Genomic DNA, 141,057 nt, shown 5'->3' on the forward strand with positions numbered 1-141,057 from the left:
GATTTGGATTCAATATACATATCATGCTCCTTAACACCTTAATGTGCTATTCTCGTTATTCCATGTATACATCCAAATTTAATCATGAACTTCTTAATCTCTAACCAACAAATTTTCTATTTGTAAGGGACAATTGAATGACATGTTGAGTAATTTAATATTACTAAATTTTGTGATCGATGATGTACAAGTGAAGTTTGGAGTTGAAGAACAACCTTTGGAAATATTTGAATATATAAAATTCTCAATTACAAGTCTTGCATCTTCTAATATGATTTATCTATATTTTAAAGAATCACAAATACCTTAAAAATATCATAATTATCCTTATATTAAACAAAACCATTTCTAAAATACAACTTGCAAATATAAAATTTAATGATCCTTCATCCATTATTTCTTCTTTTACTCTTGGCTTACATATAGTCGACTCCAGCCGGCCCCCAGCCAACCATAAAGTATTCTACCACTATATATATATAACTGAGAGAATCAGTCACCACATCTCAAAATGCCATGGAAGATGCTAATAATCAATAAAGAGCCCAGGCTAGAACAATTGAGATCAATGTGATCTTCACTGGTAATTTTCCTTCATCAGTCCTCAACACCATGGCTTCATATATGGGCCAGCAGTTCACTATTCCAAAACCAGCTAACAACATCTGCAGAAGAAGATCTTCAAGCCCTCCTTGTTTGAAGACCAGTGCAATTCCCTTTAGGAATGAGGCCAAGTTGATTATGGCTGCTGTTGTTAGTGGCAAGAACAAGGGTGATGCAACTCCAAAATCGAAGATCCCTTCCTTGTATCTCTTGCTTTGCTCCTCTTGAACCACCTTGCTTGTCACATTAAACCCAAAAGTCGAAATCCCCATAGACTTCAGGAAGTATTCAATCCACCCAAATGGGAAACTTGAGAGTCCTCTCATCATCCACATTCTCTGATTGTTCCACCACCTTAGTGTTGTCCCCCCAGATAATATGAACTCCAGATAATCTTGTCCATAGGCTCCAAGGAAAAGGAATACATTGACGAAAAACCAAGGATCTGAGACCTGCAAAACCATGTGGATTTTCTTGCTAAATATCATTTCTATTGGTAATCATGTATACATAATTATAATACCATGGATGAGATACATACCTTTGGGAAGATTGAGGTGGAATTGAGCAGAGCCAGCTGGGGGAGAAAGGCATAGATAGTAAGGGGAACCGACCAGAAAGGCCAGAAGGTATAATAAGCAAAACCTAACCCTGACAGAAGGTTTATGAATCGGACTCCATAGATGATGGGGTTATGTTTGCAGAAGACTACTTCAAGGAGGCCAACCGACCAACGCGTAGTTTGATTCAGCGAGTCATGGAGGTTGAGGGGTGAATTTCCCAGAAATGCAGGCCTTTTAGGTTTGCAGTTAATGGATTTCCATCCCTCACATTGCAGCTGATGGCTCGTGTGCAAGTCCTCAACCAAAGAACCATACCTAAAGCCCATCTGCACATTGTATAGAAACCAAAAATAGTATCCAAATATGTTCTCCAAAAGTGGTACTCCTACCTAGACTTCGGTTCAAGTGACCATCAGCATACCTTGGTGCCCCATTTGGTTTGGTTCTCAAAATTGCAGCCTGCAACATGGTGAGCCATTGCTAAAACTTCTTTGGACCTGATCGACTTGCTCGTCAGTTGATCCTGGTTCATTTCTGGGGTTTCTGATGGGCCACCAAAGAAGATTTTTCGCCGGAAAAAACTTCCAGAACCTACAAGTTGAGGGCCTGCCAATCCATCCATTCCGGACAATTGAACTTGATACACATGCCTTAGTTCACCATCATAGATATCACTCTTATTGATCCCATGGAAGATCTGCGGAAACTGAACATACCCAAGTTTTGGATCCATTGAAGGGTCTAAAAGATAGCACAGCACGCGAAGAGGTGTCTGTGGATCATTGGAGTACATGTCGCCATCTAGGGTCAAGATCACTGGTGCGTTTGTCATGGTGGCTGATACTCGAAGCTTCAAATACATATAATTAATTAAACAAAATTATAATATGAAGAATATGCAATGAGGCTAACAAAAAAAATGCACATTTCTATTGAACGATCAACCATAAGTAATCTTTAAGTCATTAAAGCCCTTACTAGGAGGTTAAGGGCACCGGCCTTGAAGTGATGTGGGGAATCCATTCTTTTCTCTCTAGAGATGTATACGAGGTTTGGCATGTCATGGCCAGTGATGTCCTTGTCTTTGCCACGCTCTAGTAAAACCTGTTTATATCATTACACTTGTTCAGGACATAAAAAAAAAAAAAAAAAAAAAAAAAAAATTCCCTCTTAATTTGCTTCCATTAAAAGGAGTAAAGTGGTTTTTCATTAAGATATATAATAGAATTTTGCAGCATGTATAGGATGACAGGCTCCATTAAGAACACAAACCTGAATCACAGGAGGATGATTCTGAGGTGTAAATTCATCAGTCCATCTGCTGAAAGCTTCGATTTCTCTTTGATCAGGGATATAATCGTTGCTAATGCTTCCTCTCTTGACCACATTCTCCACTCTATCTCTCATCCTCTCGTACATCGACTGCATCATTATCAATAATGAATCATTTTGATTATTCTGCTATACCTTTTATTTCAAATGATTTTCCATCAAATATTACTGTTTATGGTCTTTTGTAAAATAAAGATATTTTAAACTGATGGTAATTGCTCAACTAATCTATTTGATCTTATTCAGAAAAAATGAATTTTTTTTAAGGAACCCACTTCACATAAAACCAACAAATGCCTACAAAAATACATTTAGTTAAGCTTTGATATAACCCAGGTTTGGCTCTTCTGATTCTCGAACAGATGTTCCTATTAGGTTTGGTTTAGGCAGAAAGCTAGTGACATGGAAGTTTTGAATGGTAGGCAATTAAAATGTCAAAAATGACCCTATTGTTGTTGGCCTATGCTGGTTGGAACTTGGATATATAATGGACACCATAAACCAAAAAGAAAATAATAAAATAAAAAAAAAGTAAAAAAAAGAAGGAAAATGAAGAAGGACACCTCTCTTATCTTGGCTATAAGAGAAACCCTTTATCTTGGCTATAAGAGAAACCCTTTATGTCACGTTTGTTTGACTAAATATCTAATGGGATAAGATAGGAAATGAAATATGATATCCTATGTTTGCTACGAGAGAGAATAAATAATTTAATTATTTGTTTTATCCTATGGTCAACTAAAAATGATATAAAATAAGAGGTAAGATATATTATCTATCTTATTTTTTATGTCATTTTTACACAAAATATGTTTATTCTATATTAAGATATAAGATATGCATATATCAAGTACTATAAATTTATTTTTTTTCATGTCAGTTTTTTATTTTTTTTATGTACTCCTTTTGCAAAACAATTTTTTATTATAAATTAAATTTATGATTAAAAGGAAAAACCTAAAAAAAATAGTTGTAATATATATATATATAGTTTTTATACATTGAATAACATAATATAAAAAAAAATTATTTATAAAGTTTCAATATTTTAATCATGAATATTATTAAACATAAAAGAAATATCATCTTTTTAAATAAAAAAATACCGGAATGTGATATAATTGCTATTTTAAATATTGAGAAATAATATATATTCTATATTGTTTTTGTAATTATTTTACAAATTAAGTAAAAAAAATTAATTAAGGCTCCTAATGCAGAGTTCTAGACTGTTACCTTAATCTGATCGGTCTCAGGGAACCATGAGGGGTTGGATGCAAAATACGCCTCGGGGCACCTCTCTACTATCTTGTTTATCTTACAGTAGGGTAGCCAGTGGGTGGCAAACCTTGCAGCCTCCATGAAAGCAAAGAGAGTCAGCTGGGAACCTCCGTCATCCGACACATATACCGACAGCTTCTCTATTGGATAATCATAAGCCATCACAGACAGGGCAGTGTTCACCACATCAATCGGTGGCTCCTTATATGGATCAGCAGTGCATATAAACACATCCAAAGCAGGGTACTCACTCTCCTTGGCATGATGCTCAAGGTGTTCGATGAAAACCTGACGTTCTGTCGGACACATGCGAAAAGCCAGAGAAGTTACCCACAAGAAAGCCAGCACTGCGTCAGCTAGAAGAATGAGGAGGGAGACTATGGAGGTGGAATGGAGTAGAGCGATGAAATGGTGATATAGCAGAGCCAAGATGACACACAAGTATACAACTGCGAATACTCGGTTTGCTGAGGTCCGACGCATGAGCGCCCTTGTGTGAAGAAGAGGAAGGCCATGGCTGGCTGTGCTCTTCCTCTCAGTCGCCCCCTCACCTCCCATTTTTCCCCTGCTGGTCCGGTGCTTGGACGAGATTGTCAGGACTCTGTAGTAAGCCTTAATATAAGATGTGCTCCCGAGTAGGACTAGTCCAAGAATGTTATAGTCTTGTCTTCCTCAACCAAAGATGGCGCCAAGAAAATGAAATTGGATGTCTTTATCAGGAGGAAGAAAAACAGTGTGATGCAGACGCATTCTTGTATTCTTCTGCCAATGTCGTAAAGAGACTAAATTCAAGAAATTATCGACTGCTTTATTAGGAGAAGAACAGTGTATGTAATTATTGAGCTCAAGAGACATTTCAGTGTTTTGTCGGGACAAAGAAAAGTAAAAGCCGTGTGAACTTGTCCACAATTACGTCAGGAGAGTCAACTCTGGAAATTTTAATCCATGAATAGTTGGGGAGAAATTTTATGACTTTCTAAGGAGGTCACATTTGTCTGTGCATTTATTCAACGAATTTAATTTTTAGTCAGCACACTTCAAGGATTTTTGGCCAAACTTGGGGTGATTTAAAATTAAAAAGTAGAATTGTAGATGTGAGTTGGCCTAAAAAATATTCCCTATTTAGACTCTCTTAGCCACGTAGATATCCATGTTGGTTGAGGTACTCTTGTTTTCTTTCAAAAAAAGGTAAACATGATGTTAAGTAAAAATGATGTGTCTCTTCTTGATTCAACTAAGGAACTAATGGAGCAAACAAAGAGAAAATTAATCAAGTCCCCATATCTTAGAATGCTATCGAAGATGTTAAGTAAAGAGCCCATGCTAGAATAATTGAGATCAATGTGAGCTTCACTGGGATCTTTCCTCCGTCGGTCCTCAACAGAATGGCTTCATATATTGGCCAGCAATTTACCGTCGCAAAACCTGCTAAGAACATCTGTAGAAGTATACCTTCAAGCCTTCCTTGTGTGAAGACTTGGGCAATGCCCCATAGGAAAGAGATGAAGTTGATTATGGCAGCTGTTGTCATTGGCAATAACAAGGGTGATGAGACTCCAAACTCGAACAGCCCTTGGTCATATCGCTTGCTTTGTTCCTCTTCAACAGTCTTGTTTGTGACACTAAATCCAAATGTGGAAATGCCAATGGTCTTCAGTAAGTATTCCACCAATCCAAACATCATGCTTGAGAGCCCTCTCATCATCCACACCCTCTGATCATTCCACCACTTTTGGATTGATCCTCCAGACAACATAAACTCAAGACAATTTTGTCCATAGGCTCCAAGGAAAAGAAATAGACGCAAGAAAAACCAAGGGTCTGAGGCCTGCATGAAAGACCATACAATTCCTCATTAAGCATCGATTATTTCAATTGATCATTATTTATAATTACAATACTAATTGATCAATTACTGCATATATGGGATGCATACCTCTGGGAAGATTGAGACACACTTGATGAGAGCTAGCTGAGGTAGAAAGGCATAGATGGTAATTGGAATGGACGAAATAGGCCATAATGTCATGTGCCCATAACATAAACCTGTGAGAAGGTTTATGGAACGGGCTCCAAAGGTGATAGGGCTATGCTCGCAAAATGCCACTTCAAGGAGTCCCACACACCATCTTACAGTTTGATTCAACATGTCATTGAGATTGATGGGCGCCTTTCCCAGAAATGCAGGCCTTTTGGGATTGCAGAAAATGGACTTCCATCCTTCACAATGAAGTCGATAGCTTGTGTATAAGTCCTCAACCAATGATCCATACCTAAATCCCATCTGCACAATGTAGAAAATCCATCTCCTAAACGTGTCCCAAAAGCGGCATTCTTGTTATATGTTTGAGTATTTTTTAATTTTTGTTTTCTCTATTTATGAGGGGAGAAATTTAAACTACATACGAGAAACAAGAGCTTACCCTGGAGCCCCAACTGGTTTGATTTTCATAATTGCAGCCCGCAACATGGTGTGCTAGTGCTAAAACTTCTTCGGACTTGATTGACTTGCTAACTAGAAGATCAGGGTTCAGTTGTGGGGAGGAGCCACCAAGGAAGACTTGTCTGCGGAAAAAACATCCTGTACCTATATATGTAGGCCCTACCAATCCATCCATTCCAATTAGAACAATTTCACTCTGTCTAGATTCAGCACCATAAGTATCATTCTTGTTGATCCCATAGAACATCTGAGGGAACTGAACAAATCCGAGTTTTGAATCTATACAAGGGTCTAAGAGAAAACACAGTGCACAAAGAGGCGTTTGCGAATCATTTGAGTACATGTCGCTGTCTAGGGTCAGGACTATTGGTGCATTGGTCATGGTTTCTGATACTCGAAGCTTCAAAATGTAAACAAATTGTTTTATATATGTAAGCAAGGGCGATTCAGAAACATAAAAATGAAGAATGAGATTAAATGGAGACATAATTCCTCAACAAAAAATGGCTTATGGGTCATTGGCTATGCTCAATTACCAGGACATTAAGAGCACCGGCCTTGAAATGATGGGGCAAAGTCATGTTTTTCTCTCTGGACGCATAGACAAGGTTGGGCATTGTATGGCCGGTTATGTCTTTATCTCTGTCGGCCTCTAACAAAACCTGCATGCCTCAATGTACCAATATTACATATGTATCAGTAGGTGCCTTGGTTGTGATTCCTTATACCTATTAGTACTAGGCTAACAAAGCAAACCTGAACAACAGCAGGATGATCTCGAGGCGTAAATCCATCAGCCCATCTGCTGAAGGCTTCAGATTCTGCCTCATTTGTGATATAATCAGGCAAAATGCTCCCCCTCTTGACCACATTCTCCACCCTAGTTCTCATTCTCTCATACATCATCTACAAATTAGGTTATTTTTGGTTTCTGAAAATTGAGAAAAAAATGCGAGGGGACTAAAATAAAGAAGAAAAATGGAAAAAAGAAAAAATGAAAAAAATAAAAATAAATTTAAAATCAATAAATTATTTTTATATAGTATTCTAAGCTTATTTCATTTATTTTAACATAAACATTTTGAAAATTACGAAAGAGCAAACCTAAAAAGGGATGGAAAAGGGAACATTTTACCTTTTCCATGGATTAAACCACACGATAGGACAGCTCGTGTATCTTACCTTAATTTGAGCGGTCTCAGGAGACCATGAGGGACTGGATCTAAAATAGGCCTCGGGACACCTTTCTAAAATCTTATTCTTTCTACAATAGGGTAACCAGTGGGTGGCAAACCTAGCAGCCTCTATGAAGGCAAAGAGAGTCAGCTGAGAACCTCCATCATCAGAGATATACACTGACAGCTTCTCCGGGGGATAATCATAAGCCATCGCCGATAAAGCTGTGTTCACCACACACATAGGTGGCTCCTTGTATGGATCGGCAGTGCATATAAAGACATCCAACCCTGGATAATCACTCTGCTTGACATAATGTTGAAGGTGTTCGATGAAAACCCGACGCTCAGTTGGACACATGCGGAAGGCCTGTGAAGTTGCCCACATGAAAGCCAGCACTGCATCAGCTAGAAGAATGAAAAGGGGGACCATAGAGGTGGAGTGCAGCACAGCAATGAGATGGTGATATAGCAGAGCTAAGATGGCACACAAGTATACAAATGCAAAGACTCGGTTTGCCCAGGTCCGGGGCATGAGCACCCTTGTGTGAAGAGGAAGGCCTTTCGCTCTTGTCTCTTCCATTTTTTGGGGTGGATTGGTACTCTGTGTGCTGCCTCAATTGCTTGACAGTGGTTATCTTCTTATTTATGTCTATCTATACTGATAGAAAATATTATGCCTTGGCCTGGCTTGCCTTGTCTCTTTTTGAAGAAAAGGAATATATTGAAGGCCTTGTTTCATTTCTTCGAATTCAAATCGAACTTGGCAGCTTATATTTGTCATTTTTTCTGTCGTTTTCTTACGTTTCTATAAGCACATCCTTATTATAATAGCTAACCACAAATAACCTGACAAAGAGTTCCAAGAAGACTGAGGTCAGTGCACATCTCTCAACATAAATATTAAATATTTCAGTGGACATCTTTCATAAAAAAAAAAAAAGAAAAAAAGAAAAAAAGAACATCAGCCCTCAAGACCATGGCTTCATATATGGGCCAACAGTTCACCATTGCAAAACCAATTAACAACATCTGCAGAAGTAGAGCTTCAAGGCTTCCTTGCCTGAAGACTTGTGCAATGCCCAATAGGAAAGAGACCAAGTTGATTATCGCTGCTGTTGTTTGTAGCAAAAACAAGGGTGATGCGACTCCAAACTCGAACGTCCCCTTCTTGTATCGTTTGCTTTGTTCCTCTCCCACCGCCTTGCTTGTCACATTGAATCTGAATGTGGAAATGCCAATGGACTTGAGGATGTATTCAACCGACCCAATTGAGTAACTCGAGAGTCCCCTCATCAACCATACTCTCTGATCGTTCCACCACCTTTGAGTTGTCCCTCCAGATAATATTACCTCAAGGTAATCTTGTCCATAAGCTCCAAGAAAACAGAATATATATACAAAAAAACCAGGGATCTGGCATCTGCAAAACCATTCTAATTCTCTCAGTAAATATCAATGATACTATTAATCACTACTTGATTAACTATGATTCTAGTAAAAGCATAAATGGAGATACCTTTAGGAAGATTGAAACATAGTTAAGCAGAGCTAGTTGGGGGATAAAGGCATAAATAGTCATGGGAATTGACCAAATGGGTAAGAGGGAATAGTATGCAAAACATAGGCCACTAAGAAGGCTTATGGCACGGGTGCCATAGGTGATTGGGCTATATTTGCAGAAGGCCACTTCAAGGAGGCCTAACTGGCCAATCGTATCATTTGATTCGGAAAGTCATGGAGACTGATGGGTAATCTTCCAAGAAATGCAGGCCTTTTAGGATGTCAAAAAATGGACTTCCATCCCTCACATTGTAGCATGTAGCTAGTGTACATGTCCTCAACCAGTGACCCATACCTAAAGCCCATCTGCACATTATAGAAAACGCCAATTCCGGAACACAGAATTAATTAAACAAGTACTTCAGAACTGGCATCAATCCAATATCCCAGTAGTAACCAAGCCTACCTTGGTGCCCCATTGGGTCTGGCTCTCAAAATTGCAGCCTGCAACATGGTGCGCCGATGATAAAACTTCCCTGGACACGATCGACTTGTTCACTAGGTGATCCTGGTTCAGTTCAGAGGTTTCAGTCCATCCATTCCCGCGGGATGAATTTGAAATACATGCCTGGCTTCACCACCATAAATATCATTCTTGTTGATCCCGTAGAAGATCTGAGGAAACTGAACATACGCAAGTTTCGGATCCATAGATGGGTCTAAGAGATAACACAGCGCACGAAGAGGTGTCTGTGAATCATTGGAATACATGTCGCTATCTAGGGTCAGGATCACTGTTGCATTAGTCATGGTGGCTGATATACGAAGCTTCAAAACATATAAACAAAAGTATTTGTATTTATAAACACATGGTTGATTCGGAACAATACTGGAAAGAAGAATTGGGTTGGGGGGACAGGGGGTGGTGTTGCAGGCACTTATTTTGAAAGATCAATCATAAAGCTGGGTGGCCATTAGTCAACTTACCAGAACATCAAGAGCACCAGCCTTATAATTGTGGGGTAACTTGATGCTTTTCCCTCTGGATACATAAACAAGGTTGGGCATTGTACGGCCTGTGACATCCTCATCTTTGCCACACTCTAACAAAACCTGTTCTCAATGCGTGCCCTATCATATTAGTACTAAATTAAAATCTTTTGCCTCCATTAGAGGCCGCCTTTTTTCTTTAGTTAAATGATCTATTGCCACGATATGGATTACCCATGTATATATTTTTTAGAGTTTTGGGTCAAAATGACCCATTTTTTAAACTTAATGTTGAAAACAGACACATTTTCAAACTATTGTTCAAAATGACCTCTTTAATGCCACATAGGCGCCACATCATTAAAAAATATTTTTTTTCGTCATTATAGTGAAAGCTACAGTTGGGAAACGCTGCTTCATTTTTGCATTAAAGCCGCAGTTGCCAAACGCGGCTTCATTTTTTAACTAAAGCCGCGGTTGGCAACTACGGTTTTAGTTAATTTTTATTTAAATTTAAAATTTAATTAAAAAATTATTAAATTACAATTTATGAATGAAATTTAAAAATATACTTAAATAATAAATTATTTATATTTAAATTTAAAATTCTAGTATTATTTCTACAAACATAAATTGATAAATAGAAGATATTATAAATGAATGTTTTATTTATTAATAAATTAATAATCTTAAAATAATAAATTTATATAACATATAAATAATATATAAATTGTATAATTTATTAATATAATATATTTAATTTGTTAATTTTTAAGATATTAATTTATTTATATTATGATAAATTTATCTTTATCGAAATAATAGTATAGTAGTTAATAACTGAGATTTTAATTATAATATTTTTTTTTTCACTTTCCAATTTAATTAAAAACTATTAAATCACAATTTATGATTGAAAATTTAAAAATATACTTAAATAATAAATTATTTATATTTAAACTTAAAAATTTAGTATTATTTCAATAAAATAAATTGATAAATAGAAGATATTATAAATGAATATTTGATTTATTAATAAATTAATAATCTTAAAATAATAAACTTATATAACATATAAATAATATATAAAATTGTATAATTTATTAATTTAATATATTTAATTTGTTAATTTTTAAGATATTAATTTATTTATATTATGATAAATTTATCTTTATCGAAATAATAGTATAGTAGTTAATAACTGAGATTTCAATTATAATATTTTTTTTTACTTTCCAATTTAATTAAAAACTATTAAATCACAATTTATGATTGAAATTTTAAAAATATACTTAAATAATAAATTATTTATATTTAAACTTAAAAATATAGTATTATTTCAATAAACATAAATTGATAAATAGAAGATATTATAAATGAATATTTTATTTATTAATAAATTAATAATCTTAAAATAATAAACTTATATAACATATAAATAATATATAAAATTGTATAATTTATTAATTTAATATATTTAATTTGTTAATTTTTAAGATATTCGTGTCAAATGACCCATTTCATTACTGATCAAATGATAATGGTTGGGAGTTTGCTCTATGAATAATTGAACTGAAGACATTCCATACTTTGATGGCACCAGTAGCATACGTGCAACTGTCCGATCATTTCTTACCACTAATGGTTGAAATTTGTTCATTTCAGTTGGATGACGACATTTCAAGACTAACTGATCGTCTCTGTCAACACCAATGATATCATATATCATTTTCAACAACTCCACAAAGGTCGTATGAATGGGCACATCTGTAGGCTCAATCTCTACATTATTTCCAATATATCTCAAGTCCGTTTCTGTCCTCAAAATTGTTCCATTCCAATAACATAGAACTTTTACTGTGGAATCAGTCATAATCGCCTTCACATAAATAATAACAAAAGGTTATTACATAAAAAAAATTATATTTATTTAAGTAAAAAATAATACTTTATGGTCAATGATTCATAAAATACAATAATAAATCTAATAAATATTGGAATGTAACAAAGCTTCATGTCTAAATACCAAGTTCAACTCAAATGAAAGCAATGTATAAGCAAATAAGTGTATAAGTAAAGAGTAGGATGATATTATGAATTAATATTATTTTTGTGGTCCAATAAAATGTTTTACATATGTTTGGGTTACAAACACGTTTAATTTATTTTTCTAATTTCATAATTAGGATGAGATTAACTTTTAATATTTTTTTGATAAAATGAAATTAATATTTTTATATTAAAAATTAAAATTTAAAATAAATATGTGTTAATTATGTTAATTCTTTTACAACTCAAAATTATCTGTTAAATATATTTTTTAAAATAAATATATGTTAAATATGTTATTTTAAATAAAAAAATGAGATTTTAGTAATTGCAAGAAATCCACCCTAGTCCACAAGCTAAGGAATAATTTTTAGAATATACAGATTTTGAATGGTGAACTCTAGTACCTCCTAACCACACAATCAACCATAGATTAGGATCCCCACAAAATCAAATGTGTAATGAGAAAAAAAATCAACCAATACGAGAACTACCTAAGATGAAGATACAAATATTCTGAAATTTAGGTTGAGGATAAGAAATAATACAAAGAAAGTGAAACAGTGACGTGGATGAATTGACAATACCTGCTAAAGAAAGGAATTAAATGAAATCCTAAATTACTCTATAAAGTGCATTTAGGTAATTTTGCAGATTTGGCGTTTTTTAATGTTATTAGTAAAAAGTTGGTACTTGAATTGTATTCATAATTTGAAAAGTTTTTTTATTGAAACTTTCTTCTTAAAAGAAGTGTCAATATTTCTAAACTTTCTATTTTATAAATTAATCTCTTTTCTCTTAAGTTTCTAGTTTGAGTCTGCAGAATTTTGAAGTCTTTGTTATTAGAAATTTTATTCGAAGGTGTTTCTATACAGTAGGATGTTAATTCTAAAAAGGGAGTTTTTGTTTTTGTTTTTTTTTTTTTTTGATTTTATTTTTCAAAGATTTAGGAGTTCTCAAAAATGAACAATAGTCGTAACAAGTTGCTACATAGGTTAGGTTTGCTTTCCATAATTTTTTTTAGTTTTAAGGGTTCTAAAACTTTATAAATAAGGCTAATGGATGTAAAAGAGGATGATGATTGATGATCCAAAGATTTTTATTTTTATTTTTTTATGGGTGCAAATTTTGCAATTTTCATGGTAGGACTTAATTATTTTACTTCTAAGTGAGACTCCTAGGGCCTATGTAAGTTTGTAAGATTGCTTCTTTATTTTTTTTTTCCTATTTTTTATTTTATTTTTTCCCTACTATTATAATTTTATCTTTCTTCTCCTTAAATCTCAAAAGATTGAAGTCCTAGTCCGCCTATTTGATTATAGAAAACCATCCTAGTGTTGTCAAATATCAAGCAATCAATTACACACAAAATGTAATCACAGCATTCAAAAGATCACCAACCAAATCACAAATGAAATTTAATGTCAATGAAAGTACGTATTTTCATCTTTTGAATGGCTCATAATGATCATGATGATACAATAAGTTTCTTGATGAACTTAACACTGTCAAAGAGTTCTAAGCAGGATGAAAAATAAATAAAAAGTGAAACCATGACTAGTTAGCAACTTAGCTTACCTCAAGTGAATCAAGATGTTCCAAAGGTTTCAATAGTTATATTTGCAAGAATGACAGATGAAGCTTTTGTGAATAGTCTTTGCATGTGAAAGGCAATTGAATCTGGCCAAATGGACAACAAGAATAAAAGAAAATTATATAAGTCCATGTTGTTCAAGAAGATGGTTGGTGTGTGCATTACTAAAACACAATTGGATATTTACTGACTCATGTTTGTGAACTTAAATGCTCCTTAATATCAATTCAATATTAGATTTAACAGTAAAAGTATCTTCCCTGGACAACAGAATTTAAGAATAAAGTACTTGGCTAATCCCAAATTGGTGTATTATGTTAACAGGGAAGAAGAATCAGGGCACCTAATTCATATGATAAAAACTTTTGTAAAGATATAGGATTTAGTTAGTAAATTGATCTTCATTGTCATATGAGGAATGATTACAGGGAGAGAGAGAGAGAGAGAGAGAGAGAGAGAGAGAGAGAGAGAGAGAGAGAGAGAGAGAGAGAAAGAGCTGGTCGTACTTCCTAAAAGTTTGAAGCAAAGGTTGCCTCTTACCAAAGTGTTCTGGTTATTGTTTTTGGTGTTTAAATTTAATTGCATTTTCTTTTGAATTAGTCAAATCATTCATATAAAAGTTAGCAAAGGGATTCATGCAACTGGGCTTCAAACTAGTAACTTTTTACTTTTTCCTATTTGCCCCTTTCAACATTAGCATTAGTACTATCAACATGAACAACAATTACTGAATTAGTTCAACATCAATAATACTATTTGTGAAGAAGAAATAAATAAAAGTTGCAAACCAATATAACTGACTAGCATCATATGCAGCATCATTCCAATCTTGAAAATCACGGATTTGTCATTTTTCCCCAGAAAATATCATTTTCCCCACAAAATATTTATTTCCCTAGAAATTATTAATTTCCCCAAAAAATTATATTTTTCCCAGAAAATTTCATTTTCCCCATAAACTTCAACAAATGTTTGCATCTTAAAAGGCTTTAATCTTTGGATGATAACAAACCATTTTTGCTAAAATAGCCGTGAAGAAAATAATAGAGAAAACCAAAAGCAATGGAAACAAAAATATTTTTCTAAAAACCGAGATTCTGGTATGGGAAAAAAAATGGGAAAGTGCCAAAAACTTTACATAAAATAAGTCAAATAGAATATTGGGACTAACCTTAAGGTTGATATAGCTCCAACAATGCTCTCTCAGTGGCCCACTGGCGAGGCTAGGGTTTTGAAGGAAAAAAAAAAATCAGAGAACACCACGGGCGGGAAGATAACTTGGTAAAGTAAAACAAATGGTGTAAAAAAAAAATGGGTTTTATGGCTGACGTGGATCAAAGGGGCTATTTTGAACAATAGTTATAGAGATAGCCCAGTTTTAATATTAAGTTTGGCCCGCGGCCCATTTTGGCCCAAAAGTCTATTTTTTAAACTAAAGTTCCAGTAATATGACTTTTGGGCCAAAATGGGTTTTTGCTGAAACTTAATATTAAAAATGGTTTCTTCCCAAAGTAATGTTCAAAATAGCCCCTTGAATCCACCTCAGCATAAAACTCAATTTATTATACAATTTTTTTTCACTTTACCAACTTCATCCCTTCTCTCTTCCCATCCCGTGCTGTATTTTTTCCTTCAAAACCCTAGCCCGAGCAGCTCTTGGTTCTCTCCTCCCAAATCTCTCCATTACCTTAAAGACAGATGTTCACTTCTCGCATATAAAGCTCCGTCCTTTGCAACACTCTCTTCAACACTCCTTTCTCTCTCCAGGCTCTCCCTATCTCTGTCTCTCTCCAAATCTCCATTTCTAGCATGGTAGAACCCAGGAAAATCCTTGTCTACAATTCTCATTTGATGAGGTATTGCTGGTTTTGAAGCCACGTTGAGGTTTCTGCAATGGGAAGTGGTTTTGACTACTCAATCTCAAGCTTTCTTTGCTTAGAAACCCATACTGTGTGCTTTGATGATCTTAATTGTAACGCCATTGATGAATTTTTTCTTTCTTGGAATTTTCAAAACCATTATCAAAACCCGATTTTTAGAAACAGTAGATCGGATTCCTGGATTGAGTTCCCAATGCTTAGCGAAGAGCGTCTTAGAGAAATGGTTGAGAGAGAGGGGGAGTATATGCCTAGAGATGATTATCTAGGAGGTTGAGAAGTGGGGACTGGACCTGGGTGTGAGGAGAGAGGCTGTCGATTGGATTTTGAAGGTCTGTTCATTGATTTTATCAAATGGGGTTTTGTAGATGTTTGGCTTTTTTTCTTTTTCTTTGTTTTACTATTTCTCCCTGGATCAGTTTCGATTTTTTTTAGTTGTTTTTGCAACAATAGTTAAGATTTTCATTTTTCCCCCTCGTTTGGCTGTTCATCCCATTTTGATCAAATTTTTTATTTTCTTCAACACCTATTTTTCTTATCTAGGAGGTTTTCTGGTTGATGTTTACATTCTCATTGAGGCCCAATTAATTCCCGCAATGGGTCTTCTCGTTTTGTGTTTCCAAGTTTCTCTGAATTTGGATTTGGGTTTTTCTTCACTCTCTTCATATTTATTTCACCATTTTTTTTTTCTGGGTTTTTGATTGATAGGCTTTTGAAAATGGTCACCTGAAATTGCCTTTTTCACTGTCTTTAACAGGCTCATGCTTGTCATGGCTTTGGTCCACTAAGTCTTTATTTATCTATAAACTTTCTGGATCGAGTCCTATCGGTCTACCAACTTCTGTAAGTTAAGAAGGTTATGAAGTATGATTTTCAGGATCTTTAAAATAACATCAAATAGAATATCAAAGTTTTTAATTGAATGTTCCATATATAAAACAATATAATAATGATATGGTTTTTATTTATGAGATATTAAAAATTATTTTTTTATAATGTTCAGTAAAAAATCTCATTTTAAAATTTACTTTTTAATATAAAAATATTAATTTCATTTTATCAGTAAAATATTAAAAGTTAATTTCATCCTCATTATCAAATTAGAAAAATAAATTACACGTGTTTGTAGTCCAAACACATGTAAAACATTTTATTGGACAACAAAATAAAATAAAATAAAATAAAATAAAATATATCAAATTATGCAATAATAGACATAGTAGTAAGCTCAACAGTTTCTCAATTTATTTTCCACTATATTAATGTTTATTGGATTTTTTTGTGACTTTGATTAAACTATTAAAAATTATATTTTGTAATGCATTTTTTGTATTTAATTTCATTAACTACTTTTGTCAAAAAATCTATATATGACAACTATTAAAAATCTATAATAGACATTTTTTGTATTTAATTTCATTAAAAATTATATTTTGTATACTATTATTTTGATAAAAATAAATTTATCATAATACAAATAAATTAATATCTTAAAAAATAATAAATTAAATATCTTAAATTAATAAATTATACAATTTTATATATTATTTATATGTTATATAAGCTTATTATTTTAAGATTATTAATTTATTAATAAATAAAATATTCATTTATAATATCTTCTATTTATCAATTTATATTTGTTGAAGTAATACTAGAATTTTAAATTTAAATATAAATAATTTATTATTTAAGTATATTTTAAAATTTCATTCATAAATTGTAATTTAATAATTTTTTAATTAAATTTTAAATTTAAATAAAAATGAACTAAAGCCGTAGTTGCCAACCGCGGCTTTAGTTAAAAAATGAAGTCGCGTTTGGCAAATGCGGCTTTAGTATAAAAATGAAGCCGCATTTGCCAACTGCGGCTTTAGTGTAAAAATGAAGCCGCATTTCCCAACTGCGGTTTTAGTACAAAAATGAAGCCGCGTTTCCCAACTGCGGCTTTAGTGCAAAAATGAAGCCGCGTTTCCTAACTGCGGCTTTTACTATAATGACGAAAAAAAAATATTTTTTAATGATGTGGCGCCTACGTGACATCAAAGAGGCCATTTTGAACAATAGTTTCAAAATGTGCCCATTTTCAACATTAAGTTTCAAAAATGGGCCATTTTGACCCAAAACTCCAGTAATATAATAAACCTGAATCACTGCAGGATGATTCTGAGATGTAAATCCATCAGTCCATCTGCTGAAAGCTTCCAATTCCTGTTCGCTATTGATAATTCTCCCACTCTTAACCACAGTCTCCACTCTAACATCTCATGTTGTCGTACATCAGCTGCATCATAATTCAAGACTGATTTTGATTATTAACCTCTAAATAGTGTTGTATATGACTAATTCTTTCTCCTAATTTCAAATGTTGTAGAATAATTTGTAACTGTAGAATAGAGACTTCAGTCAATTGTTGACTCCAGATATGACAGAAAGCTTCATTTATTAAATGACTTTCGTTTTGATATTTGAATTACCGAGCTATTATTGGTCTTAAAACAAGATCTTTAAGCATACGTTCTGGTGCCTAGGAAATGATTAAAGCAACATCTGAGGGAAAATTTAGAGTCACCATATCTTAAAATGCTATGGAAGATGCCAAGTAAAGAGCCCATGCTAGGACAATTGAGATCAATGTGATCTTCACTGGCATCTTTCCTTCATCAGCCCTCAACACCATGGCTTCATATATGGGCCAACAGTTCACCATTGCAAAACCAACTAACAAAATCTGCAGAAGTAGATCTTCAATTCTTCCTTGCCTGAAGATTTGTGCAATGCCCCATAGGAATGAGACCAAGTTGATTATTGCTGCTGTTGTTAGTGGCAAGAACAAGGGTGATGCGACTCCAAACTCAAACATCCCTTTCTTGTATCGCTTGCTTTGTTCCTCTTCCACCGCCTTGCTTGTCACATTGAATCCGAATGTGGAAATGCCAATGGACTTGAGGATGTATTCAACCGACCCAATTGAGAAACTCGAGAGCCCCCTCGTCATCCATACTCTCTGAAGGTTCCACCACCTTTGAGTTGTCCCCCCAGATAATATTAACTCGAGATGATCTTGCCCATAAGCTCCAAGAAAACAGAATGTATACACAAAAAACCAGGGATCTGACATCTGCAAAACCATTCAATTTTTTTCAGTAAATATCAATATTATTATTATTAACTATTATTCTAGTAAAAGGGCATACCTTTGGGAAGATCGAGACATAGTTAAGCAGAGCAAGCTGGGGGAGAAAGGCATAGATCGTAATGGGAATTGACCAAATGGGCCAGAAGGAATAGTAAGCAAAACATAGGCCACTGAGAAGGTTTATGGTGAGGGTGCCATATGTGATTGGGCTATATTTGCAGAAGGCCACTTCAAGAAGGCCAATTGAATATCGCCTGGTTTGATTCAGAAAGTCATGGAAGTTGGTGGGTGAATTTCCCAGAAATGCAGGCCTTTTGGGATGGCAAAAAATGGACTTCCATCCCTCACATTGAAGCATATAGCTAGTGTACATGTCCTCAACCAGTGATCCATACCTAAAGCCCATCTGCACATTATAGAAAACGCCAATTCCGGAACACAGAATTAATTAAACAAGTATACTTCAGAACTGGCATCAATCCAATATCCCAGTAGTAACCAAGCCTACCTTGGTGCCCCATTGGCTCTGGCTCTGGCTCTCAAAATTGCAGTCTGCAACATGATGCGCCGATGCTAAAATTTCCCTGGACTTGATTGACTTGCTCCCTAGGTGATCCTGCTTCAATTCAAAGGTTTCTGATGGGCCCCCAAAGAAGACTTTCCGCCGGAAAAAACCTCCTGTACCTAGATGTATAGGGCCTTTCAGTCCATCCATTCCCGTGGGATGAATTTGATATACATGCCTGGCTTCACCACCATAAATATCATTCTTGTTGATCCCATAGAAGATCTGAGGAAACTGAACATAAGCAAGTTTTGGATCCATAGAAGGGTCTAAGAGATAACACAGCGCACGAAGAGGTGTCTGTGGATCATTGGAGTACATGTCGCCATCTAGGGTCAGGATCACTGGTGCATTAGTCATGGTGGCTGATACACGAAGCTTCAAAACATATAAACAAAAGTATTTGTATTTATAAACACATGGTTGATTCGGAACAATAATGGAAAGAAGAATTGGGCTGTGGGGGGCACTTATTTTGAAAGATCAATCATAAAGCTGGATGGCCATGAGTGAGCTTACCAGGGCATTAAGAGCACCAGCCTTGAAATTGTGGGGCAAATTGATGCTTTTCCCTCTGGATACATAAACAAGGTTGGGCATCGTATGGCCCATGACATCCTCATCTTTACCACACTCCAACAAAACCTGTTGTCATTGCATGCCCCACCATATTAGTGTTAAAAATCTTTTTGCCTCCATTAAAAGGCCTCCTTTTTTTCTAGTTAAATCTATTGCCCCACGTTATGGGGCACACCCAGAATTTTCCTTTGTATATATTAAAGTTCCATTAATATAATAAACCTGAATCACTGCAGGATGATTCTGAGATGTAAATCCATCAGTCCATCTGCTGAAAGCTTCCAATTCCTGCTTGCTATTGATATAATCATGGCTAATTATCCCACTCTTAACCGCAGTCTCCACCCTAACTCTCATGTTCTCGTACATCAGCTGCATCATAATTCAGGAATGATTTTGATTATTAACCTCTAAATATTACTATGTATGATTAATTATTTATCGTAATTACAACTGTGTATAATATAGTAGGTAACATTAGTCAAATGATGTTGGCTCTGGACATGAAGGATCATGAAAAGATTAAGTCAGCGGTAGCGAAATGAAAATGGATCCAATGTGTGGGGACAAAGAAAAACAAGAAAATCATATTAGGACTTAAAATAATACCCAATAAGGGTGGAATCCAAGGTTATGTCAGCTGATGGTAACGTTTCAACTAATCTTCATTATTTTTATCACTAAAAAAATATTTGTTTCAACATACAGCACAGAATCCAAGGTTATGTCAGCTGATGGTAACGTTTCCACTAATCTTTATTATTTTTATCACTAAAAAAAATATTTGTTTCAACATACAGCACATACATCCAAGAGAGAAGTCTAATTAGGTTGCTTCCAAATTCCAACATAAAACAATATATAACTTGGTAATTTATTGATTTTAGTTTTGGAAAAGTAGGTGAAGTTTATAGAATGTGTAGAAGAAGATGATAACTCCAAGATTCATCAAGTGGACTTTTTTGTTGTTTGCCTATACCGATCGGATAATTGGATGCTTAACCTTCAGTTATTGCTGAATTGTATGGATCGAAGAGTGTGCTTGTGTTTGGTGAGACCTAATTCAAAGAAATCAAGTCATGTGAATTGTAGAAGAAAATACCAATCAATATGCAAATTAGGGGTCATGTTAATTTTGAGTGTTGTTCAAGCTGATGAGATTAAATGTATTCCCTTCTTCCACTAGGCATTATAATTGATCCTACTTTATGAACAATTTTATCACATACTGTTGAATCTCTTAACTTACCTTAATTTGATCAGCCTCAGGGAACCACGATGAGGGGTTTGATTCAAAATAGGCCTCTGGAGACCTCTCTACAATCTTGTTCTTCCTGCAGTAAGGTAGCCAGTGGGTTGCAAACCTAGCAGCCTCCATGAAAGCAAAGAGGGTCAGCTGCGAACCTCCATCATCTGATACATATACTGACAATTTCTCTGTTGGATAATCATACGCCATCACAGATAGAGCAGTGTTCACCACACTTATAGGTGGCTCCTTGTATGGATCAGCAGTGCAGATAAACACATCCAGTGCCGGGTAATCACTCTCCTTGGCAACATGTTGAAGGTGTTCGATGAAAACCTGACGTTGGGTTGGACACATCCGAAAGGCCTGTGCGGTTGTCCACATGAAAGCCAGCACTGCATCAGCTAGAAGAAAGAGGAGGGAGACTACGGTGGTGGTGTGAAGTAGAGCAAGGAAGTGATGATACAGCAGAGCTAAGATGGCACACAAGTAGACAACTGCAAATACTCGGTTTGCGCTGGTGTGATGCAGTAGCGCCCGTGTGTGTAGAGGAAGGCATTGGCTCTGATCGGTTAGGCCTCCTCCACCCATTTCTTTGCTGGTCATTTACCTGAATGGGGTTGACCAGTTTGTCTTATATCAAAGGGTCTCCAACGGGCCGGGCCGGGCCGCCCGGCCCGGAGGAGTAAGGCCCATGGCCCAGCCCGGGTGGGCCACTGAGCCCGTTGACTGGTCAACCGGCTGGGCCGGGCCGTTCGTATATCTAAGGCCCGTGGCCCAGCCCATGGGCCCTCAAGCTGGGCGGGCTTGGCGGGCTGCTCTGGCGGGCTTGGGTAAAAATTAAAATAGTTTTCAATTTTGAAGGAAAAGGGATTCAAACCCTTTCCCTTATGGATCCATAAGAGAGCTAGCCACCAACTGAGCTAGCCTTCTTTTGTGTAAGTGTTTTGTATTAGTTATATATATATATATATATATATATATATATATATATATATATTACAAATGTTGTATGATTTTTGAAAAAAAATAAAAATGAACTGGCTGTTCAACGGTCATGTGACCGTTGAACATGCCTGCCACTCATAATTCAATATTATGACCGTTGAACGGTCTTGAAATTTAAAAAAAAAAAATAAATAAATCCTAATATTTCCCTATAAATATTAAATACCCTCAATTTTTTTCTATTCTCTCAACTCTTAAGCTCTCTCCCATTCCACAATATTTCCGATTATTGTGTTTTGTCTCAAATTATTCAATATTATTGGTGGTGAAAAACAAGCATTGATGGTTCAAAGAGTTCAAATTTGAAGGAATTTCTGTTTCGGTTATCCAATTTAGTAACATACTTCACCTTTACTTTTATTTATTTGTTACATTTTAATTTTACATTTATTATTTTTAGCATAATATTTTTATCAATAATTATAATTATGGCAAGTGGTCTTGTTCTTCATCTAATGCATGTGATAACAAAAAATTTACTTCAAATATATGGAATTTTTTTGATAGAATAGAAATAAATTTAGAAAATAATAAAAAAGAAATAAAATCAAAATGTAAAATTTGTAACAAACTTCTTAGTGGTGGCTCAAATGCAGGTACAAGTCATTTAAAAAGGCATCATGAAAATTGTAAAACTAAAAATAATGTAGATATTAGAAATTATATGCAATTAGGTAAAGATAAAAGTGGAAATTTAAAAACATTTTCTTATGATGAATCTTATTGTTGTGAAGAAATGATTGGTTATATAATAAGAGCAGAACAACCTTTCAATTTCATGGAAACTCATGATTTTACGGGAACAATGCAACGAGCTGTTAATCCTTAGTTTCAAGGTTGCTCTGGAAATACAGTTAAAAGAATTCTTATAAAAAATTTTGAAACACAAAAAGAAAATTAAATTTTTTTTTTTTTTTGCAAATTTTGAAGGAAGAATTTGTTTAACATCTGATATTTGGACATCTTTAACTCACAATGATTTTTTTATGTATAACTGCTCATTATATTGATAATGAATGGAAATTAAATAAAAGAATTATTTCATTTAAAATAATAAATGCTCCACATAATGGTAAAAATATAGCATCTTTAATAAATGATGAAATTATAGATTTTGGCATTCGTGATAAAATATTTACAATAACATTAGATAATGCTTCTAATAATGCAGCAGTATCTAGATTAAAACGATATTGGCAAATAAAAGAAGATCAATATAAAATATTTCATGTGCGTTGTTGTGCACATATTTTAAATTTAATTGTAAAAGATGGATTAAAACACGTTAATGATACATTATAAAAAATTAGAGGCATTGCTGCGGGTCTTAATAGTTCTCAAGCAAAACATGAATTATTTTTTTATTGTTGCAAATTGTTAAATATGAAAAAAAGAAATATAAATTTGGATATGCCCACTAGATGGAATTCCACTTATAAACTTTTACAAACTATTATAAAATATAGAAAAATAGTAGAACTATATGAAATACAATTAATTAGCAATGATTGTGAAGCAGATATTGATGCATTAAATGATTATGATTGACATATTACAGATCTTTTAAGAGATCTTTTTGAAGTATTTGATACTTCAACAAAAAATTTTTGTGGTGTATATTATCCATCTTCAAACCGAGTTGTCATGCAAATAACTAATATTTTTATTGTACTTAAAAAATATTTAAATTTGGATATATTTAATGATGCAATATTTGCAATGATAGAAAAATTTAGAAAATATTGGGGAGAAATACCTTTAATTTTTTATCTTGGTTTAATTGTGGACCCTAAATTGAAATTTGAAGCTTTGGATGAATGGTTAACAATTATTTATTTTAATGACCAAATAAAAATTGAAGAAATTAAAAATGAAATAAATTCATTATTATATAATTTATATAACTATTATAAAGAAAAATATGGTGATGATATATTAGTTTTATTAAATTACCACCTACCTCTATAAGTTCTTCATCTTTTTATAAAGGAGCTCTAGAAATGTCGAAAGAAGACAACAAATAGTTCTCAAAATAACACAACTGATTTAGATAGATATCTTAATATTGATTTAATTTCATTTGAAGATGATGAAGATTTTGATATTTTAATATGATGGAAATCACAACAACACAAATATCATGTGCTTTCTATCATTGCTCGTGATGTACTAACAGTTCCTGTGAGTACAGTTGCATCAGAAGTTGCTTTTAGTGTAGGTGGAAGGGTAGTTAGTGATAAACGATGCAGCTTAGCGCCGGATTCTATTGAAGCAAATATATGTGTGAAAGACTGGGTAATAGCAGATAAAAGGATATTTGATTCTATTCAAGAAGAAAATATGCTTGTCGATATGGAAAAACTAAAATCATCAAGATCTTCATGGATTTGCGATAATTCGCCATCATCGCCAAGAGATAATGATTAAAATATTTTACTAAATGTATGTCATATTTTTATTTTTATTTTTGTGGTTGAAAAATACAAATGATTGACAAATAAGTAGGTGCCAACCTAGTTGAGATGTATTTATTTTGTAGTGATGTAAACTTTTCCCACATTTTCAAATGTAATGTATATATTCAATGAATAAAATAGTTAGCAATGAATATTTTTATTAATGTAGCATTTTCTATTTCTTGAGTATATATATATTTTTTTAAGTGGTGGGCCCACGGGCAGGCCCACGCAAGAATAATGGAGATGAATGTGATCTTCATAGGCAATTTACCATGGCTTCATATAGTGGCCAGCAATTTACCATTGCAAAACAGGCTAAGAACATCTGCATAAACAGATCTTCAAAGCTTCTTTTCTTAAAACTTGTGCTATGCCCCATATGAATGAGACCAAATTGATTATTGCAGCTGTTGTTAGTGGCGACAACAGGGGTGATGCCACTCCAAACTCGGAAATCCCTTGGTTATATCACTTGTGACATTAAATCCAAATGTGGAAATGCCAATGAACTTCAGTAAGTATTCAGCCAATCCAAAAATGAAGCTTGAGAGTCCCTTAATTGTCCACATCCTCTGATTGATCCACCATCTTTGGATTGTTTCTCCAGCTAACATAAACTTGAGGCACTGGTGCCCATAGGCCCCAAGGAAAAGAAATATGTACAATAAAAGCCAAGTGTCTGAGGCCTGAAAAACCATACAATTTGTTTAACAACCATCAACTATACTATTAATCATGACTTCATAACTATAATGCTATTGATTCCTTGAATGGACAAACCTTTAGGAAGATTGAAGCACAGTTAAGCAGAGCTAGCTGGGGGACAAAGGCATTGATGGTAATTGGAATGGACCATATGGGACCGAAGGTGTAGTGAGCATAACATAGCCCAGAGAGATGGTTTATGGATCGGACTCCATAGGTGATTGGACTATATCTACAGAAGGCCACTTCAAGGAAGCCAATACACCATCACATCATTTGACTAGTATGCTGTGGAGGTTGATGGGTGAATTTCCCAGAAATGCAGGTCTAGGATTGCAAAAAATGGACTTGGATCCATCACATTGCAGTCGGTAGCTTGTGTAGAAGTCCTCAAGCAGTGTTCCATACCTAAAGCCCATCCGCACATTGTAGAAAACACAAATCAGAGAGTACTCACTTCTCCATTATTCTGTTTCTGCTGTTTTACTTGTTCTGCCTCAAGAGGACGGTTTCCACTCCCTCATCTACTGCACCAGTACTTCCAAGCAGTATGAATCAAGAAGCTTCATTTCTCTCCCCAGTTAGTCCTCTATCTCCTTCTCTCGCTCTCATGTTTGTGCAGCTTGTTTTTATAATTTGGTATGAATTTGTGTAATGATATCTATATATTCTGATGTTTCTGTAGTCACGTGAGATGGTTTGAAGGGAGAGCTCAAAGGCAAGCTTCCAACAATCTTGTTTGATGAAGAATCAAAGGCAAGGGACTCACAGTAAGTTTTAGTACTTCACATTCTCATTACGAAATTTTTGCAAAGCGCTGTAGTGCTATATCCTGCTCACTACTTAGTAAGCAAACCAAAAAGTGAACCCTGAGGCTGCCAATAACAAAAGTTACTCTAAGTAAACACACCTTCCAACATTTTTTGAGGACATATTCCTTCCTTAGAAACCCAAGAAGACATGCAGACTTGTTTTTGGATCCTGGCATGCCCTCTATACCACAATTTACCGGGAGCCAGGTACAAGTTGCATTTTTTTACCCATGAATTGGGTTCAAATCTCCAGTGACATCCACTCTTTCCTGGAAAGCACTGGTCCAAACCATCTTTAGAAAAAAAGAAGTATGACATGAATGGCATCTTTAGATTTTGCCCAGAAAAATTAAAAGGAAAAATGAAAATCCCCTCTTAAATATTGGCCTTCCAATGTCAAAAGTAGGACAAGCATCAATACACAAACCTTATGGTAAAATCCCTTAATTATTGGGTTTGTTGATGTTGAAGTTGAACCCAACTTTATAATCATTGGAAGAAGGAATGTGTTTATTAATACTCAATCAACCGTGCCCTGCTATGAAAGATAATTAGAACTTCACAGAGGTATAGAAATCATTGTGCTTATACCTATCTCCCAGCCAAAGATTGTAATGATCCGATAATTATTTGGCTCCACTCTTAGATAATCGGATGATTGTTTACCACTTCACAAATTATTACATAGAATTTTTTTTTTTAATTTTTTAATTTATTTATCAAATATGCATTCTGTAGCATGACTTGAACTGAATGTAATAATGGAACTTCTGAAAATTTCGCAGATGTTGTGTTTGCCTGGGAGAATTTAAAATCAAAGAGGAGTTACACCAGGTTCTGTCGTGCAAATATATGTTTCATGCCGACTGCATATGCCCCTGGCTTCATATAAACTCTATTTGTCCACTCTGTTGCTGCTCTGTCTTCCTCAATACCAAAGCAGGCAATCCAGTGGCCCCTGTTAGACCCGAACATCGCCAGCAAGATAACCAGAACTCCAAGTAGCACAGACAAAATGTCTCTTCGCAGCAACAAGAAGAAGAAAACATTGGTGTTAGGTTGGATATCTCTGATTCTTCCAGAGGACAGCAGATGGTACCAACAAAGGATTGTCTAGCTCGAGTTTAAGAGAGCCTGGAAGATAGTCTGAGTTGCCCACTTGCATGGACAGTGAAATGAGTTATCAGGATCAAGAATCGGTTGTTCTTCACATTGAAACATATTCAGAAACCTAAGGGAAGTTGAGTGAAGTAGTTTAGAGATTGATTGCTAGTTTATTAATTTCATCAGGGAGTATAAGGTATTGTAAACAGTACAGAAAAGAACTTGAAAACAATTCTATAGAGACAAGTACTCAAAATGCCATAGAGGATGTTGAGTAAAGAGCCCATGCTAGAACTACAGAAATCACAGTAATTTTCAGAGGCAATTTCCCTTGGTCTCTCCTCCAGGCCATGGCTTCATATACTGGCCAGCAGTTCACCACTGCAAAACCAGCCAAGAACAGTTGAAGAAACACATCTTCTATGCTTCTTTGCCTGCCGGCTTGAGCAATGCCGGATAGGAATGCGACCAAGTTGATTATTGCTGTTGTGGTTAGCGGCAAGAAAACCGGGGATGGGACTCCAAACTCGAAGATCCCCTGCTGGTATCGCTTGCTTTGTTCTTCTTCAACCACCTTGCTCGTCACATTAAACCCAAATGTGGATATGCCAACATACTTCAGCAAGTACTCAACCAATCCGAACGTGAAACTCGACAGTCCCCTCATCATCCACGCCCTCTGATGGTTCCACCACCTTTGTGTCGGCCCGCCGGATAATACAAACTCAAGATAGTCTTGTCCATAGGCTCCAAGGAAAAGAACCACGTATAACCAACACCAAGGATCTGATATCTGTAAAACCATGTTGAGTTTTCTTAGTTGAAATCGACTCAATAATATAATGCTAATGGATGCATAGATGGGCATACCTTTGGGAATATTGAGGCAGAATTGAGCAGAGCTAGCTGGGGGAGAAAGGCATAGATGGTGACTGGAATCGCCCAAATCGCCCAGAAGGTATAATGAGCAAAACATAGCCCTGAAAGGAGGCTTATCGATTGGACTCCAAAGGTGATTGGGCTATATCTGGAGAAGGCAATTTCAAGAAGGCCAACTGACCATCTCATGGTTTGATTCAGAGAATCATGGAGGTTGATGGGTGACTTCCCTAGAAATGCAGGCCATTTAGGATTACAATAAATGGACTTCCATCCTTCACATTGCAGCAGACAGCTTGTGTACACGTCCTCAACCAAAGAGCCATACCTAAAACCCATCTGCAAATTGTAGAAAACAAAAAACGAATCCAAATTTGTGCTCAAAAACTGGTGATCCTACGCGGGTTTTGTTTGTTTTCTTTGCGAAAATGCAAATTAGGATAAGTAACTAAGCCTACCGTTCTGCCCCATTCGGTTTGGTTCTCATACTTGCAGCCTGCGACATGGTGTGCCATTGCCAAAACCTCTCTAGACTTGATTGAATGGCTAACCTGCCGATCCCGGTTCATTTCCAGGGTTTCAGATGGGCAACCATAGAAGACTCTTCGCCGGAAAAAACCTCCAGAGCCGACATGTAAGGGGCCTGCTAGTCCATCCATTCCGGGCATATGAACTTCAGACACATGTCTCAGTTCACCCCCATAGATATCATTCTTGTTGATCTCATGGAAAACCTGAGGAAACTGAACGTACCCAAGTTTTGGATCCATGGAAGGATCTAAAAGGTAGCACAGCGCCCGCAGAGGCGTCTGTGGATCGTTGGAGTACATGTCGCTATCCAGGGTTAGGATCACTGGTGCATTTGTCATGGTGGCTGATACTCGGAGCTTCAAAATTTAAACAAAATTGGCATATGCATGAAGATAGGCGATTCAGGATGATTAAACGGAAAAAAAACTAGAGTGGGGGTTACAAAAATTGATGTGGATTTGTACTGGAACATGAGCTCTAAATCTTACCAGGACGTTAAGGGCACCAGCCTTGAAACGGTGGGGAGAATCTGTGCTTTTCTCTCTGGAGATGTATACAAGGTTTGGCATCCCATGGCCAGTGACATCCTTGTCTTTGCCATGCTCTAATAGCACCTGTTTTCAGGGCTTGTAAGAATGCATTTCGTTACATTTGCTGCTGAAAATGGATAAAGACCCATGTAGATTCTACTAAATACAAGTGATTAATTTTCATTAAAAATATTTAAACTGAGGTGATCTCTTTAAAAGACAATTTTCAATTAATGTTATAGAAAGAGCCATTTTTCAAAAATCCTTTACGGCTTGTGCCCAATCATAAATTGGCGTGATGTAAATCGGAGGGGACCCTTTCTAACAACTGCTAATGACCGATTAGAAGTTTCATGAAGATAAACCTGAACTACTGGAGGATGGTTCTGAGGTGTAAATCCATCTGTCCATCTGCTGAGAGCTTCACTTTCTCCTTCCTTAGTGATATAATCATGGCTTATGCTCCCTCTCTTTACCACATTCTCCACCCTCACTCTCATGCTCTCATACATCATCTGCATACATAATTGACAATCATTTTGGTTATTCAACGATTGCTATACGCTTTCAGTCCGTTATTTTCTCCATAAATATTACTTACTATATGTACAAATTTATTAATTTTTATAGCTTGGTAGTTCATTAGTTTTAATTTTAATTATAATATGTTTATAATATAAAAAATGAATTAAAATTCACTTCAACTCTAGTTTATTATTTTATTTAACATTTTAATCTTTATAAGGAAATATAAAAAATTGATATAATTAATTATTTAATATATTTATAATTAAAAATTGTTTTTATTTTTAAAATTTTGCAACTATATAAAATAAATAAATTTATATGACTTAAAGGTATTATAAAAGGTGAATTAACTAAAATTTATATCATTTTCGAGTTCTCAAAATTGCCGCCCATGGTTGTGGAAGAAATCAAATAATTGTTTACCTTGATCTGATCGGTCTCTGGGAACCTTGAGGGGTTGGAGGATCCAAAATGTACCTTTGGACACCTCTCCACAACCTTGTTCTTCCTGCAATAAGGCAGCCAGTGGGCAGCAAACCTAGCAGCCTCCATGAAAGCAAAGAGTGTGAGCTTGGAACCTCCATCATCCGATACATATACCGACAACTTCTCTGTCGGATAATCACATGCCATCACAGATAGAGCTGTGTTCGCCACATCCATAGGTGGCTCCTTGTATGGATCAGCAGTGCATATAAACACATCAAGCCCCGGATAATCACTCTCCTTGACGTAATGCTCAAGGTGTTCGACGAAAACCTGACGATGGGTTGGATACATGCGAAAAGCCTGTGCGGTCACCCACATGAAAGCTAGGACTGAATCAGCCAGAAGAAGGAAGACGGAGACCATGGAGGTGGACTGGAGTAGATCAATGAAATGGTGATAGAGTAGAGCTAAGATGGCACAAGAGTAGAGAAGTGCGAATGCTCGGTTTATGCCGGCCCGGGGCATAAGCATCTGGGTGTGAAGAGGAAGGCGTTGGGTGCCTGCCATGGTTTTGGTGGTAATGGAGATAGATAGTTGATGATGCTGTGCTGGTTTCGTCTCTTAAATAGAGGAAATGGACAAGGGTTTTCTTGTATTCTTCGCCAACCATATGAAGCGACAGAACCGAATAGCATTATCGATTGTTTTAAGAAGACTAGGATGGATGTGAATCAAATTTTTCTTTCTTCTAAATTGCTTATATTTAATAAAATTATTCATCACCCTAAACTATAAACCTAGTCAATTATACCATTTTTTTTTTTAAGATAGTAGAACTTAAAAACAGTTTTTAAAAACAAATTTAAGAAAACATGACCAAACAAGCCCTTAATCTCAGAGGATTTGAACTTAACATGCATATCATATTTCTTAACATATGTGCATTTCCTGTATTTAATGTATGCATCAAAATTTAATCATGGACTTAAGTGTTCTTTGGTAATTGTTTTTTAAAATAGTTTTTAAAAACATTTCTTTAATGTTTTGTCAAATAAAAATATTTTTGAAACTTGAAATGTTTTTAATCTATTTTTAATATTTTAAAAATAATTTTTATATTTAGAACTTTATTTTTAATTATTATATATGTTTGTATAATTATTTTTTAAAATACATAACTCTTAAAAAACAAGTAAAAATAATAAAAAATAATTAAAAGATGTTTTCTAAAAGCACCTTATTTTCTGATTATCAAACATGTTTTCTGATTTTTTTGTTCTAAAAAATAAAAAGGTATTCTAAAAAAAAGTTGGGAAACATAGTCCTAATCTCTAGCCAACAAATTTTTTATTTGTAAGGGACAATTGAATGACATGATGATTAATTAAATAAATATATATATATATATATATATATATATATATATATATATATCTACTTAGAATATTTACTATATATAACTAAATTTTGCAATTGATGTTGTACTACTTAAGTTTGGGGTTCAAAAAGAACCTTTAAAAATATTTAAATAAAATTCTTAATTATAATTCTTACATCTTCTAATGTGGTTTGTCTATATTTTAAAGAATCATAAGTACCTTAAAATATCATAATTATCCTTATCTTTAATAAAAAAAAAAATTCTAAAATACAACCTGCAAATATAAAATTTAATGATCGATCATCACAGTAGTTATTATTTCTTCTTTTACTCAAAGGCTTGCATATGGCTGACTCCGGCCCCCAACCAACCATAAACTATTCTACCTCAAAATAGAAGAACATCTAATTGAGAGAATCAGAGTCAGCAAATCTCAAAATGCCATGGAAGATGCTAATAATCTGTAAAGAGCCCATGCTAGAACAATTGAGATCAATGTGATCTTCACTGGCAATTTCCCTTCATCAGTCCTCAACACCATGGCTTCATATATGGGCCAGCAGTTCACCATTCCGAAACCAGCTAACAACATCTGCAGAAGTAGATCTTCAACCCTTCCTTGTTTTAAGACTAGTGCAATGCCCCTTAGGAATGAGGCCAGGTTGATTATGGCTGCTGTTGTTAGTGGCAAGAACAAGGGTGATGCAACTCCAAACTCGAAGATCCCTTGCTTGTATCGCTTGCTTTGCTCCTCTTGAACCACCTTGCTTGTCACTTTAAACCCGAAAGTCGAAATCCCGATGGACTTCAGGAAGTATTCAATCCACCCAAATGAGAAACTTGAGAGTCCTCTCATCATCCACATTCTCTGATTGTTCCACCACCTTACCGTTGTCCCCCCGGATAATATGAACTCCAGATTATCTTGTCCATAGGCTCCAAGGAAAAGGAATACATAGATGAAAAACCAAGGATCTGAGACCTGTAGAACCATGTGGATTTTCTTGCTAAATATAATTTCTATTGGTAATCATGTATACATAATTATAATACCATGGATTAGATACATACCCGTGGGAAGATTGAGGCGGAATTGAGCAGAGCCAGCTGAGGGAGAAAGGCATAGATGGTAAGGGGAATCGACCAAAAAGGCCAGAAGGCATAATAAGCAAAACCTAGCCCTGACAAAAGGTTTATGGACCGGACTCCATAGATGATCGGGCTATATTTGCAGAAGGCTATTTCAAGGAGGCCGACCGACCAACGGGTAGTTTGATTCAGCAACTCATGGAGGTTGAGGGGTGAATTTCCCAGAAATGCAGGCCTTTTGGGTTTGCAGTTAATGGATTTCCATCCCTCACATTGCAGCTGATGGCTCGTGTACAAGTCCTCAACCAAAGAACCATACCTAAAGCCCATCTGCACATCGTATAGAAACCAGAAATAGTATCTAAATATGTTCTCCAAAAGTGGTATCCCTACATGGGCTTTGTTTCTTTTCTCTATTTATGATGTGATAAATGCAAACTAGTACAAGTAATTACTACCAGCATACCTTGGTGCCCCACTTGGTTTGGTTCTCAAAATTGCAGCCTGCAACATGGTGAGCCATCGCTAAAGCTACATTGGACCTGATCGATTTGTTCGTCAGTTGATCCTGGTTCATTTCTGGGGTTTCTGATGGGCCACCAAAGAAGATTTTTCGCCGGAAAAAACCTCCAGAACCTACATGTTGAGGGCCTGCCAACCCATCCATTCCGGACATTTGAACTTGAAACACATGCCTTAGTTCACCACCATATATATCACTCTTGTTGATCCCATGGAAGATCTGCGGAAACTGAACATACCCAAGTTTTGGATCCATTGAAGGGTCTAAAAGATAGCACAGCACGCGAAGAGGTGTCTGTGGATCATTGGAGTACATGTCGCTGTCTAGGGTCAAGATCACTGGTGCGTTTGTCATGGTGGCTGATACTCGAAGCTTCAAATACATATAATTAATTAAGCAAAATTATAATATGAAGAATATGCAATGATATGCACATTTCAATTGAACGATCAACCATAAGTAATCTTTAAGTCATTATTAAAGCCCTTACTAGGACGTTAAGGGCACCGGCCTTGAAGTGATGTGGGGAATCCATTCTTTTTTCTCTAGAGATGTATACGAGGTTTGGCATGCCATGGCCAGTGATGTCCTTGTCTTTGCCACACTCTATTAAAACCTGTTTATGTCATTACACTTGTTCAGGACATCAAATAAAAAAACCCTCCTAATTTTCTTCCATTAAAAGGAGTAAAGTGATTTTTCATTAAGACACAAAATTAGAATTTTGCAGCATGTATAGGATGACAGGTTGCATTAAGAACATAAACCTGAATCACAGGAGGATGATTCTGAGGTGTAAATTCATCAGTCCATCTACTGAGCGCTTCGATTTCTCTTTGATTGGGGATATAATGGTGGCTAATGCTTCCTCTCTTGACCACATTCTCCACCCTATCTCTCATCCTCTCGTACATCGACTGCATCATTATCAATACTGAATCATTTTGATTATTCGTACAATAATTTTTATATCAAATGATTTTGCAACAAATATTACAGTTCATATATAGTCTTCTGTAAAAATAAAAAATAAAAAAATATGAGCATGTAACATCATTCAAATTTCAAATGCTAAATTTAAAAATTAATTTACAACTAGAAAAATTTAGGATAGAGTTCAAAGATATTTAAGCTGATGGTAATTGTTCAACTAATCTATGTTTCTTATTCAGCAAAAATGCTTGTTTTTTAGGGAACCCACTTCACATAAAACCAACAAATGCCTACATAAGTGCACTAGCTTGGTCAAGCTTTGATGTAACCAGGGTTAATTTGGTTCTTCTGAGTCAATTATGGTGTCCACCAACAGATGGTTCCTATTAGGTTGGTTTAGGCTGAAAGTGACATAACCTACTGTTGTTGGCCTATGCTTCTTGGGTAATGAACACCATAAACCAAAAAGAAGGAAAAAAAAATGGAAAAGGAAAAGGAAGAAGAAGAAGAAGGGGGGAACGTCTCTTATCCCTTGCTACAAGGGAAAACCCCTTGATGCTTGTGGCAAAGTTTTCTGCAAATGGTCCTTCATGGGATAATCCAAAGAGGACTAATAATGAAGTATATATTCTCAAGGGGCAAATGAAAGAAAAAAGGAAAAATAATAATAATTAAGGCTCCTAAGGTGGAGTTTTGGAATTTTACCTTAATCTGATCGGTCTCAGGGAACCATGAGGGGTTGGACGCAAAATAAGCTTTGGGGCACCTCTCTACAATCTTGTTCTTCTTACAGTAGGGTAGCCAGTGGGAGGCAAACCTTGCAGCCTCCATAAAAGCAAAGAGAGTCAGCTGGGAACCGCCATCATCCGACACATATACCGACAGCTTCTCTGTTGGATAATCGTATGCCATCACAGACAGAGCAGTGTTCACCACATCAATCGGTGGCTCCTTATATGGATCAGCAGTGCATATAAACACATCCAAACCCGGGTAATTACTCTCCTTGGCATAATGCTCAAGGTGTTCAATGAAAATCTGACGTTCTGTGGGACACATGCGAAAAGCCAGAGTAGTTACCCACATGAAAGCCAGCACTGCGTCAGCTAGAAGAATGAGGAAGGAGACTATGGAAGCGGAATGGAGTAGAGCAATGAAATGGTGATATAGCAGAGCCAAGATGACACACAAATATACAACTGCGAATACTCGGTTTGCTGGGGTCCGACGCATGAGCGCCCTTGTGTGAAGAAGAGGAAGGCCATGGCTGCCGGTGCTCTTCCTCTCGGTCGGCTCTCCCCCTCCCATTTTTTTCCCTGGACAAGGTTGTGAGTATACCGTAGTAAGCCTTAATAAAATATACATGCGCTCCAGAATAGGTAGTGTCCAAGAATGTTATAGTTTTTGTCTTTTTCTACCACAGATGGCGTGAAGAAAAGGAAAATGGATGTCTTTGTCATGAGGAAGAAAAACAGTGTGATACCAATGTCGTAAAAAGAGTAAATTCAAGAAATTATCAACTGCTTTATTAGGAGAACAGTGTATGAAATGATTGTAGGTGATTTTTTAAAATGCTTTTCAAGAAAACATTTTTAATAAAAATATTTCAAATTTTATTACTTTCTGTCACATATGTCTGCTCATTTATTCATCAAATTTAATTTTTTGTCGGTATGCTTTAAGGGGAGTTGGCCCAATATGGTTCATTTAAAATTAAAAAGTACAAATGTGGATGTGATTTGACCTAAAAAATATTCACTATTCAGAGGGTCTTAACCACGTGGCCATGTCAGTCGAGGTACTCCGTTTTTATTTTAAAAAAATAAACATGTAGACCATAGTTGGGTTTCTACCTAACTTTTTAAATAAATGACGTGTCTCTTCTTGATTTAAAAAATATAAAAGTCCCTTTTTTATTTTTAGTGATTCCCCTTGACTTTACAAGAGTCTTCTTTTTTCATTTGAATTCCTCTTCGATTTTCAACAAAATTCATCCTCCCATTTTTAAACAATTGACTGAAAAAGTCTAAAAAAAATCTCGTTCATCTCTCGATCTTTCCATCTCACCTACACTCTTAAGGTCAATGATTATATTTTGACATCCGCTTTATTGAGAAATTAAAATTACAACCGATTTCCTATACTTGGAGATTGCACTTTGGCAACCACATTTCTGAGCGATCTTCTCTTCTTCCTCAAACTCTTATCTCATTAATTAGGTATTTATATTGGCCTTAAAACAATTACCCTTAGCAATGTATTATGATACTGAGGAGCTAATGGAACAAGCAATGAGAAAATTAATTAAGTCACCATATTTTAGAATGCTATGGACGATGTTAAGTAAAGAGCCCATGCTGGAATAATTGAGATCAACGTGAGCTTCACTGGCATCTTTCCTTCATCCGTCCGCAAAAGAATGGCTTCATATATTGGCCAGCAATTTATCATCGCAAAGACTGCCAAGAACATCTGTAGAAGTATACCTTGAAGCCTTACTTGTGTGAAAACTTGGGCAATGCCCCAAAGGAAAGAGATGCAGTTGATTATGGCAGCCGTTGTCATTGGCAATAGCAAAGGTGATGAGACTCCAAACTCGAACAGCCCTTGGTCGTATCGCTTGCTTTGTTCCTCTTCAACAGTCTTGTTTGTGACGCTAAATCCAAATGTGGAAATGCCAATGGTCTTCAGTAAGTATTCCGCCAATCCAAACAACATACTTGTGAGCCCTCTCATCATCCACACCCTCTGATCATTCCACCACCTTTGGATTGATCCTCCAGACAACATAAACTCAAGACAATGTTTTCCACATATAGGCTCCAAGGAAAAGAAATATACGCAAGAAAAACCCAGGGCCTGAAGCCTGCATGTAAGACCATACAATTGCTCATGAGTATCAATTATTTCAATTGATCATTATTTATAATACTAATTGATCAATTACTGCATATATGGGGATGTATACCTTTGGGAAGACTGAGGCACAGGTGAGCAGAGCTAGCTGAGGTAGAAAGGCATAGATGTTAATTGGAATGGAGGAAACAGGCCATGACGCCATGTGCCCATGACATAATCCTGTGAGAAGGTTTATGGAACGGGCTCCAAAGGTGATAGGGCTATGCTTGCAAAATGCCACTTCAAGGAGTCCCACACACCATCTTACAGTTTGATTCAACATGTCATTGAGATTGATGGGTGCCTTTCCCAGAAATGCAGGCCTTTTGGGATTGCAGAAAATGGACTTCTATCCTTCACAATGAAGTCGATAGCTTGTGTAGAAGTCCTCGATCAACCAATGTTCCATACCTAAAGCCCATCTGCACATTGTAGAAAACATTAATCATAGAGTACTATTTCTCAAAATCACGTGTCCCAATTATAAGTGTTACTATTGTTTGAGCCCCAACCCCCCACCCCCTCAAGGATTTGTGTTGGTGTTTTTAATTTCCCCTCCCATGTAGTGCTCAGTGGAAGAATGAATTCTACTAACCTGCACCTATTAATGTAAGCAGAACTCTACCCTTTTATAGTAAACTAGCCAGTACTAAAGAACCAACAAACATATATGGCTCAGTGCCTCATGTGGTTTCCTTCTCATAAGTGCAGCCTGCAACATGGTGTGCCATTGTTAAAACTTCTTCCGACTTGATTGACTTGATTGACTCGCTCGCAGCTCGATGATCCTGGTTCAGTTTTGGGATTTCCGATGGGCCACCAAGGAGGACTCTTCGCCTGAAAAAGCATCCAGTACCTACATATATAGGGTCAGCCAATCCATGCATTCCCTTGGTTTGAATTTGGTACGCTAATTTGTGTTTCCCTCCATAAATATCATTCTTATTTATCCCATCAAAGATCTGAGGGAACTGAATGTACTCAAGTTTGGAATCCATAGAAGGGTCCAAGAGATAACACAGCACACGAAGAGGTGTTTGTGGATCATTGGAGAACATGTCACTATCCCGTGTTAGGATTATTGGTGCATCGGTCATGGTGGCCGACAGCCCTAGCTTTAAAATGTAAACAAAGTGATTTTTTATATTCATGTGTGTATTTACACACACATATATATAATGTATATGTGTTGAATTTTGACTTAGTATCTGCTAGAATTTGAATTTTGAAGTTAAATATTGCAGCAGGAGTCTTTAACAAAATCTGCAACCTCCAAATACTTTCTTGTTTTTATTTGGTCAAGATTTGGTTATTTGGTTTCTATTTTATAGGAAGCAGTTGCTCATTATCTAGTAGCTTGATTTTCTTATTCTAATGTTATTTCAGTTACAAACTCGTGTATAAATCTAACACTCTTCATCAATAAAACTTGTGTTCCAGCAACTCAAAATATGTATTCTACATAAGTGTTTAAATCTTAGACCAATATTGTGGTATCAGAGTTGAAGTTATCTTGAGGAGCCAGTGAGTTGAGTAAGCCTGAATACCTTGAGAGTGCCTAAACACCTAAAAACTCGTGAGGTGAGTGAACCCAAACACCTTCTAAAATCATCTAGCAATGGAAGAGTTAAGTCTCACAACTACACCATCAATTCTTGATGGAGACAATTATGAAACTTGGGCTGTTAGAATGACAGCTCATCTACAAGAACTTGATGTTTGGGAAGCAGTGGAAGAAAATTATGAAGTTCATCTCATGGGAGCCAATCCAATTGTGGCTTAAATGAAGACGTATAAAGAAAGAAAGATGAGAAAGGCTAAAGCGAAGGCTTGCTTGTTTGCTGTAGTTTCACCATCAATTCTCATAAAAATCATGAAAATTGATTCAACTACAAAAATTTAGGAGTATCTCAAGGAGGAATACAAAGGAAATGAAAGAATCAAGTACATGAAGGTGATGAACTTGATTCGAGAATTTGAAATGAAGAAAATGAAGGAGTCTGATGTTGTTAAAGACTATGGTGCACAACTTCTTTCAATAGCAGACAAAGTTAGGCTGCTTGGAAAATAATTTTCCAATGAGAAGATTGTTCAAAAGATATTGGTTACACTTCTTGAGAAATATGAAGTTACAATTTCCTCTTTGGAGAATTCAAAGGATCTGTCAACTATTAGCTTGACATAATTATTACATTCCTTGGAGGCCGTGGAACAAAGAAAACTCATGAGACAAGGAGATACTGTAGAAGGAGCATTTTAAGCAAGAATGCAGAAAAATGCATGCCATAAAAATGGCAAGATGAACAATAACAAGCCAATCAACAACAACCAAAAAAATGGAGTTTTTCCACCTTGTTCTCTTTGCAAGAAGACAAATCATTCTCCACAAAAATGTTGGTGGAGACCAGATGTGAAATGCAACAAGTGTGGTAAATAAGGACATGTGGAGAGGGTTTGCAAAAATCAACAGCAGAAAGAAACTAGTGCAACAGTTGACTATTGTCAGGATGAGCAATTATTTGCAGCAATGTGTTTTGCTAATAAAAGCACCTCTGAAAGTTGGCTTGTCGATAGTGGTTGTACAAACCACATGACAAATAATCCAAATCTCTTTTGAGAACTTGATAGAACAACTATTTCCAAAGTCAGAATTGGAAATGGTGAGTATATTCCAATGAAGGGCAAATGAACAGTTGCTATCGAAAGCCAAACAGGTTTGAAACTCATTTATGATGTTTTGTTTGTCCCTGACATTGACCAAAACTTACTCAGTGTTGGACAGCTCGTTGAGCAAGGATTTAAAATTTATTTTGAAGATAGGAATTGCATTATCAAGGATGTTAAAGGCAAAGAGGTGTTTAACATAAAAATGAAGGGCAAGAGTTTTGCCTTGAATTTATTGGAAGATGAGCATGTTGCTGTTTTACAAAAAGATAGCACAACAATGCTTTGGCACAGAAGGCTCGAGCACTTTCATCATGATGTTGTGCTCTACATGAAGAAAAATCAAATAGCTGAAGGACTTCCTGACTTAGAAAAAGATCTTCATATAAGTGCTACTTGTCAATATGGGAAGCAAACTAAACTTTCCTTTAAAAAAAAAACATCTTGGAGAGCAACCCAAAAATTGCAATTGGTGCATACTGATGTTGATGGACCTCAAAAGACGCCATCCTTGAAAGGGAGCATCGTTCACCAACTCACTACACCATATAATCCACAACAAAATGGAGTCGTGGAGAGGAAAAATAGAACAATTTTGGAGATGACAAGATGCCTTCTGCATAAAAGAGATCTACCTAAAAAATTTTGGGCCGAAGCTACAAGTACAATAGTATATTTGTTGAACAAATTGCCAACAAAAGCATTAAAGAAGTAGACCCCTTTCGAAGTTTGGTTTGAGTTTCTACGTGGAAGACTTGGAGTTTGCATCTACTAAGTTCAGAAGGAGTGTTGAATTTTGACTTAGTATTTGTTGGAATTTGAATTTTGAAGTTAAATATTGCAGTTGGAGTCCTTAACAAAATCTGTAATATCCAAATATTTTCTTGTTTTTATTTGGTCAAGATTTAGTTATTTGGTTTCTATTTTATAGGAAATAGTTGCTCATTATCTAGTAGCTTGATTTTTTGATATTCTAATGTCATTTTAGTTACAAACTCATATATAAATTCAACACTCTTCATCAATAAAACTTGTGTTCCAACAACCCAAAATATAGTGTTTAAACTTAGACCACCAATATGTATATATAATAATTTTTTAGAGTCACTAGTGGGCTTATACAAGGACATTTAAGTGCACCAGCTTTGAAATGGTGGGGGCAAAGTCGTGCTTTTCCCTCTGGAGATATACACAAGGTTGGGCATGGTATGGCCAGCGTTGTCCTTATCCTTACTGCTCCCTGACAAAACCTGCCTTCAAAGTTGCTTTTCATTGTAATATTAAATGAAACGCCCTTAGTCCCATATGTAATGATAAAATGGTAGCTGTCAGCAGTGGTGATTAATCACTAATTTGTGGTACTTTTTATCGTTAACTAGCGGGCAGTCTTATCGCAACCCCACTTAAGTGGCCCAAATCATGAAGAGCACCAAGTAAATGTAGAGTTTATTAAGAAATATTTTTCATCTAATTTAAAAAATAAAATAAAAAATAGAACAGATTTAAGCATTTGGATGATTTTAAGTATTTAAATGAAATATAATGTAATATCGAATATAATGCACTGATAACCTCACAAAAATATCCTTGAAAAATTAATTTGCAATATCAACTTTTTGAAGTCTTCTACTTCTTAATTTCCATCAGAAAATTTACTTGTCGTGTGTTGTTATCATTAAAGAAACTAAATCAAACTTTGGTCTAGCAATCTCTCCCATTTTTTATAATGATAAAATCAAAGTTTGCAAAAATGCCCCCTTAATATGCACTCCTTTCGACTACTTTAAGAATATATTAAGGGTGCACAAAAATATTATAACCAATAAAAACGAGCAAATTAGATAACAAACACTGGAATTTACAACAAGCTACTATCAATGATATATTACAGGCTGCAGCACAGAAAACAATAATCATAGAGACAATGAGAAAATATAGTCATGGCCATATCTTAAAATGCAATGGAGGATACCAAGTAAAGCGCACATGCAAGTGTAATTGAGATCAATGTGGTCTTCACAGGCATCTTTCCTTCATCAGTCCTCAAGACCATGGCTTCATATAGGGGCCAGCAATTCACTATTGCAAAACCGGCTAAGAGCATCTGCGTAAATAGACCTTCATGCTCTCTTTGCTTGAAAACTTGTATTATGCCCCATAGGAACGAGACCAAGTTGATTACTGCAGCTGTTGTCATGGGCAAGAACAAGGGTGATGGGACTCCAAACTCGAAAATCCCTTGGTTATATCGCTTTCTTTGTTCTTCTTCAATTACCTTGCTTGTGACATTAATCCAAATGTGGAAATGCCAATGAACTTCAGTAAGTATTCAAACCAATCCAAAAAATTAAGCTTGAGAGTCCCCTAATTGTCCACATCCTCTGATTGTTCCACCATCTTTGGATTGTTTCTCCAGCTAACATAAACTCGAGACACTCTTGCCCATAGGCACCAAGGAAAAGGAATATGTACAATAAAAACCAAGGGTCTGAGGCCTGTAAAACCATGACAATTTGCTTATTAAGTATCAATTATATATATGGTATAATCATGAATTCATAATTGCGATGCTAATGAATGCCTAGATGGGCATACCTTTGGGAAGATTGAGACACAATTGAGCAGAGCTAGCTGGGGGACAAAGGCATAGATGGTAATTGGAATGGACCATATTGGCCAGAAGGCGTAGTGAGCATAACATAGCCCTGTGAGAGGGCTTATGGACTTGACTCCGAAGGTGATGGGACTATATCTGCAGAAGGCCACTTCGAGGAGGCCAACAGACCATCGCGTAAGTTGATTCAGTGTGCTGTGGAGATTGATAGGTGAATTTCCCAGAAATGCAGGCCTTTTAGGGTTGCAGAAAATGGACTTCCAACCCTTACATTGTAGCAGATAGCCGGTATAGAAGTCCTCAACCAATGATCCATATCTGAAGCCAATCTGCAAGAGTTTGAAAACACATACTAGACAGTATTAATTAGACCAGAAGGAGCACCAGTAATTTAGGCTTGTTTAGTAACTATTTTCAAAAACAGATTTTTATTCTTCATAATGGTAAAATAGGAAACACCTTTGACAATAGAAAATAAGTTGTTCTTAAAAACAAAAAAATAAGGTGTTTTTAAATAACATCTTTTAATTATTTCAATTATTTTCACTTGTTTTCTAAGAATTAAAAAAAAAAAATCATCATAAAAATATGAAAAATAATTAAAAATGAAATACTATCCATAAACATTGCTTTTAAAACATATTTAAACCGATAAAAAACAGGTTAAAAAACATTTCTGATTCCCAAAGGGTTTTTGTTTTATAAATTATCAAAAACTAGATTTCAAAACTGTTTTCGAAGAAACTTCTTACAAAAAGCTAAAAATGACTTCTCTTGTGGAAAGTGAATTCTACTGATCCACACAGTAGATAATCCAGCAGAACTCTCCCCTTTTTATCAATATTATCTAGTAATAAAGTAACCAACATTGCTTACTTCAGTGCCCCATTTGGTTTGCTTCTCAAAATTGCAGTCTGCAACATGGTGTGCCATTGCTAAAACTTCTTTGGAATTGATTGACTTGTTCACTAGATGATCCTGGTTCAGTTCTGGGGTTTCTAATGGACCACCAAAGAAGACTCCACGCCTGAAAAAGCATCCAGTGCCTGTATAGTTAGAGCCAACCAATCCATCCATTCCACTGGCTTCAATTTGGAACTCTAATTTGAGTTGACCTCCATAAATATCATTCTCATTGATTCCATGGAAGATCTGAGGAAACTGAATGTACCCCAGTTTGGGATCCATAGCAGGGTCCAAGAGATAACACAGCACACGAAGCGGTGTTTGAGGATCATTGGAGTACATATCAGTATCTAGTGTTAGGATTACTGGTGCGTTGCTCATGGTGCCTGATACTCGTAGCTTCAAAATGTAAACAAAGTGATTTTTCATATTCATGTGTGTGTATATGTATGTATAAAGTATGTATAAATAAAGTATGTATGTATGTATAAAATAAATTTTTAGAGCCATTAGTGGGCTTACAAGGACATTAAGTGCACCAGCTTTGAAATGGTGGGGCAAAGTCGTGCTTTTCCCTCTGGAGATATACACAAGTTGGGCATGGTATGGCTAGCGTTGTCCTTATCCTTACTGCTCTCTAACAAAACCTGCTTTCAAAGTTGCAAGATATGCATCAGTGGTAGCTGTCAGTAGTGGTGATCAATCACTAGTTTGTGATACTTCTTATCGTTAACTAGTGGGCAATATTACCGGACCCGCACTTAAGGGGTCCAAATCATGACATTTGATAACACATAAAGTAGCATTATTGTGCTTTTTGAATTTTGGGGGCCAAGCGTCAATCATCTATCAGTCTAAGCTATGAAGGAAACCTGAATTACTGGAGGATGATTCTGAGGTGTAAATCCATCTGTCCATCTGCTGAAAGCTTCACCTTCTCCTTCATTAGTGATATAATCATGGCAAATGCTCCCTTTCTGGACAGCTTTCTCCACCCTATCTCTCATATTCTCATACATCATCTGCAACACTATCTCGTTTGAATGAAAGAGGAACCCTTGGTTCTTTGTTCTCCGCATAAATATATAACATGATTACATGTATTTTGTACAGAGAAATTAGCTAGTTAATTGAATATGGAAAGAAATTAAACTTGATCAATGTTGGTGCAGGCCCCGAAAAATTATATATATGTTACCTTAATTTGATTAGTCTCGGGAAACCATGAGAGATTAGATCTAAAATATGCCTCTGGACACCTCTCTACAATCTTGTTCTTCTTGCAGTAAGGCAGCCAGAGGGCAGCAAACCTAGCAGCCTCCATGAAAGCAAAGAGGGTCAGCTTGGAACCTCCGTCATCTGATACATAGACCGACAACTTCTCTGTTGGATAATCATAAGACATCACAGATAGAGCAGTGTTCACCGCACACATAGGTGGCTCTTTATATGGATCAGAAGTGCATACAAACACGTCCAACCTCGGATAATCACTTTCCTTGGCATAATGTTCAAGGTGTTCAATGAAAACCCGACGACCCACTGGACACATGCGAAAGGCCTGTGAGGTTGCCCACATGAAAGCCAGCACTGCATCAGCCATAAGAATGAGGAGGGAGACTATGGTGAAGGACTGGGGTAGAGCGATGCAACGGTGATACAGCAGAGCTAAGATGGCTAAAGAGTAGAAGAAAGCAAATACTCGGTTTGCAGAGGTTCGACTCAGTGGCACACGAATGTGAAGAGGGACATGGATGGTGCTGCTCTTGCTCCCAGTTGAATCTCCCATTTCTTTGGTGTGTATCCTGCGGGTGAGGTTTCTCTGGCTCTTGTATACTATCACTTTTAGCTTTTATCAGGGGACGGTGAAAGAGACGATTTGCCACATGGTTTATTTTATTTTATTTTAAAGTGAGAATTAATTTTTTTTTTTTTTTTTTTTGGGAAATCGTCTCTTTAAGAGAGATTTCCTACTTAGATGGTTTTTTTTTTTTTTTTTTTTTTTTTTTTGTGGAAATCGTCTCTTAAAAGAGATGATTCAGGTGTTTTTTTTTTTTATTTTAAAGTGAGAATTTTTTTTTTTTTTTTGAAATCGTCTCTTTAAGAGACGATTTCTCACTTTTTTTTTTTTTTTGTGAAAATCATCTCTTGAAGAGACGATTTATCACTTACAAATTTCTTCTCTCTCTTTGCTGGACAAAACTACGTAGATTTGGAATTATTTTTTTTACCATGGTAATTTAGACATTATTTTTAAAAACTATTGTACTCTTATAAAAAATCTCTACATCATGATATGCCAATGCTAAAACTTCTTTTGGACATGTTGATCCTGGTTTCTGGGTTAATTTTGTGATGGTTCTGATGGCCACACCCAAGAAAACATTTAGTGGGAAAAAAACTTGTATAACCACATATGTAGGGCTTGCCTACCCATACACCATTCCTATGAGTGATGGATTTAATTAATAGATGCTTGATTTCTCCACCATAAATATCAGCTTTGTTGATTCCATGGAAGAACCAAGGAAACTAAATGTACCCAAACTTTGGATCCATAGAAGGTGTAAGGGAAATAGTTCAAAATTTCAAACTATCAACTAGAAAATTCTTTTCCAACCAAATTATTGCAAATCAAGGGTTGTCAACAACTACGAAATGCAAGAATCATGCAGAAGATAACACCAACAACTAGCAAATTCCTCTCTAACAACTAGTTAACCAGCTATCATTTGAGCCCCCTCGAATTATGGCTATGTTTTTCTTAATTATCTTCTAGAGCGTACACTCGAGCATGCTTATGGCTCTTACTAAAACTCTATGATTTTTGCGTTTAATCAAGAAGCCATCATAGTTGTACTATCCCCATAGGAATGAGACCAAGTTGATTACTGCAACTGTTGTCATGGGCAAGAACAAGGGTAATGGTACTCCAAACTCGAAAATCCCTTGGTTATATCGCTTTCTTTGTTCTTCTTCAATTACCTTGCTTGTGACATTAAATCCAAATGTGGAAATGCCAATGAACTTCAATAAGTATTCAACCAATCCAAAAATGAAGCTTGAGAGTTCCCTAATTGTCCACATCCTCTGATTGTTCCACCATCTTTGGATTATTTCTCCAGCTAACATAAACTCGAGACACTCTTGCCCATAGGCACCAAGAAAAAGGAATATGTACAATAAAAACCAAGGGTCTGAGGCCTGTAAAACCATACAATTTGCTTATTAAGTATCAATTATATAATGGTATTAATCATGAATTCATAATTGTGATGCTAATGAATGCCTAGATGGGCATACCTTTGGGAAGATTAAGGCGCAATTGAGCAGAGCTAGCTGGGGACAAAGGCATAGATGGTAATTGGAATGCACCATATTGGCCAGAAGGTGTAGTGAGCATAACATAGCCCTGTGAGAGGGTTTATGGACTTGACTCCGAAGGTGATGGGACTATATCTGCAGAAGGCCACTTCGAGGAGGCTAACAGACCATCGCATAAGTTGATTCAGTGTGTTGTGGATGTTGATAGGTGAATTTCCCTACCTTAAGGCTATCGTGTTAGTGGATGAGATAGCTAAGGTGAGGACTACGACCCTCTATGTAACGACCCGCACCTAACCATGTAAATATTGTCCGCTTTAGGCCTAAGGGGGCCCTAACGGCTTTAAAACGCGTCTACTTGGTTAAGAAGAGCCTCTACATATATAGCGCCAGGAACCCCCCCCCCCCCCCCCCCCCAATGCAAACACAACGTCCTCGTTGTGTCCCATGGGATTGTAGGGTCAAACAGACAAACACCCCTTATGGGCTAAACAAACCCCCACACTGGGGTCGGAGATCGGCTCTAATACCATTTGTAACAACCGCACACAACCATGTAGATATTGTCCGCTTTAAGCCCAAAGGGGCTCTCACGACTTTAAAACGCGTCTACTTGGTTAAGGGGAGCCTCTACATATATAGCGTTAGGAACCTTTCCCCCTATCTGATGTGGGACATCACACTTTACCTCACCAACACGGCTACTCTATGGTGGCGCAGGAAGATCACCAATATGGAGAAAGACATTTGCACCATAGAGACATGTGAGGATTTCAAAAGGGAGATCAAGAGGTAGTTCTACCCTGATGACATGGCTTACCAAGCTAGGAAAAACATGAGGCGTCTCAAGCATACAAGCTCTATTTGCGACCATGTCAAGAAGTTCTCTTTGCTCATGCTTGAGATTCCTAATATGACTAAGGAGAATTATTATTTAATTTTATGGATAACCTGAAATGGGATTGAGTAGGAACTAAGGTGCCGAGGAGTTCAAGACTTAGTCACTGCTATGGTAGTAGCAGAGTCTTTAATGAATTACAAAAGAGAAAATTCTTCCAAGGTTGAGTGTTTGAAGGATAGCCATGCAAGAGTACATAAAACGAGGATGTGATGGAGCATGGTATTGTTAGAATGAGATTGAGCAAGACGTCTAACATCCAAGAAGGAAAAGGTAAAGTGAAAAGGAAGGATTTTATGCCTAAAATCAAGTGCTTCATGTGTGATGGTCCACATTAGGCACTGGATTGTCCAAAGAGGAAGACGCTCAATGCAATGATCGAGGAGAAGGAACAAGAAGATGAAACACATATGGGTTCGATGCAGCTACTAAGTGCCCTCCAAGTCAACCCAAAGCCTAATATGCTTAAGACCTCATTACTATCAGGGGTACTACTAGGCAAAGAGAGAGCGAGCTGAGATAGCTCACCCACACATGGATAAGGTCACTAAGGGAAAGGTGAACTCGATGGGCAAGAAAAAGTAGCGCTCCAAGCATCAAAGGCGTAAGTGTCTACATCCGTTTAGGGCTTCACAGTAAAAGGAGGTGAATGATATCCTGACTAAATGGGTCACCAGGAGACAAGGGGTCCCTCATGTGATAAAGCATCTAGGTTGATGGAAATGACTACCTAAATGACAAGCAAGCTAGGAACACGTGGATGCCTTAAGAAAGTTCTAGAAACACATTGAGAAGTTTCAAGTTGAGGCGACGGCATGGGTAAGGGAAAGTGTAACAAGATGCTCTAAATGACCCTTCCCCATAGGCTTATATATAGAGACAGGAAGCTTCTAGAGACCCCTAGAACCATCTTCACTTAGCTACAAGGTGGAAGAATGTGGAAGCTTCTAGAGAAGGCTAGAGATGCCTACACATCTTTACACTTAGATAAGAGACCATTGGAATAGTGTGGGGTGTTTTAGAGTCTTCCAAAGTCTTCTTGTACACAACCTTGTACATAGACTAGTGTAGGAACTTCTAGATTATTCTTGATTTGTAAGGAATCTTCCAAGGTTCTAAAGACTTTTTAAGGTGCCTATAAATAGGTTAAGACCTCATTTGGCCAAGGCACCACCTAAATCACTTCTTAACCAAGCAAGTGAGTTTTCAAGCACTTGTAAAGCTTTCTTTGAGCAATAAAAGCTTTAATTCTTCAAGAGTTGCCTACTACTCCTTCTAAAGCTTCTAAGTCGTGTGCATCTTAGTCTAACAGATAAGCATAAGAAGTAAGACTGACTTAGATCAAGTGTCTTGGCTTGTATAAGTGCCACACAAGCTTAAGAAAAAACTAAATCCATGACAAGAAGCTCTAATATCCCCTTCTCCTTCAACAGTTCTCTCTGAAATCCCACTTCAGTAGCCCTCGACTCCAACAATCCCACACCTTCAAATTAAGGTAAAACAAATTTCTCTCCCATGTTAGATTCTAAAATCCCATTTTTGAATCATTTTTTTCTTCTCCCGTTTTCCCTTTTCCTTCCACCTCTCCATTGCATCAAAATCGAAAATAAGATGGATTTGTTTCTATTCAAATCCATTAGCAATGGTTGTTAATTTTTCTTTTTGATTTTTAATCTCTTGTTTAAAAAATCATTTGTTAGGAATTTTTGTGCTACCATTTCAGTAGCAGATTGCATATTCATGTGGTGACCACTCTTCACAAAATGGCCAATGTCGCTACTCTGGTGCTTCTTTTTTCATTTACACGGGCTAAATTTTTAAATTTTCTCTAACAATTTGAATTCTAGGTTACCCTGTTTTTGCTATTTTAGTTTGGGAAGCCTGCTTATTATGCTATTGCATTTGCTTTTGGGCTCTCTAGATTTCTATCACTCCTTTTGCCTTGAAATTGCAGTTACCTTGGAGGAGCGGAAAGAGAGGCAAAAGGAAACTTCGGAAGATATATCTTCAAAATTCTTCAATTTGCAATTTGTCCCACTTGAGGTATTAACTCTAGTCTTAGCAAGCATAAAGAAACTGTTAGACTTATTTGTTGCATTGCGAAAAGAGATTATAAGTGAGGAATTGCCTTTATGATATTTCTAGCAGCCTCCTTATTATAGGAATGGATGGCTTTATGATGATATACAGAAATGGCTAAGGAGGTTGATTTAAAGGTTTTAAATATCCATGCATTAAATATGTACTTTTGTTTGATATTCAGATTGCAAATTATATTTACAAAATTTTGATGCAAAATATTGTGGAAATTTAGCACAGAACTGGGAGCTTATCAAGAATGGTGATCTTGATTAATAATGCAGGTCAAAAGATTTTGACGTAGGGTTGTAGTTACTTGTCACAATTTTGTGGGACTCTGTAGAAACATTCTTAAAGATATGGAAAAATTAACCTGAGTTTCTCTCTCAGGATTTTACAGGAGACAGCAAGCAGTTTTGTGAAAGAAAATATGCGGTCAAGGTTTGTTTTATTAACCAGCCTGTAGCACATCCTTTGTGATCCTTATGAGTGGGTGCTTTTCTTCTACTACTTGATGCCTTTAATTTTGAAGCATAGATGATTATGGTTGATGCTGAATATGGATGGTGATTCATTTCTGAAAGCAGTGTTTAGTTATGAACTTACATGGGAATTGACTCTAGTTGCTGTAATCATTGGTTTAAAACCCAATGAAACTTTGAGATGAACTAGCTAAAATTATTTGTGGGCCTCATACTCTGTTTCTTTTATTCTTTCAAACTGATCTATGGTTTTACATCTATTTAACAGTTTTTTCTCCTAAAAATATGTTCAGAGAGAAACATAAGCCACCAGCCTGATATTTCCTGCTTATTTTTCAATCACCATCTGGTTGTAGCCATTTAAAGTCTGAAATGTTGTCTGCCTACTTATAGTATAGGTTTCTGTCACATTATACAGGGACAAAATCCTTCCCTGCTTTTGGGGTTTATTTTAAAATTTAAATGCTTCTCTATTTGTAGGGAGGAAAAATCCAGGACTTGCTTTTCCAAATACTTGAACAAGAAGAGGATGTCATAATAAAACATGGTGCACAATCCAGAGAGAGTATGGCTTCTAGGTATGGTGCACAATCCAAAACTTATTCAAATAGGGCCAAACTAGCCTTTAAAATTAGATGGCTGTATGTACATTTAGCAACTATATGGGTTTCTCAACAATGATCAATATCTATGCCCTATATTGCTGTAATTGAATTTGTTTTCTATGCATGTCTTGTTTGAGTTGTGATGCAGTGGTTGAATGATCACCTGCATTTCATCCAAAGAGCATGTTTAAATCTTTCTTGACTTGATTGTGGTATTGTTCAAACTTCAAATCTTTCTTGACTTGATTGTGGCACTGTTCAAACTAATTCTTGTTTCCTTTGATAAAATATTTAGGAGGAATGGACAATGCCAATCAGGAGAAGCATTTAATGCATCATCTAGCAACAGTTTTTATAATAGTAACACCTTATTTAGTAAGATCATTTGATGGAAATTTATTGACAGAGGGATCCTCACTTATTTTTTTAAAAAAATTACGACATAGGAAAGTGATTGGAGCCAGATATTATTTGAGTGACTATGAAGCTGAAGAAGATCCGATAACGTCTGTGTCATTCAAATCCCCTAGGGACAGTTCTGGTCATGGCAGCCACACAGCCTCAACAGCTGCAGGCCGGTATATGACAATACACCATCACATCATTTGACTAAGTATGCTGTGGAGGTTGATGGGTGAATTTCCCAGAAATGCAGGTCTAGGATTGCAAAAAATGGACTTGGATCCATCACATTGCAGTCGGTAGCTTGTGTAGAAGTCCTCAACCAGTGTTCCATACCTAAAGCCCATCCGCACATTGTAGAAAACACAAATCAGAGAGTACTCACTTCTCCATTATTCTGTTTCTGCTGTTTTACTTGTTCTGCCTCAAGAGGACGGTTTCCACTCCCTCATCTACTGTACCAGTACTTCCAAGCAGTATGAATCAAGAAGCTTCATTTCTCTCCCCAGTTAGTCCTCTATCTCCTTCTCTCGCTCTCATGTTTGTGCAGCTTGTTTTTATAATTTGGTATGAATTTGTGTAATGATATCTTTATATTCTGATGTTTCTGTAGTCACGTGGGATGGTTTGAAGGGAGAGCTCAAAGGCAAGCTTCCAACAATCTTGTTTGATGAAGAATCAAAGGCAAGGGACTCACAGTAAGTTTTTGTATTTAACATTCTCATTACGAGATTTTTGCAAAGCTGTAGGGCTATATTCTGCTCACTACTTGGTAAGCAAACCAAAAAGTGAACCCTGAGGTTGCCAATAACAAAAGTTACTCTAACTAAACACACCTTTCAACATTTTTTGAGGACATATTCCTTCCTTAAAAACCCAAGAAGACATGCAGACTTGTTTTTGGATCCTGGCATGCCCTCTATACCACAATTTACCAGGAGCCAGGTACAAGTTGCATTTTTTTACCCATGAATTCGGTTCAAATCTCCAGTGACATCCACTCTTTCCTGAAAAGCACTGGTCCAAACCATCTTTAGAAAAAAAGAAGTATGACATGAATGGCATCTTTAGATTTTGCCCAGAAAAATTAAAAGGAAAAATGAAAATCCCCTCTTAAATATTGGCCTTCCAATGTCAAAAGTAGGACAAGCATCAATACACAAACCTTATGGTAAAATCCCTTAATTATTGGGTTTGTTGATGTTGAAGTTGAACCCAACTTTATAATCATTGGAAGAAGGAATGTGTTTATTAATACTCAATCAACCGTGCCCTGCTATGAAAGATAATTAGAACTTCACAGAGGTATAGAAATCATTGTGCTTATACCTATCTCCCAGCCAAAGATTGTAATGATCCGATAATTATTTGGCTCCACTTTTAGATAATCGGATGATTGTTTACCACTTCACAAATTATTACATTAGATTTTTTTTTTTAAAATTTTTTAATTTATTTATCAAATATGCATTCTGTAGCATGACTTGAACTGCATGTAATAATGGAACTTCTGAAAATTTCGCAGATGTTGTGTTTGCCTGGGAGAATTTAAAATCAAAGAGGAGTTACACCAGGTTCTGTCGTGCAAATATATGTTTCATGCCGACTGCATATGCCCCTGGCTTCATATAAACTCTATTTGTCCACTCTGTTGCTGCTCTGTCTTCCTCAATACCAAAGCAGGCAATCCAGTGGCCCCTGTTAGACCCGAACATCGCCAGCAAGATAACCAGAACTCCAAGTAGCACAGACAAAATGTCTCTTCGCAGCAACAAGAAGAAGAAAACATGGTGTTAGGTTGGATATCTCTGATTCTTCCAGAGGACAGCAGATGGTACCAACAAAGGATTGCCTAGCTCGAGTTTAAGAGAGCCTGGAAGATAGTCTGAGTTGCCCACTTGCATGGACAGTGAAATGAGTTATCAGGATCAAGAATCGGTTGTTCTTCACATTGAAACACATTCAGAAACCTAAGGGAAGTTGAGTGAAGTAGTTTAGAGATTGATTGCTAGTTTATTAATTTCATCAGGGAGTATAAGGTATTGTAAACAGTACAGAAAAGAACTTGAAAACAATTCTATAGAGACAAGTACTCAAAATGCCATAGAGGATGTTGAGTAAAGAGCCCATGCTAGAACTACAGAAATCACAGTAATTTTCGGAGGCAATTTCCCTTGGTCTCTCCTCCAGGCCATGGCTTCATATACTGGCCAGCAGTTCACCACTGCAAAACCAGCCAAGAACAGTTGAAGAAACACATCTTCTATGCTTCTTTGCCTGCCGGCTTGAGCAATGCCGGATAGGAATGCGACCAAGTTGATTATTGCTGCTGTGGCTAGCGGCAAGAAAACCGGGGATGGGACTCCAAACTCGAAGATCCCCTGCTGGTATCGCTTGCTTTGTTCTTCTTCAACCACCTTGCTCGTCACATTAAACCCAAATGTGGATATGCCAACATACTTCAGCAAGTACTCAACCAATCCGAACGTGAAACTCGACAGTCCCCTCATCATCCACGCCCTCTGATGGTTCCACCACCTTTGTGTCGGCCCGCCGGATAATACAAACTCAAGATAGTCTTGTCCATAGGCTCCAAGGAAAAGAACCACGTATAACCAACACCAAGGATCTGATATCTGTAAAACCATGTTGAGTTTTCTTAGTTGAAATCGACTCAATAATATAATGCTAATGGATGCATAGATGGGCATACCTTTGGGAATATTGAGGCAGAATTGAGCAGAGCTAGCTGGGGGAGAAAGGCATAGATGGTGACTGGAATCGCCCAAATCGCCCAGAAGGTATAATGAGCAAAACATAGCCCTGAAAGGAGGCTTATCGATTGGACTCCAAAGGTGATTGGGCTATATCTGGAGAAGGCAATTTCAAGAAGGCCAACTGACCATCTCATGGTTTGATTCAGAGAATCATGGAGGTTGATGGGTGACTTCCCTAGAAATGCAGGCCATTTAGGATTACAATAAATGGACTTCCATCCTTCACATTGCAGCAGACAGCTTGTGTACACGTCCTCAACCAAAGAGCCATACCTAAAACCCATCTGCAAATTGTAGAAAACAAAAAACGAATCCAAATTTGTGCTCAAAAACTGGTGATCCTACGCGGGTTTTGTTTGTTTTCTTTGCGAAAATGCAAATTAGGATAAGTAACTAAGCCTACCGTTCTGCCCCATTCGGTTTGGTTCTCATACTTGCAGCCTGCGACATGGTGTGCCATTGCCAAAACCTCTCTAGACTTGATTGAATGGCTAACCTGCCGATCCCGGTTCATTTCCAGGGTTTCAGATGGGCAACCATAGAAGACTCTTCGCCGGAAAAAACCTCCAGAGCCGACATGTAAGGGGCCTGCTAGTCCATCCATTCCGGGCATATGAACTTCAGACACATGTCTCAGTTCACCCCCATAGATATCATTCTTGTTGATCCCATGGAAAACCTGAGGAAACTGAACGTACCCAAGTTTTGGATCCATGGAAGGATCTAAAGGTAGCACAGCGCCCGCAGAGGCGTCTGTGGATCGTTGGAGTACATGTCGCTATCCAGGGTTAGGATCACTGGTGCATTTGTCATGGTGGCCGATACTCGGAGCTTCAAAATTTAAACAAAATTGGCATATGCATGAAGATAGGCGATTCAGGATGATTAAAAGGAAAAAAAACTAGAGTGGGGGTTACAAAAATTGATGTGGATTTGTACTGGAACATGAGCTCTAAATCTTACCAGGACGTTAAGGGCACCAGCCTTGAAACGGTGGGGAGAATCTGTGCTTTTCTCTCTGGAGATGTATACAAGGTTTGGCATCCCATGGCCAGTGACATCCTTGTCTTTGCCATGCTCTAATAGCACCTGTTTTCAGGGCTTGTAAGAATGCATTTCGTTACATTTGCTGCTGAAAATGGATAAAGACCCATGTAGATTCTACTAAATACAAGTGATTAATTTTCATTAAAAATATTTAAACTGAGGTGATCTCTTTAAAAGACAATTTTCAATTAATGTTATAGAAAGAGCCATTTTTCAAAATCCTTTACGGCTTGTGCCCAATCATAAATTGGCGTGATGTAAATCGGAGGGGACCCTTTCTAACAACTGCTAATGACCGATTAGAAGTTTCATGAAGATAAACCTGAACTACTGGAGGATGGTTCTGAGGTGTAAATCCATCTGTCCATCTGCTGAGAGCTTCACTTTCTCCTTCCTTAGTGATATAATCATGGCTTATGCTCCCTCTCTTTACCACATTCTCCACCCTCACTCTCATGCTCTCATACATCATCTGCATACATAATTGACAATCATTTTGGTTATTCAACGATTGCTATACGCTTTCAGTCCGTTATTTTCTCCATAAATATTACTTACTATATGTACAAATTTATTAATTTTTATAGCTTGGTAGTTCATTAGTTTTAATTTAATTATAATATGTTTATAATATAAAAAATGAATTAAAATTCACTTCAACTCTAGTTTATTATTTTATTTAACATTTTAATCTTTATAAGGAAATATAAAAAATTGATATAATTAATTATTTAATATATTTATAATTAAAATTGTTTTTATTTTAAAATTTTGCAACTATATAAAATAAATAAATTTATATGACTTAAAGGTATTATAAAAGGTGAATTAACTAAAATTTATATCATTTTCGAGTTCTCAAAATTGCCGCCCATGGTTGTGGAAGAAATCAAATAATTGTTTACCTTGATCTGATCGGTCTCTGGGAACCTTGAGGGGTTGGAGGATCCAAAATGTACCTTTGGACACCTCTCCACAACCTTGTTCTTCCTGCAATAAGGCAGCCAGTGGGCAGCAAACCTAGCAGCCTCCATGAAAGCAAAGAGTGTGAGCTTGGAACCTCCATCATCCGATACATATACCGACAACTTCTCTGTCGGATAATCACATGCCATCACAGATAGAGCTGTGTTCGCCACATCCATAGGTGGCTCCTTGTATGGATCAGCAGTGCATATAAACACATCAAGCCCCGGATAATCACTCTCCTTGACGTAATGCTCAAGGTGTTCGACGAAAACCTGACGATGGGTTGGATACATGCGAAAAGCCTGTGCGGTCACCCACATGAAAGCTAGGACTGAATCAGCCAGAAGAAGGAAGACGGAGACCATGGAGGTGGACTGGAGTAGATCAATGAAATGGTGATAGAGTAGAGCTAAGATGGCACAAGAGTAGAGAAGTGCGAATGCTCGGTTTATGCCGGCCCGGGGCATAAGCATCTGGGTGTGAAGAGGAAGGCGTTGGGTGCCTGCCATGGTTTTGGTGGTAATGGAGATAGATAGTTGATGATGCTGTGCTGGTTTCGTCTCTTAAATAGAGGAAATGGACAAGGGTTTTCTTGTATTCTTCGCCAACCATATGAAGCGACAGAACCGAATAGCATTATCGATTGTTTTAAGAAGACTAGGATGGATGTGAATCAAATTTTTCTTTCTTCTAAATTGCTTATATTTAATAAAATTATTCATCACCCTAAACTATAAACCTAGTCAATTATACCATTTTTTTTTTTTAAGATAGTAGAACTTAAAAACAGTTTTTAAAAACAAGTTTAAGAAAACATGACCAAACAAACCTTTAATCTTAGAGGATTTGAACTTAACATGCATATCATATTTCTTAACATATGTGCATTTCCTGTATTTAATGTATGCATCAAAATTTAATCATGGACTTAAGTGTTCTTTGGTAATTGTTTTTTAAAATAGTTATAAAAAAATAGTTTTTAAAAACATTTCTTTAATGTTTTGTCAAATAAAAATATTTTTGAAACTTGAAATGTTTTTAATCTATTTTTAATATTTTAAAAATAATTTTTATATTTAGAACTTTATTTTTAATTATTATATATGTTTGTATAATTATTTTTTAAAATACATAACTCTTAAAAAACAAGTAAAAATAATAAAAAATAATTAAAAGATGTTTTCTAAAAGCACCTTATTTTCTGATTATCAAACATGTTTTCTGATTTTTTTGTTCTAAAAAATAAAAAGGTATTCTAAAAAAAAGTTGGGAAACATAGTCCTAATCTCTAGCCAACAAATTTTTTATTTGTAAGGGACAATTGAATGACACGATGATATATATATATATATATATATATATATATATATATATATATATATATATATATATATATCTACTTAGAATATTTACTATATATAACTAAATTTTGCAATTGATGTTGTACTACTTAAGTTTGGGGTTCAAAAAGAACCTTTAAAAATATTTAAATAAAATTCTTAATTATAATTCTTACATCTTCTAATGTGGTTTGTCTATATTTTAAAGAATCATAAGTACCTTAAAATATCATAATTATCCTTATCTTTAATAAAAAAAAAATTCTAAAATACAACCTGCAAATATAAAATTTAATGATCGATCATCACAGTAGTTATTATTTCTTCTTTTACTCAAAGGCTTGCATATGGCTGACTCCGGCCCCCAACCAACCATAAACTATTCTACCTCAAAATAGAAGAACATCTAATTGAGAGAATCAGAGTCAGCAAATCTCAAAATGCCATGGAAGATGCTAATAATCTGTAAAGAGCCCATGCTAGAACAATTGAGATCAATGTGATCTTCACTGGCAATTTCCCTTCATCAGTCCTCAACACCATGGCTTCATATATGGGCCAGCAGTTCACCATTCCGAAACCAGCTAACAACATCTGCAGAAGTAGATCTTCAACCCTTCCTTGTTTTAAGACTAGTGCAATGCCCCTTAGGAATGAGGCCAGGTTGATTATGGCTGCTGTTGTTAGTGGCAAGAACAAGGGTGATGCAACTCCAAACTCGAAGATCCCTTGCTTGTATCGCTTGCTTTGCTCCTCTTGAACCACCTTGCTTGTCACTTTAAACCCGAAAGTCGAAATCCCGATGGACTTCAGGAAGTATTCAATCCACCCAAATGAGAAACTTGAGAGTCCTCTCATCATCCACATTCTCTGATTGTTCCACCACCTTACCGTTGTCCCCCCGGATAATATGAACTCCAGATTATCTTGTCCATAGGCTCCAAGGAAAAGGAATACATAGATGAAAAACCAAGGATCTGAGACCTGTAGAACCATGTGGATTTTCTTGCTAAATATAATTTTTATTGGTAATCATGTATACATAATTATAATACCATGGATTAGATACATACCTGTGGGAAGATTGAGGCGGAATTGAGCAGAGCCAGCTGAGGGAGAAAGGCATAGATGGTAAGGGGAATCGACCAAAAAGGCCAGAAGGCATAATAAGCAAAACCTAGCCCTGACAGAAGGTTTATGGACCGGACTCCATAGATGATCGGGCTATATTTGCAGAAGGCTATTTCAAGGAGGCCGACCGACCAACGGGTAGTTTGATTCAGCAACTCATGGAGGTTGAGGGGTGAATTTCCCAGAAATGCAGGCCTTTTGGGTTTGCAGTTAATGGATTTCCATCCCTCACATTGCAGCTGATGGCTCGTGTACAAGTCCTCAACCAAAGAACCATACCTAAAGCCCATCTGCACATCGTATAGAAACCAGAAATAGTATCTAAATATGTTCTCCAAAAGTGGTATCCCTACATGGGCTTTGTTTCTTTTCTCTATTTATGATGTGATAAATGCAAACTAGTACAAGTAATTACTACCAGCATACCTTGGTGCCCCACTTGGTTTGGTTCTCAAAATTGCAGCCTGCAACATGGTGAGCCATCGCTAAAGCTACATTGGACCTGATCGATTTGTTCGTCAGTTGATCCTGGTTCATTTCTGGGGTTTCTGATGGGCCACCAAAGAAGATTTTTCGCCGGAAAAAACCTCCAGAACCTACATGTTGAGGGCCTGCCAACCCATCCATTCCGGACATTTGAACTTGAAACACATGCCTTAGTTCACCACCATATATATCACTCTTGTTGATCCCATGGAAGATCTGCGGAAACTGAACATACCCAAGTTTTGGATCCATTGAAGGGTCTAAAAGATAGCACAGCACGCGAAGAGGTGTCTGTGGATCATTGGAGTACATGTCGCTGTCTAGGGTCAAGATCACTGGTGCGTTTGTCATGGTGGCTGATACTCGAAGCTTCAAATACATATAATTAATTAAGCAAAATTATAATATGAAGAATATGCAATGATATGCACATTTCAATTGAACGATCAACCATAAGTAATCTTTAAGTCATTATTAAAGCCCTTACTAGGACGTTAAGGGCACCGGCCTTGAAGTGATGTGGGGAATCCATTCTTTTTTCTCTAGAGATGTATACGAGGTTTGGCATGCCATGGCCAGTGATGTCCTTGTCTTTGCCACACTCTATTAAAACCTGTTTATGTCATTACACTTGTTCAGGACATCAAATAAAAAAACCCTCCTAATTTTCTTCCATTAAAAGGAGTAAAGTGATTTTTCATTAAGACACAAAATTAGAATTTTGCAGCATGTATAGGATGACAGGTTGCATTAAGAACATAAACCTGAATCACAGGAGGATGATTCTGAGGTGTAAATTCATCAGTCCATCTACTGAGCGCTTCGATTTCTCTTTGATTGGGGATATAATGGTGGCTAATGCTTCCTCTCTTGACCACATTCTCCACCCTATCTCTCATCCTCTCGTACATCGACTGCATCATTATCAATACTGAATCATTTTGATTACTCGTACAATAATTTTTATATCAAATGATTTTGCAACAAATATTACAGTTCATATATAGTCTTCTGTAAAAATAAAAAAATAAAAAAATATGAGCATGTAACATCATTCAAATTTCAAATGCTAAATTTAAAAATTAATTTACAACTAGAAAAATTTAGGATAGAGTTCAAAGATATTTAAGCTGATGGTAATTGTTCAACTAATCTATGTTTCTTATTCAGCAAAAATGCTTGTTTTTTAGGGAACCCACTTCACATAAAACCAACAAATGCCTACATAAGTGCACTAGCTTGGTCAAGCTTTGATGTAACCAGGGTTAATTTGGTTCTTCTGAGTCAATTATGGTGTCCACCAACAGATGGTTCCTATTAGGTTGGTTTAGGCTGAAAGTGACATAACCTACTGTTGTTGGCCTATGCTTCTTGGGTAATGAACACCATAAACCAAAAAGAAGGAAAAAAAAATGGAAAAGGAAAAGGAAGAAGAAGAAGAAGGGGGGAACGTCTCTTATCCCTTGCTACAAGGGAAAACCCCTTGATGCTTGTGGCAAAGTTTTCTGCAAATGGTCCTTCATGGGATAATCCAAAGAGGACTAATAATGAAGTATATATTCTCAAGGGGCAAATGAAAGAAAAAAGGAAAAATAATAATAATTAAGGCTCCTAAGGTGGAGTTTTGGAATTTTACCTTAATCTGATCGGTCTCAGGGAACCATGAGGGGTTGGACGCAAAATAAGCTTTGGGGCACCTCTCTACAATCTTGTTCTTCTTACAGTAGGGTAGCCAGTGGGAGGCAAACCTTGCAGCCTCCATAAAAGCAAAGAGAGTCAGCTGGGAACCTCCATCATCCGACACATATACCGACAGCTTCTCTGTTGGATAATCGTATGCCATCACAGACAGAGCAGTGTTCACCACATCAATCGGTGGCTCCTTATATGGATCAGCAGTGCATATAAACACATCCAAACCCGGGTAATTACTCTCCTTGGCATAATGCTCAAGGTGTTCAATGAAAATCTGACGTTCTGTGGGACACATGCGAAAAGCCAGAGTAGTTACCCACATGAAAGCCAGCACTGCGTCAGCTAGAAGAATGAGGAAGGAGACTATGGAAGCGGAATGGAGTAGAGCAATGAAATGGTGATATAGCAGAGCCAAGATGACACACAAATATACAACTGCGAATACTCGGTTTGCTGGGGTCCGACGCATGAGCGCCCTTGTGTGAAGAAGAGGAAGGCCATGGCTGCCGGTGCTCTTCCTCTCGGTCGGCTCTCCCCCTCCCATTTTTTTCCCTGGACAAGGTTGTGAGTATACCGTAGAAAGCCTTAATAAAATATGCGGTCCAGAATAGGTAGTGTCCAAGAATGTTACAGTCTTTGTCTTTTTCTACCAAAGATGGCGTGAAGAAAAGGAAATTGGATGTCTTTGTCACGAGGAAGAAAAACAGTGTGATGCCAATGTCGTAAAAAGAGTAAATTCAAGAAATTATCAACTGCTTTAGTAGGAGAACAGTGTATGAAATGATTGAGCTAGAGAAATATATGAGCGTTTTATTAGGACATAGAAAAGTAATGGCGTGTGAAATTTTTCCACCATTACGTTAGGGAGGTGAACTCCGAAATTGTCCATGAATAGTTGTTCGGGTGTTGTTTGTTTTTTTTTTTTTTTTTTCCCTCACGTGATTTGCTTTCAAATTTCAAATTATTTATTGTTTTACTTTTTAATAATTTATTACTTATTTTTTAAATTACTTGATCTAATGAAAAAAGACAAAAAGACAAGTAATATCTTAATTTTGTTAAATATGATAAGGTTAAAGAAATTTGGAATATGTTTTGTAATGATTCTAAAAAAAGTTTTTAATTTAAAAAATGTTTTTTTTAAGAAAAGATATTCAATAAAATTTAAGAAATTTTAAAAAAAATTAAAAAAGACTTATAATGTTGAAAAATGATGATTTATAATATTCTTTAGGCAATCATTTATAGGTGATTTTCTAAAATACTTTTCAAGGAAACATTTCTAATAAAAATATTTCAAATTTTATTACTTTCTGTCACATTTGTCTGCTCATTTATTCAACAAATTTAATTTTTTGTCGGTATGCTTTAAGGGGAGTTGGCCCAATATGGTTCATTTAAAATTAAAAAGTACAAATGTGGATGTGATTTGGCCTAAAAAATATTCACTATTCAGGGGGTCTTAACCACGTGGCCATGTCAATCGAGTTACTCCGTTTTTATTTTAAATATAAATATAAATGACGTGTCTCTACCTAACTTTTTAAATAAATATAAATGACGTGTCTCTTCTTGATTTAAAAAATATAAAAAGTCCCTTTTTAATTTTTAGTGATTCCCCTTGACTTTACAAGAGTCTTCTTATTTCATTTGAATTCCTCTTCGATTTTCAACAAAATTCATCCTCCCATTTTTAAACAATTGAATGAAAAAGTATACTTAAAATTACAACCGATTTCCTATACTTGGAGATTGCACTTTGGCAACCACATTTCTGAGCGATCTTCTCTTCTTCCTCAAACTCTATCTCATTACTTAGGTATTTATATTGGCCCTAAAACAGTTACTAAGGAGCTAATGGAACATGCAATGAGAAAATTAATTAAGTCACCATATTTTAGAATGCTATGGACGATGTTAAGTAAAGAGCCCATGCTGGAATAATTGAGATCAACGTGAGCTTCACTGGCATCTTTCCTTCATCCGTCCGCAAAAAGAATGGCTTCATATATTGGCCAGCAATTTACCATTGCAAAGACTGCCGAGAACATCTGTAGAAGTATACCTTCAAGCCTTCCTTGTGTGAAGACTTGGGCAATGCCCCAAAGGAAAGAGATGCAGTTGATTATGGCAGCCGTTGTCATTGGCAATAGCAAGGGTGATGAGACTCCAAACTCGAACACCCCTTGGCCGTATCGCTTGCTTTGTTCCTCTTCAACAGTCTTGTTTGTGACACTAAATCCAAATGTGGAAATGCCAATGGTCTTCAGTAAGTATTCCGCCAATCCAAACAACATACTTGTGAGCCCTCTCATCATCCACACCCTCTGATCATTCCACCACCTTTGGATTGATCCTCCAGACAACATAAACTCAAGACAATGTTGTCCATATATAGGCTCCAAGGAAAAGAAATATACGCAAGAAAAACCCAGGGCCTGAAGCCTGCATGTAAGACCATACAATTGCTCATGAGTATCAATTATTTCAATTGATCATTATTTATAATACTAATTGATCAATTACTGCATATATGGGGATGTATACCTTTGGGAAGACTGAGGCACAGGTGAGCAGAGCTAGCTGAGGTAGAAAGGCATAGATGTTAATTGGAATGGAGGAAACAGGCCATGACGCCATGTGCCCATGACATAATCCTGTGAGAAGGTTTATGGAACGGGCTCAGGTGATAGGGCTATGCTTGCAAAATGCCACTTCAAGGAGTCCCACACACCATCTTACAGTTTGATTCAACATGTCATTGAGATTGATGGGTGCCTTTCCCAGAAATGCAGGCCTTTTGGGATTGCAGAAAATGGACTTCTATCCTTCACAATGAAGTCGATAGCTTGTGTAGAAGTCCTCGATCAACCAATGTTCCATACCTAAAGCCCATCTGCACATTGTAGAAAACATTAATCATAGAGTACTATTTCTCAAAATCACGTGTCCCAATTATAAGTGTTACTATTGTTTGAGCCCCAACCCCCCACCCCCTCAAGGATTTGTGTTGGTGTTTTTAATTTCCCCTCCCATGTAGTGCTCAATGGAAGAATGAATTCTACTAACCTGCACCTATTAATGTAAGCAGAACTCTACCCTTTTATAGTAAACTAGCCAGTACTAAAGTAACCAACAAACATATATGCCTCAGTGCCTCATGTGGTTTCCTTCTCATAAGTGCAGCCTGCAACATGGTGTGCCATTGTTAAAACTTCGTCCGACTTGATTGACTCGCTCGCAGCTTGATGATCCTGGTTCAGTTTTGGGATTTCCGATGGGCCACCAAAGAGGACTCTTCGCCTGAAAAAGCATCCAGTACCTACATATATAGGGTCAGCCAATCCATGCATTCCCTTGGTTTGAATTTGGTACGCTAATTTGTGTTTCCCTCCATAAATATCATTCTTATTTATCCCATCAAAGATCTGAGGGAACTGAATGTACTCAAGTTTGGAATCCATAGAAGGGTCCAAGAGATAACACAGCACACGAAGAGGTGTTTGTGGATCATTGGAGAACATGTCACTATCCCATGTTAGGATTATTGGTGCATCGGTCATGGTGGCCGACAGCCCTAGCTTTAAAATGTAAACAAAGTGATTTTTTATATTCATGTGTGTATTTACACACACACATATATATAATGTATGTGTTGAATTTTGACTTAGTATCTCCTAGAATTTGAATTTTGAAGTTAAATATTGCAGCTGGAGTCTTTAACAAAATTTGCAACATCCAAATATTTTCTTGTTTTTATTTGGTCAAGATTTGGTTATTTGGTTATTTGTTTTCTATTTTATAGGAAGTAGTTGCTCATTATCTAGTAGCTTGATTTTCTTATTCTAATGTTATTTCAGTTACAAACTCATGTATTCTAGCACTCTTCATCAATAAAACTTGTGTTCCAGCAACCCAAAATATGTATTCTACATAAGTGTTTAAATCTTAGACCAATATTGTGGTATCAGAGCTGAAGTTATCTTGAGGGGCCAGTGAGTTGAGTAAGCCTGAATACCTTGAGAGTGCCTAAACACCTAAAAACTCGTGAGGTGAGTGAACCCAAAACACCACGAGTGAACCCAAACACCTTCTAAAATCATCTAGCAATGGAAGAGTCAAGTCTCATAGCTGCACCATCAATTCTTGATGGAGACAATTATGAAACTTGGGCTGTTAGAATGACAGTTCATCTACAAGAACTTGATGTTTGGGAAGCAGTGGAAGAAAATTATGAAGTTCATCTCATGGGAGCCAATCCAATTGTGGCTTAAATGAAGTTGTATAAAGAAAGAAAGATAAGAAAGGCTAAAGCGAAGGCTTGCTTGTTTGCTGCAGTTTCACCATCAATTCTCATAAAAATCATGAAAATTGATTCAACTGCAAAAATTTAGGAGTATCTCAAGGAGGAATACAAAGGAAATGAAAGAATCAAGTACATGAAGGTGATGAACTTGATTCGAGAATTTGAAATGAAGAAAATGAAGGAGTCTGATGTTGTTAAAGACTATGGTGCACAACTTCTTTCCATAGCAGACAAAGTTAGGTTGCTTGGAAAATAATTTTCCAATGAGAAGATTGTTCAAAAGATATTGGTTACACTTCTTGAGAAATATGAAGTTACAATTTCCTCTTTGGAGAATTCAAAGGATCTGTCAACTATTAGCTTGACAGAATTATTACATTCCTTGGAGGTCGCGGAACAAAGAAGACTCATGAGACAAGAAGATACTGTAGAAGGAGCATTTCAAGCAAGAATGCAGAAAAATGCATGCCATAAAAATGGCAAGATGAACAACAACAAGCCAATCAACAACAACCAAAAAAATGGAGTTTTTCCACCTTGTCCTATTTGCAAGAAGACAAATCATTCTCCACAAAAATGTTGGTGGAGACTAGATGTGAAATGCAACAAGTGTGGTAAATAAGGACATGTGGAGAGGGTTTGCAAAAATCAACAGCAGAAAGAAACTAGTGCAACGGTTGACTATTGTCAGGAGGAGCAATTATTTGCAGCAATGTGTTCTGCTAATAAAAGCACCTCTGAAAGTTGGCTTGTGGATAGTGGTTGTACAAACCACATGACAAATAATCCAAATCTCTTTAGAGAACTTGATAGAACAACTATTTCCAAAGTCAGAATTGGAAATGGTGAGTATATTCCAATGAAGGTCAAATGAACAGTTGCTATCGAAAGCCAAACAGGTTTGAAACTCATTTATGATGTTTTGTTTGTCCCTGACATTGACCAAAACTTACTCAATGTTGGATAGCTCGTTGAGCAAGGATTTAAAGTTTATTTTGAAGATAGGAATTGCATTATCAAGGATGTTAAAGGTAAAGAGGTGTTTAACATAAAAATGAAGGGCAAGCGTTTTGCCTTGAATTTATTGGAAGATGAGCATGCTGCTGTTTTACAAAAAGATAGCACAACAATGCTTTGGCACAGAAGGCTCGGGCACTTTCATCATGATGTTGTGCTCTACATGAAGAAAAATCAAATAGTTGAAGGACTTCCAGACTTAGAAAAAGATCTTCATATAAGTGCTACTTGTCAATATGGGAAGCAAACTAAACTTTCCTTTAAAAAAAAAAACATCTTGGAGAGCAACCCAAAAATCGCAACTGGTGCATACTAATGTTGATGGACCTCAAAAGACACCATCCTTGAAAGGGAGCATCGTTCACCAACTTACTACACCATATAATCCACAACAAAATGGAGTCGTGGAGAGGAAAAATAGAACGATTTTGGAGATGACAAGATGCCTTTTGCATAAAAGAGATCTACCTAAAAATTTTTGGGCTGAAACTGCAAGTACAATAGTATATTTGCTGAACAAATTGCCAACAAAAGCATTAAAGAAGCAGACCCCTTTCGAAGTTTGGTTTGAGTTTCTACGTGGAAGACTTAGAGTTTGCATCTACTAAGTCAAAGAGGAGTGTTGAATTTTGACTTAGTATCTGCTGGAATTTGAATTTTGAAGTTAAATATTGCAGTTGGAGTCCTTAACAAAATCTGCAACATCCAAATATTTTCTTGTTTTTATTTGGTCAAGATTTGGTTATTTGGTTTCTATTTTATAGGAAGTAGTTGCTCATTATCTAGTAGCTTGATTTTTTGTTATTCTAATGTCATTTCAATTACAAACTCATGTATAAATTCAGCACTTTTCATCAATAAAACTTGTGTTCCAACAACCCAAAATATATATTCTGGATAAGTGTTTAAGCTTAGACCAACATATATGTATATATAATAATTTTTTAGAGCCACTAGTGGGCTTATACAAGGACATTAAGTGCACCAGCTTTGAAATGGTGGGGCAAAGTCGTGCTTTTCCCTCTGGAGATATACACAAGGTTGGGCATGGTATGGCCAGCGTTGTCCTTATCCTTACTGCTCCCTGACAAAACCTGCCTTCAAAGTTGCTTTTCATTGTAATATTAAATGAAATGCCCTTAGTCCCATATGTAATGATAAAATGGTAGCTGTCAGCAGTGGTGATTAATCACTAATTTGTGGTACTTTTTATCGTTAACTAGAGGGCTGTCTTATCGCAACCCCACTTAAGTGGCCCAAATCATGAAGAGCACCAAATAAATGTAGAGTTTATTAAGAAATATTTTTCATTTAATTTAAAAAAAAATAAAAAATAGAACAGATTTAAGCATTGGGATGATTTTAAGTAATTAAATGAAATATAATGTAATATCAATATAATGCACTAATAACCTCACAAAAATATCCTAGAAAAATTAATTTGCAATATCACCTTTTTGAAGTCTTCTACTTCTTAATTTCCATCAGAAAATTTACTTGTCGTGTTTTGTTATCATTAAAAAAACTAAATCAATATGCACTCCCTTCGACTACTTTAAGAAATATATTAAGGGTGCACAAAAAATATTATAACCAATAAAAACGAGCAATTTAACAAACACTGGAATTTACAACAAGCTACTATCAATGATATATTACAGGCTGCAGCACAGAAAACAATAATCATAGAGACAATGAGAAAATATAGTCATAGCCATATCCTAAAATGCAATGGAGGATACCAAGTAAAGAGCCCATGCAAGTGTAATTGAGATCAATGTGATCTTCACAGGCATCTTTCCTTCATCAGTCCTCAAGACCATGGCTTCATATAGGGGCCAGCAATTCACTATTGCAAAACCGGCTAAGAGCATCTGCGTAAATAGACCTTCAAGCTCTCTTTGCTTGAAAACTTGTACTATGCCCCATAGGAATGAGACCAAGTTGATTACTGCAGCTGTTGTCATGGGCAAGAACAAGGGTGATGGGACTCCAAACTCGAAAATCCCTTGGTTATATCGCTTTCTTTGTTCTTCTTCAATTACCTTGCTTGTGACATTAAATCCAAATGTGGAAATGCCAATGAACTTCAGTAAGTATTCAACCAATCCAAAAATTAAGCTTGAGAGTCCCCTAATTGTCCACATCCTCTGATTGTTCCACCATCTTTGGATTGTTTCTCCAGCTAACATAAACTCGAGACACTCTTGCCCATAGGCACCAAGGAAAAGGAATATGTACAATAAAAACCAAGGGTCTGAGGCCTGTAAAACCATACAATTTGCTTATTAAGTATCAATTATATAATGGTATTAATCATGAATTCATAATTGCGATGCTAATGAATGCCTAGATGGGCATACCTTTGGGAAGATTGAGGCGCAATTGAGCAGAGATAGCTGGGGGACAAAGGCATAGATGGTAATTGGAATGGACCATATTGGCCAGAAGGCGTAGTGAGCATAACATAGCCCTGTGAGAGGGTTTATGGACTTGACTCCGAAGGTGATGGGACTATATCTGCAGAAGGCCACTTCGAGGAGGCCAACAGACCATCGCATAAGTTGATTCAGTGTGCTGTGGAGATTGATAGGTGAATTTCCCAGAAATGCAGGCCTTTTAGGGTTGCAGAAAATGGACTTCCAACCCTTACATTTTAGCAGATAGCCGGTATAGAAGTCCTCAGCCAATGATCCATATCTGAAGCCAATCTGCAAGAGTTTGAAAACACATCCTAGACAGTATTAATTAGACCAGAAGGAGCACCAGTAATTTAGGCTTGTTTAGTAACTATTTTCAAAAATAGATTTTTATTCTTTATAATAGTAAAATAGGAAACACCTTTCACATTAAAAAATAAATCGTTCTTAAAAACAAAAAATAAAGTGTTTTTAAATAACATCTTTTAATTATTTCAATTATTTTCACTTATTTTCTAAGAATTAAAAAAAAAAAAATCATCATAAAAATATGAAAAATAATTAAAAATGAAATACTATACATAAACATTGCTTTTAAAACATATTTAAACCCATAAAAAATAGGTTAAAAAACATTTCTGATTCCCAAAGGGTTTTTGTTTTATAAATTATCAAAACAATTTTCAAAAACTAGATTTCAAAACTGTTTTCGAAGAAACTTCTTACACAAAGCTAAAAATGACTTCTCTTGTGGAAAGTGAATTCTACTGACCCACACAGTAGATAATCCAGCAGAACTCTCCCCTTTTTATTAATATTATCTAGCAATAAAGTAACCAACATGCTTACTTCAGTACCCCATTTGGTTTGCTTCTCAAAATTGCAGTCTGCAACATGGTGTGCCATTGCTAAAACTTCTTTGGAATTGATTGACTTGTTCACTAGATGATCCTGGTTCAGTTCTGGGGTTTCTAATGGACCACCAAAGAAGACTCCACGCCTGAAAAAGCATCCAGTACCTGTATATGTAGAGCCAACCAATCCATCCATTCCACTGGCTTCAATTTGGAACTCTAATTTGAGTTGACCTCCATAAATATCATTCTCATTGATTCCATGGAAGATCTGAGGAAACTGAATGTACCCCAGTTTGGGATCCATAGCAGGGTCCAAGAGATAACACAGCACACGAAGCGGTGTTTGAGGATCATTGGAGTACATATCAGTATCTAGTGTTAGGATTACTGGTGCGTTGCTCATGGTGCCTGATACTCGTAGCTTCAAAATGTAAACAAAGTGATTTTTCATATTCATGTGTGTGTATATGTATGTATAAAGTATGTATAAAATAAAGTATGTATGTATGTATAAAATAAATTTTTAGAGCCATTAGTGGGCTTACAAGGACATTAAGTGCACCAGCTTTGAAATGGTGGGGCAAAGTCGTGCTTTTCCCTCTGGAGATATACACAAGGTTGGGCATGGTATGGCTAGCGTTGTCCTTATCCTTACTGCTCTCTAACAAAACCTGCTTTCAAAGTTTCAAGATATGCATCAGTGGTAGCTGTCAGTAGTGGTGATCAATCACTAGTTTGTGATACTTCTTATCGTTAACTAGTGGGCAATATTACCGGAACGGCACTTAAGGGGCCCAAATCATGACATTTGATAACACATAAAGTAGCATTATTGTGCTTTTTGAATTTTGGGGGCCAAGCGTCAATCATCTATCAGTCTAAGCTATGAAGGAAACCTGAATTACTGGAGGATGATTCTGAGGTGTAAATCCATCTGTCCATCTGCTGAAAGCTTCACCTTCTCCTTCATTAGTGATATAATCATGGCAAATGCTCCCTTTCTGGACAGCTTTCTCCACCCTATCTCTCATATTCTCATACATCATCTGAAACACTATCTCGTTTGAATGAAAGAGGAACCCTTGGTTCTTTGTTCTCCGCATAAATATATAACATGATTACATGTATTTTGTACAGAGAAATTAGCTAGTTAATTGAATATGGAAAGAAATTAAACTTGATCAATGTTGGTGCAGGCCCCGAAAAATTATATATATGTTACCTTAATTTGATCAGTCTCGGGAAACCATGAGAGATTAGATCTAAAATATGCCTCTGGACACCTCTCTACAATCTTGTTCTTCTTGCAGTAAGGCAGCCAGAGGGCAGCAAACCTAGCAGCCTCCATGAAAGCAAAGAGGGTCAGCTTGGAACCTCCATCATCTGATACATAGACCGACAACTTCTCTGTTGGATAATCATAAGACATCACAGATAGAGCAGTGTTCACCGCACACATAGGTGGCTCCTTATATGGATCAGAAGTGCATACAAACACGTCCAACCTCGGATAATCACTTTCCTTGGCATAATGTTCAAGGTGTTCAATGAAAACCCGACGACCCACTGGACACATGCGAAAGGCCTGTGAGGTTGCCCACATGAAAGCCAGCACTGCATCAGCCATAAGAATGAGGAGGGAGACTATGGTGAAGGACTGGAGTAGAGCAATGCAACGGTGATACAGCAGAGCTAAGATGGCTAAAGAGTAGAAGAAAGCAAATACTCGGTTTGCAGAGGTTCGACTCAGTGGCACACGAATGTGAAGAGGGACATGGATGGTGCTGCTCTTGCTCCCAGTTGAATCTCCCATTTCTTTGGTGTGTATCCTGCGGGTGAGGTTTCTGTGGCTCTTGTATACTATCACTTTTAGCTTTTATGGGGGAGGTTGAAAGAGACGATTTCCAACGTGGTTTATTTTATTTTATTTTAAAGTGAGAATTTATTTTATTTTATTTTTTTTTGTGGGGAAATCGTCTCTTAAAGAGATGATTTTCTACTTAGATGTTTTTTTTTTTTTTTTTTTTTTTGTGAAAATCATCTCTTTAAGAGACGATTTCCCATTTCATGTGTTTTTTTTTTTTAATTTTAAAGTGAGAATTTTTTTTTTTGTGGAAATCGTTTCTTAGCTGTTTTTATTTTTATTTTTTATTTTAAAGTGAATTATTTATTTATTTATTTATTTTTGGTGAAAATCGTCTCTTCAAGAGACGATTTCTCACTTACAAATTTCTTCTCTCCCTTTGCTGGACAAAACTACATAGATTTGAAATTATTTTTTTTACCACGGTAATTTAGACATTATTTTTAAAAACTGCCATACTCTTATAAAAAATCCCTGCATCATGATATGCTAATGCTAAAACTTCTTTTGGACATGTTGATCCTGGTTTTTGGGTTAATTTTGTGATGGTTCTGATGGCCACACCTAAGAAAACATTTAGTGGGAAAAAACTTGTATAACCACATATGTAGGGCTTGCCTACCCATACACCATTCCTATGAGTGATGGATTTAATTAATAGATGCCTGATTTCTCCACCATAAATATCAGTTTTGTTGATTCCATGGAAGAACCAAGGAAACTAAATGTACCCAAACTTTGGATCCATAGAAGGTGTAAGGGAAATAGTTCAAAATTTCAAACTATCAACTAGAAAATTCTTTTCCAACCAAATTATTGCTAATCAAGGGTTGTCAACAACTACGGAATGCAAGAATCATGCAGAAGATAACACCAACAACTAGCAAATTCCTCTCTAACAACTAGTTAACCAGCTATCATTTGAGCCCCCTCGAATTATGGCTATGTTTTTCTTAATTATCTTTTAGAGCGTACTCTCGAGCATGCTTATGGCTCTTACTAAAACTCTATGATTTTTGCATTTAATCAAGAAGCCATCATAGTTGTACTATGCCCCATAGGAATGAGACCAAGTTGATTACTGCATTTGTTGTCATGGGCAAGAACAAGGGTGATGGGACTCCAAACTCGAAAATCCCTTGGTTATATCGCTTTCTTTGTTCTTCTTCAATTACCTTGCTTGTGACATTAAATCCAAATGTGGAAATGCCAATGAACTTCAGTAAGTATTCAACCAATCCAAAAATGAAGCTTGAGAGTCCCCTAATTGTCCACATTCTCTAATTGTTCCACCATCTTTGGATTGTTTCTCCAACTAACATAAACTCGAGACACTCTTGCCCATAGGCACCAAGGAAAAGGAATATGTACAATAAAAACCAAGGGTCTGAGGCCTGTAAAACTATACAATTTGCTTATTTAGTATCAATTATATAATGGTATTAATCATGAATTCATAATTGCGATGCTAATGAATGCCTAGATGGGCATACCTTTGGGAAGATTGAGGCGCAATTGAGCAGAGCTAGCTGGGGGACAAAGGCATAGATGGTAATTGGAATGGACCATATTGGCCAGAAGGCGTAGTGAGCATAACATAGCCCTGTGAAAGGGTTTATGGACTTGACTCCGAAGGTGATGGGACTATATTTGCAGAAGGCCACTTCGAGGAGGCCAACAGACCATCGCATAAGTTGATTCAGTGTGTTGTGGATGTTGATAGGTGAATTTCCCTACCTTAAGGCTATCACGTTAGTGGATGAGATAGCTAAGGTGAGGACTACGACCCTCTATGTAACGACCCGCACCCAACCATGTAGATATTGTCCGTTTTAGGCCCAAAGGGGCCCTCACGGCTTTAAAACGCGTCTACTTGGTTAAGAGGAGCCTTTACATAATAGCGCCTGGAACTTTCTCCCATATCCGATGTGGTACATCACAAATACCCCCCCCCCCCCCCCCCCTCATTCAGACACAACGTCCTCGTTGTGTCCCATGGGATTGCGGGGTCAAACAGACAAACACCCCTTATGGGGCCAAACAAACCCCCACATCGGGGTCGAAGATCGACTCTAATACCATTTGTAACGACCCACACCCAACCATGTAGATATTGTCTGCTTTAGGCCCAAAGGGGCTCTCACGGCTTTAAAACGCGTCTACTTGGTTAAAGGGAACTTCTACATATATACCGCTAGGAACTTCCCCCCTATCCGATGTGGGACATCACACTCTACCTCACCAACACGACTACTCTATGGTGGCGCAGGAAGATCACCAATATGAAGAAAGACATTTGCACCATAAAGACATGTGAGGATTTCAAAAGGGAGATCAAGAGGTAGTTCTACCCCGATGACATGGCTTACCAGGCTAGGAAAAACATGAGGCGTCTCAAGCACACAAGCTCTATTTGCGACCATGTCAAGAAGTTCTCTTCGCTCATGCTTGAGATTCCTAATATGACTAAGGAGGAATTATTATTTAATTTTATGGATAACCTGCAAGGGTGGATCGAGCAGGAACTAAGGTGCCGAGGAGTTCAAGAGTTAGCCACTGCTATGACAATAACAGAGTCTTTAATGAATTACAAAAGAGGAAATTCTTCCAAGGTTGAGTGTTTGGAGGATAGCCATGCAAGAGTATAGAAAACGAGGATGCGATGAAGCATGGTATTGTTAGAATGAGATTGAGCAAGACGTTTAACATCCAAGAAGGAAAAGGTAAAGCGAAAGGAAGGATTTTACGCCTAAAATCAAGTGCTTCATGTGTGATGGTCCACATTAGGCACTGGATTGTCCAAAAAGGAAGGCGCTCAATGCAATGATTGAGGAGAAGGAACAAGAAGATGAAACACATATGGGTTCGATGCAGCTACTAGGTGTCCTCCAAGTCAACCCAAAGCCTAGTATGCTTAAGACCTCCTTACTATCAAGGGTACAAGTAAATGAGGCAAAGAGAGAGTGAGCTGAAGTAACTCACCCATACATGGATAAGGTCACTAAAGGAAAGGTGAACTCGATGGGCAAGAGAAAACAACGCTCCAAGCATCAAAGAAGTAAGTGTCTACATTCGTTTGGGACTTCATAGGAAAAGGAGGTGAAGGATATCCTGGCTAAATGGGTCACCAGGAGACAAGGGGTCCCTCATGTGATAAAGCATCTAGTTCGATGGAAATGACTACCTAAATGACAAGCAAGCTAGGAACACGTGGATGCCTTAAGAAAGTTCTGGAAACACATTGAGAAGTTTCAAGTTGAGGCGACGACAGAGACGTCGACGACATGGGTAAGGGAAAGTGTAACAAGATGCTTTAAATGACCCTTCCCCATAGGCTTATATATAAGGACAGGAAGCTTCTAGAGACTCCTAGAACCATCTTCACTTAGCTACAAGGTGGAAGAATGTGGAAGCTTCTAAAGAAGGCTAGAGATGCTTACACATCTTTACACTTAGATAAGAGACCATTGGAATAGTGTGGGGTGTTCTAGAGTCTTCCAAAGTCTTCTTGTACACAACCTTGTACATAGACTAGTGTAGGAGCTACTAGATTATTCTTGATTTGTATGGAATCCTCCAAGGTTCTAGAGACTTTTTAAGGTGCCTATAAATAGGTTAAGACCTCATTTGGCCAAGGCACCACCTAAATCACTTCTTAACCAAGCAAGTGAGTTTCCAAGCACTTGTAAAGCTTTCTTTGAGCAATAAAAGCTTTAATTCTTTAAGAGTTGCCTACTACGCCTTCTAAAGCTTCTAAGTCGTGTGTATCTTAGTCTAACAGATAAGCATAAGAAGTAAGACTGACTTAGATCAAGTGTCTTGGCTCGTATAAGTGCCACACGAGCTTAAGAAAAAACTAAATCCGTGACAACAAGCTCTAATATCCCCTTCTCCTTCAACAGTTCTCTCTAAAATCCCACTTCAATAGCCCTCGACTCCAACGATCCCACACCTTCAAATTAAGGTAAAACAAATTTCTCTCCCATGTTAGATTCTAAAATCCCATTTTGAATCATTTTTTTCTTCTCCCGTTTTCCCTTCTCCTTCCACCTCTCCATTGCATCAAAATAAAAAATAAGATGGATTTGTTTCTATTCAAATCCATTAGCAATGGTTGTTAATTTTTCTTTTTGATTTTTAATCTCTTGTTTAAAAAATCATTTGTTAGGAATTTTTGTGCTACCATTTCAGTAGCAGATTGCATATTCATGTGGTGACCACTCTTCACAAAATGGCCATTGTCGCTACTCTGGTACTTCTTTTTTCATTTACACGGGCTAAATTTTTAAATTTTCTCTAACAATTTGAATTCTAGGTTACTCTGTTTTTGCTATTTTAGTTTGGGAAGCCTGCTTATTTTGCTATTGCATTTGCTTTTGGGCTCTCTAGATTTCTATCACTCCTTTTGCCTTGAAATTGCAGTTACCTTTGGGAGGAGCGGAAAGAGAGGCAAAAGGAAACTTCGGAAGATATATCTTCAAAATTCTTCAATTTGCAATTTGTCCCACTTGAGGTATTAACTCTAGTCTTAGCAAGCATAAAGAAACTGTTAGACTTATTTGTTGCATTGCGAAAAGAGATTATAAGTGAGGAATTGCCTTTATGCTATTTCTAGCAGCCTCCTTATTATAGGAAGGGATGGCTTTATGATGATATACAGAAATGGCTAAGGAGGTTGATTTAAAGGTTTTTAATATCCATGCATTAAATATGTACTTTTGTTTGATATTCAGATTGCAAATTATATTTACAAAATTTTGATGCAAAATATTGTGGAAATTTAGCACAGAACTGGGAGCTTATCAAGAATGGTGATCTTGATTAATAATGCAGGTCAAAAGATTTTGACGTAGGGTTGTAGTTACTTGTCACAATTTTGTGGGACTCTGTAGAAACATTCTTAAAGATATGGAAAAATTAACCTGAGTTTCTCTCTCAAGATTTTACAGGAGACAGCAAGCAGTTTTGTGAAAGAAAATATGCGGTCAAGGTTTGTTTTATTAACCAGCCTGTAGCACATCCTTTGTGATCCTTATGAGTGGGTGCTTTTCTTCTACTACTTGATGCCTTTAATTTTGAAGCATAGATGATTATGGTTGATGCTGAATATGGATGGTGATTCATTTCTGAAAGCAGTGTTTAGTTATGAACTTACATGGGAATTGACTCTAGTTGCTGTAATCATTGGTTTAAAACCCAATGAAACTTTGAGATGAACTAGCTAAAATTATTTGTGGGCCTCATACTCTGTTTCTTTTATTCTTTTCAAACTGATCTATGGTTTTACATCTATTTAACAGTTTTTTCTCCTAAAAATATGTTCAGAGAGAAACATAAGCCACCAGCCTGATATTTCCTGCTTATTTTTCAATCACCATCTGGTTGTAGCCATTTAAAGTCTGAAATGTTGTCTGCCTACTTATAGTATAGGTTTCTGTCACATTATACAGGGACAAAATCCTTCCCTGCTTTTGGGGTTTATTTTAAAATTTAAATGCTTCTCTATTTGTAGGGAGGAAAAATCCAGGACTTGCTTTACCAAGTACTTGAACAAGAAGAGGATGTCATAATAGAACATGATGCACAATCCAGAGAGAGTCGACGTATGGCTTCTAGGTATGGTGCACAATCCAAAACTTATTCAAATAGGGCCAAACTAGCCTTTAAAATTAGATGCCTGTATGTACATTTAGCAACTATATGGGTTTCTCAACAATGATCAATATCTATGCCCTACATTGCTGTAATTGAATTTGTTTTCTGTGCATGTCTTGTTTGAGTTGTGATGCAGTGGTTGAATGATCATCTGCATTTCATCCAAAGAGCGTGTTTAAATCTTTCTTGACTTGATTGTGGTATTGTTCAAACTTCAAATCTTTCTTGACTTGATCAAACTAATTCTTGTTTCCTTTGATAAAATATTTAGGAGGAATGGACAATGCCTTCAGTACCAGCTGGGTGGAATGGACAATGCCAATCAGGAGAAGCATTTAATGCATCATCTTGCAACAGTTTTTATAATAGTAACACCTTATTTAGTAAGATCATTTGATGGAAATTTATTGACAGAGGGATCCTCACTTATTTTAAAAAAAAAAAATTACGATATAGGAAAGTGATTGGAGACAGTTCTGGTCATGGCAGCCACACAGCCTCAACAGCTGCAGGCCGGTATATGACAAAATGAATTATAAGGGCTTGGCAGCTGGAGGTTCTAGAGGAAGTGCTCCAATGGCAAGGATTGCAGTGTACAAGACTTGTTGGGACTCAGGTTGCTACGATGTGGACTTACTAGCTGCCTTTGATGATGCAATTAGAGATGGCATTCATATCTTGTCTCTGTCCTTAGGTCCTTAAGCTCCTCAGGGAGATTATTTTAATGATGCCATCTCCTTGGGGTCATTGCATGCTGCTAGCCATGGGGTAGTGGTAGTTGCTTCTGTTGGAAATGAAGGAAATCAAGGTTCAGCAACAAACCTTGCTCCATGGATGATCACTGTTGCTGCTAGTTGAACAGATAGGGATTTTATATCTGATATCGTATTAGGAGATGTGCTAATTTCACAGCAATGCTATTTCCTGGTTAATGTCTGTAGATTTATACATTATTCTCAGGCTCTTAAAACACTTCTTGGTCATTGAATAGGGTGAAAGTTTTCTGTTTGAAATGAATGCCTCCACAAGCATCATCTCTGCTTCAGAATCCTATGCAGGATACTTCACTCCCTACCAATCCCGGTGAAGCAGAAGGTACCTGACAATAAGTATGGCCTTAGATATTAATGCATAAATGAAAAATCTCAAGTTATGTTTTCTTGTTTACTTGTTCCTCTCGCTACTGTTTGGAGAGTTCCTTGAATAATACTAAAGCCAGACAGAGATTTTGGTATGCCAACATGCTGAGAGTTCAACAGATTCCAGCTGGCAAAGAGTGCAGTAGTCAGAGAAGCTGGTGGAGTTGGGATGATTCTTATAGATGAAGTAGATAAAGATGTTACCATGCCTTTTGTGATCCCTGCAGCTATTGTTGGAAGGGGCATGGGTGACAGGATTCTATCCTATATTAATCATACACGGTTATTTTCTACTCTCTGATGATGAAGATTCAGAATGAGATAATTGAATTACTTTGTATTTCTCATTTAAGGCTATTCCATTTACATGAACAGAAAACCAGTTTCTAGAATTTTCCCTGCAAAAACTGTATTGGGATCTCATCCTGCTCCTCGAGTTGCAGCATTTTCTTCAAAAAGTCCCAATACCTTAATCCCAGAAATTTTGAAGGTATATTCCTACTAAAGAGCATTAAATTTTATGTGGGCTGCTACTTTAATTACTTGTTTTTAATTTTACTCATGCTTTATTTCTGATTATTTTTCTTTGTAGCCTGATGTCACAGCTCCTGGATTGAATATCCTTGCAGCCCAGTCTCCTGCACTTGAGAAAATGCATTTCAACATTCTCTCTGGAACTTCATGGCTTGTCCGCATGTAACAGGAATTGTGGCCTTGGTCAAAGCCACCAGCTTTGTGCGCGCGCGCGCATATATATATATATATATATACTTTTAATAATTAATTTTACATATAGTTCTCAAATCAAATTAGTCTCCACCATGGAAAGTTGTTTGGATAAAATAAAAAAAATTTTAAAAGTGATGGTCCATAAAATATACAGCCAGCTGGACATAGTGCTAGGACACAAGCATCTATAAATCAGGGCATCTGGTCGCGGCCACAAGTAGCTGGCACCTGTAGCAGCATGCTGTTGGCCACTCCTGGCAACTATACACCATATTAAGTCCAGCAAAAGTGCAGCCGCAGCCATAGTTTCAGACTTATAGCCATGCTTTTATATGTGGCCGCAGCTACAACATTTATCTACACCTTCTATAGCTGCAGGGTGCCAGCCGTGGCCATAAACCTACCTTCTTGTAGTGACATCTATTATAAAAACATGTCGCATTCTCTGTAGGAGCTTTAGCCTAAATTCTCTGTACTTTGAGAAATAAAGGAAGAGTAACCGTATTCTCTTTTGATTCTGTCTAGTTAGTTTTTCCATCTTGATGTGATGAATGTACACTAGCTAGTAGCTACTGAGCTTACCTTGGCCAGGTGAAACATCAGAAATATTTGGAGAAAAAATTCTTACGAATTGATTCACTCTCAAAATTCTTTAAACAAGTCTTATAGGAAATACAAGACACAATAATAGGAACTAAATAACCACTCAGCGAACCTACAACCAAACATTCCAAATTCACAGGAGATGGTGATCATTGTATATTTACGTGAAAAAAACAGCTAGCAAATCTCTAAGCATGCAGTAATATCTCAGTCGAATCTACTCTTTTCCAACGTCGCCTATATATTCAAGCAATGGTTGAGGTTGAGAGTGTATACACCAGAGGAAATATGGAATTATTTCTGGACTATAAATTTTTTATCAGGCAGTGGATTAATTGTTTCTTGTCTGTGGTATTCTGCTGAACTACCTTAAAATTCCATATCTGTCTGAAGTACCTTAAAATACATGAAAAGAAAGCTTCATTTATTAGATGACTTTCATTTTGATGATTTGAATTACTGAACAATTAGTGATCTTAAAACGTACCAAGGAAATGATTAAAGAAACAGTGAGAAAATTACAGTCACCATATCTTAAAATGCTATGGAAGATACCAAGTAAAGAGCCCATGCAAGGACAATTGAGATCAATGTGATCTTCACTGGCATCTTTCCTTCATCAGCCCTCAACACCATGGCTTCATATATGGGCCAACAGTTCACCATTGCAAAACCAACTAACAAAATCTGCAGAAGTTGACCTTCAATGCTTCCTTGCCCGAAGACTTGTGCAATGGCCCATAGGAATGAGACCAAGTTGATTATTGCTGCTGTTGTTAGTGGCAAGAATAAGGGTGATGTGACTCCAAACTCGAACATCTCTTTCTTGTATCGCTTGCTTTGTTCCTCTCCCACAGCCTTGCTTGTCACACTGAATTTGAATGTGGAAATGCCAATAGACTTGAGGATGTATTCAGCCGACCCAATTGAGTAACTCGAGAGCCCCCTCATCATCCATGCTCTCTGATTGTTCCACCACCTTTGAGTTGTGCCCCCAGATATTATTAACTCGAGATAATCTTGTCCGTACGCTCCAAGAAAACAGAATATATACACAAAAAACCAGGGATCTGACATCTGCAAAACCATTCAATTTTTTTCAGTAAATATCAATATTATTATTATTAAATATTATTCTAGTAAAAGGGCATACCTTTGGGAAGATCGAGACATGCTTAAGCAGAGCTAGCTGGGGGAGAAAGGCATAGATCGTAATGGGAATTGACCAAATGAGCCATAAGGAATAGTAAGCAAAACATAGGCCACTGAGAAGGTTTATGGTGCGGGTGCCATATGTGATTGGGCTATATTTGCAGAAGGCCACTTCAAGGAGGCCGATTGACCATCGCCTGGTTTGATTCAGAAAGTCATGCAAATTGATGGGTGAATTTCCCAGAAACGCAGGCCTTGTAGGATGGCAAAAAATGGACTTCCATCCCTCACATTGAAGCATATAGCTAGTGTAGAAGTCCTCAGCCAGTGATCCATACCTAAAGCCGACCTGCACATTATAGAAAGTGGCAATGTTCCCTTTAATTAAACAAGAAGCATCTCAAAACTGTCATTTTAATTCTATATCCTAGTAGTAACCAAGCCTACCTTGGTGCCCCATTGGGTCTGGCTCTCAAAATTGCAGTCTGCAACATGGTCGGCGGATGCTAAAATTTCCCTGGACTTGATCGACTTGCTCACTATGTGATCCTGGGTCAGTTCAGAGGTTTCTAATGGGCCCCCAAAGAAAACTTTTCTCTGGAAAAACCCTCCTGTACCTAGATACATAGGGCCTTTCAGTCCATCCATTCCCGCGGGATGAATTAGCATTCCATGCCTGGCTTCACCACCATAAATATCATTCTTGTTGATCCCATAGAAGATCTGAGGAAACTGAACATACGCAAGTTTGGGATCCATAGAGGGGTCTAAGAGATAACACAGCGCACGAAGAGGTGTCTGTGGATCATTGGAATACATATCGCTATCTAGGGGCAGGATCACTGGTGCATTAGTCATGGTGGCTGTCAAAACATATAAACAAAAGTATTTATATTTATAAACCCATGGTTGTGCGGGCCACTTATTTTGAAAGATCAATCATAAAGCTCGATGGCCATTAGTGAGCTTACCAGTGCATTAAGAGCACCAGCCTTGAAATTGTGGGGTAACTTGATGCTTTTCCCTCTGAACAAGGTTGGGCATCGTATGGCCCATGACATCCTCATCTTTACCACACTCTAACAAAACCTGTTGTCAATGCATGCCCCACCATATTAGTGTTAAAAATCTTTTGCCTCCATTAAAGGCCTCCTTTTTTCTAGTTAAATCTATTGCCCCACGATGCGGAGCACACCCAGAATTTTTCATTTTATATATATATATATATATATATATATTAAAGTTGCATTAATATAATAAACCTGAATCACTGCAGGATGATTCTGAGATGTAAATCCATCAGTCCATCTGCTGAAAGCTTCCAATTCCTGCTTGCTATTGATATAATCATGGCTAATTATCCCACTCTTAACCACAGTCTCCACCCTAATCTCATGTTCTCGTACATCAGCTGCATCATAATTCAGGAATGATTTTGATTATTATTAACCTCTAAACATTACTATATATGATTAATTATTTATATATCCTAATTACAAATGTTGTAGAATAATTTGCAACAGTGTATAATATAGTAGGTAACGTTAGTCAAATGTTGGTGGTTCCAGATATGAAGGATCATGAAAAGATTACGTCAGCGTTGGTGAAAGGGAACTGTATCCAATATGTGAGGAGCAAGAAACAAGCAAGTCATATTAGGATTTAAAAATAATAAGGGTGGAATTAATTCAAGGTTATCTCAGCTGATGGTAATGGTTCAACTAATCTCTATTATTTTTATCATTAAAACAATATTTTATTTTCCATTGAAGGTGGGAACCACCATGTCACTTGGTCTAGCAAGATCTCAACACACAGCATATGGGTCTGACTTCTCTGAACGTGGTTATGATATCCTCCAAGAGAGAAGTCCAATTAGGATGCTTCCAAATTCCAACATAAAACAATATTATCTTGGTAATTTATTGATTTTAGTTTTGAAAAATAGGTGAAGCTTAAAGATATGTGTAGAAGAAGGTGATAACTCCAATTGTGAAGATTCATCAAGTGGACTTTTTTGTGGTTTGCCTATACTGATCAGATAATTGAATGTGTAAACCTTCGGTTAATTGCTGAATAGTATGAATTGAAGACTCTGCTTGTGTTTGCTAAAAACTAACTCCAAATAGAAATCAAGTCACGTGAATTGTAGAAGAAAATACCAATTAATATGCAAATTATGAGCCATGTTAATTTGGAGTGTTGTTCAAGTTGATGAGATTAAATGTATTCCCTTCTTCCACTAGACATTATATTTGATCCTAATCATGAAAATTTTATCACATATCATTGAATCTCTAAAGTTAATTACCTTAATCTGATCAGCCTCGGGGAGCCTTGATGAGGGCTTGGACCCAAAGTAGGCCTCGGGACACCTCTCTAAAATCTTGTTCTTCCGACAAAAAGGTACCCAATGGGTTGCAAACCTAGCAGCCTCCATGAAAGCAAAGAGGGTCAGCTGCGAACCTCCATCATCTGATACATATACTGACAATTTCTCTACTGGATAATCGTATGCCATCACAGATAGAGCAGTGTTCACCACACCTATAGGTGGTTCCTTGTATGGATCAGCAGTGCAGATAAACAGATCCAGTGCCGGATAATCACTCTCCTCGGCAACATGTTGAAGGTGTTCGATGAAAACCTGACGTTGGGTTGGACACATCCGAAAGGCCTGTGCGGTTACCCACATGAAAGCCAGCACTGCATCAGCGAGAAGAATGAGGAAGGAGACTATGGTGGTGGAGTGAAGTAGAGCAAGGTAGTGATGATACAACAGAGCTAATATGGCACACAAGTAGACGACTGCAAATACTCGGTTTGCGCTGGTGCGATGCAGTAACGCCCGTGTGTGAAGAGGAAGGCCTTGGCTCTGATCGGTTAGAGCCATTAGTGGGCTTGCAAGGACGTGCACCAGCTTTGAAATGGTGGGGCAAAGTGATAGCTGTCAGTAGTGGTGATCAATCACTAATCAGTAGCGGGCAATATAATTACTAGAACCCCACAAGTGTTGTGGTACTTCTTATCGTTAACTAGTGGGCAATATTTACTAGAACCCCACTTCAAGTGGGCCAAATCATGACATGTGACAATACCTAAAGAAGCTACATTATTGTGCTTGTTTACATATGCTCAAAAGCATGCATCCTTGCTGCAGCCCAATCCACACCTCAACAGTGCACAGGATGGGAGCATCATCCCTTCTTAAATATGGCTTCATTCTGCTTCCCATTTCAGATGTGGGATTCACTTACAAAGATTAGAAAAATAATAGAGCCAAAGCACACCACCAAGACTTGAACAGTGGTATGCTGGATGGAATTTAATTCACTTGCTAGTAAAGCTGTGTTGGTCTTGGAATCATAAGATGCATATTACATATATTTTAGTTTATCATTTATATATATATATATATCATTTTTTGAGTTTTTTCTAATATTTTTATGAATTTTCATCCATTTATATTTTACGTCAAAATATCCACAATATTTCCCCGATATATTAAATATATCCATAAAATCTAAGTACAGTATATCTGTAGTTATCGATATTTTTATTGTTACATATGCTTTTAGAATTTTTGGGGAGTGAAGCAAACTTGAATTATTGGAGGTTGATTTTGAGGAGTAAATCCATTTGTCCATCTGTTGAAAACTTCACCTTCTCCTCCATTAGTGATATAATCATGGCAAATGCTCCTTTTGTGGACAACATTCTCCATCCTATCTCTCGTATTCTCATACATCATCTGCAACACTATCTCATTTGAATGAAAGAGGAACCCTTTGTTTTTTGTTCTCCACATAAATATATAACATGATCACATGTATTTTGTACAAAGAAATAATTTGGTTAATTAAATATGGAAAAAAAAATTAAATTTGATCGATGTTGGTGTAGGCCCTAAAAAAAATTATGTTACCTTAATTTGATCAATCTCAGAAAACCACGAGAGATTAGATCTAAAATATACCTCTGAACACTTCTCTACAATCTTGTTCTTCTTGTAGTAAGGTAGCAAAAGGGTGGCAAACCTAGTGCAGACCCACATTTTTCATGTGCATCCCCACTCGTCGGCGAGACTCATTTTTTAATATGAAAAACTGTATTTTATAAAAAACTGGAGTCGCCACTTATTTTTAATTTTTTATAGGGAAAATAAAATGAGAAACTAAAACCTTGAGAAAAATGACTCATTGAATTTTGGAAAAACATATCTTTGAAAAAACCGAATCTAGATCAGGGGATCAAGTTACCTATCAAGAAGTTATCTCAAAGAGGTAACACCTCTCTAAGCCTTAAAAAGGTGTCTACTAGCTAAGTTGAGGAAAGTATGACAATTAGTTGGTTGATTGAGAATTCCTAGGTAAGCTAAAGTGATTTTAAAACTCTATTATGCTAAACAAAAAAGTCAAATCGCAATCATAAAGAAGAGTTAGGGTGCACACATAGACTGCTTCTTAAGCACTATCATGAGACATCAAAGTTAGTCCAAGCAACAAGATATATAACGTACAACATGCATTCTATTGTATTCAATAAACCAAACACTAGTCAAAGCTATTCAAAACACAATCAAACATGAGGGTATTTTACACACAAAGTATATCTATTTATAGAACTAAAAGGATGAAAAATGGGAAAGGCGTACCTGGACAACATGCATAATTTATAAGGTGCTTTCAAAAATGCTAGAGTGGGTTAGAACAAGTATAATGACAAATAATAATGATAGTGTATCCTAATACACATTGTACATGCATAATTCAAATGAAATGGTATGAGTCTAAAGAAACAACAACTATCACATAGGACATTGTGGACCCACATTTTTCACGTGCGTCCTCATTCAATGGCAAGACTCATTTTTATTAGTGAAAAATTAGTTTTGGAAAAGTTGAAGTCATCACTTATTTTATTTTATTTTATTTTACAAGGGAAAATAAAACAAAAAAGAAAACCTTAAAAACGTGACTCCATAGTTTTGGAAAAGTAAGTCTTAAAAAACTCAAGTCTTGGTCCGGGAATCCGGCTACCTATTGGGAAGGTACCTCTAAGAGGTAGCACCCCAATAAGCCCTAAAGAGGTCTCTAATGACTAAGTTGAGAGGAATGTAACAATTAATTAATTGATTGAAGATACCTAGGTGAACTAAGGTGATTTTAGAATTAACATACTAAGCTAGAAAGTCAAATCATGATCATAAAAGAGAGTAAAAGGGCGTGTACTTGAGCTGCATTTTAAGCGTTACCACAAAACATCAAAGTTCTTTTGTCTTTAAGATTGGATGCTCCGGGGCTCTAGCCTTGGCCATTGGATTTGCTGTGAAGGCTCTCCTCGCTACCGAGGTTCAAATAGTATATCACCCAGCATGTGTTTCATCAGAAATAATCGAACAATGAAACAAATATCAAGACACCCAAGTACTATCAAACATATACGAAGTTCACAATGGCAAGCATATTCACAGAATTTAGAAGGTGGGTGATAGAGAGAGTACTTGGGTAGTAAGCTAAGCAATTCATGGAGAGAAAAAAAAAACTTGACGATAGGTATAAAGCATACTCATGTATATCACAGATAAGAATCAAAATTAATCAAATATCAAGCAATCATCTCATTTAAATCAATATCAAAGAAGATGTCAAGAATGTCGGGCCCCCACCAAGGCTCAATTCAATTTTAGATGAATTGATTCTATGAATTCTATCATTCGGAATCGTGAAGTGTATTCATGCTTGTTGAAAATCGAGAGAATCAAGAAAATAATTGAAGATAGTGAAAATGCATACCGAAAGGAAGATGACAACAAAAAGTTTGTTAAAAATAAAGATTTTAGTGCCTAACAAGTCTAAGGATGGAGTTTAAAAAGATAGAAATGTTTAGTTGAAAAATGATTTGAAAATTCTATTCAAAACAGTAGATTCCCAAATCAAAGAAGCAAACAGAGGAGGTGTACCAAGGTGGCCAAGCTGGATTAGTGTCCGGGCTGCTTTGAAACTGAATTGCTAGGGTTGCCTGAGGATGCTTCTGTAGATTGCTGAAATGGAATTCTGCATACTGACGTCAGTTGTCACTGTCAGCAAACTCAATTCACTCAAAACAACTGTGGAGAAATGAATTTCACTGCCATCTCTTCCTAAAGTTTCTGTTTTCATGCTACTGTCATCACAACCCAAGCCAGAACTAGGTGAACTCCAACTGATGTCTTCCAATATTTCTTCTAATTCAGGTTCAGAGAGTGATGAGAAGTCATTTGGATTTACCACATTGGAGGAAGTAGAACCATTGTCATCATTCTAACGGTGCCTCATAATGGCGCAGAAGAGAGAAAATGCTGGCGGAAAAGCAATTTCAACTTATCATCTGATCTGGAAATGTGTATATATAAGCAATTTCTCTTATATTAACATCTGAGTTCTGCTTCTGTCGTCAACCTGCTCACAAACAATTTTCTTCAACTGAGTGCTCGTGTCTTTATTGATCTTCAGATGTTCAGTTTCCCGAATAACTTCTCATTCTTCAGGTGTATCAAATTGCCCAGAATCAGAAATTAACCCTCAGTCAATAGGATTCAGCAACTTCTTCGCGTGTGTGAAGGCAAAGGGGCAGTAAGTTAGAGGCTTTCTGATGGATCCTACATTTCTGGAATTTGGAGAGTGGCTTCCTAGAAGATACCAAACCCCACCATCCTTTTGTTTCTCCTTTGCTATTTAGATTTGCTCAGACATTTTCTGCCCTCCCTGATTCCGCAAATTTAAATTTCTGAGCATTTGGAGCATGAATCGTGACCTTCAAAACCCTTATCATGACAAAGATCACCATCCCCATTGTTACCTCTTTCACTGCATACCTCATTTAATAATTGGTGTCGTCGTCCTCCCCAAACTGGATAAGATTCGGTCTGAAACCTGGAAGCAGCTTCCTCTTTAGACGACTATTCTAGACGAACTGTATGAAGGATGATTGCCAGCTTGCGAAGAAGACTTCCAACTGTTTAGATAGATGATCAACATGGGTTTTTAACCTTCTCAGCTCAGGCTTTTTCTTGATAATATTTATGTATCCATGTTGGACCCATACAGTATTGCATTTGCATGCAGTGCCGAACTGTGATTTTCCCATCAGTGGTTTATCATCATGGAAGTCAGAGCAAACGATTTGATGTCAAGATTACGCAACCTGTTGGTTTCTATCAGAGGAAGGCTATCATCGTGAGGCTCTTTTATCACATTTTGCACTTTAGACAACAAATCCTGACTTTCAGGAGGTTGTTTTTTTCAAACTTTAAGGTAATGTTATAATAAGTAGTTCTGGCTCCACATTGGCTGATTTCATGCCTTACTTGGGTTGGTTGAGGACGTGAACCCATGAACTGATTGTTTGGTATAGCTTGTGTATTGATTCCCGGGAGTTGAGCATCTTTTTACATGACTCTGCATTCTCGAACCTCTAAATATCTTCTGCGTCCCTTTCCTTAGCATAAATTTTTCAGATTCCATGTACCCATCTAACTCCTATATATTCTGTAGGAAAGCATCTATCACTACCATAGTTGGTGTACGTATTCTCCAAGCTGGTAAACTTAGTGGTAAGGTGCACAAGCTCTTTGAAGATGGTTGACCCAGACCTTCTCGTCCCCATGTTGATCTGTATTCATCATAATCTGATTCACCCCTTGCTTCGTGTTAGCACATATACTGTAAACTCATTGAAGCTAGTGATTGTTGTCAGGGTTGAACTGTACTAGCTCATCTTATATCAGAAGCTTTGGGTGGGAGTGGCCGGCGTGATTCACCTTGGACCAAGTCATCTTCATCATTTGCCCAGCAGCTGTGAGCTTTGAGAATGGCACACCCAAAGGTGGCCATGCACTTTCATGTGGAAGTGGGACTCGGGGGGAAGACAGGCGTGTGTACTTCTTCGTCTTGGACACAGAGTCTCCTCGCGAATAGGCTCGATACCTTAGGACACGACACAATCACACTAAACCTAGAATGACTTACAGTCCAGCTTTGTTACTTGTGCCCACCAATTCTCCGTGTTTTGATGAAATCAGGCTTTATTTTAGGCATTCACCCAACTCCCAGCTTCTAAGTAAACCTCAACTTCTGGTGTCCACAAATTTCAAAGTAGACATTGATCCGCATGTGATCATGGTGATGTGAGATCTAGGTGAGAAAAAACTGCATCTGGAGGAGTATTCTGCCGAGATGTTGACAATGGGTCTGAGCTGGGCACAGACTTCCATGGCTCCACGCACAGGATCAGAGAGGGAAAGTTACTGATGAGGTCTTGATTAAGGGGAACACCATTATTCACTATCATCAATGCCTGTTTCCTTTTCGTGAAAAACGATCTCACTCTAGACTTCAATTTCTCATTCTGAATTTGCATCAACAACAGAAGGCTGAGTGGCTTCCATTAAAAAAAAAAAAAAAAAAAATCAAGGCCAGTGGTGACAGCCGTTTGATCAATTAAATCATCAACTCCTGGCATTGGAGCTATCTTTAGATGCTTTTGTACAGAAGTTGGGGGTTCTGCTGTGGGCTGTCTTCTAGCTCTACAAGAGATGCTGACAGCGGTGAGGATGCTGAAAGGTTGTTTCTTGGTAATACATGCAGTGTAGGAGATTCAAACTCAAAAGATTGTGATAGTCTGACATATCGGGGATGGTGGCGATCTCATAATGGATTCATCATAGTTTTAAGAGGCAAAGGACGGCTTGGTCGGCTATGGCAATGTTTCCACGCATTTTTTGATAAAATTGTAAGGCCTCCTCACTGCAACCATTTTTAGTATGTCCTAAAATTGAAATTTCAAATATGGTTTGTCCCCTGTAGCAGTTCCTGAACCATTCGGAAGACCATAATGAATCAAACCATTCCCAATAACATCATCAGGATAACTCACCTTTGCCATACCCGTGTTCATGCTTTCCTGCGGATCAATTTTCAACTCCATGCCTCTTGGCACCTTCATCTGGTAACAGCATTCGCATTCTTTTCATCAATCTCTTAAGAACAAAGGAGCGATTGGAATCGACTCATCATCGACAGGGTCTTCGCCATCACCAAGTTTTCTTTCAAATCACCCATTGGGAGCAGGTTTCTGAAAGGTATTCAGTGAATTACTTCACTAGCATTGTGATTAGAGACTAGCTCCTATTAGGGGAATATAGGCGGACACCAACTGATTCCTCGTACTGTGAACATGCAGAACATATAGACATCTCATGATCCTCCGAGCATACTGCTTAGAACAAATGCTTATATCCTACATCTTGATGACCCACTGGTTAGTTTGCATCATTAGGCTCCAAATAAAACTGCAAATATGTAGCAGCTCCCTTGCAGGGTACAAATAATTCTCCACTAGACTTACAAATCTTTAGCAGTAAATTGAAACACGCAGCCTCTTTCCTCAGGCATACCAAAGCACAAACGAGACATTCATAGCAAACCCCAAAGATGTGACCCAGAAACAAAGACAAGGATTGAGATACCAAATACAGAGATGAACGACCCCAAATAGAGTACGTTCAAAATGACAAACAAACAAACAAAAGACTCAATATGTGGGAACCCATTTCATGCTGAAATCAAAGGGCTTCATGGTCGGTTGCATAACTCGAACCATATCCAGATTTATCTTTGAGTGAATGCCAAGAGAAGGTGACAAAGAAAACAGAGCAATAATATACCCAAGTAACAAATGAAAGCCAAAAACGACCAGATAAATGCATGAAGAGTGATATAATAAGAAAGATGAATAGGAAATCCACAATGCTAATACCTGGAAGTCTCTTCCCCGTGCAAGATGTGCTCGTCTTCAAGCACTTATCTTTCCTCGGCCACCAGCCCAAGCCCCCTGTGTCTCCCTCTGCAGCACGTCCAGATGGCCCTATTCCAGTTTTATGTGTTGTGGAGATGCTCATCCCTTACCTTTTTCCTCTCGTTTCTCTCCTGCCCAAGCCTTTTTCTCACCAAAGACCAAGAACCCCTCTGATCTCTTCCCCTCCTCTCCTCATGGTGTCTGATATTATTCTTTATGATCATGCCTGCTATAGCAGAGTGGAGGCCTTCCTTTTTCATGGCACGACTGCCTTTTTTTGTGGAGACTATAAAGGTCTCCTCTAGATGGTCCCAAATCTACCCGTTTCCAAAACTGTCTATGCTTCTTGTGTTTTCCTCTATATATATATATATATATAGCATGTGCAACCTTTCATTTCCAAAAATAATTCGTGAATCTTCCAAAAAAAAATTGCATTCATAAAACTAGAAAATATATAACATCTCTTAGTTGTTTTAATTGTTTTCACTTGTTTTTACCAAGTGTTTTAAAAAATAATCATACAAATATGAAAAATAATTTAAATTAAAATAATATATATAAACGTTGTTTTTAAAACATATTTAAAAAATATAGGAAGTAGGTTAAAAACATTTAAGATTCTCAAAAGAGTTTTTGTTTTACAAACCATCAAATCAATTTTTAAAAACTAGTTTTCATAACTGTTTTCAAAAACACTTTTCACACAATGCTGAAAAAATAAAGTATTCTACTAATCCACAGTAGATAATCCAGCAGAACTCTTCCCTTCTTTTAATATTATCTAGAATTAAAATAACCAACAAGCTTACTTCAGCACCCCATTTGGTTTGCTTCTCAAAATTGCAGTCTGCAACATGGTGTGCCATTGCTAAAACTTCTTTGGAATTGATTGACTTGTTCACTAGATGATCGTGGTTCAGTTCTGGGGTTTCTAATGGCCCACCAAAGAAGACTCCACGCCAGTGGGTGATTTGATCTAAAATAAGCCTCGGGACACCTCTCCGTAACCATATTCTTCCTACAGTAAGGCAGCCAATGGGTGGCAAACCTAGCAGGCTCCATGAAAGCAAAGAGATTTAGCTTTGGACCCTCCATCATCTGATACATATACTGACAACTTCTCTATTGGATAATCATATGCCTTCACAGACACAGCAGTGTTCACCACAGACATGGGTGGCTCCTTGTATGGATCAGCAGTGCATATAAACACATCTAACCTCGGATACTCGCTCTCCTCGGCGTAATGCTGAAAGTGTTCAATGAAAACCAGACACATGCGGCAGGCCTATGAAGCCAAGCACATGAAGGCCAGTACTGCATCAACCAGAAGAAGGAAGATGGAGACCATGGAGGTGGAATGAAGTAGATGAATAAAGTGATGATACAGTAAAGCTAACATGGCACACAAGTATACAAACGCAAAAACCCTGTTTGCCCAAGCGTGGGGCATCAAAACCCTTGTGTGGAGTGGAAGACTTTGTTTGGTGGCGCCATTGCCCTTCTTCTCAATTGCACTCACAGCTTCCATTCCTTTGGTGTTGGAGGTTGAGAATGGTCCTCTTCTTATATGCATGCCTTTATACGGATACATAGCAAGTTCTCTTTAGTCTTTAGTAAAAATCTTTGTTCATTGTGATTTAATTTACTTCCAATTCAAACTCACACATGGATTAAATTTTAGGGTCAATTTCACTATCTTTTTTGAAGTTTTAGTTAAATACAACTAGTCCTTGTTGATTTGAAAATTCGTCAAATACCTCCTTTATTTTGAATTAGAGATGAGATAAATAAAAAATCAAATAAAAAAAATATGGAAGTCATTTGATAAAATTTTAAATCATCGAGAGTATGTGCATTTATTCAAACTCTCAAGGAAGGCTAATAAAATTAACCATCTATTAGACATTGCTTCTTGTTAAATGTGAATAAAGACATCAGCTAGGTACAAATGCTCTTTCTTAAAATGACAAAGGTCACTATAACATACAAATTAATTATCATAAATTTTTATGGTAATTTTGTGCTCTAATTTTTTTTTCTATTTTGGGAAAATTTTGATTTTTTTTTTCCTTTTGCACGGTTGTAACCCAATTTAAAAGGAATTCTGGTACTAATTATTATCTAACAATCCTTATTTTTTTAATATTTCAATGCATATGTAAACCAAATTAACACATCTAACAGAATTTTGGCTATACAATACTTGTGTGTTTCCTATCGAAATACAAAGAAGAGAACCATGAATGTATGCCTGCTGAGTCCTGAGCATGCAGTAATATTTCTCCTTCTGATCATGGTGGGTTGCTTCAAAACCCTCCTCGTGTATGAAAGATTGATATACTATATAATTCGAATTAACCTGTTGTATTGTTTTTGCCTGCTTCTAATTTGTTTTTTAACTAATCTTGATTAAATTTTTTATTGGTTATTTGTGTTAAATTGCTGTGGATTTCTACAAGTATTTTGAAGAATAATTGAAGATGAATTTCACGTAAGGGTGTGGATAGGTCTTTTTGCAATAATTAGAGATGATATCTCACAATTGCTTATAATTCCCTTATTTTTCCTTTATAAATTAATCTTCTTTTTCAACCCTACGAACAAAAAAACAAATCACAAACAATAAATGCACAAATACTCTTTCAAACAAATTATTCAATACAAGTCACATATAAATGGAACAACACTATGCAAACAGATATATAAGATATACATCAAAACAAACACTCATTTTCACATGTCGAGTGACATCGATCAACAAAAACTGATATATATATATATATATATATATATATATACTCCAATTAAATATCAAATTATCAATGCTTCAATTAAATATTAGATTATCAATGCTCCAATTAAATATCAGATTATCAAAGCTCCAATTATATATATATATATATATATATATATATATATCAATCAAAGCTCCAATAGAAAATATCAAATTATAAATATTCGATATAACTTAATGAAAATATCATAAACTAATGAAATGCTAATCAAAAGAGAAGATAAAATTAAGAGACAATAACACCAATTTTTTTAACATGAAAAACCTCTAAAGATATAAAAAAAAACCACGAGTTTCAAGCAATCAAATAATCTACTACGAAGAAAAATAAATTAAATATAAAGTTTTACCTAGTTCAAGCCTTCCATCCTCTTCCAAACCACTTGCCTAGAATCTTCAAACGTTAGCTTCGACTTTTCTTCTTTCAGGAAATACTAAGAATCCACTCCAAACTTTAATCTCCACCTTTCTTTAGTCCATACAAGAAGAAACTTAGGTTTTACCTCAATATGTTGAATATGAGAATAATATGAGAGTAAGAATAAATAACTCAATGAATCAACCCATTTGGGACAAAAATTTCTCATTCAAAAATAGATTTTCAACTCAAACCCAAATGATTTTCTCTCAAGACAAACACTTCCTAATTTGGTAAGAAAAACTTAAAGCTCAAAAACAAGGTTTCCACTCTCACAATCATCCTCTACGCTTTTGGAAAAAGGGCTTAAGCATTAGGGTTTTGAAACTCATCCAACAACTGAGATTTATTTAGAAAATCATGAAAATTCATAAGTATGATCAAAGTCTAATCAGTCAGACAAGAGTGAAAAAAAAACCCGAGTGAAACATAAATTGTTACCCTTTAATTTGATCGATTAGAAATAAATCCAAATGTTTTAAACACAATGTTTTACACTTTTAAACTTCAATTTTATTTACCAATAATAATATAAAATTTTAAAATAATGTTAATCAATGTTTGTCATCATCCATGGCCTCAAATGTACTTACCCACTCCTCTAACCATCTTCAAATACGAACAATTTGGAAAAGACAAGTCTCCAATGGAGGATTTAAAGAGTAGAAACTAAGAGACACAATGGAAATTTTGACCCCGAATTATCAATACACGATACACTTCCAATAATTATATTTTTATATTTATGTGGCACAAAGTCAACTATATAAATGTACTAATACATAGCAAAGCTCCGAATTATATCATATTTTTGGACTGACAGAAACAATTATGCAAAGAGCCCAAGCCAAGAATATGGAAATAATAGTAGTTCTGGTGGGCATCCTTCCTCTATCAGTTCTCAAGACCATGGCTTCATATATTGGCCAGCAGTTCACCATCACAAAACCAGCTAACAACATCTGCAAAAGCATGCCTTCCAGGTTTTTCTTCTTGAAGATTAGTACCATGCCCCATAGGAATGAGACCAAGTTCATTATGGCTGCTGTTGTTAGCGGCAAGAACAAGGGTGATGAGACTCCAAACTCGAAAATCCCTTGCTTGTACCGCTTGCTTTGTTCCTTGTCAACCACCTTGCTTGTCACATTGAATCCGAATTGGGAAATGCCAATGCATTTGAGCAAGTATTCGACTAAAGAGAATGCGAAACTTGAGACCCCCCTCATCATCCACACCCTCTGGGTGCTCCACCACCTCTGGATTGTAGCTCCAGATAATAAGAAGTCTAGACAATCTTGTGTGTATGCTCCAACGAAAAGGAATATGTATAAGAAAAACCTAGGTTCTGAGACCTGTAAATTAAACCACATTTAAGTGTATAATCTGAAACCTATAATGCTAATGGATGAATGGACACATACCTTGGGGAAGATTGAGACACCTTTGAGTAGAGCTAGCTGGGGGAGAAAGGCATAGATGGTGATTGGAATGGACCAGAGGGGCCTGAAGGCATAGTTTGCGTAACATAGACCCATGAGAGGGCCTATCTCCATTAAGCCGAAGACGATTGGGCTATGCTTGCAAAACCCAACCTCAAGGAGGCCAACCCCCCACCGCTTAGATTGATTCAGACAGACATTGAGGTTAATCGGTGCCCTCCCCAGAAATGCAGGCCTCTTAGGATTGCAAAAAATGGACTTCCATCCTTCACAATGCAGTCGATAGCCCGTGCAGTAGTCCTCACACAATGACCCATATCTGTATCCCATCTACACAATTTGGAAATACCGATAATTAGTATGTTATATTCTTGTTTAATTAATTGGGTCTGGTTCGTTTTCCTTTATTCCTGATTTCATAAACTCAAACTAGTACTAACAAAAGAGCTTATACATATACCTTGGTGCCCCAGTTGGTTTGATTCTCATAATTCCATGCTGCAACATGATGTGCTGATGCTAAAACTTCTTTGTTCCTGATTGACTTGCTGACGAGATGATCTGAGCTCAGTCCGGGGGTTCTGGATGGGCCACCAGAGAAGACTTCTCGCCGGAAAAAACATCCAGTCCCTACATGCATGGGGCCTGCTAGGCCATCCATTCCAATGGGATGAATTTGATACACATGTATACACTCACCAGCGTAAATATCATTCTTGTTGATCCCATGGAAGGCTTGAGGAAACTGAACGAACCCGAGATTTGGATCCATATCAGGGTCCAAGAGATAACACAGTGCGTGAAGAGGTGTTTGAGGATCATTTGAGTGCATGTCGCTGTCGAGAGTCAGGACTACTGGTGCATTGGTCATGGTGGCTGACACTCGAATCTGGAAGACAAAAACAGAATAATATCATTGAATTATTTTATCAGATATTTGGCCTTTAGGATTAAGAGAGCTTGTTATCGATCAGATAAAAAAAATATTCTACCTTGTGAAGGAGAATTTTTCAATTTTTGTCTCTTAGTCTCTCATGGATCCTAATAGAAGCTTTTAAACTATGAGATAATTACTTAAATAATAATCATCAACACCCTAAAAGATTGATTTTCTTTCATTTTTTGTTCTCATTTTGAAATGGGTATAAGGGTTTGCAACGCTTCTAAAGATTCCAACATGTATAAAGTTACAAACATGGAAATTTAACAAGTCTTGAGGATGGTTGGTTTTGCTTACCAGGACATTAAGGGCACCAGCCTTGAAATGGTGGGGTGAACCGGGCCTTTTCTCTCTGGATACATAGACGAGGTTGGGCATTGTATGGCCAGTGATGTCCATGTCCTTGCTACCCTCCAACAGAACCTGATCTCAACCTACCTATACATTAGTGGTTGCACATTTTTCCCCCAAAAATAAAAAGAATAAAACGCAATGAAGAGTAATGCCAGATTTTATAGGATTAGGAGTTTAGGAGTTGCATTGAAGCAAACCTGAACCACAGCAGGGTGATTTGCTTGTGTAAACTCATCAGTCCATCTGCTGAAAGCTTGTTTTTCCTGCTCATTGGTGATATGATCATGGGGAATGGTCCCTTTCTCAACAACGCTCTCCACCTTAATTTTCATGGTCTCGTACATCAGCTGCAACATAGTATTTGATTCAAAACATCATTCTTGTTAATATAGCCTAATTTTGGGCATACAGTACTTTGGTTACATCAAGCTTGGTGAGACTTTGCCTTCTAATAAAATTCTAAGGAGGATGAGAAGAAGATTGTCCAAAAGAGATTTGTAAGTGTTTAATTAATATATGTTTATAGAACTTTGAACCACAATAATTTTGAGATAAAAAAATAAATAAATGTAAAATATTATGGGAAAAGTGAGATTTGATTCGCTAATACGAAAATATATGGTAAAAAGAATTTCAGATATTCTAAATTAGTATTGTCATCATTTATTTAAAAATAATTTAAAATATATACACTTTTTAATGAGTTATACAATTATCCACAAAAATATCTTTTTACTTACTATGTCATTCAATAAATTGACAACTAAATTACTTCATGTAAATGTTTCCATTTTTTTCAAAATATTTTTTTATTATTTTATTATTTTATTATTTGAGATTTTTTTTCTCTAGAAACAAACACCATTATTTTTTTATTTCCTAAAATTTTAAGAGGAAATATTGTCAAACAAATCCTATTTAATCATAATTATCAATTCAAAAGGTAATAAGGTTGTTTGTTAAATAATAAATAATAAATAATAAATTTAATAATATATAATTATTTTAGTTATCATTAATTTATTTAATATAAAATAATTATTTATTTATTTATTTTTATACTATATATCAAAGTACAATCATATTATAAAATATTTTATATCTGAAAAACTCTTACAACAATTTTCTTCGTTATTAAATTAAACAATTATTAATATTATATAATAAATACAAATTTATTATTGGTTTATTTATTATCAAGAATATGAATTTATTTTTAACCTATTAATACTATAATAAACTCTTTTTTTTTCAAATTCTTACTTTATAATGCTTCTAAAGAAAAAAAAAATCTCAAATAAAATAATAATAATAAAATATCTAAAAAGAATGGAAATATCTATATGAAATAATCTAGTTGTCAATTTATTTGAATGACATGGTAAGTAAAGGGGCATTTTTTGGAATAATTGAATGACTTATTAAAAAATACATATATTTCAAATTATTTTTAAATAGATGAAGATAATACTAATTTAAAATATTTGAGGTTTTTTTTCCATATATTTTCATATTAGTGAATCAAAACTTACTTTTCCCACATACTATGATACAAATAGTGACCATAATCAAACTCAAAATTTAGGTCTTTAAAGTGTAAGAATATTTTATGCAGTCATGTTCTATCGGAGAAAGGGAAAATGAAGAAAACAGCATTTTGCAAATCAAGGAGTCCTAGGTTTGGATTGAGAGTTGGTTGATTCAGATTGGGACCTTTAAACTAAATGCAATCTTTGCATCCATTTGCAGGAAAAAATTTAAAAAAAATGCCATATTGTACAAATTAAGCTTATTGTAATATTTCAAGTACAACAACTGTGAATTTCTTATTCAGCAAAGCATATTCTTTTTCATATCTAAGGTGGAAACTAACCACACCATGTATATTTAAAGTGAGTGGACTAATTCTCAGCATCCTCCTTGTATGGCTCTTAACCAAACTAATCATGTTAAGAAAAGGAAAAAGATTCATTTGTCAAAGACATTAGTGGATACTTTTGTTTTAGTGGATGAATTCTCAATGGACATTTATCTACTTTTCTGTTACAGTTATTACTCGGTGGAGTCAATGGGATTCCACACATAAAGGTTCTTTTCAACTTTTAATTATGTGTCGTGTAAGGAAGTCTGAGTTCTTTGCACGCAACAATTAATGAGCATAGCACTTGTGGGATATATCAAAATTCATGCATTAAGATGTGTAAGAGAGTTGAATTATATTAACTAAGGGTAACAAGAAGAGGTTCACCTAATCATATGTAGTGTAATAACCTTAGTGATCAGAAAACCTAAATCAATTAATTGAGTTTAGACATCATGAGTTATGTATCCAAGACGTCGATGGAGTCCAAAACCTATCTAGCTATTATAAATAGGAAATACTTCTCCTCTCCAATTTTGTTACTATATATTTTACGGTTTTTATCGATCTACGCTTATAAATCGTATTAAGATGATAACAAAATGATGAAAGCCACGAAAAGAATAATATTGTTCCTACAAGTAAATGTTGTTATTATTGATAAAGTGGGTGTTTGGTGTATATATATTAACTTAATGATTTAATGACTTAAATTTAAGTTATTAAGTAAATTAAACATATTTGATAAAATAACTTAATATTATAATTTAAAGTAAAAAATAATTTTAAATATTAAATCAAAATAATTAATTTATTCTTAATCTTAATTTTTTTTTATCTCATTTGTTCATATTTAATGGGAGTATAATTTATAACTATGACTTCACATTTACAATATTTATTTTTTATAATAAATATTTTTACAGTTATCTTATATATTTATAATACTTTAAATACGATATTTAATAAACAAATTTATTTTTTAAGATTAGTAAAAATATAAAAATTAGTTAAAATTAATAAGATGAATATATTGATAATTTAAAATAAATTTTAAATTAACTTTATCAAATAATTTAATATTTAAAATAAATAATAAATAATAAGTTTTAAATTAATAATTTAAAAATAATTTTATTTAAAATTAACTTAAATTATTAAATAATAAATATTAAGTTGTATCAAACACTCAAATTACGTCTAATAAATCAACATCGAATCAAGACTTTAATCCGGGTGGAGCATGGAACAAAGGAACAAGCAAGAAGGCAAAGGGCAAAATATATACATGAGCAGATGCCTTCAACTTGACTCCAAGCAAAGGTATATATCAAAAGAGACATAGGACAAAGGGCCAAAAAGAAGTGTGAGAGAAAAGTAAGAAAAAACTTTGTAGATGTTTGACCTTTTTGACAGAAGAGAAACCACCTAGCCCACAGAAATCAACCAATACATCATTACAGTTGAAGAAATAATTCAAAAGATCAATAAGCATTTCCGAGACTCAATGTGAATGGGTGGTTAACTATTGAAATTAAAGACAAAAAAAATAAAAAGGAAGTAATATAGATAGATGAAGTTGGGTATTGTTTTACCTTAACCTGATCAGTCTCTGGAAACCATGATGAGGGGTTGGATCCGAAATAAGCCTCCGGACACCTCTCTACAACCTTGTTCTTCCTACAAAAAGGTAGCCAGTGGGTGGCAAACCTAGCAGCCTCCATGAAAGCAAAGAGGGTGAGCTTGGAACCTCCATCATCCGATACATAGACCGACAACTTCTCTGTCGGATAATCATATGCCATCATAGATAGAGCAGTGTTCACCACACCCATAGGTGGCTCCTTGTGTAGATCAGCGGTGCATATAAGCACATCCAGCCCCGGATAATCACTCTCCTTGACATAATGCTCAAGGTGTTCGATGAAGACCCGACGATCCGTTGGACACATGTGAAAGCCCTGCGAGGATGCCCACAAGAAACTAAACAATACATCTGCCAGAAGAATGAAGAAGGAAAGTGTATTTGGGGAGTGGAGTAGATGAATGAGATGGTGATATAGCAAAGCTAAGATGGCAAACGAGTAGAAGATTGCGAACACTCGGTATGCAGAGGTTCGGCGCATGAGAACTCGGGTGTGAAGAGGAGGACGGAATTGGAATGGATTCGCCATTACTACTCTTCTTCTCCGTATACGAAATATGAAGCTGTCTTTTATCTCTCGCTTAATATTACCCAATTGTATGAGTCATGACTTATAATATGATCCAACAAATTGCTCTTATATGTATTGATTGTTTTAATTGAAATACTTTTTGAAACTACTTTCATTTAAATAATAATAATACTTTATATAACATCAATTAAAAGTTTAATTTTTTTTACGAAGAAGTAACTTCAATTTAAATATAAAAATTATCTTTTTAAAATTCAATTAAAATTATTTCTTCAAAAAGATAAATATTAATTAAATTTTTTGACAATATCATAAATTTAAAAATAATTTTAAATTTTAAAATTTTAAAAGTAGAAACCCTCTACTTTTCCCACTGTGACACAATGTTAAAAGTAAATTTTATTTGATCAAATTTTAAAAATAAAAAACTTAATATTATTTTTAATAAAAAATTAAAAATAATTACATAATAAAAATAAAAAATAAAAAATTGCATAATAAAAATAATTACTTCCACTTCTAAAAATAGAGGTTAAAACTATGTCCAATTCCATGGACAAACAAGATAGGATATATCCAATTGTGCTCCTCCTAAATTTTTTCAATGGGACCACAAAAGATAGACTTGGAGGAAGACTTGGAGGAAGACTTGGTTCAATTGGGTGTGCCTTTGTTGAGCATCTTTCTTTTGTAAAGTTGTTGGGTATTCTAAAAATATTCTTACAAAGAAACTCAAGTTTATTTTAAATTCAAAATAAAGTTTAAAATTATTTTATTTTTATATTCAAACAAAATATTTTAAAATAAATTTAATTAATCAAAATTACCAACATAGTCCAAGAATGGAGTAAACAAATATATTGATAAAAACCTTTACATCTGTCCATCATATGTAAAAATAGGTATAATTTAAACTTTATAAAAGTTAATTTGGAGATTAATTTTTGAAAGGAAAAATGGTTTTTTTAATAGCAATAAGAATTTATATATGTGTTTAATTAGTTTTGTTTTTTAAAAAAAAAAAAAACTAATCACTTAAAAAATAGTTGAACATAAAAGTTAAAAAAATATTAGTTCATGTAAAACCTTTATTTTAACTTATTTTAAAAATTCCTTCATGTTTAAATAGAAGTTTACAATATCAATATTTTGTTAAAAAAAATATTATAATTTTAACTTTATTCATAATTTATTGATAAAGTAAAAAAATAAGAAATTATTTGCAAGATTTTTTTTTTTTTAATTTTACTTAATGAAAGAGGAAAAAGCTTAAGAGGCAAGTAAGCATGGAATGGATTCATTTCTAAGGAGAAGTAATCTAAGTGGGTCCAATGTTTTGGCTTTTTTCAAAAGGAGATCAATTGATGGCTCCCATTTTGAAGGCTTGGGAGGCCTACACTTTCATATTCCCATAATCCCCATACTATTTAATTAACTATTAAAAACTAGTCATGTGACAACCATTTTAAAACCATGAGCCCAATTCTTTATGCTCATTCGGTTAACTGATTTTGAAAATAGTTTTCAAAAATAATTTTTAAGAAAAGCTCTTAATAAATGTTTTTAATATTTTGTAAAATAAAAATTTATTTGAAAATTTAAATGGTTTTAACCTATTTTTAAAAATACAAGATGTTTTCTAAAAATATTTTGTCTTATATTCTTAAAGCAAAAATATAAAACAATTTTTTTGAATATCAAATATGTTTTTCTATCTTTCTATTCTAAAAAAATAAAAAATTATTCTAAAAAACAGTTGTTAAATAAGACTCAAGTTTTCATCCATTATTTTCTAATTATTCATATGTCAAATACGATTTCTTGTTGTTCTATTTTAAAAAATAAAAAATTGTTCTAAAAAATAATTACCACAAGGCCTAAGTTTTCGTCGTCCATCGATGATGGCACTCAAGTGACTCAACCCTCGAGTGGATCATTGGTAAAAACAAATAAATCCGAGCCTTGGAAGTACTGTCCAACCCTGAAGATGCTAAAACAAGAAGTACTATACTTTTTATATAACATTAATGCATACAACATATTTAACAGTGATGCTTGGTTTCATTTGTTTTTTTCCTTTTGTTTTAGAACTTTTATATTGCACGTTTACTGTTTTCCCTTTGGTTGCAGCAAAAACTAGGTGGCAAAAGTTAGGAAAACTGATCAATTACACTGCTCTATGTTTTAATTAAAAAGTGACCACTAAAATACAATGAATGATCTAATAAGTACAAGAGGATATATAAGATGACAGAAAACATTGTGAATATCACAATCAGGATAAATTATTTTAATTTAGATTTTATAACTCAAATCTAATTAAATAATGATTTTTTTTAATATCTGTTTTTTCTCCCTTGAGATTACATGCATATGCTATTTTTTTGTTCTTCACTCACTTCTGCGAAGTAAAAACACCAAGCAAAGATTCTACTATCAAATTTTCAGGGTAAAAGAAGCCGCAGTGTAAAGAGCATAGACCAAAACTGCGGAAATAATGGTAGTTTTGGTAGGTATTCTCCCTTTATCCTTCCTCATGACCATGGCCTCATAAATTGGCAAGCAATTCACCACCACAAAACCAGCAATGAACATCTCTATGAACCACTCTTCCATACTTCTTCTACCTAATGATCCCTCGGAGGAATGAAAACAGGTTGACCATGGCCGCCATTGTTAGTGGCACAAACATGGGCGCACGAGGCGACACCAAACTCAAAGGTGCCTTGCTCCTACCTCTTTCCTTGTTTACCGTGGACTACCTTGCTATTCTTATTGAACCCTAATGTAGGAAACCCTAAGCACTTGAATGAAAACTCTACCAACCCGAATAATTTGCTAGGTGTTTGTATGATCTTCTACATGATTCTTGCATTCCCTAGTTGTTAATAAACCTTGATTAACAATAATTTGGTTGAAGAAGAATTTGCTAGTTGTTAATTAGTTTGAATTTTGATCCATTTTAACTTATTGAAATGAGCTTAACTTAACCAATATATTTATACAAACTTTTGTCAACCTCAATCGATTCAACAGATTTAAGAGCAACCAATTGAGTGAACAATAACCCTTGGAACTACTTCAGTCAACCTTTGGTCAAACATATAAGAAAATATAAAAAATTAATACACAAATAAAAAAAGTATGCACAAATAACCTTTTATGGCTTGAATTATTTTGATATAAAAACTTAAGATTGACTAAAACCCTTTTTTATGATGAAAAACTTCTGAGTTTTTATCCTCGAAATAATCTATTTCATTTTTTTATAAAAATCATTAAAAATGTATAAATAAGCTTTGTAGTTTCTATAACTTTTACATATTTAACGTAATATCTATAAGGAAATTCACTTAGATAAACTTTTTAACATGAAGAGCACCAAGCAAATGTGTAGATTTCATTTAGAAAAAGTCTTCATCTAACTTAAAAAAGAATCAAACAGACTTAAGCATTTAAATGATTTCAAGTACTTAAATTAAAATGTAACGCAATATGAGAGTCTAGTGCATCTGCACAATAACCTTACAAAAAGATCATAGAAAAATTAACTTAAAATATCAACTCTTCCAAGCTAGTCTTCTCCATTTTAATTTCCTTCGGGAAATTTACTTGCCTAACACAATTAATTAAATATAAAACAAATCCAAACCTTGTTTATTATCATTGAAAAACCAAGATAAATCAAACATTGGTCTTAACCATTAATCTCCCCCCTTTTTTATAATGATAAAATTAAAGTTGTTAAAATGCTTCCTTTAACATATGCTCCTTTTGAGTACTTAAGAAAACATGCAATTTAAGAAACTTAAGAAAATATATTAAGGGTGCGCAAAAAAAAATATTATAACCAATAAAAACGTGCAAATTAGATTACAAACGCCGAAACTTAAAACAAGACTATCAATGATATATTGCACAGGCTGCAGCACAGAAAAGATCTGACAATGAGAAAATATATAGTCATGGCCATATCTTAAAATACGACGGGGGCTACCAAGTAAAGAGCCCATGCAAGAGTAATTGAGATCAATGTGATCTTCACAGGCATCTTTCCTTCATCAGTCCTCAAGACCATGGCTTCATACAGCGGCCAGCAATTCACTATTGCAAAACCGGCCAAGAGCATCTGCATAAATAGACCTTCAAGGTCTCTTTGCTTCAAAACGTGTACTATGCCCCATAGGAATGAGACCAAGTTGATTACTGCAGCTGTTGTTATGGGCAAGAACAAGGGTGATGGGACTCCAAAATCGAAAATCCCTTGATTATATCGCTTGCTTTGTTCCTCATCAACTACCTTGCTTGTAACATTAAATCCAAATGTGGAAATGCCAATGAACTTCAGCCAGTATTCAGCCAATCCAAAAATGAAACTTGAGAGTCCCCTAATTGTCCACATCCTCTGATTGTTCCACCATCTTTGGATTGATTCTCCATCTAACATAAACTCGAGACACTCTTGCCCATAGGCACCAAGGAAAAGGAATATGTACAATAAAAACCAAGGGTCCGATGCCTGCAAAACCATACAATTTGCTTATTAAGTATCAATTATATAATGGTATTAATCATGAATTCATAATTGCGATGCTAATGAATGCCTAGATGGGCATACCTTTGGGAAGATTGAGGCGCAATTGAGCAGAGCTAGCTGGGGGACAAAGGCATAGATGGTAATTGGAATGGACCATATTGGCCAGAAGGCGTAGTGAGCATAACATAGCCCTGTGAGAGGGTTTATGGACTTGACTCCGAAGGTGATGGGACTATATCTGCAGAAGGCCACTTCAAGGAGGCCAACAGACCATCGCATAATTTGATTCAGGATGCTGTGAAGGTTGATAGGTGAATTTCCCAGAAATGCAGGCCTTTTGGGGTTGCAGAAAATGGACTTCCAACCCTTACATTGTAGCAGATAGCCGGTGTAGAAGTCCTCAACCAATGATCCATACCTTAAGCCCATCTGCAAGGTTTCAGAAACACATATTAGACAGTACTAGACCAGGAGTAGCACTGGTAATTTAAATCTATTTAGTAATTATTTTTCGAAAATAGATTTCTATTTTTCATAATAATAAAATTGGAAAACACATTTGACAAGTAAAAAATAATCCATTCTTAAAAGCATAAAATAGGGTTTTTATAGATAATATCTTTTCATTGTTTCAATTGTTTTATAAAAATGGTTTTAAAAAATAATTAGACAAATATGAAATACAATTAAAAATAAAATATTATATATAAACATTGTTTTTATAACATATTTAAAAATATAAAAAACAAGCTAAAAAAATTTCCGGTTCCCAAAAGGTTTTTTGTTTTACAAACCATCACAACAATTTTCAAAAAAGAATTCTACTAATCCACAGTAAACAATCCAGCAGAACTCTTCCATTTTTTAATATTACCTAGTAATAAAGTAACCAACAAGCTTACTTCAGTGCCCCATTTGGTTTGCTTCTCAAAATTGCAGTCTGCAACATGGTGTGCCGTTGCTAAAACTTCTTTGGAATTGATTGACTCGTTCACTAGATGATCCTGGTTCAGTTCTGGGGTTTCTGATGGACCACCAAAGAAGACTCCTCGCCTGAAAAAGCATCCAGTACCTACATATGAAGGGCCAACCAATCCATCCATTCCACTGGCATCAATTTGGAACTCTAATTTGAGTTGACCTCCATAAATATCATTCTCATTGATTCCATGGAAGATCTGAGGAAACTGAACGTACCCCAGTTTGGGATCCATGCCAGGGTCCAAGAGATAACACAGCACACGAAACGGTGTTTGAGGATCATTGGAGTACATATCAGTATCTAGGGTTAGGATTACCGGTGCGTTGGTCATGGTGGCCGATACTCGTAGCTTCAAAATATAAACAAAGTACTGATTCTTTGCTCTTACAAAAGAATGGCTTATCAAAAAACTATAAATGTTAGCCTGCTCACCAGGACATTAAGAGCGCCCGCCTTGAAATTGTGGGGCAAATTCATGCTTTTCCCTCTGGACACATACACAAGGTTGGGCATTGTGTGGCCAGTGACGTCCTTGTCTTTGCTGTGCTCCAACAAAACCTGCTCTCAATCAATCCACCAATATTATCAGGAATTAATGTGAATTGGAGTTTTTCTTGGCACTGGACATTTTCCCACTAATTAGGGATGTCACATGACTCCTTGAATGGCCCAAAATATGCAACATTATAACCCATAAATAAGCCTCGTGATTATAATATTTTAAATTTAGCTGCATGTGTCTTATTTATGAAAGTGGTGAGATGGTGTCTGTCAAGAATTTAAGACAAGAAAGAAACACAACAAAGGGGGATCGGATGGAGAAAATGAAAGTATAATCATGGAGGAAATCTAGGAGAGTTTTTTTTTTTTTTTTTTCATTTTATTTAACAGGAAATGGACTCTTTCCATAATAATGTAAAGTTGTAACCTTTACTTCAACAATAATTTATTAGAATGGAAACTACAAATGGTCTCCACTTTCTCTCGTTTTGGCTTTAGTACATGTCAATGCCACCTTGGTGGGCCTCTAATTTTAGTCATCAAAGACAGACCCTAAAACTAATCTCGAAGTACTTGGTTTCTGCAAAGAAATCGAGGTGAATGGTGTTGCAAGACAACTTTTGGTTTAGTTAGAGATTCAAGTTGAACTTGCAATAAATCTTAAGTACTGGGACCATTAATATTCATAGCTAGGTTGATGATAAGGAATGAATATATGATGATAAGGAATGAATGTATGGAACCTTGTAAGTTTTATGGGCCAAGCCTCGGTAATCTATCAGTACCCTAGCTAGGGTGGGGAAGCAAACCTGAACTACTGGAGGATGATTCTGAGGTGTAAATTCATCTGTCCATCTGCTGAAAGCTTCACTTTCTCCTTCATCAGTCATATAATCACGGCTAACGGTCCCTTCCTGGACAACATTCTCCACCCTAACTCTCATATTCTCATACATCATCTGCAACACAATAGCTCATTTGAATGAAAGAGGAACCCTTTTCTCTTTGTTTCCCCACATAAATAAATAATGTGAACGTATTTTCTACAGAAATATGTTACCTTGATCCGATCAGTCTCTGGAAACCATGAGTTATTGGATTTAAAATATGCATCGGGACACCTCTCTACAATCTTGTTTTTCTTGCAGTAAGGCAGCCAGTGGGTGGCAAACCTAGCAGCCTCCATGAAAGCAAAGAGGGTCAGCTTCGAACCTCCGTCATCCGATACATACACCGACAACTTCTCTGTCGGATAATCGTATGCCATCACAGACAGAGCAGTATTCACCACACACATAGGTGGCTCCTTATACGGATCAGCAGTGCATATAAACACATCCAACCTCGGATAATCACTCTCCTTGGCATAATGTTCAAGGTTTTCAATGAAAACCCGACGTTCCACAGGACACATGCGAAAGGCCTGTGAGGTTGCCCACATGAAAGCCAGCACTGCATCAGCCAGAAGAATGAGGAGGGAGACTATGGTGAAGGAGTGGAGTAGAGCAATGCAGTGGCGATACAGCAAAGACAAGATAGCAAAGGAGTAGACTATGGCGAATAATCGGTTTGCAGAGGTTCGACTCTTAAGCACACAAGTGTGAAGAGGGACATGGATGGTGCTGCCATGGCTCTCAGTTGAACTTCCCATTTCTTTGCTGTGTATCATACGGATGAGATTGTCCAAGATCTTGTGCATTTATAAGACTGTTTGAGGAGAGACTATACTCCACAAATTTCCAGCATTAAAATAAAATATTTTTGTGACCAACAAAAGATTCCAACTTGTAAGTTGTCACCCATGTTACTCTGCCCATGTGTTAACATATATTCCATTCATATTGTATTGGTTCATAACAATCCTCCCCAACTGAAAAGCGTGGCCATTGTTTCAACCGATAGCTTTCTCATCACTTAATCACGTTCTATTCTTATTGTCTTAGCTAAAAACAATCCTTTCTGAAGCGTCTTATATTTTTTACTGGTCTTACAGGGAAAAGTTATTTAAACTGGACAGAAGAAAATTTTTATTATAAATATTTCAAATCGTTAAAACAGAGGCTCAAATGGCATCCAATAAAAAAAAAGTATTGTTTCTCGAAGTCCTGATGAGTCGTTGTCATTAAATAAAAACGGAGAGTCCTTGACCAGAGGAGAAACCCCATCAACACATGCCAAAAGTGGGAGAAATCGATGATCATCTTGGACTACATTGAAAATCTAAATGGGAGTACAAAATGTCAGTTAGGCCCGTGACAGACAGCTAGGCACGAGCCTAGCTAGCTGCGAAGATCTTATCTAGCTAGGCTGGTATCTACCACATCTATGAAAACAAAATAATCATTTATGTATTCTCCAATGTGAATATTGCTTTGTTTAAAAAAAATTATTTAATAATTCAATAAGATAACATGTGGTAGTTCATATTTTGTCATTTACCAAAGAATTCAATAATTAAATAGGATATTCCATTCCTCCAATGGATTGTTTGGCTTGGGAAAAATTATAATAAAAAGGTTTTGGGTATGCTTGAAAGCTGATTGATTTCAAAATTAAGAAGCTTTTTGTGGGGTCTGGATGGTCTGAGCTCAGTCCGGGGGTCTGGATGGGCCACCAGAGAAGACTTCTCGCCCAGAAAAAACATCCAGTCCCTACATGTATAGGATCTGCTAGGCTATCCATTCCAATGGTATGAATTCGTTACACATGTCTACACTCGCCACCTTAAATATCATTCTTGTTGATCCCATGGAAGGTTTGAGGAAACTGAACGAACCCGAGATTTGGATCCATATCAGGGTCCAAGAGATAACACAGTGCGCGAAGTGGTGTTTGTGGATCATTTGAGTGCATGTCGCTGTCGAGAGTCAGGACTACTGGGGCATTGGTCATGGTGGCCGATACTCGAATCTGCAAGACAAAAACAGAATAATATCATTGAATTATTTTATCAGATATTTGTCCTTTAGGAATAAGAGAGCTTGTTATCAATCACAACAAATAAATAAATAAATAAATAAAATAAAATTTATTACACTTTACCCTCAACCTATACCGTATTTTACATATTACCCCATTGAGTTCAAAATCAAACAATGTACACTCCAAACTTTATAATTGCATGCAATGTTCATTTTTTAAGTCATGACATTACATTTTTTTTTTATAGAATGGCATGCGCTCTTTAAGTGATCAAAAGTAAAACGATCATTTTTTAATAAGTGAGGATAAAAGAATCATTTTATTTTAAAACCCCATAACCTTAACCCAACCCTCCTCCTTCCTTCTTTTGTTTTCAAAAACCACATTTTCTCAGCAACCAAACAAATTTGTAATGCCTTAAAAAATAAACGGATTCACAAAAAAACATAACCAAACAAGCAATTTTACCTAACAGTAGACGGGGCAAGCAAGAAACTAGAAAGGGTTCCATTGATTGTTTAATAGAAAATAGTTTTCTGAAAAACCTTTCACATTCCAAAAACGTGAGCCCTTAACCAAAAAGAAAAAGGAAAAGAAAAAATCTATGGAATGTCAAAAACATTTTCTATCAAAACAAACACAAATCTGAATGAAACTAAGAGAAATCAAAATTGTAAGAGATTATGGAAACGATGAATGAAAAACAAATATGTCCAACAGAAAAAAAGACATAACTAAAATGAACGTCAATCATTCAATAAAATAAAATAAAAAATCATTTGATGCATGAAAAAACCTTTGAAAACTATGCAAACCTACAAAGAAATAAACTAATATCAATAAATCAAATTTCCCCTAAATTTAAAAGGAAAAAAAAATTAAAATGTCATAACAAACTGTTGATAAGTTTCCCCAAATTTCCCCCACATTTTTCCCAACTTTTCTGAAACATCAAAACGAAACCCTATTCTAAAACAACAAATTGAAGCATTATATCAAAATTTTCATTTATCTTCTTCGCCGAGTTTTAAAAAATAAACTCCCCAATTTTTCTCTAACTTTTCTGAAACATCAAAATGAAACCCTAATCTTAACCCTCTTTGCCAAGATTTTTCTAACCGCTTTAGAGATTACAAGACAAAAAAAAAATGAATATATATATTGTTGAACTCCATGTACTCTTTTCAATATCAACTCTTTGATGTCTACATTAGCTTCCTTGAGATTTTAAGGCTTGAACTACAATTTGGAGATTCAACAAGAGGAGAGGAATGAATAACGAGGAAGAAGAGGAGGGCTAAAGGGGTTTTGTTTTGGTTATAAAATTACATTTTTGCCCTCACTTAAACAAGTCACTTGGGGAACATAAACATCTTCTATCCAAAAATATAACACCGTCATTACAAATATGTACATTGGATGTAATTATAAAATATAGAGGGTATATTGCTCAATTTTAAACTCGATAGAGCAATGTATAAAACATGTTATAGGTTAGAGGGTAAAGTGTAATAAACTAAAAATAAATAAAAAATCTACCTTGTGAAAGAGAATTTTTCAATATTTATCTCTTAGTCTCTCATGGATCCTAATAGACACTTTTACACTGAAAATCGCACAATTACTTCAATACTAAATCATCAACACCCTAAAAGATTGATTTTCTTTTTTTTTTTCATTTTGAAATGGGTATAAGGGATTGCAACGCTTCTAAAAAGTTCAACATGTATAAAGTTAAAAACGTGGAAATTTAGCAAGTCTTGACTCTTGAGGATGGTTGGTTTTGCTTACCAGGACATTAAGGGCACCAGCCTTGAAATGGTGGGGTGAACCGGGCCTTTTCTCTCTGGATACATAGACGAGGTCGGGCATCGTATTGTATGGCCAGTGATGTCCATGTCCTTGCCACCCTCCAACAGAACCTGATCAACCTACCTTACATTAGTGGTTGCACATTTTTCCCCAAAAATAAAATAATAAAAACCAATAAAGGGTAATGCTAGATTTCATAGGATTAGGAATTTAGGAGTTGCGTTGAAGCAAACTCATCAATCCATCTGCTGAAAGCTTGTTTTTCTTGCTCATTGCTGATATGATCATGGGGAATGGTCCCTTTCTCAACAACACTCTCCACCTTAATTCTCATGGTCTCGTACATCAGCTGCAACATAGCATTTGATTCAAAACATCATTCTTGTAAATATAGCCTAATTTTGGGCATACTCCACAGATGTGGACATTTATATATATATTTCTGTTACACTTATGGCTCGATGGACTTGATGGGATTCCACGCACAAAAGTTCCATTTTAAGTACGTGTTGTGTAAGAAACTAAGGATGATGGGATTCCACGAATAAAAGTTCCTTTTCAATTACGTGTTGTGTAAGAAACTGAGGAAGTCTTAGTTGTTTCCACGCAACAATCAGCATATAACTCGTATTAAGGGCAAAGTACAATATTCTTTTATAAAAATGTTACAAATGTAAAGCACTCATGTGGGCATATTCTATCCTACAAGTACATATTAAGGACACATATGATGGTGACACTATAAAACGTTTCTATTCTTTATAATATTTGAATGATAAAAATTTTAAAATATATATAAAAAAATTAAATTATTTTAATTAATAATAACAATAAAACGATCATCTAATCATATAAAGTACAATAAATTTAATGGTCAGAAAACACAAAGCAAACAACTAAGTTTAAAGCATGTTTAACATGTTTTTAAAAAATATTTTTAGTTTAAAAAAATGTTTTTTTAAAAAAAGTAAATTGTTTAACAAAATTAATAAAACATTTTTAAAATTTTGAAAAACCACTTAAAAGCATTAAATAATCATTTATAATGATTTTTTTTAGAAAAATATTTGATTTTCTTAAAAACACTTTCATTAAAATTTTAAGTAAAAATATTATCCAACCACACCCTTAAATTTCGAGTTATGCATCAAGATATAGATGGAGTTCAAAACCTAACTATCATACATAGGAAATGCTTCACCTCTCCAATTTTGTTACTATTTTATTGCTATCAATCACATTAAGATGATAACAAAATGGTAAAATCCACGAAAAGAATAATATTATTTTTCCTACAAATAAATGCTACTATTATGAATAACGTCCTGTTATAAATGAACATCAAATCAAGATTGTAATCGGAGCGGAGCAGTGATGACTAAAATACAATGGATGATCTAATAAGTACAAGAAGACAAAATAACACAGAAAACGTTGTGAAGAGGGCGACCAAGATTTTTGGATAAAATCAGTTTATGTTACCTATTCTTTCTCTATCTATTAGAAGGGGTGCAATTTAGATGATGTTGACCAACACAACCTAGATCTAACTTAAAATTGTTTTTTTGGATCCAAGTTCAATTTGGTTAAGGTTAGACCAAGTTTCATATCGTCGAGTCTAACCTAAATCCAATTTAATATTTTTATAATGTATATTTTTAATATAAAAATATTCATTTTCTTTTAGATTTAAAAAAAAAAAAAAAACTTCCAATATATTATATCATATAAAGTTTAATTATTTTGAAAGATATATAAATTGATCACATTTACTTTTTATTGTTGTGTTGAAATTTTATCATATATACTTTTTAAACTCTGATATAAAAAAGTATATAAAAGAAGTTTTTAAAAAGAAAAAAAAATATGAAGGGATTTTGAATTATGCAACCCAACTAACTTGAGTTAAACTGTACCAACCCAAATTCAACCCAAGCTCTGAAAAATAAAGTTAGGTTTGGTTTAGATCAAATACCTCAAGTTAGAAATCAAATTGAGTTAAAGTTAAATTGATTAATTCTTAATTTAAGTTGTATATATTTGGATTAGCCATTAACCTAGCCCAACCAACACGTCTAAGTTATTACTCTAATCTAGTATATGAAAAAATAAAAACCCTCTAGTGTTTCTCAGTGAACCACAATGTTAAAAGCAAATTTTATTTGATCAAATTTTTAAAAATACAAAGCTTAATGTTATTTTTAATAAAACTAAAACAATCGTAAAAGCAAAAATTCAAACAATTGCATAATAAAAATAATTACTTCTATTTCTAAAAATAGAGGTTAAAAACTATCCTAAACAGAAGCTTAACATGATTTAGGAATTTATCCATCTGAACTCCCTAACCTTGTCCCTTGAATCTGTTTGCTATATGCATATCATCCTAAAACTAGGCCCAATTCCATGTACTAGCAAAAATAGGATATGTCCAGTTGTGGGTCCTCCTCAATTTATTTCAATGACCTACGGAAATTAACTTTCAATAAAAATATTTGTACACACAATACAATTCAACAAACATAACATCTAAGGAGAAATCACATAATAAAACATACCCAATAAGATTACATGCATATGCTATTATTTTTGTTCTTCACTTATTTCTGCTAAGTAAAAACTACTATCAAATTTTCAGGGTAAAAGAAGCTGCAGTGTAAAGAGCATAGACCAAAACTGCGGAAATAATTGTAGTTTTGGTATGAATTCTCCCTTTATCCTTCCTCATGACCATGGCCTCATAAATTGGCCAGCAATTCACCACCACAAAACCAGCAATGAACATCTCTATGAACCACTCTTCCATACTTCTTCTACCTCTGGAAATTTCAATAATCCCTCGGAGGAACGAAAACAAGCTGACCATGGCCACCATTGTTAGTGGCACAAACATGGGCGAGGCCACGCCAAACTCAAAGGTGCCTTGCTCGTACCTCTTCCCTTGCTCATCGTCGACTACCTTGCTGGTCAGATTGAACCCTAATGTAGAAAACCCTAAGCACTTGAATGAAAACTCAACCAACCCGAATAAGTAGGATGTTACTCCCCTTATCAGCCACATTCTCTGCTCATTCCACCACCTTTGGACTGTCCCACCAGCTAATACAAAGTCTATGAAGTCTTGTGTATAGGCACCAAGGAAAAGAAATGCGTACAAGATGAACCATGGGTCAGATACCTACAAATTGACATACAATTGCGTTACTATCAAGTTCATTTTCGATTGATATTGATGAATAATAAGCAACTTGTAGATGCATGATAAGTGCATATGTATATGCCGTGTACCTTGGGGAATATAGGAAGATTAATGAGAAGGGCAAGTTGAGGGAGAAAGCCATATATGGTGATGGGGACAGACCAAATGGGCCAAAATGCATAATGGGCATAAGAAAGCGCCAGGAGAGGACCCGTGGCCATGGTGCCGAAAGTTACAGGACTATACTTCGAAAAGGCCACCTCAAGGAGGCCGATGGACCATCGTTTATTTTGGCTCAGCACGTCATTAAGGCTTATCGGTATATCGCCCAGAAACGCTTCTCTATCAGGCTGGCAGAATCTGGATCTCCATCCCTCACACTGCAGACGATAACCAGTGTAATAGTCCTCCACTAGTGACCCATATCTGAACCCCACCTGCAAATTTTCAAACCCTCCCGCAATTATCGTTTGCTACATCATATAAAAGTACATATTATTTTATTATACCATTTTGTGTTTTACCTTGGAACCCCAATTGCTCTCGTTCTCATAATTGCAGCCTGCTACATGGTGCGCCAATGCTAGAACTTCTTGGGACCTGATGGGCTTGTCAACAACATGGCCAGGGCTCAGTTCAGGAATCTCTGGAGATACCATAGATGAATGAGCTCCAAAGAAAACCCGGCGACGGAAAAAGCACCCGGTTCCGACGTAATTAGAGCCGGCCAGTCCGTCCATCCCGGCCGGATTGGTTACAAACAAAGGTTTAAACTCAGAAGCATAGATATCATTCTTGTTGAGCCCATGAAAACGCTGAGGAAACTGGATGTACCCTAATTTCGAGTCCATGTCCGGATCGGACAGGTAACATAGCACATGTTGCAGGGTCACTGGGTTGTTCGAGTACATGTCGCAGTCCAGGGTCAGGACTATTGGCGCATTGGTCATTATAGCTGATACCCGGAGCTTTAATATGTAAAAATAATAATAATAATAATAATAAAACATATGGTCAATCACCTTTTTCCTTTCATTTAAATAAAAAATAAATAAATAAAGAGCTTTCATGAAAATTAACTAGAATCTTACCAGGGTGTTCAGGGCACCAGCCTTAAACTGGTGGGGTGAAGCCCTACTTTTCTGCCTGGACACATAGATGAGGTTTGGCATCATACGGCCAGACCTGTCTTGGTCTTGGCCACTTTCTAATAGAACCTATCATAAGAGTAACACCATCTTGATTAATATATATACATATGTATATATATTTCTAGATGGTATTAGGCTAATCAAAGAAGATTAATGGATCAAAATGGTGAACCTGGATTACTGTAGGATGATCTTGCCGTGTAAATTTATCGGTCCATTTACTTAAAGCTTCACGCTCTTCTTCGCTAGTGACCCACTCATAACCAACTTTGCCTTGCTCCATGGTTGTCTCTATCCTCTGTTTCATGACCTCGTATTTCATCTGTAACATAATCGAAAACGCATTTTAATGTTAGAAAGTTGGCTCCATTATCTAATCTATTAGAGTTTCTAATTTTTCAAAACAAAATTATCTGGTATTTATCTACGTAAATTTACAAATTTGGATGATGTTAGCTTAAATTTTGGATGATATTAACTTAATTTTTGGGAAGTGGGTTGTGATAGAAACAGCCAAAACAGCATGATGTAGCATCCCTTAATTTCAACTTTCTGATGATCGTAGGACCGGAGGGAAAGTAATTATCCATGTATTGACTAGGGTTCAAGAACAGCCAAAATTCCACGTTCAGACACTTATTGCAATTAAGAAACATTCATTATTGATAGGTAGACAAAGGAAATGACATACAAACCCTCACATCAATTATTGGACAAAAACAAAGAGAAATAGTATGAGATCTAAAATTAGAAATACACCCCTCGATATGAGGCTACGACGAACCTTCTACACATACCCACTTAGTCAAAAACACCTTATCATATCATAAAAAGCACATAAAATATAATTTTATATAAAATTTTAAAAAAATTACTTGACATGTCATCATATTTGCATCAACAATCTTACTATAACAAGATTACGAGGATCATGGCTTCTATAGTTAGGATTTAATATATAGTTTTCTCAAATATATATACGGTAAAGTGTTAGATATTTTGAGATTCTATTGATATAGAACTCAGCCTTTTGTCCCATTATGAGGTAGGTGAGATTTGACTGACTGTTGCCAGTCCTCAATCTCCAAAAAAAAAAGAATGGTCGTTCCATGTGTATATACTATCCATTATTGAGCTAGAAGATTGGTGATAATGCGTTATAATAATGCACTTCATTATTTTTAATACAAAGTATGGACAGATTTGTGAGACATACATTGATTAATTTTTTAAACCAAAGTTTGATGTTTATATCATTTTTTTTTATTACTTTATGCCAAACTTTGAATTCCACACACATGGGTATCTATAAAACATATGGATTAATGAATAGTATTATTATACAAATATTTTACGAAACCAAACTAATATCTTTTGATCATAATGAATCAGAAAATCCATGTTTTGCTAACAAATTAAAGAAAATTTAAATGATAAAATCCAACTTAGAAATTTTCTAAAAATGGATCTAGAACCCTAAATATCAAAAGAACTAAATCCCTAGCTGGGTTTGGGAGCTGAAGAAGTTGTACCTTAATATTCTCAGTTTCAGAGCAGGAAGCGTAATTGGATCTGAAATAAGCTTCGGGGCACCTCTCTTCTATCTTCTTCTTCCTACAAAAGGGCAACCAGTGGGCTGCAAACTTGGCGGCCTCCATGAAAGCAAAGAGAGTGAGCTCAGACCCTCCATCATCAGAGACATAAACTGATATCTTTTCGGTCGGATACTCATAGGCCATCACTGAAAGGGCGGTGTTCACCACTCCAAGTGGTGGCTCCTTGTAGGGATCCGCAGTGCATATGAAGACGTCCAAACGCGGAAACTCACCGGGGTTATCGAGGACTAGTTTGAGGTTTTCCGGGAACTCACGGCGCCGGACTGGACGCATGCGGAAGGACTGGGTGGTGGACCACATGAAGGCGAGAACGATGTCAGCGATGAGAAAGGAGATGCAGATAAGGAAGGAGGAGATGGAGGTGGAGCTGAGGAGTGTGAGTGCATGGTGGTAGAATAGAGCTAAGATTGCAGCCAAGTAAACGGCGGCGAAGACTCGGTTGAGAGGAGTTCTCCGGAGGACCTTTACGGTGTGAAGGGGAGGATGGCCATGGCTGGTGGTGGTCTCAGTTGAACCCTTCATTTTCTCTGTGGCTCTTTGTAAGTAGAGTTCACAGTGGGAGTATTTACTATTTATACTGTTAGAGATGGACCAGATGGTCAATAACACGAGTTTGTGGACTCTGATCACATTGAGAAATTGTGTTTGAAAGTTTAAAGAAAAATATTTTTTTATAAATATTTTTAAAGTGTAATTTCAGTATTTTTAATCAAAGTATTTTTAAAAGAATCATGTATCAACTGTTTCTTGAAGAAATCTTACAAGTGATTTTTCAATAAGAATGCATTTAAGAGTGTTTATATTGAAAACATTTTTAATATTATTTTTAAGAGAATCACTTATCAACTATTTCTTCCAAAAATTCTTATAAGTGATTTTTTAATAAGAATGCATTTAAGTGTGTTTTTATTCTAAATGTTTTTAATAGAGGTGTTTACTTTAAAATTGTTTTTAGGAGAGTCAGAATATCTTTGATAACTATTTTCGTGAACAGTTTTTTATTCTCCAAAACAGAGAAAAAAAAAATCAAGAAAACATGTTTGGCAATAAAAAGTCTTTTTTTTTTTTTTTTTTTTTTGTTCTTAGTAATACAAGATAGGGTGTTTTCAAATAGCATATTTTAGTTATTTTGTACTGTTTTCACTTTTTTTAAGAGTTTTTCTAAAATTTAATTATATAAACATGTAAAATAATTAAAAATAAAATACTATAAGTAAAAATTATGAAAATAAAATACTACATATAAAAATTATTTTTAAAATATATTTAAAAATAAATAAATAAACATTATAAAACATTTTAGGTTTCCAAATAAATTTTTGTTTTATAAAACATCACATAATAGTAAATTATTCGAAAAAACTATTTTTCATAACTATTTTCAAAAATAGTTACCAAAGTAACTCTTACCTATCAAGTATTTCTCCCTAAAACATTAAAAATGATTTTTTAAATATTAAAAGCGATTTTTTATATTTTTAAAAGTGTTTTTAAAATTTTGTTAAACACTAATTAGGCTAAAAGTGTATTTGGTAGTAATTTTAGGAACTGTTTTTAATATTTTTAATATTTAAAAGGTAAAAAATTTCAAATGTTAAAAATGTTATAAACACTTCATAAAATTACTGTTAAACGCATTCTAAAAATGCTTCTTAAAATCACCGTCAAACAAATAAGTAATTTTTCAAATTTTTAAAAAATGTTTTCTAAATTTTACCAAATATTTAAATTTTTTTTTCAAAAATATTTTTTAAACTAAAAGCGCTTCATAAAATCACTATCAAACGGTTTCATAAAATATTAATTATCAAATATATTTTTAGAAACCATTATAAGTGATTTTTAAATATTTTTTAATATATATATATATATTATGTAAATACTTTCGAACGGGTACAAGTTTCCTTGCTAAACTCAAACTGATCAAAACTATTTTTTAAAGTTAAATTTAAGTTTGAAAGCTCAAAGTTGGTAAATATATGCTAATGAATTGGACCGATACTGCTAGTGATGATGAGGGAGCCACTGGTCTCAATTTGACCCTTCGTTTCTTTTCTTGATTCAATACGTAGAATCTCCTCGGATTCATCAGTTTGATCGGTACAGCTTTTATTATATATATAAATTAAATAATTTAAAATTTTATCAATTTTAAATTAATTTTAATTATATTATATTTTCTTTCATAATTTTCATAATGAAATCAAATATAAAAAACAAATCCGAGCCGGCGGACATACACCACCCCTGGCCCTCATCAACATCAAGGTTCGAACCATTCCACTTTCAAAAAATCAATTCAAACAAGGCACCAAACTTATTATAGTTTAATTATCAATACATTAATAAAATGAATCTCATACCTACACGACACACCATGGAATCTCATACCTACACACACAAGACAAGTCGATTCAATTATAGTCTACCATAAAGGACCGTTACATTGATTGGCGACCCATAACTTAGGACAAAGGGCTCTACATCAAGGCAACCCAACTAGTCCAATTTGAATTTTGAAGGGTTTCTACTGCACCCCTTATATCTGGGTGTCTACTATATGACCTATCAATCACCATCCGTGCCCATATAGACGCCAAAGGGATCTCGACCTTTCTTCTATTTTCTTGGATACTACCGTTTTGCACATCACTATCAGTTTGAGAAGAACTGACGATGATCCCTAACTGTGCGCATGATGGGTGGTAGATCATTGGAGGGCCCGACTCAAATTTGGATGGGCTTGGCTCCTATTGTCGGTACGGACCGGCTCAGCCCATCAAGAGCAAAACGGTTAGCCCAATCATGGTTACAATGGTCAAAATCAACATAGTAGTGAGCCATTCTTCATCAAGGATGACAAAGTTTGACATAATCCATTAATACGACGCGAATCCAACATGTTCTTTACAAGTTTGGATTAAGTATAATTAAGTTTAGGTCAAATTTATGTCGACTTATATAACCCGTTTAATAAATAAATAGTTTTTTGGTCAATTTGTATAACACCAATTTGACCTAAATTAGATTATCTAATAATCCGCTAATTTACCTAGTTATAACCTTAAACTATTTAATCAGACTCAAATAAATTTATTTTTTAAATAAATTGGTCAACTAAGTCATAAATATATGTAATTAATGAAATATTAATCATATAAACTTATATAAGACCTAAATCAATTTTATTCTTAAATAAAAAGGCATAATTATTTAATAGGTTAAATAGGTTAAACAACATATTACATGTTTAATAATTAAATAGTATTTAAGCTTATATTTTTTACACAATTATTATTCGTATCATGTTTAGATTGACCTAAATAGTATAATACCTTAACTTTGACACAATACCTACATGACCTATAAACCGACACTTTTAAGGACATTCATTACGAGTTTGGAGTCGTGTTAGTTTAAAATCCTACAAACTTATCCACAAAAGGGGAAACTCATAATTTTCTTCAAATGTCATTCAAGATACAAATTTTCAAAAAATCAAAATTATTCTTATTTTTAAGTAGATGTTGAAAAATACCATCAGTCCCTTAAGAGTCGTGAATACATGTACGGATATCATGACAGAGTGTATCATCATCCAACGATCTAAATTTCATCGTAAATATTCATCGGTGATACTCGAAAGTTGGAAAGGATTGTTTGGGTAGGTTAGCATATTCGATGAATTAATTAGCAATTATATCCAAGACCCAACATCCCTAAGGAGTTGCAGTGAGGGGTCCATGTCCAGCTGCCAGATTAAAAGGAGGGAGCCGTGGGTGAGATATACTGATGTATAAGAGGTGAGAGCAGGAAGTGAATGCCCTAAAGAGGGGGATCTGTCATCTGTGCAGTGGTGTAATTTGTTGGGGGACCAGACATAAGGATGCCTGGTTCGCGGGAAATCCTTGATGGGTTGCTGTTTTAAGACTTATATCTTGGCCCTTGGGCCAGTCTGCCATGCTGTGGCACTTTCAAATGATGGGTACCTCAGTTTAATGGCCGCCTCTCTCATCATTCTTTCTTCACAACCATCGCTGCTCTGTTTCTGACTTCCTGCGTTTTGTCATTTTTAAGTCTTCTTCTCACTAAGAAGCTGAAAAAAATGTTACACCTGTTTGCTTATTGTTTTCAAAATTAGTTTTTCTTTTCTCTTGAAAAAAAAGAGAGAGAGAAACACTTTTGAGAATCTTTTTTGTCCTTAAAAATAAAAAAATATGATATTTTTCAAAAATAACTTTTAATTATTTTCATTTATTTTTTTAAAATCGTTTTAAAAAAGATAATTATACAAATGTAAAAAATAATTAAAAATAAGACATTATATATAAAAATTATTTTAAAAGCATAAAAAACATACTAAAATTATTTCAAATTCCCTAACAAACTTTTGTTTTATAATATTTTATAAAATTAAAATTAAAATTATTCTCAAAAACTATTTTCAAAATTATTTTCAAAAACATTTCTTAAACAAAGCATAAAAAACTATCAGAACGTTTACAAAAAATCACTGAACTTAGGTATATATTTTTAAGTCTCATTATTTATAATCTCATTTACTTATGTTTTTATATCTTTGTTATTTAATCTCATTTATTTGTACCTTCATTCATCAACCTAAATTTCACCATGGATATTTGGACTTTCACCAAAAATACCCTCTTTTGTGGAATAACTTGTTATTAAAAACACTATCAAACTTTTTGGATTAATTTCGCTTACCTCCATTAAGTTTTTAGTTAAATACAACTAACTTTCACTAGTTTAGAAATTCTTTATTTACTTCCCTTAATTTGAATTAAAGGGAAGACGAGTGAAAATAATAAACGAGAACAGGTCATATATTTGATAAAATTTCAAACCAATAAAAACTAAATATATTTAACCAAAGCTTTAACACCCAAACTTTTTTGCTTAAAATACAAGTACTATCAAGGGTTTTTTTTTTTTAATATCAAAATCCTAAAACAATATTCCATTGTTGGAGAGTGCTAAGGAAATGGGAAGAAACATTAGAAAAAAATTATTTTCTTATATGGCACCGGCAAAAAAGCAAGGCATAATTACCAAGGAAAAGAAAAAAAAAATTGTTAAAATATTTTATGCTTTATTTTATAATAAGAAATAAGAAAGAAAGTCAAACATAACTAAATTTATTAAAAAATTATATATTTTTAAATTATTTAATTTTTATATAAAAGGGTTAAATAAGTGAAAAGAATTAGAAATAATATAAAAAAATGATTGGCCTTAAATTTTATATTTTTACTTTCTTTTTTATTTATACTTGTCTTCCAAAACCCATGACACGTCACCAAAAACATAATGAAGTCATTTATTTGAGTAAACATTGAGTAAAGCCTGGGTTGTGTCAACCGAGTTCGATTTGGGTTGGGTTTTGGACATTTGGACTTTTGGTAGCTATCCAAAACCGACGTTTATGGAACATCAAGTAGCTTAACTTTGGCAAAGTAACATATACGATACTTTGGCTTTGACTTGATCCTAGACCCGGGCCAAGGGCCAGGGTTCCCGGAAAAAGAGAGCTTTTAATGGCTCAAGGATAAGGTGCCTTTGAAAGGTGATTGGAACGCACCTGAAGAAGAGACCCACACAGAAAAGGTCTGCAGAAGTTCAAAAAGTTAAAAGGGACTAGATAAGAGAGAGTACACACCAGAAAGTGACTCTTAGGTAGCCTTGGTTAAAAGCGAAGCTGGCAAAAAAACACAAATATATATTTACAAAGCAACATGAAACAAAGGCATGCTTCCCCTCCAGAAATACAATTAATATTTTACAGATTCTAAACCTAACTCAACTTTCTTTCTTTTCTTCCACTAGCCCATTGCAACCTTCCAATCTTGCACACCTACCCAGTTAACGTTTTTCTGAGTCTTGCTTTTAAGTGGTAAGCTCTAAAAATTGGGCGGCCAATTAGCCATCCTCTGCTTTTCAACTTCAAACATCATTCTCGAACATCCCAAACAACCACCAAAAGGAAATGGAGGAAAAATTTTTGCCATCTAATTTTCGGTTGAGTCTAAGCTTATGGTAGTCCCTTCACCTTCTATGGAGGAGATGGGAAGTTTGCTTCCTGGGCTCATCTTCTTCACGTCTTGGCTTGAGCAAATGAAAATTCTTCTCACCATGTTACAGAATTCCCTGCAAAACAATTAAATTAGCAACAGAGCATTAGAGGGAAACCAGGGTTGTCTTTGGTGGTGACGTTAATTTCAGATGGGAAAGAGGATGCTTACGGCCATGGATCATCGCCCACAAGCATCATATCCCCTTCATCATCTGTGAAGACAATTTCCCATTTATACCGTGGCCGAAGCTCTCCCTTAATTTCAAACATCTCCTCCAGTTCATCAATAAGCTCATCATACCCTTCCAATGCAGTCAAGTCCACAGCCCGTCCAACAGCAATACCCTGCATTTGGACCTTCATGGCATATTTTTCCAGACCAACCCCACAAATTTTTATATTAGTAACTTTCACGAGGGCCATATAATAAATTTATCATTCAAGAGATAGGGTTTTGCTCAAGTACCTTGGTTCGACTTCTTGTATTTGAATAGCAATTCTGCTTGCTCTGAATCTCTTTAGGGGAGACATGTGACTGTCCTTGCTTCTGCTCTTTGGAAGCCTTTGACAGGTCAGACTTTTGGTCTGAATCAGAGGCTGACAGAATACTTTGCCGACCATTTCCTTCAGCAGTGCCGCTCGAAACACTGATTGAATGGGCATGTGCCTTCCCCACAGGAGGTGAGCTTGAGTGATTCATCAGCTCAAAGCCAAACAGCCGGCAACTTGTAGCCGTCTCGGCTTTCTTCCCATTTCCATTTGGGTCAATGATCGTATCGCTAATGGGCTTGGATGAGTGCAGCGTTGAATAGCCTGATAGAGCAGGCCAAGCAGACACACTTTTACTATCTTCTGTTGCATCCTGAAACTGATGCTGAGAAGCACTCACGTGGGAAGAGGATAGCCAGCTACCCTCGGTCTGAGTCCTTGATACACAGGCGGTATTGCTATTTATGAGTGGACCACCAATATCTGCCTGCTTGTGATGCCACATAACATGGTTTTCACTTCTTTTTCCTTCAGCAGTGCTACTCATTTGAGTTAAATCATGAGACTGAGTCAATCCAAGATGCCAGACAGCTGATGCAGCTGCAGATCCTGTTTCTATAATCCAGATGAGAAGGAGAAAAGTCAGGATGTTAAGAACAAAACTAATTACCAAAGCAAAACCTGTGAAGAAATTTTCCCTGACCAGGAACTGGGCTTTCATTAGATCGTGGTCTTTTGTTCTTTAGAACTCCTGGTGGAGCTAGACTTTGTGGCACTGAAGAAACATAATGTTCTATCTCCCATGGAGAAACCTTCTCAGGTCTAGGAATGGAAGCAGGTTCATCCCATTGAACCTAGACAACGGAAAAGAGCAATTTATATCAAAAATCTAACATAACAAACAAGGAAAGGAAATCAAAACATCCAAGAGAAATTAACCTTCAATGATCTCCATTCAGAATCTTTCCACTCTGGAGAAAAATCTTCTCCGCCAACTATTGTGCCCGAAAACCTGATCAAGAACTTGTATTATTAAGAAACCCTATGCAACAAAAAACCTGAAGTAGCCATGCTTATGCATTCTTTTACCTTCTCTCAGGAGAATCCTCGCCTTCAAATCTCATCTTGAATCGCATACCAACAGCAAACCCATTGCTAACAGCTTCTAAATATTTGTTCAAGCCTATGATGAATTGACTTGTCCTGGTATTTTTATGGGAAAAGATAAAATAAAAAATAAACAAAAATATTTAGTGGGAACTATTCGGTTCAAACATCATCTTCTAGTTCAACCCATCAAACCATATAGCATATATCATACCTTGGTTTATAATATACAATGAAGAGGGTCTGGGTTGCAACAGCATGAGATGCAGTTGCAAGCACTCCCAGGTGCATGCTCTGGCTAGAGATCACAGACGTAGGCATCGTGCTCTGTTGACGGGCAAGCCGCCTAACTCCAACCCGTAATTCTCCATTGTCCCCCCTCAAGGTTACCAAATCTATATAAATTAGATTTAAGCCAGAAAAATAAATGCTCGAGACAAGAAGCAAAACAAGAAATACCTCAAGAATACAAAGGAATCCCCTGCAACTAATCTCTTAGAAGTAACAAATGTACTCCATCCTGTTGTAAGTAAATGCCTCCGAGGTTGACCTGTTCATTTAGTCCATTTCACGATACAAGGATCTCATGAAGCAAACAACCTTGATTTCTCAAACTATATCTTTCATTATTGAACAACACTAAAACAAAAATAGATTAAAATAAACTACCTCTGAAAATATGCTTAAATCTCCACTCATAGCCATGAAGATCCTTAGCAACCAATTCCTGCGTTGGGGTTGCCTGGTTCATGTCCTGAAGAAATAAAACCAGTAAACCGCGTGGCGATATCAATCTTGGGGAATATCTATATATTGATATCCCAAAGAAAAAGCCAACAGAAATACGGTCCATAGAGAAAATATTACCAGTTGAGGAAGGCATTCATTAGCATGTTTTCGGAGAACAGAAAAACCACCATGAGTGCTAGTATCAGAGGCAGTTAGAACCTTGCAAAATGAGTGCACCGTGGGTCTTGGAGGCTCCGGAGTACACGGATCAGGACTTCTAGGCTCAGCTTGCTACAGAAATTTAAACACAGTCCTTGTAACGTAATAATCATGAAAAAAAATGCTTTAGATTGAATAAAGAAGGATGTTGACATTTGAAAATAAATCAATTGGCCCTTACATCTGGTTCTGGCAGTAAAGTAATTTGCGCATAAACCTCATCTGTTTCTTGTTCAGCCTACAATTAAGGGAAATCAGCAAAAATTATTGCCTAAATCAACCATTTTGACAATATAATCAATCCTCCGCTTGGTCAATGAGAAAATGTAGGAAAAGAAAACACTTCAAATACCACGAATCTGAGGAAACTGTTGGTCAGCCTTTGAAACTTATATTGACCCTTTTCAGGGGAAAAATTTGAAACCCAAAAATTGCCTTTATAAGCAATCAAGGCAGTTCTAAAATCAACCTAATACGACTAATTGGTCCAGCCGCCCCGAGTTTCCCATATTTGGAAAACAAAACAACAGGGGAAAAAACCACAAGATCCAACACTAGTATTTTCGTTTCCCTTCCTGAGTTTTCTCAGCAACCGAGCCGAACCAGAAAAGGAAAAAATAATCAGAAGCAAGCATACCCGGAGTTGAATGTGAATAACGCGACAAAGGATCTTCGAAGGAAGATTAAACAGCGGAATCCGTTGACTCAACTCCTGATTCGTCGACGCCTCCAACTACAAGCAACGAAAAAGGCCAAACTTCCATCAACAAAAGAAAAAGGCATGAAAAAAAATTTTCCCGGGAAAGTGAAGGAAAATTACACTCACTTGCTCCACGTGTCCTTGCGGAAAATAGAACACCCTCTCTCCCCGCCGAGGAACGTCAACGAGTGGGCCCGCACACGCCTTCCAGAGCTCTGCATACAGATCATCTCCCTCTCCTCCGAAACCTACCATCATCACACAACCTCAAATCAAATTACCAGCAACATTCCACAACGCTCTTCAAAGAATCAATTCCCAATCCGATTTCAACCTTCAGGATTCGCCATTAGAACCAAAGTCCAACCATCAAATCCAAAACCTCAAACACCTCTTCTGCGCCCTCTCCTTCTCCAAATTCACCTCATTACGAAAACAACTCCCAACCGCTCCACTCCACCAAAACGCGGCGTTTCGAAATCCGAAACCGAAACTCAGAAGCCGATTCTGCTTCTCTGAAAATGGCCGTTAGGCTTGGAACACTTTCTCTCTCGTTTCTCTGTGGGGTGTGTTCTTCTTCTCCTTCCTTCCTCTTCTATAACACTAACCGAAGTGAGTTAACCATGGTTATGATTTAACCGCGGACCACAGTTTCTCTGACGGCACGCTTAACGGAAAAGCTAACTGACGACTGCTCTGCCGTCTGATCACGGCGGCGGCTTTTTAATGACAGACGGCGCATAGGGAGGCGTGTAACGAGAACCGTTAGCGATTGCCGTCACCGTTAGTTGCCGTCTCTTTCCTTGTCTGCTTCGCAGCAGGCAGCAGGGTTGGCTCGAGCAAACCCGGCAGAATTTATTTCTTTATTTTTTTAATTTTGTGATTTTGTGGCAAATGTTTGTCCTCTGTGTCGGAGATAATTACAAGCGTGCCATTGATTAGTGGGGCCCAGTTGCCACGTGGGAGCCTTGGGATCTCGATATTTTTAACGTTAGTTGCTGAGACAATGGGGTTGGGGGGTTCGGTGGTCCTCATCCGCACACGTCAGCAGCCCCCCATGTGATGGTTCCACGTGGTTAGGCTGACCTGCTTCAGTTGAGGTCCACGTGGACTGTCAGCACCAAAACGGCGTCGTTTCTTCTGATACTCCGCCCACTTTTCATGGACTGACAATTTGTCATGACACATGTCTTCTCGTGATTGGTGATTCCTCATTTGGCAAGTAAAATTTTTTACCGGAATCATCTATTTTTTGTGGAATTTAAATATTAAAGAATGATGTCATCTTGCTAACACAACAAACTTTAAATAATATTTATAATTAAATCTGAACCGTCCATCTTAGCCCGAATAGATGGAGCAAATATCAAACAAAAATAGTAACAAATGAGATAATTATCAAGATATAAAGAAGGGTTATATCATAATTCCATTTATTTATTTATGTCTTTTTTTTTTAACATGAAAATCTCATTTCTTTCTACTTTTATTCAAAAATTCAAAATTAATTACACATAATAATGACTCAACCCAAATATAATAATTATTTTATATTTTCATATTTTTCCTATAAAAAAAAAACCATATCCCATCACATGATTAATTTTTTTCATATTTAATTTACTATAAAAACAAAATATAATATGATTCAAATTAATTAAAATTAAATAAACATATAAAAATAATTTATTAAATTTTTTTCTCATTTTTTTCTTCAAAATTTTCAAACAAATAGTATTCACGTCTGTCTTTGAATTATCTCCTAATTTTGGATTTTTGGATGAATGTGAAAATTTTTTTTTCCCCTAATATATATTAATCCAAAATTTATTCAAATAATTAACTAATATGTGGACAAAGCTCCACCCCCTAAGTCAATTTTTGTGGGAATAGTACAAGCATTAAGACAACCACCTATATTTATATCAATAGAAATCAATCTTCTCACATCATTTGTACCCTTTTTTTTTTCTTTTTGGGAATTAATCATAATAATTGATGCTTTATGGTAACCCACTCCCACTCCCACTCCCATTCAAAGTTGAATTTACCTCAAATTTAAATTCAATTCAACTTAAATTTAGAGAAAAATTATAATTGTTTACCTTTTTATTCAAACGAAATATTTAATATTAAAATTTAACTTAAAAAAAACAAAAATTAAAAATATAAATAAATAAATAAATAAAAAAAAAAAAAAGAGGTCAATAATCATTATCATGTTTACATGGAATTGATCAAATATCACATTAATTAGCTGACCAAGTGATTGTGAAAAGTAGAATTATTGTTAGTTGGCATAGCTTTTCATAATGAAACCAATTATTGTTGAAGATGCTTAAGGCAAGCCACTTTTTTTATTTAAGTCTTAGGATGATTAGTTGACACTAAACCTAAAGGAGATTCCACATCTCTTAGTCATTTTCATGGACTAAGGTCCTGAAATTTTTTTGAGAAAATCATGCTCAAAGGATAAATTAATGTTCAATTTGATATAATTCAAACAAATTTCTATTAAAAAAATCTAATCGGTCTATTTTCTACCAAGACATGTACATTTATGTATAATGTCGTGTACCTGGCTTAACGCTTCATAACAAAAAAAAATTATTATATTTTCAAAACAAATTCTTGAAAAATTATTTTTAGTTGAAGTTTAAAAAAAATTATTTTCTAATAAAAAAAATTATAAAAACAGTTGTCAAACCGACCTTTATCGTTATCTTTTCTTTCTCCTTGAAGGAAGAACAATTAAAAGGAGAAGGGATTTGTTTGAACCCCAGTTCTAGTTTATTCAAAGCACGGTTTCTATTCCAACTTTGCATCTTTTTACAGATTAAGCAACACTTTGTCCCTCTATACAAAGATGCCTTCCACATTCGCCCAACAACATGCTATATGCTCTTCTCCCCCATTGTTTTTTGCTTTGTTTTTTCAATATATGCCCTCCGCAGTTGTTCTAAGGCCTTCTTCCCATACATCAAATCAAGAATCTTGAGTATCAGATATGACTCTGCCACTGCTAAATGCCTAGTTGCTAATAGAACGGGACACAACTGGTTCAAAGACTCCTGGATTCATACTGCAGACTCTATATAGGAGTATGGAGTTTGGTTTATGAAGATGGGTCAGTTTCAGTCAAACGAAAATCAGGTACTCAGAGAATCCGGAAGGATTTTTGGCCTCTATTAGTCCATACACAAGGTGCCTGGCTGAAAACAATGTGCACTATCTTTGTTTATACTTGTAATCTGGCCTGGTTTAGGACAAAAAATACCGGTAATTTAAGTGATAATTGTGACCCTTAAGTCATAAAATAATGCAGTGTATGTAGCTAACTTTGTCTTGGTGTGAACACATGACATTTGGGAAATGCAGTATGAGTTTGTCTGAGTCCACATCAGTATAGTTTCTTTAATAATTAACTTTTAATGGTGTGGATAAGCATCCTACACTTAGTTTTAAACCCTTTATTAGCCTTCTTTTTTGGATGGAGAACATGGACAAGAGAAAGGGCAAGCCAATCACAGTTGGGGTTTGTGTATGTTGGTCTGTCCCTGGGAATAATTAAGCGGTAGAGAGCATTAATTATACATAGCTTTATGGCTTGACACTGGTTTATTTTGGTAACATCTGTGGTGTGAGGGATCTTAAAAATGACCCCTGCTCCCTCTGAAGAGTTAATGTCAATTCTTAATAGACATTAAGTCATGGAGATGAAAAAATTCACAGTAGAAAGGATTCCCAGAAAGAGAATCAGTCATATAGAGCATAAAAGTTAAGAAAAACTTGAAAAAAAATACGAGTCAAAAAGGTATTAAAATATAACTTACTGTATTTCTCTTGAGTCCAAATGATGTATCGGCGAGGCTGGTCCCCGGACAAGTCCATCTTCTTCCACCCCACGGTTTCAAAGGGGACATGCTGCAGATTCCCCTATCAATCCACAAAGAAGCTATGCTTTTACTGCTGTGAATGTAGACCAGAAGACAACACTTTTCTTTAGTCTTGAGGCTTAGATGATAGGCATGTTTTTACTGCATTAATTACAAGAACTTGAGACAAGAATTGTTTAATAAGAGAGAAAGAGGAGATGTATATATATTATGAATGGTAGGACTAGTGATCTTGAGTGCAGACCCCATGTGGAGACCAATTTGGCTGGTGTCTCTTGGCTGGCTTTAGCCTGCAAAAAAGGGGGTACCCCACAAATTGAAGTCCAGCCTCTCCGCTTCCCCCCTTTCTACCCACCTGGGTTTGAGCATTGCTGATGTGGGCTACCCCAAAAAAACCCCAATTTGGATTAGTTTATATGAAGTGAGTACCTTACAAACATTAAAGAAAGGAAGCATTTGGGGTTGGCATCCATGTGAAGACAATCATGGCTAATATGAATTTTTAAGTTTGTGAGTGGAGTCTACTCTTACAATTGCTTCCATGTAACCAAAATATTATAGTTAACTTAATCTATTTTAAGGGTGGGCTTAGTGGGATTTTGGTCCCCTCAGGTGGTACAAGGTATGACCTTCTTTTGACCTCACCCGACTCTATCTCCATCGTTGGATCTGGTTACCAGGGGTTGTTTTCCAGTGGATGGCTCTAAACTTGATGTCCACTTGACCTCAATTCCCCTGCTTTTGGCTGTTTCATAAGAGGAAAAGGACACAAGTCCTCTGTGGAAGTAACCTTTGTCACATGCCAGATTCATTTGGGGACTAATCACTTCTTTCTCCTCTAGTTGTATTGAGCTCCATGTAGTTAAAGTGATTACTTAGAGGGCCATGTCCACTCCCTTAAGCAAGATTCCTCCTAGCTCATCTGCCTTAAAATAATACCCAAGAATTCATATAATGATCATAAGATTAGTCAACCTAAATAAAATAATCACTAATCTATTCACAAACACATGTTATTAGTCTCTGTTTGGTTGATTGAAACCCAATCAGTAATCAATTCAGTGCTCAAAATTAGGTCAATACAGGACACCTGCATTGGACAATGCTGTGCATACCGTGTTTTATTCACAAATATTTTATGTGGCCAGCGGATGATTTTCAATATGTTTCTGCATAAAATTTGAATCACAATTCTGTAGTGTAGCATAAACAATATCAGCAAATCAGTGAGCATAGTCGTGGCCTATGCTATATACTTGAGAGATCATTGCATCTGGTTTTGTTTTTATCGTCCTAACATGACAAGAAACCAACAAGGTATGTACCATATATTAGAAGATACCATGAAACTTAAGGCCATTGACTGTTTGGATTCCTAGAAAACCCTTATTGAGGCATAACATTAGCATGATGTTAATAAAGGGAGTCGCAACCAATTCTAAGGAGATTTTTCTTCATTAACTAATACTGCTTGTGTGAAGTATGATTAGTTAAAGACAAGCACTTGAGTGTTTTCTAAGTGACCTGTACAGTTTCTCGTACTGCCACATGCCTGCTTGATCAGGAGGAAATGGAGTTGCCCTAATTTTCTCTGCATATTCTACTAGCTCCCAGGCTCGGATGTTAGCTCACCTACCAACAAAATAAAGAGAAAATATAATTAGTTGTTGAACCATATTAATCAGGGCAAATTTGATAACCATTTAGTCAAATTAAGATGGATGTCATTAGGAGACCAGTTGTAGCTACTAACCATTCAGCCACCGACATTGCGCCTATTCTTATGATGTGCATACAAGCACAAAAATAATTAAGCCGAGACATGAGACTCCAGGGGATGCCTAAGCTTTGGTTCATTTCACTCTCAATCATCAATTTTAGCTAAAACTAATGTCAAAGTTAATAGGGCCCTCATCACAAAACATAAACTATACACCTTTTAGACACACTACCGTGAGATTAGCAGAAGATAGAGAAAGGAAATGAAGAAGATTCACTACGATCAGAAAAGGTCACAATCCAACAAAATTTCAACAACTAATATCATGGTTTGTGGCTTATATTGAAGTTCTAATGCCACAACCATCCTTCTTGGAAGCCATAAAATTCAAACTGTTCTACCATGTTGCTGGGGAGAGTTCAAAGACAGATCTCTCACTTTTTAAGGGAAGAGAAAGTCCGACAAATGAAAGTTTTTGGTGGTAAAGGACACATCCATGGCCTCATCAACTCACAATTGGGAAGAGTGTGAATAGGAGGGAGATGTTAATTTACTGCCGCATTACTCTAGGAATCAGAGACCAAATACCTTGTTAGATTCCCACCTATCCTAAATGCTTAAGCTGCTAGAGCACAGGCCAACGAACGTATTTCAAGCTAACCTCATCAACCAATCCATACGAGCCAATATACTGATTTTAGAGGCCAGGATGCGGGATGTCTAGGATGGGCCATTGGAAGACCGATGGTTTCGATTTAGTTTCAAACCATCAGCAATTGTATGTGCAGACTCATCGAACTAAGCTTATATGTAGTTTAGTGGGTACCCCATACTGGGTGGCCATGAACCTTCCTCCTGAGGTCAAGATGTGACGGAGAAAAATCCTGCAAGTAGGGCCCTTAGGCAGGTCAGTTTGGAGATTAGGGACAGCCCTCATGGAGGAATGAGGAATCTTATTTTGGTTCATACTCTCAGGCTCAACTGTACCAAATAAAAATGAAAATCAACAGAAGTACCTTAAGCTCCTAGTGTCAACATCAAGCTAGCCATGTGGTTGGTTGTAATCAGCAACCAGTAAATTATTCAGCACTGAGCAAGTGGGCTTAATGACTTTAATGTCGGCGAAAAAGCTACATTTTCTTTAATATAGTGCTAACACTATCTACAAATTGGACCTTTAGAGTGTGATTCACTCAGCTAAATAAGCAAAATTTCTATAGATTGATTCTTCGACAGACTTTCATGACTGGCAAGTTGCAATAGTGGGCATGTCAAACGGCATCTTGCTGTGATTTCAAGGCATCTGTAAGGGAAAATTGAAACAAAGGGTTGTGGAGGAGAAAGTTGTGCACCAGATTGGCAATCCCCTTTCTGTTTCTTAATAAATTCTTTAGAAGAAGATCCTTCAGATGTCCTATTTCAGGAAATTTTCACATCCCCCAAGGCTCTGGAGAATGAGTTCCATAGTTTAACATGAAATAATATCAAGAAAATGAAACAAGTAAAACATAACACCAACCCAACAATATACATACATACATATACATATGTCATTATCAGCAGGACCTTGATCCCTGATCTTCCATTGATTCTCATATTATTGGCTTAAACTCATCCATAACTGCATTCTAAGCAGTAAAACGAGAACATTGATACACAAGAACAACATAGAGACAAAGATAGGACAATTTTATTCATTCAGAAAAAACACTCATCTGACCTCATGAAAGATTGAAAATGAAGATGGGAAAAGGCACTACATTGTCATCAAAACTCATTACACCATACATGATTCTGATACTGATGTTGTCTCAATTATTCTTAAGACAATTATACCATCCCAAAATTACTTTTTCTTGAAGAAGAAAAGCTCATTGTTTTTGGCTATTTAGGGGTTGAAAGGAGCAAAAACAACCACAGAGTTGTGCCCACCAAAGCCAAATGAATTAGAGATACCTGCAATAAAAGGAACAATACAGTTAGTCATTGCTACACACATGCATGTGCACGCACACACAGAGCACGTACCAACATGAACTTCATGCTTTTTCTTCACATTTGGAACAGTGTCAATTGTTACATCAGGCTCCAAGTTCTATGAAAAGAAAGAAATACATCAACATGACGTCCATTAGAAAACCATAGGAAGATATCAGGAAAAAGAAATGCTAGCAATCAACTAAATCCAGCATATAAAATGGAGAAATGAGAGCTGAGGTGCAATACATATTGGTTAATGGTTGGATGTATCCATCCAGTGGTGATTGCTTTTATGGTTGCTATGGCTTCCAATCCACCAGCAGCCCCAAGCCCATGTCCAATCATTGACTGAAAGAATAAGAGCAAACAATTCCAGTTATTACATGATAAGATTCACAGGTTCTCATCTTAGATTTTAAGCTAATCATATTTCAAGAAATCTCTGTCATATTCCCAAAGGTCTATAGTCATTGCATATGGAGAAATCGTATTGCAGAACTTCATTTATTTCATGCAAGCATATGTATGGGATTTAGTTCTCTTGCCTTAGTCCCGTTCATCTTTATCTCAGATGTGTCCTTGAAGACCTTCTTGATGGCATTGACCTCTGCCAAATCCCCTGCCAGAGTTGATGTTGCATGAGCATTCACATAGTTCACCTAACATAAATTTAACCGTCTCTGAGTCAGAATTCAGAAGATGGTTGTGGAAATAATTTGATTTGTCATTGTAGAGCATTTTACCTCTTCTGGTGAAACTCCAGCATCTTCCAAACTCTTGGCTATGCATGAAGAAACTCCAAGACCATCCGACCGGGGATCGGTCATATGATGAGCATCACATGTAATAGCACCTCCCAAATACTCTGCAATTATATTGGCTCCTCTTTTCATTGCATGCTCCAAGCTCTCCATAATCTTTTTGACAATTAACTGAGCTTAGTAAATTTGAAGTCCCAAAATCAAATGAAAATAAGATGCAGCCTAACATAAATGAGTTGTTACAATACTAGCAAATCAAGTAATGAAGACAACATTCAATTTTGCTATTACCAGCACACCAGAGCCTTCTCCCATGACAAAGCCATCACGATCTTTGTCCCATGGTCTAGAGGCTTTCTGAGGGTCCTCATTTCTTTGAGACAAAGCCCGACAAGCTATAAAGCCACCAACCCCAGTAGCCATAATGGCAGCCTCAGTCCCACCAGCTACCATGATATCTGCTTCACCTCTTCTAATGTGATTGGCAGCTGCGTAAAAGCAGTAATTTGCAGTAGCACAAGCTGTTGAAATGGAGTAATTGGGCCCCATTAAGCCGGTATCTATAGCTAACAATGCTGAACCCATATTGGTGATGGAGTAAGGGATGAAAAATGGAGTTATCTTCTTATATCCCTTTTGGATAAGAGCTTCTACTCCATTGCTAAATGCTGTTAAGCCTCCCATGCCTGATCCCACTAGAACACCAATTCTCGACCTGTCCATCTATAGAGACATTCAGATAGACAACTCTAGTTACATTTCGGCCTAATAAGAGCTGAACTACAAACAATTTGTAGGCAGTTAGCTATGACTTACAGTTTCAAGGACTTCAGTTCCAAGGCTGGCATTGTCAAGGGCTCTCCTGCCAGCAACTAAACAGTACCTCCAGCAATCATCAAGACGCCGATCATTTTTCCCATCAATGTAGCCTTTGGAAGAGAAATCACGAATCTGACCGCCAAACCGGACAGAAAAGTTTGAAGCATCAAACCTGTCAATTAGGCTAATCCCACTCACTCCTTGGAGGAGTTTGTCATAGAATGTATCAATGTCACTGCCAAAAACTGAAACAAGGCCCATTCCTGTTATGACAATTCGCTTCTTGGGATCTTTCTCCCTTTTGGGAGCAGAAACAGTTGGAGAAGCCACTGCCCTGATTGTTCTGCATTTCCGAGCTGAGAATAGGAAACTGAATAAAAATCAAACCCCTAAAAAGGAAAAGCAAAAAGAAAACAACTAAATTTCTTAACATTTAAAATAAAATCATAAGAGCCCCACAAGTATCGATGTTGAAATAAATATCTAACACAGATTCTGGAATATCTAGGAGTAGTTTCAGTGAAGAAAAAGAGTTGAAAAGGCACCAATAATACTCATTCCTGAAGAAATTCTCAGAATACCTTCTTGTGCCTATGAATAAACAGGGGAAAAGATATATCGAAGAAGGCAAAAGTACAAAAATTCAAGAATGGTGGAGCTTAACCCCACAGCAAGGAAACCAAAACCCATGAAGTTCCATTTCCATAAACACATTATCCTAGGATGTGCTTCAGAATCACATTCAAAATTTGATCCATCCTCTCTAATTTCTAGCCAGTGTTTCTAAATGGAACATGCAGAGAAAACCTCATGAACAAACTATTGACCAGAATCAACACAGAAATCTGAAACCCCGAGAAACAAACAAATAAATACCCAATGTAACATCCAGACAAGATTGAAAATGGAGGAATGAGAAAAACCCACCTGGAGATGAAATTGACCCACTTGGCCTAACCATAGCTGAAGCCATTTGTTTATTCTCCACTGGCCTGAGCCCATGGTATTGAGCCAGAGACCCTGATTCTTTGCCTCTAAAACGCACACCAGAAGAACAAATTCCTGCAAAAGCTGCCATCCCTCCCTCCCACCGTCTACACTCTTATTTTCCTAAACAACTACACTGATTTGATAGATATAGATAGAAATGGTGAGACTAACAGAGCTTTGGAGTATCAGTGGCAGCGGAAAAAAAAAATCAAATACAAACGGGATACTTGCAATGGAAATGGGTTGGAGAGTTCGCCCACCTATTGTGAACAAAACTGACGATTATTCCAATGCAAAAAATTTCTTTTCTATTCTATTTTTCCAAACAGCCATTTCCAATAAACAGCTTAACTACCGGTATCCACCTCGTGTTGTTCATCTGCTCTTGCGGCAGTTAATAACGAGAGTTGCATGCCAGTGCTGAGTGCCTGTTTGGGAAGCCTGTAGAGTGTGGGCCTTAACCCCATGTGTTTCATGCTTTTTGAACCTGAATTTGGGTTGGTTGGCCAACTTGGCCTAATTCTTCGTGGTTTACCTTCTACTAATAACTTTGGGAATCCCATATAGATTATGTTTTGAATGCCAGCTTATCCTATAAGGAACGGAAATATTTTTCCTGAGATAAAAATTACATTTTTAGTGTAGTTTTAAAATTTTAGAAAATCACTAAAAGTTGTTTTTTTGACCCACGCTCAGGGCTTTCGATGTTTGACATACTTCACAAACCCGATTTGAATCCAACATGTTTTTTATGGGCTTGATAAGTATAAATAGGTTTGAATCAAATTTACGTCCACCTACACGACCCGTTTAATAAATAGATAAGTTTTTTGTCAACTTGCATAATATGAATTTTACTTGAATTGACTCGTCTAATAATTTCGCTATTTTACTCATTTTAATTTTTTTTTAAAATAAATAAATCAATTGAGTAATAAATATATTTGATTGAAACATTAATTATATAGACATGTATAAAATCTAACCCAGTATAATTATTAAATAGTATGACTTGATTATTTAATGGCTTAAATTGATTAAATGACTTACCTGTTTTTTATATGAATATTATTCATGTCGGATTGGGTTGAAATATGTGGTAGAATACATAGGCTTTGACACGACACAAACATAACCCACTAACACAAATTCTTACCCCATCCATATTGATAAGTGCACTTCCTACCATCTTTTTTTTTTTTTTACTTTTTATTTTAAGTATTTAGTCATAATAGTTAATTTTTTTCAATCTTAAATCATTTTTACCTCATTTGCTTGTATTAATGACAGTATATTATAGAATTATGATTTCAAATCTATTACTCATTTTTTATAATAAATATTTTACGATTATTTCATATAACTATAATATTTTAAATATGAATGTTCTATAAATAAATTTATTTTTTAAAACTAATAAGAAAAAACTATGAGTTAAAATCAATGAGATAAATATTAGTTAAAATTAATGGGGTTTCAATGTGTCATTTTGATGGTTTAAAATAAATTTTAAATTAATTTTACCAAATTTGTAAGTAATATGTGTTAAATTAATCATTTAAAAATAATTTAACTTGAAGTCAATTTAAATTATTAAATAATAAATATTAAGTTTTACTAAACACCCACTAAACCTGTGACCTATCAAAAAGGTTTCAAATTTTAAAAAATTATTTAAAACAGAGTTTTAGGTTTTTAGATGTCAATCCAAACACAGAATTGAAGTGGAAAGAAAATGAAGAAGGAAAAAAAGAATGTTAGTTAGGGAAAAGCCCAAGTTCTTTTTGGATCACACCAAGGACAGACTAAGAGAGAAGATCTTCTCAAACTGGGTTCGGCCCAAAATCAAAAGGTTAATTGGGCCTTGAATTCAAACCCCGTTCCTGGTCCGAGGCCCAAGTGAGGCTTCTACCAAAGAATACATCCTAGTTTGCACTCGGATGTTGATGTGAATTTGGAGTTTGTATGGTTGAACCAAACAAAAGACCACCAAACCCAATTAATTTATGTCGGCGGTGGGGGGCGGGGAGATGTTGACTTAGCACTTGGGGCTTATGTTCAACAATTATGGCCAAGTGGCAACCACACCAAATTTGAACTAGCCCAATCTTTTACTAAATTTCTATTACTCCGTCCAGCAATAGAAGTCTTGCTGGCCCCGTAAAATTAAAATTTTCTCACAATAATAATATTATAAATTTTTTATTATTATTTTTTAAAAAAAATTTCATTTCATACACTAAAATATTTATTTTATAAATGTTTTCAATATTATCCTCCAATCAACTGAAGGCAGGTTACCACTTATAAAACAAGTTGATAAACATACTTAATTAGACTTACGTATATGACTATCATATCACTTATGACCACTTCAATCTATATAACAAACATGTGAGAGACGATTTTTTTTTCATGTAATCATTATAATAGGTTTACTTGCTTTTTATATAGTAGTGTGTTGACTTTTTGAGTTATGAAACACAATTTTGTCAATGCCACCGCACCGATGATCATGTGAAGATTTAAGGAGATACCATTTATTAGACTTATTAGATGATGCCGGAGAGATGTCTTTTTTCTTGTTGTAGGGTTGAAATGAGTTGCATCCTTCGATGGTACTCCAGCGACATTTAAAATATAAATAAATTAATAATTAAAAATATCACTGTAAATAAAAGGATATATTGGCATATTTCATTTCTATTAATATACTATGTAAATGTTGTTGTATACATAGTAATATTTAACTACAAAATAATATTATTTAAATAATTTGATAATAAGGGATATTGATGGTATTTTTTAAAAAAATTTAAGGTAAATTATTGTTTTTATCATATTTTTACCATTTTATTCAAGAATGGTGATTGAATGCTAAAAAAAATTATATTATCACATAAATTTAATTATATTTTGAAAATAAATTCCCTTTTGATATTAAAAAATGGAAAATTACAACATAAGCTAAATATGACATGATGTAAGTGATAAGCTTTCATAGGCTTGTGATTAGTATAAATTAAAATAATAAAACCAAAAAGAAAAAAAGAAAAAGTAAAAGCACGTGACGGAGAAAAAAAGGCTGGGCCGAGTCAAACTCAGTACCCACGTAATGAAAACCGCTAGGACACGTGTCGGAAGGGAGTCACGCTGACTCACGTGAGTCTTCTTTCCCTTAGCATCTAAGGAAAACCCAGTGTGAACTGGATCTAGGGCCGACTGGGCCTTCTAGAAGCCTCCAGCCCACGAAAATCAAACTGGGCCCACCCACTCTCACTCTCCCCTCTCTCTGCGCTCCACGTCACTCCCTCTCTTCTCTAGAATACGCGTCTTCTGTGCCCTTCTCCCTCTCTCTATACTCTGCTTTGACAAATCTACACGCCATTGAAGAAACCAACCTCCCTTTCGGAGAAATTTCCTCAACACAAATCTACTTTCCCCTATTTATACTTTCTGCCTCTGCCCCATTTTATCCTCTCATACCATTCCTGATTTTTTCCTTTATCATTCCCCTGTTTTCCTCTGTTTTTTTTCCTAAGAATTTGTGGAGATATGGAGGGCAATCAGCAATCGTTTTGGCAGTTCAGCGATCAGCTCAGAGTGCAGACTTCGAACTTGGCGAATCTCTCGTTGAACGAATCGATTTGGAGCAGTCCGTACACGAAGAGGCAAGATGAGAGGCGGAATTTTGATATCAGGGTCGGTGGGGAGATCAATTCCGGGAGCAGTTTGAAGCAGAAAGGGTTGGATTTTAATGGAGGTTACGATATGAGGGTCGGTGGGGAGATCAATTCCGGGAGCAGTTTGAAGCAGAAAGTGTTGGATTTTAATGGAGGTTACGAGATGAGGGTCGGCGGGGAGATCAATTCCGGGAGCAGCTTGAAGCAGAAAGGGTCGGATTTTAATGGGGGTTACGAGATGATGGTCAGTAGGGAGATGAATTCCGTGAATGATTTGAGGCAGAAGGGCAATGATTATAATGGGTTCAACGGTGGGTGGAAAATCGGGGTGAGCCCGTTCATGGGTGGAGCTCAGAGCAATGTTGGAGTCAATGGAGGATTCAACAAGGGCGTGTATTCAAAGCCTGGGAACTATATCAATAGCAACATCAATGTGAAGAACGGCAACAACAAGAATGGGAATTTCAAGGGAGAGGATGAGCATGGAGTGAAGGTTGGGAAGAAGAACAAAGGCAACAAGAACAATAACAATAACAACAACAACGATGGTGATAACAATAGTAACGGTACTAAGACCGCTGCTGATAAGCGCTTCAAGACGCTTCCACCATCGGAGTCTCTCCCCAGAAATGAGACCGTTGGTGGATACATCTTTGTCTGCAACAACGATACTATGCAAGAGAATCTCAAGAGACAGCTCTTTGGTAAGCCCCCGTCTCTGTTTCTCTGATTCTATTTACCATTTTTCAGTTTCCTTCTTTGGGTTTGATTCTGATTCTGTTTTGCGTTGGTGGGTATCTCTCAATTGCATGAGCAATCAATTCTCTGTCTTCGTCTTGTTGATACTACCACACCCCTACCCCCCACCCAAAAAAAAAAAAAAAAACCCATATTTAGTTGACTTTGATACAGTCATCTTCTTGATTTTCATGAGAGAAGATACCATTTCTAGTTTATTTTGATTCAGTATTTCATCAGTTTATCTACTGATGAGGAAATGATGAAACTAGCCTTGTGCAGAATTCTCTTGGAATTGTCAATTTTTTTTTTTTTTTTGACAACAAGTTTAGATTGCTTTGACTGATTCATGGTTTCTGATCTCTTTCTAATGTTCTCCTTTGTATCATCTCCAGGTTTGCCTCCCAGATACCGTGATTCAGTGCGGGCTATAACCCCAGGATTACCCCTTTTCCTCTACAATTACTCCACCCACCAGCTTCATGGAGTTTTTGAGGCTGCAAGCTTTGTATTTCTTTCTAAGAATCATAAACTCTGCAGTAATTCATGTTTTCTTTTGGGGTTTTCTCAAAAATATTAGATTCAATATTCAGCACTTCATGTTTTGGATTATGCACCATTACCTAATGTTATACTTGTATGTTCAGGCTGCAAGCTTTGGAGGAACAAACATTGAT

General features: G+C 36.0%; 14 protein-coding genes and 6 pseudogenes across 16 annotated transcripts in view; 2 read left to right on the forward strand and 18 right to left on the reverse strand.

Moving 5' to 3' along the window:
* Window positions 1–313: 313 nt before the first annotated feature.
* LOC117926944 (cellulose synthase-like protein G3) lies at window positions 314–4,884 on the reverse strand. The gene is made up of 6 exons (XM_034846283.1): window positions 3,735–4,884; window positions 2,439–2,588; window positions 2,145–2,270; window positions 1,588–2,016; window positions 1,145–1,492; window positions 314–1,055 (listed from the first exon to the last, which is right to left on the reverse strand). The coding sequence occupies exons 1-6, from the start codon at window positions 4,335–4,337 to the stop codon at window positions 534–536; spliced, it is 2,178 nt and encodes a 725-aa protein (XP_034702174.1). The 5' UTR covers window positions 4,338–4,884; the 3' UTR covers window positions 314–533.
* Window positions 4,885–4,979: 95 nt separating this feature from the next.
* On the reverse strand, window positions 4,980–8,001 carry LOC117926955 (cellulose synthase-like protein G3). Its single transcript, XM_034846295.1, has 6 exons — window positions 7,405–8,001; window positions 6,979–7,128; window positions 6,759–6,884; window positions 6,203–6,622; window positions 5,716–6,063; window positions 4,980–5,607 (listed from the first exon to the last, which is right to left on the reverse strand). The coding sequence occupies exons 1-6, from the start codon at window positions 7,978–7,980 to the stop codon at window positions 5,065–5,067; spliced, it is 2,163 nt and encodes a 720-aa protein (XP_034702186.1). The 5' UTR covers window positions 7,981–8,001; the 3' UTR covers window positions 4,980–5,064.
* Window positions 8,002–17,836: 9,835 nt separating this feature from the next.
* LOC117904634 (cellulose synthase-like protein G3) lies at window positions 17,837–21,540 on the reverse strand. Its single transcript, XM_034817333.1, has 6 exons — window positions 20,943–21,540; window positions 19,916–20,065; window positions 19,634–19,759; window positions 19,058–19,492; window positions 18,608–18,955; window positions 17,837–18,531 (listed from the first exon to the last, which is right to left on the reverse strand). The coding sequence occupies exons 1-6, from the start codon at window positions 21,531–21,533 to the stop codon at window positions 17,989–17,991; spliced, it is 2,193 nt and encodes a 730-aa protein (XP_034673224.1). The 5' UTR covers window positions 21,534–21,540; the 3' UTR covers window positions 17,837–17,988.
* Window positions 21,541–27,280: 5,740 nt separating this feature from the next.
* Window positions 27,281–30,504, reverse strand: LOC117930854 (cellulose synthase-like protein G3). The gene is made up of 6 exons (XM_034851616.1): window positions 29,922–30,504; window positions 29,336–29,485; window positions 28,929–29,054; window positions 28,368–28,796; window positions 27,901–28,248; window positions 27,281–27,823 (listed from the first exon to the last, which is right to left on the reverse strand). Exons 1-6 carry the CDS (start codon window positions 30,492–30,494, stop codon window positions 27,281–27,283), a joined length of 2,169 nt encoding a protein of 722 aa, XP_034707507.1. The 5' UTR covers window positions 30,495–30,504.
* A 1,067-nt stretch (window positions 30,505–31,571) lies between these two features.
* LOC117928618 (cellulose synthase-like protein G3) lies at window positions 31,572–35,215 on the reverse strand. The gene is made up of 6 exons (XM_034848552.1): window positions 34,559–35,215; window positions 33,688–33,837; window positions 33,411–33,536; window positions 32,864–33,292; window positions 32,380–32,727; window positions 31,572–32,290 (listed from the first exon to the last, which is right to left on the reverse strand). Exons 1-6 carry the CDS (start codon window positions 35,159–35,161, stop codon window positions 31,742–31,744), a joined length of 2,205 nt encoding a protein of 734 aa, XP_034704443.1. The 5' UTR covers window positions 35,162–35,215; the 3' UTR covers window positions 31,572–31,741.
* An 865-nt stretch (window positions 35,216–36,080) lies between these two features.
* Window positions 36,081–41,133, reverse strand: LOC117930863 (annotated as a pseudogene).
* A 98-nt stretch (window positions 41,134–41,231) lies between these two features.
* LOC117928329 lies at window positions 41,232–44,767 on the reverse strand (annotated as a pseudogene).
* An 8,051-nt stretch (window positions 44,768–52,818) lies between these two features.
* Window positions 52,819–56,037, reverse strand: LOC117930872 (annotated as a pseudogene).
* Window positions 56,038–57,123: 1,086 nt separating this feature from the next.
* LOC117934172 (cellulose synthase-like protein G3) lies at window positions 57,124–60,748 on the reverse strand. The gene is made up of 6 exons (XM_034855808.1): window positions 60,112–60,748; window positions 59,240–59,389; window positions 58,963–59,088; window positions 58,416–58,844; window positions 57,932–58,279; window positions 57,124–57,842 (listed from the first exon to the last, which is right to left on the reverse strand). Exons 1-6 carry the CDS (start codon window positions 60,712–60,714, stop codon window positions 57,294–57,296), a joined length of 2,205 nt encoding a protein of 734 aa, XP_034711699.1. The 5' UTR covers window positions 60,715–60,748; the 3' UTR covers window positions 57,124–57,293.
* Window positions 60,749–62,055: 1,307 nt separating this feature from the next.
* Window positions 62,056–66,584, reverse strand: LOC117934205 (annotated as a pseudogene).
* Window positions 66,585–67,103: 519 nt separating this feature from the next.
* LOC117934181 (cellulose synthase-like protein G3) lies at window positions 67,104–70,607 on the reverse strand. 2 transcript variants are annotated; one of them, XM_034855827.1, is made up of 7 exons: window positions 69,993–70,607; window positions 69,667–69,816; window positions 69,316–69,441; window positions 69,058–69,191; window positions 68,763–68,913; window positions 67,857–68,204; window positions 67,104–67,757 (listed from the first exon to the last, which is right to left on the reverse strand). In XM_034855827.1, the coding sequence occupies exons 1-7, from the start codon at window positions 70,581–70,583 to the stop codon at window positions 67,215–67,217; spliced, it is 2,043 nt and encodes a 680-aa protein (XP_034711718.1). In that variant the 5' UTR covers window positions 70,584–70,607; the 3' UTR covers window positions 67,104–67,214. The 2 variants fall into 2 exon arrangements, with proteins under 2 accessions (XP_034711718.1, XP_034711709.1); XM_034855818.1 differs by having other exon boundaries at window positions 68,763–69,191.
* A 4,965-nt stretch (window positions 70,608–75,572) lies between these two features.
* Window positions 75,573–78,434, forward strand: LOC117930879 (annotated as a pseudogene).
* A 797-nt stretch (window positions 78,435–79,231) lies between these two features.
* LOC117934217 lies at window positions 79,232–82,821 on the reverse strand (annotated as a pseudogene).
* A 10,847-nt stretch (window positions 82,822–93,668) lies between these two features.
* Window positions 93,669–99,767, reverse strand: LOC117934195 (cellulose synthase-like protein G3). The gene is made up of 6 exons (XM_034855839.1): window positions 99,157–99,767; window positions 95,898–96,047; window positions 95,644–95,769; window positions 94,867–95,295; window positions 94,389–94,736; window positions 93,669–94,319 (listed from the first exon to the last, which is right to left on the reverse strand). Exons 1-6 carry the CDS (start codon window positions 99,733–99,735, stop codon window positions 93,771–93,773), a joined length of 2,181 nt encoding a protein of 726 aa, XP_034711730.1. The 5' UTR covers window positions 99,736–99,767; the 3' UTR covers window positions 93,669–93,770.
* A 3,792-nt stretch (window positions 99,768–103,559) lies between these two features.
* LOC117934142 (cellulose synthase-like protein G3) lies at window positions 103,560–107,440 on the reverse strand. 2 transcript variants are annotated; one of them, XM_034855790.1, is made up of 7 exons: window positions 106,819–107,440; window positions 106,568–106,717; window positions 105,690–105,815; window positions 105,473–105,606; window positions 105,178–105,328; window positions 104,357–104,704; window positions 103,560–104,257 (listed from the first exon to the last, which is right to left on the reverse strand). In XM_034855790.1, the coding sequence occupies exons 1-7, from the start codon at window positions 107,425–107,427 to the stop codon at window positions 103,715–103,717; spliced, it is 2,061 nt and encodes a 686-aa protein (XP_034711681.1). In that variant the 5' UTR covers window positions 107,428–107,440; the 3' UTR covers window positions 103,560–103,714. The 2 variants fall into 2 exon arrangements, with proteins under 2 accessions (XP_034711681.1, XP_034711674.1); XM_034855783.1 differs by having other exon boundaries at window positions 105,178–105,606.
* A 769-nt stretch (window positions 107,441–108,209) lies between these two features.
* On the reverse strand, window positions 108,210–110,864 carry LOC117934210 (cellulose synthase-like protein G2). The gene is made up of 2 exons (XM_034855862.1): window positions 110,472–110,864; window positions 108,210–108,668 (listed from the first exon to the last, which is right to left on the reverse strand). Exons 1-2 carry the CDS (start codon window positions 110,550–110,552, stop codon window positions 108,483–108,485), a joined length of 267 nt encoding a protein of 88 aa, XP_034711753.1. The 5' UTR covers window positions 110,553–110,864; the 3' UTR covers window positions 108,210–108,482.
* Window positions 110,865–112,944: 2,080 nt separating this feature from the next.
* Window positions 112,945–117,006, reverse strand: LOC117934160 (cellulose synthase-like protein G3). Its single transcript, XM_034855799.1, has 6 exons — window positions 116,375–117,006; window positions 115,015–115,164; window positions 114,783–114,908; window positions 114,216–114,659; window positions 113,781–114,128; window positions 112,945–113,670 (listed from the first exon to the last, which is right to left on the reverse strand). Exons 1-6 carry the CDS (start codon window positions 116,978–116,980, stop codon window positions 113,119–113,121), a joined length of 2,226 nt encoding a protein of 741 aa, XP_034711690.1. The 5' UTR covers window positions 116,981–117,006; the 3' UTR covers window positions 112,945–113,118.
* A 5,122-nt stretch (window positions 117,007–122,128) lies between these two features.
* LOC117932989 (auxin response factor 9) lies at window positions 122,129–126,370 on the reverse strand. The gene is made up of 14 exons (XM_034854337.1): window positions 126,128–126,370; window positions 125,920–126,041; window positions 125,731–125,826; window positions 125,275–125,331; window positions 125,013–125,165; window positions 124,815–124,899; window positions 124,605–124,695; window positions 124,360–124,524; window positions 124,128–124,241; window positions 123,978–124,050; window positions 123,742–123,892; window positions 123,016–123,653; window positions 122,719–122,906; window positions 122,129–122,623 (listed from the first exon to the last, which is right to left on the reverse strand). Exons 1-14 carry the CDS (start codon window positions 126,141–126,143, stop codon window positions 122,485–122,487), a joined length of 2,088 nt encoding a protein of 695 aa, XP_034710228.1. The 5' UTR covers window positions 126,144–126,370; the 3' UTR covers window positions 122,129–122,484.
* Window positions 126,371–133,077: 6,707 nt separating this feature from the next.
* On the reverse strand, window positions 133,078–136,292 carry LOC117928769 (3-oxoacyl-[acyl-carrier-protein] synthase I, chloroplastic-like). Its single transcript, XM_034848779.1, has 8 exons — window positions 135,897–136,292; window positions 134,967–135,325; window positions 134,442–134,873; window positions 134,133–134,306; window positions 133,935–134,048; window positions 133,636–133,737; window positions 133,438–133,504; window positions 133,078–133,365 (listed from the first exon to the last, which is right to left on the reverse strand). The coding sequence occupies exons 1-8, from the start codon at window positions 136,045–136,047 to the stop codon at window positions 133,298–133,300; spliced, it is 1,467 nt and encodes a 488-aa protein (XP_034704670.1). The 5' UTR covers window positions 136,048–136,292; the 3' UTR covers window positions 133,078–133,297.
* A 3,048-nt stretch (window positions 136,293–139,340) lies between these two features.
* LOC117931438 (putative uncharacterized protein DDB_G0293878) overlaps window positions 139,341–141,057 on the forward strand; it is a 2,720-nt gene continuing 1,003 nt past the window's right edge. Inside the window, exons 1-3 of the mRNA XM_034852439.1 lie at window positions 139,341–140,346; window positions 140,776–140,876; window positions 141,028–141,057. The exon at window positions 141,028–141,057 is cut by the window's right edge and continues 54 nt beyond it. Coding sequence (XP_034708330.1) covers window positions 139,515–140,346; window positions 140,776–140,876; window positions 141,028–141,057 — 963 coding nt within the window. The 5' untranslated portion in view covers window positions 139,341–139,514. The remainder of the gene's footprint in view (window positions 140,347–140,775; window positions 140,877–141,027) is intronic.

Source organism: Vitis riparia, chromosome 2 (assembly GCF_004353265.1).
Source record: "Vitis riparia cultivar Riparia Gloire de Montpellier isolate 1030 chromosome 2, EGFV_Vit.rip_1.0, whole genome shotgun sequence".
Lineage (NCBI taxonomy): Eukaryota > Viridiplantae > Streptophyta > Magnoliopsida > Vitales > Vitaceae > Vitis > Vitis riparia.

Excerpts from the sequence above, each read along its gene's own strand:
- LOC117926944 (XM_034846283.1), bottom strand. The coding sequence starts at position 4,337 with ATGGGAGGTGAGGGGGCGACTGAGAGGAAGAGCACAGCCAGCCATGGC. Across the intron at positions 2,017-2,144 it reads CCGGTGCCCTTAACCTCCTA|CTTCGAGTATCAGCCACCAT; the intron begins GTAAGGGCTTTA and ends ATGTATTTGAAG. Across the intron at positions 1,056-1,144 it reads CCACCTCAATCTTCCCAAAG|GTCTCAGATCCTTGGTTTTT; the intron begins GTATGTATCTCA and ends ATGGTTTTGCAG.
- LOC117926955 (XM_034846295.1), bottom strand. The coding sequence starts at position 7,980 with ATGGAAGAGACAAGAGCGAAAGGCCTTCCTCTTCACACAAGGGTGCTC. Across the intron at positions 7,129-7,404 it reads CTGAGACCGCTCAAATTAAG|ATGATGTATGAGAGAATGAG; the intron begins GTAAGATACACG and ends CCTAATTTGTAG. Across the intron at positions 6,623-6,758 it reads CCGGTGCTCTTAATGTCCTG|CTTCGAGTATCAGAAACCAT; the intron begins GTAATTGAGCAT and ends TACATTTTGAAG.
- LOC117904634 (XM_034817333.1), bottom strand. The coding sequence starts at position 21,533 with ATGGGTGGAGGAGGCCTAACCGATCAGAGCCAATGCCTTCCTCTACAC. Across the intron at positions 19,493-19,633 it reads CTGGTGCTCTTAATGCCCTG|CTTCGTGTATCAGCCACCAT; the intron begins GTAAGCTCACTC and ends TATGTTTTGAAG. Across the intron at positions 18,532-18,607 it reads ATGTCTCGATCTTCCCAAAG|ATGTCAGATCCCTGGTTTTT; the intron begins GTATGCCCTTTT and ends ATGGTTTTGCAG.
- LOC117930854 (XM_034851616.1), bottom strand. The coding sequence starts at position 30,494 with ATGGCAGGCACCCAACGCCTTCCTCTTCACACCCAGATGCTTATGCCC. Across the intron at positions 29,486-29,921 it reads CAGAGACCGATCAGATCAAG|ATGATGTATGAGAGCATGAG; the intron begins GTAAACAATTAT and ends TTATGTATGCAG. Across the intron at positions 28,797-28,928 it reads CTGGTGCCCTTAACGTCCTG|CTCCGAGTATCAGCCACCAT; the intron begins GTAAGATTTAGA and ends TAAATTTTGAAG.
- LOC117928618 (XM_034848552.1), bottom strand. The coding sequence starts at position 35,161 with ATGGGAGGGGGAGAGCCGACCGAGAGGAAGAGCACCGGCAGCCATGGC. Across the intron at positions 33,838-34,558 it reads CTGAGACCGATCAGATTAAG|TCGATGTACGAGAGGATGAG; the intron begins GTAAAATTCCAA and ends ATAATGATGCAG. Across the intron at positions 32,291-32,379 it reads CCGCCTCAATCTTCCCACGG|GTCTCAGATCCTTGGTTTTT; the intron begins GTATGTATCTAA and ends ATGGTTCTACAG.
- LOC117934172 (XM_034855808.1), bottom strand. The coding sequence starts at position 60,714 with ATGGGAGGGGGAGAGCCGACCGAGAGGAAGAGCACCGGCAGCCATGGC. Across the intron at positions 58,845-58,962 it reads CCGGTGCCCTTAACGTCCTA|CTTCGAGTATCAGCCACCAT; the intron begins GTAAGGGCTTTA and ends ATGTATTTGAAG. Across the intron at positions 58,280-58,415 it reads AAACCAAGTGGGGCACCAAG|ATGGGCTTTAGGTATGGTTC; the intron begins GTATGCTGGTAG and ends TACGATGTGCAG.
- LOC117934181 (XM_034855818.1), bottom strand. The coding sequence starts at position 70,583 with ATGGGAGATTCAACTGGGAGCAAGAGCAGCACCATCCATGTCCCTCTT. Across the intron at positions 69,817-69,992 it reads CCGAGACTGATCAAATTAAG|ATGATGTATGAGAATATGAG; the intron begins GTAACATATATA and ends ATAGTGTTTCAG. Across the intron at positions 69,192-69,315 it reads CTGGTGCACTTAATGTCCTT|CTACGAGTATCAGGCACCAT; the intron begins GTAAGCCCACTA and ends TACATTTTGAAG.
- LOC117934195 (XM_034855839.1), bottom strand. The coding sequence starts at position 99,735 with ATGGCGAATCCATTCCAATTCCGTCCTCCTCTTCACACCCGAGTTCTC. Across the intron at positions 95,770-95,897 it reads ATCACCCTGCTGTGGTTCAG|GTTCTGTTGGAGGGTAGCAA; the intron begins GTTTGCTTCAAT and ends GGTTGAGATCAG. Across the intron at positions 94,737-94,866 it reads AAACCAACTGGGGCACCAAG|ATGGGATACAGATATGGGTC; the intron begins GTATATGTATAA and ends CAAATTGTGTAG.
- LOC117934142 (XM_034855783.1), bottom strand. The coding sequence starts at position 107,427 with ATGATACACAGCAAAGAAATGGGAAGTTCAACTGAGAGCCATGGCAGC. Across the intron at positions 106,718-106,818 it reads CAGAGACTGATCGGATCAAG|ATGATGTATGAGAATATGAG; the intron begins GTAACATATTTC and ends ATTGTGTTGCAG. Across the intron at positions 104,705-105,177 it reads AAACCAAATGGGGCACTGAA|ATGGGCTTAAGGTATGGATC; the intron begins GTAAGCTTGTTG and ends GAAACCTTGCAG.
- LOC117934210 (XM_034855862.1), bottom strand. The coding sequence starts at position 110,552 with ATGCCCGACCTCGTCTATGTATCCAGAGAGAAAAGGCCCGGTTCACCC. Across the intron at positions 108,669-110,471 it reads CTGGTGCCCTTAATGTCCTG|ATTCGAGTATCGGCCACCAT; the intron begins GTAAGCAAAACC and ends TTTGTCTTGCAG.
- LOC117934160 (XM_034855799.1), bottom strand. The coding sequence starts at position 116,980 with ATGAAGGGTTCAACTGAGACCACCACCAGCCATGGCCATCCTCCCCTT. Across the intron at positions 114,129-114,215 it reads AGAGCAATTGGGGTTCCAAG|GTGGGGTTCAGATATGGGTC; the intron begins GTAAAACACAAA and ends GAAAATTTGCAG. Across the intron at positions 113,671-113,780 it reads ATCTTCCTATATTCCCCAAG|GTATCTGACCCATGGTTCAT; the intron begins GTACACGGCATA and ends GTCAATTTGTAG.
- LOC117932989 (XM_034854337.1), bottom strand. Across the intron at positions 124,525-124,604 it reads GATTCCTTTGTATTCTTGAG|GGGGGACAATGGAGAATTAC; the intron begins GTATTTCTTGTT and ends GGTAACCTTGAG. Across the intron at positions 123,893-123,977 it reads CTGAATGGAGATCATTGAAG|GTTCAATGGGATGAACCTGC; the intron begins GTTAATTTCTCT and ends TCCGTTGTCTAG.
- LOC117928769 (XM_034848779.1), bottom strand. The coding sequence starts at position 136,047 with ATGGCAGCTTTTGCAGGAATTTGTTCTTCTGGTGTGCGTTTTAGAGGC. Across the intron at positions 135,326-135,896 it reads TGGGTCAATTTCATCTCCAG|CTCGGAAATGCAGAACAATC; the intron begins GTGGGTTTTTCT and ends TCCTATTCTCAG. Across the intron at positions 134,049-134,132 it reads CTGGAGTTTCACCAGAAGAG|GTGAACTATGTGAATGCTCA; the intron begins GTAAAATGCTCT and ends AATTTATGTTAG.